General features: G+C 41.6%; 7 protein-coding genes across 15 annotated transcripts in view; 3 read left to right on the top strand and 4 right to left on the bottom strand.

Moving 5' to 3' along the window:
- Nucleotides 1-7198, top strand: part of SLC22A23 (solute carrier family 22 member 23) — a 135540-nt gene extending 128342 nt beyond the window's left edge. For both annotated transcript variants that reach the window (XM_042461551.1, XM_042461550.1), the window contains one exon: nucleotides 879-7198. In XM_042461551.1, coding sequence (XP_042317485.1) covers nucleotides 879-1239 — 361 coding nt within the window. In that variant the 3' untranslated portion in view covers nucleotides 1240-7198. The remainder of the gene's footprint in view (nucleotides 1-878) is intronic.
- A 1775-nt stretch (nucleotides 7199-8973) lies between these two features.
- PSMG4 (proteasome assembly chaperone 4) lies at nucleotides 8974-16456 on the bottom strand. The gene is made up of 3 exons (XM_042461552.1): nucleotides 16084-16456; nucleotides 10019-10094; nucleotides 8974-9181 (listed from the first exon to the last, which is right to left on the bottom strand). Exons 1-3 carry the CDS (start codon nucleotides 16237-16239, stop codon nucleotides 9060-9062), a joined length of 354 nt encoding a protein of 117 aa, XP_042317486.1. The 5' UTR covers nucleotides 16240-16456; the 3' UTR covers nucleotides 8974-9059.
- Nucleotides 16457-28558: 12102 nt separating this feature from the next.
- LOC121927896 (tubulin beta-2 chain) lies at nucleotides 28559-36232 on the top strand. Its single transcript, XM_042461913.1, has 4 exons — nucleotides 28559-28722; nucleotides 31162-31270; nucleotides 31691-31801; nucleotides 34954-36232. Exons 1-4 carry the CDS (start codon nucleotides 28666-28668, stop codon nucleotides 36012-36014), a joined length of 1338 nt encoding a protein of 445 aa, XP_042317847.1. The 5' UTR covers nucleotides 28559-28665; the 3' UTR covers nucleotides 36015-36232.
- A 7273-nt stretch (nucleotides 36233-43505) lies between these two features.
- LOC121927821 (tubulin beta-1 chain) lies at nucleotides 43506-51750 on the top strand. The gene is made up of 4 exons (XM_042461745.1): nucleotides 43506-43644; nucleotides 44924-45032; nucleotides 48372-48482; nucleotides 49189-51750. The coding sequence occupies exons 1-4, from the start codon at nucleotides 43588-43590 to the stop codon at nucleotides 50247-50249; spliced, it is 1338 nt and encodes a 445-aa protein (XP_042317679.1). The 5' UTR covers nucleotides 43506-43587; the 3' UTR covers nucleotides 50250-51750.
- Nucleotides 51751-52282: 532 nt separating this feature from the next.
- On the bottom strand, nucleotides 52283-74067 carry BPHL (biphenyl hydrolase like). The gene is made up of 7 exons (XM_042461747.1): nucleotides 73896-74067; nucleotides 66104-66207; nucleotides 62485-62651; nucleotides 60331-60484; nucleotides 59528-59659; nucleotides 53739-53862; nucleotides 52283-52646 (listed from the first exon to the last, which is right to left on the bottom strand). The coding sequence occupies exons 1-7, from the start codon at nucleotides 73994-73996 to the stop codon at nucleotides 52559-52561; spliced, it is 870 nt and encodes a 289-aa protein (XP_042317681.1). The 5' UTR covers nucleotides 73997-74067; the 3' UTR covers nucleotides 52283-52558.
- Nucleotides 74068-77216: 3149 nt separating this feature from the next.
- RIPK1 (receptor interacting serine/threonine kinase 1) lies at nucleotides 77217-104989 on the bottom strand. 3 transcript variants are annotated; one of them, XM_042465746.1, is made up of 12 exons: nucleotides 104859-104989; nucleotides 95695-95886; nucleotides 94376-94529; nucleotides 91785-91922; nucleotides 88551-88785; nucleotides 88279-88428; nucleotides 86926-87002; nucleotides 86650-86743; nucleotides 84708-85325; nucleotides 82872-82940; nucleotides 80704-80850; nucleotides 77217-77820 (listed from the first exon to the last, which is right to left on the bottom strand). In XM_042465746.1, exons 2-12 carry the CDS (start codon nucleotides 95844-95846, stop codon nucleotides 77516-77518), a joined length of 2139 nt encoding a protein of 712 aa, XP_042321680.1. In that variant the 5' UTR covers nucleotides 95847-95886; nucleotides 104859-104989; the 3' UTR covers nucleotides 77217-77515. The 3 variants fall into 3 exon arrangements, with proteins under 3 accessions (XP_042321680.1, XP_042321681.1, XP_042321682.1); XM_042465747.1 differs by lacking the exon at nucleotides 82872-82940; XM_042465748.1 differs by lacking the exon at nucleotides 104859-104989 and having other exon boundaries at nucleotides 94376-94509; nucleotides 95695-95827.
- A 7965-nt stretch (nucleotides 104990-112954) lies between these two features.
- Nucleotides 112955-129427, bottom strand: NQO2 (N-ribosyldihydronicotinamide:quinone reductase 2). 6 transcript variants are annotated; one of them, XM_042464854.1, is made up of 8 exons: nucleotides 126572-126623; nucleotides 125219-125449; nucleotides 122999-123026; nucleotides 122499-122663; nucleotides 119722-119852; nucleotides 118416-118532; nucleotides 117441-117542; nucleotides 112955-113262 (listed from the first exon to the last, which is right to left on the bottom strand). In XM_042464854.1, exons 3-8 carry the CDS (start codon nucleotides 123003-123005, stop codon nucleotides 113086-113088), a joined length of 699 nt encoding a protein of 232 aa, XP_042320788.1. In that variant the 5' UTR covers nucleotides 123006-123026; nucleotides 125219-125449; nucleotides 126572-126623; the 3' UTR covers nucleotides 112955-113085. The 6 variants fall into 6 exon arrangements, with proteins under 6 accessions (XP_042320788.1, XP_042320783.1, XP_042320785.1 ...); XM_042464849.1 differs by having other exon boundaries at nucleotides 118420-118532; XM_042464851.1 differs by lacking the exons at nucleotides 125219-125449; nucleotides 126572-126623 and adding an exon at nucleotides 129321-129427 and having other exon boundaries at nucleotides 118420-118532.
- Between the last annotated feature and the right edge of the window lie 13959 nt (nucleotides 129428-143386).

The raw sequence follows: 143386 nt of genomic DNA, 5'->3' as shown, positions 1-143386 counted from the left end.
AGGCACTGGTTTAGAAGGTTTCCTGACTAGAGTCTCATTTCCAGTCACTTCTGAGCATGAGCATTCTCTGGGCCAGTTCAAATGGGCTTTTGGCAATTTGGCAGCATAGCAGGGTGTAGAATGGTCTGCCTCCAAGAGCAGGTATTCTCCTTTGTTTTATCCCCCAAAAGCATTCTAGAAAAACCAGAAGTGGATTTATATCCACCTCCAGTTTCGGTTTGGGGAGGAGCTGTTGTGGCCTACAGTAGATCATGGGGGATGAAAATTAACCTTTGGGGTTCATCCACCTTTGCCATTTGGTGGGTAACGTTGCTATAGCTAGCCTGAGGCTGCAACTGCACTCCAGAAATAATGCAGTTTGCCACCACTTTAACTATCATGGCTCCATGTTATGGAATCTGGAGATTTGTTGTTTGTTGTGGTGTACCAGAGCTTTTGACAGAGAAGGCTAAATAGTTCACAAAACTAAAAATCCCAGAATTCCATACCGTTGAGTCATAGCAGTTAAAGTTGTATCAAATTGCATTATTTCTGCAGTGCAGATGCAGCCTCAGTTTGAACAATTCTGCTTTTTAAAGATACTTTTCCATACCATATTCTCTGGAATATGGTTTTGGTTTTTTTTGTTTTTTTGTTTCATATGGGTTGCTGTTACTTTTAAAAAAAATTGTACGGGTCTTACACTTCTTTGGGTTTTCTTCATACTGAAGGAAGGCAAGGTATAAGTAACCCATATCAGAGGTGATTAAGTTTTGTGGGACTATATCATTAGTAATCCTGTCCATTTGGAGCTGCTGTATATATTATACCAGAGTCTTACTGAATATAAACTGAAGATATCCATTTGGTAGTTACGAAGGATATGCTTGTTTCTTCAGGGGCGGCGGGCTTGGCCTTGTCCAGGCCAGTGCAGGCTTTGGTATGTTGACTGCGCCCATCATGGAGCTCCACAACCAGAAAGGCTACTTCCTCCACCATGTGATCTTTGCCTGTTGCACCCTCATTTGCATCATCTGCATCCTCCTCTTGCCGGAGAGCAAAAACCAGAACCTGCCAGAGAACATTCCAGATGGTGAACATTACACCCGGCAGCCCCTCCTGCCACACAAGAAGGGGGAGCAGCCCCTGCTGCTGACAAACTCCGAACTCAAGGATTACTCCGGCCTCCATGATTCAGCAGCTGCTGTGAATGACAGTGTGGCCGAGAGTGTCACCGCCAATGGGATGAAGGCGATGTAGTTGGTTGGAGGAGGAGCACTTTGCCGTGGGCGGGCTTTCCGCAGAACGTTTACAAACCAGTGAAAGAAGGGATGGATACACAGGGGAATCAGACTCTGCTGCTAAATCCACTTCTTGTAGGAATCTTTGGTTGGAGTACAAAATGCTTTGGAAACAGGTGTTTGGAGGGCATGGGGAAGGCATCCTCAAAGCAAGCAGACTGGAGAGAAAGGCCCATCAGAACATTTCTTTCCTCCTTCCATTCAATATTTCTATTTATTTTTATGATTTTGTTTTTGTTTCCATGAAGCACTTTACTGCCTTTTTTCCTCTTGTTGACCATAAACATGAAGCCATGTTGTTCTCCAGAAGAGTAGCCATTCCAAGAAACAAGTTGTGGGGTTCGTTCTGTTTGTTTTTCTGTTTTGCTTGGGTTTTTTTTTAATCATCTCTTGTGTTTTTTGTTGGCAGAATGAGGTATCTCTTGCTGCGACAATGTATTCATTGACTACTGGTGTTTTCAGTTCAACAGATTTTCTCAGTCTCTCCAGAATTACCCAGTTCTCCATCTCTCCCATGCTCATCCTAACCTGGTTTACCTAGTGTGCATACAAAAATCTCAACTTAAAATTTCAAAATTAAAATTCTAGAATGCAGAAGTAGAGTTTAGCTAGCGAGCCCTGGTATATTTTTTAAAAGCCGTTTTCCAAATTTTAGAGGTAGCGGAGTCCACTTGCAAGTCAAAGCTGAAAACAAACTTTTGCACAAGCAAAGCCTTCCCCGTCCACCCCAAAGCAAATCAGGCATATGGACTGAAATGGGAAATGTGTCTCTCCATAGAGAAGTCTTGCACGTGTTCATCCACAATGATAAGCAATGTCTGGGAGGAAAAGTGCATTGCTAAGTGGTAAACTCAGTGCTTTACTAAGAGTGGTTTTTAACCTAACAAGAAGTGTTAGAATGATTAGGTATTTTAGAAGAGTATCTCCAAGTTGGGAGGAAAAAATGATAGCCAGAAGGGTCAAGGACTCTACAATGCTTGTTTCAGAAGCATCAAGGCTGGATTTCTGGCTATCCCAACATGGGTTCAGTTATGTGACCCTTACAGTCCCTAAGACTGTTCAGTTTTTAATGGATGAATAGAAGTGATAACACTGTAAATGAACTGACACAATAAATTAAAATTTCAGATTGGGGGAATAGAAGTGGAGGGGAATAAACCATTGGAAGGGATCTTTGGATGGCCAGAGTAGTCTTTGTATGGAAACTAGTAATTTCTCCCGTTTTTCAAGGATAGCATTGCCGTATTGTCAGCTGGCTGCCATCTTCAATATGAAAACCTATAGGAAATTGCCATTAAGTGCACCAAAATAAAATCCTAAGTGCTCTTGCAGGATTTCTCACCCCACTCACCCACCAGTAGATTGAATCAGCTGGTCCCATGGGATCACTTGACTGAAAATAGACACTTGATATCCTGACTCCTAAAGGAGGTAGCATGTGCTGAAATTCAGCAGGGCTTGCCTCTGCATAAAATTGGGTTAGGAACAGTGGGTTGGGGAAGCAAAATAACTCCTCTTCCCTCAAGAGCTGGCAATAGGTTTTGCCAGCCATTTGCCCTTCTGCAAAGGCTGGTTCTTTAAATGTTGGCTCTGGGAGGACAGCCATTTAGTGCCAGGTTCATGCGAGCAGGTTCTGCATTACTTGTGACAACTTGGAGTCAATTGTTCTCCCTCCCTCCCCTTCTACTCAGACCATCCATTTGTGATTGACTGCCCAGTAGTACAGCCATTTTAAAAGTGTGCACCAGCCCTTTGTGCAGTGATGTCTTGAACCATTCATTTGACAGTCACTTTGTTTGAGATGCATCCTGCATTTGCGGGCAAAGGGCAGGGCTCACTGTTAAGTCACCCTCCCTGCCATGTCCCTTCTTTGCTCTAAATATTGTCTGTTAACTTGACTTTATCTGTGTTTCTCTTCCCGTCTTCTGTCAGACTGCTCTTTGCATTCCCATGACCTGCACCGAGCTCAATACCCCACTGCTTGTCACTCAGCAAAGTAGCCCAGTAGCCTCTGGCGCTGGCTGGCTAAATCTGCTAGAGGGGCAACATGGGCCTGGGGAAGAGGCACAAATTTATGTATGTGAGAAGCAAAATAATGTTGTCTTAAAGCTGCTAATTTTCATACTGAGGAAGAAACACTCTGGGAAATCTTTCTCAAGCCCAGTGAAGAAAAGAACAAAATGAAACACTGGATTTGTTCAATGGTGAATTCTTGTGTTTTTTCTCTCCTCAAAGTGCCACTGCTGTGAGGCTTGTGGGGAAAAAAGTGTGAGCCTAATCCTTTTTATGCTCTCTAGTAAACTGTCTGGCTCTGCCCACCAAATGGCCATGTTTCTCCTGTTCTTTTTAATGTCTAGACAATTACAACCTTACGTTTTAATGGGGGGTGGGGGAGAGACAAAACAAGGCCTTTTGAATTGTGCAATATTCATGTGCCAAATTTGTGTGATGCCTTTTGCCTTTTATATAATGCTTTTATTACAAGCTATGTATCAGGAACAGTGGATTTGTTGTAAGATCTCTGAAGGACAAATTGGATGTGTTTTTCAGCGGAGCAGGGCCTGGAGAAGCATTAGAGAGAAGAGAGAATTGATTGTCAACTTGCAGAGCTGACACACAGCACTTTTGCAATCCATGTGGTACAGAACAGCTTTTTAATTCCCACCTCTGTGCATATATCTGTAGACTAGAATACTAGTCATGCTAACCACTCACCAGCCTATGGAGTTTTTTTCATTTTAGCAATTTTGAATTCCCTGTTGTGCTCATTTATGTCACCTGCTGTGCTTTCTACTTTCCTGTTCCAATGTGAAGCTCCTTTAACTTTACAAACCAGCAGAGTAAGAGAGAAAGGTGTCAGCATGTGTAAAGAAAAATGTGAGGTGACAGGAGCTCTTGGTAATTCTCATATGTACTTAACCTTTTGATTTTATTTTGGTCTTAAAACTGACATTTGGAGTTAGTACTTTACAATTCATCCCAAACTTTAATGGTCTGCTGGGTTTCAGGTAACTTGAGTTAATTTTCCATAGTGCTTCAACTCAGAGGGTTTTTTGGTGTGTTTCTTTTTAAGTACTGGCCTAGTAATTTGTATTAAATAACTGATTCAGGACACCCTTGGTGAAGAGATGAGACAAAAATTTAAATGCTCAGCTTGGGAAAAGAACACACCACAGTATGCTTGAGTGCTGCCCTAGATAACTTGAACATCATCCTTGGGTGCCTCCAGACAGACAACTCCTAGAAGAACTGGTCAAATGGCACTGTGCAACTGTTCGGTCTTTCCTTCCTTAGTAGGTCTTTTTTTTTTTAACTCTGGCTGCTGTGTTGCAAATTGTTGCAGGCCTGCTGAAGTGTCTCAGTGATTACTTCTCTACTTGAACAGATATTGGCTAAAATCCTCTTATCACAGTGTACATTACATAACTTTACATATACAAGTGGGGATCGGGTTCCAGCACTTCTTGTGGATACCAAAATCCATGGATGAGTCCCAATCCTATATATACAATGGCATAGTAAAATGGTATCCCTTATATAAAATAGGAAAATCAAGGTTTGCTATTTGGAACTTCTTTATTTTCAATATTTTCAATATTTTCAAGCCATGGATGGTTGATTCCATGGATGCAGAATCCATGGATATGGAGGGCCTACTCTACTTAGCTAAATAACAGAGGTACTAAAAAAAAAACACATATTAGTGAATTGCAAAGCTGTGTAATGGGAAAGTGGCAAGTGTCCCAATGTGCACAGGCATTCTCAAGTCATTGTCCCTATGAGCAATTGGATCAATGCATATCAGTCCTGTTGTGCATCAATGACTTTGTGGGCTCCCCTGTGTAGTAACGTAATAGCAGCCATTTATTGGAAACGGGCATTATGAGACTGCCTAATTGCAATTCCACATTCAAAGACAAAAGTCCCCAGCAGGAGTCAGGCCATAATTTTTAAATAGGTCTGTGAAATAACTGAGCTCTTCATTTAGGTATTTTTGATGTTAACTCAGATCGGTCACTCCAGCATTTAGTTTCTGGGCCTTTCATGGTTCAGCCATTGTAAATTGCAGTCTGGTAGCCCTTAATTAGACCATGGGTGAGCTAATGTGGCCAAATGGCTTTGGGCGGCAACCCTCATAAGCCCTGGACAGAACAGTCAATTATAAAGAATGGAGGATTTACAGTACAACTACAACTGGAGGGCCACAAGCTGGCCACCCTGGGTTTAGACCTTTCGCCTTTTCCATAGGTGTAAGGGGTAGTGGGCTCTGTACATCACAGGACTACACACATGTCCAGTAGGCTGCAAATTCTATTAGCCCTTTGTCAGGAGGACAAGTGGACTTTTTTACATTCCACTCTGTAGAATGTAAATGAGACTCTGCAACAGCATAAAAGCAAAAGTGAAAAGTGTGATTCACTTTTCCCAGTGAATGGAAATCTGCAGCTATGATAAAGTGATGGTGTTCATCCAGCTGCTATCTTGGATGAACAAGTTTTGCAGTGATTTCATTGCACTTCAAAGGTCCTGAAAAATTCTGTTTGAGCAGAAGCCCAAAAGAAATGAGCATCTACTATCATGACACTTTTGGCACTACTGTTTTTTCAACAGCAGCAGCACTTTGGCTGGCTTCAGCCTAGATTCCCTAAACTAGGAATAGGGTACCTTTGGCATTCAGCATGTTTTGACTACACCGCCCAGAATTCCTTACATTGACCATGCTGTGACCAGGACATCTAGGAGTGAATGTCCCAAGGCTCCCTAAGCCTGCTCGAACCTCAATTCTCACTTTTGTTGAGGAACTACACATACTGTACATGCTATGGCACATAGCACTTGGTAGAGATTGTTAAATAAAAAGCCCAGGGTGTTTGTTCAAGACGCAAGGCAGCCTGTCATTCCAAGAGTGGGAAATACATACCCCCTCAAGAGGAACATGCCCTTAACTGCATCCCAAGATGGAAAACACTGGTCAAGGTACTATCAATTCAGGTCAAGGGTTTGGGAACATGTGGCCCTCCCAGTGTGGACAGCAACTCTCAATGGGTTTTAGCAGTACTGATAATGATGAAAGATAATGGGTGCTGAAATACAACAACAGCTGGAGCACTGAAATGCTCCACACCCCTGACTTAGCTCTTGTTTCCTCTTCCTGAGCCAAGCTCAGCAAGTCCATATGGCTTTTTAACTACTACTGTTATTAATAAGCACTGAAATGATTTGCTCAGAACCTTTTAACACAGTGAAAATTAATATCTGGAATAAACTCTGAAAGAAATTACATTTTTGTATAAATTATGTTACATGGAATAGATAACTACTTTAGATAACTACTATGTGGGAATGCATTTATAGTTGGGTGTGTTGAATTGTTGGTTCCATTTGTTTTGTTATTTAATTGGAAATATTTCCTTTTTGTTGCCAGTTTCTAAAAGCCAAACAAGGGGAGAAAAAATAATAATTCATCAAATGCAGAAGTGCCATTAAAACAAAAGAACTTTGAATGTCATATGAAATTACATCTGTAGCTGGGACAGAAAGACAACAGTAAAGTGTGGCAGATCTTTCACACTTGATTTTTTTAAAAGAAAAATTAACAGAACCTCATTTTTCAATGTGTTGTGTGCAAATGTTTTGGGAACAGAGTAGCGTGCAATGTCTGTAGTGGGTGAGATTCCCCCCTTCCCTCCCCCTCCCCCAGTTTCTGATGAAGTTTTATTGACTAATTGTTGTTACTGTATGGGTTTTTTGATCATGAGTAGTTTGGTGCTTCTTCATAGCACAAGCTTAAAAAAAATCAACTACTGAAGAACAGTCTTAAAAGCTAAGTGTCTGCATGATGTTACACCCGGTGTACCTACTGAAACAACTTTGTATGTAAATGTACAGGAATAAAAACAGACATTGCCCGGTTAGCATCCCATGCCTTGTCTGTGTTTCTTACCCATGGCACATTTGTTCTCAAGGCTCCAAAAACTCCTTGGAGAATTAAACCAAAGCACAGTCACCACGAGAGGTTGTTAGATTCCCATCAGCCTCTGGCACTGATCCATTGGGAAGACATTGTGCATCCTGGAGATTGTAGTGGGGAAATGACCGAATTGCCTCTGTTACTCAGAATAAAAAGGGTCAGGTTTAACCATGCTCTTTAAAAAAAAGGCAAAAAACCCTCAGCCAAGATCCTGCACTTTCAGACGTAGCCAAGATGGTGAAAGGCCACTACTCCAGCTACTCCTGCCAATGCCACCCCTAAAACCCTCCCTCTTAAGCCAGACAATGGACCAAGCAAGGGGGTTATGAGCCACAGTGGCAGCACTTTCCTGGTGACAGTGCTTTGAGACAAACAGCTGAAGAGAATCTCGGGGTCCTGCTTGCAACTACTTCTCATCATAAATGTGTGTCCCAAAAGTTCCACAATCATAAATAATGAAAAAGCTTGTGATTTTGTAAATATTGAAAAGGATGACAACCATAGTTTGGCTGCAGAGTAAAAAGGCCAAATCAGACTTCCTTACCCCAGAATTGAAGGGAATTTAACATCTCCTGCAGAAAGAAATGCAAAATGAGCAAGTCCTGCCTTGGAGAATTAATCTGCAGTTCTGAGAAAATCTGGTCCAAATTCATCCACAACATCACTAAAAGGTAAGCAAATGGGAGCAGGGAATACGTCACCCATGCTATAGTTTTGATTATTCTATTTCTTTGTTAGGTGTCTGTTTAATTTAATTAGACTAACAGGACAGAACTCCCTAGTGGACTGGGCTCAGCCCAAAATATAACAAACATTTATCTAAAGAAGGGCTGGCTGTTGTGGGACTGCAAGTCCCAGCAGATCTATCCAGTACAGTCAAGAATGAGGGAAGTTCCCATCATTTGGTGGGCCACCTAATTTAAACTATCCTTTCCCAAATTGTACTACTCCAGAGATTTTGGATTAAAATTCCAACATACCCAGTCAGCAGGGTTTATGGCCAGAGTGATGGGAGTTGCAGCCTCAAACATCCCACTTAGAACTAAACCAGAAAAGATGGAAATTGAGTAATCATGTCTGCAATACCCACCATATCCAGTAGATGGCAATCTTATCCAAACACTTGTGTGCCTTCAAGTACTTTCTGACTTGTGACCCCTAAAGTGAACTTATCATTTTGGGGGGGTTTGGTTGTTGTTGTTTTTTTTTGGGGGGGGAGCAAGATTTGTTCAGAGGGGGGTTTGCCTTTGTCTCCTGATGCTGAGAGAGTGTGACTTGCCCAGGGTCACCCAGTGGGTTTCCATGGCCAACTGGGGAGTTGAACCCTGGTTTCCCAGGATCCTAATCCAAACCTTCACACTACACTGGTTCTCACACCCAAACCCTACTGCTTCCATTGTTCTGAGCCCCAAATTTCAGACCCCTAAACTTTTTGACCTTACACTGGGTGTTCCCAGGGAAGTGCACTCCTCCATTTATATAATTTCACAGGGGTCCAGAAGTCATCACCTTCCACACATACCCTTATCCTTTTTTACTGTTTCTTCTGTCTCTTCTTACCACTGAAAATCCATTACAGGGGAACAGATAAATGCACAAATGCCTAAGATCCCCTTGTATCCATTTCCACAGGTATGCCCCCTCCCTTTTTACATTCCTTCAAAGCAGCTAAACTAAGCCAAAGGCACTTTGCTGTCCAAATATGTCATTCCACCACATAAAGAACATAAAAACGGGTAATTTATGTAAAAATAAATTGGGAAACAAAAGACATACAAACAAAACACATATACTACAATGACACCATGCTAAAACTTGTCTGGAAAAGCTGCCATTTCTTCCTTGATTCGGTTTTCTACAAGTAGAATAAAGCTGCTGTCCGTGTTCTGAATGTTATAGCTGACAAAAATCTGTTTTTTAGTCTTGCTGGCTAAAACAAACAAAAGAGACAGTCATGAGCCTTGCAGGAAAGACAATGAATAGATAATCCAGAAGATAATAGTGGGCCCTTAGTTTTTGCTGAGCCTTGGGCCCAGGTACCCTCTTGGATATCAAAATCTGTGGATGCTCAAATCTTAGCGTATGCAATGGTACTGTTAAATGGTGTTCCTTATATAAAATGGCAAAATAAAGGTTTGCTTTTTGGAATTATTCTTCAAAAAAATATTTTCAAGCTGTGGATCGTTGAATCCACAGATGCCAATCTGTAGATATGCAGGGCTTACTGTATTTAGCAGTAACAAGAAACAAACATCTAATTCAAAGTTCTCAGTAGTTGGCATAAATTGTCCAAAGGTCTGGCATGGGGCCAGAACCTGGTTTCATTTGGGATAAACTATCAGAATAATGATCTATGATGGAATAGGCACTGTTTTTGTGGCCCCCTCAGAGGCTCCTGGGTCAAAGACCTTTTAAATAAAACTGCTTGCCTCAAAATCCCCACAAATGTTCTCTAGGGGCAATGATGGGATTTTTGCCACACTTTTGCCCCCCTGGGCCATTTAAGGCCCAGGAGAGGCCTTTTTGCAAAACAGAAAGGAAACAAGAAATGACTTCTCTTTCCTTCCTGCTGCTAAAAAGGCCTCTCCTGGGAATTTGTCTACATTTGGGGACTTTTTATTTATTTATTGAGGAGCTGTGGTGGGAGGTGCAGCCCTCCAAAGTGGCTGATCCAACCTCTTAGCTTCCTACAGTTGCTCAACCTTGATTTAGCATTCCTTGAGGATGAAAAACATACTTTTAAAGTGATCTTAACACACACCCATACCTAATCTTTGAGCTAAAGAACTGGAGGTACTGTCAGATGCATCGCCAAAGAGTAAGGTAGATGCTGGAATGGAGTCCTGGAGGAAAAAGAAGAGGGTTAGTTAGTGGTTTTGCACTCTTGTCTGCTATGATAACAGCATATGAGTCCCTCTACCAGGAGGAAGGTGGGATATAAATAAACTTTTGTTTTTCATATGCATGGGGAGGGGGACATATGGGTTAGAAGAAAAACACCACAGCAGTAAAGGAGAAATCAAAATGATTTTATCTCCTGTTGACTCAGCTTCTTGAGCAATCCAGACATTGCTTTCAACCTCTGGATATTATAGGCATGCCAAAATCAAACTTCTGAATCCTGTTTGCAAAACCACCATTATTAAGACTACAATGCTATACATACTTACCTAGGCATAAGTCCCATTAAGCTCAGTAGTACTTACTTCTAGGCAAACCTGCACAGGTGAGTCCTGTCACTGACCTTAGACCAGTGGGACTAGGGTCCAAAATACACTGCAGAAATCATGCAGTTTGAGACCGCTTTAACTGCCCTGACTCAGTACTAGAGAATCTGACAGAGGCGGCTAATGTCTCACAAAACTACAGTTACCAGAGTTTCCTAGCTTTGAACCAGGGCAGTTAAAGCAGTCTCAAACTGAATTATTTCTGCAGTGTGTTTTGGGCCCAGGAGCAACAGGGCTTTCTTGGTGGTGGGCCCACTTTTGTGGCCTTCACCCCCACTTTACTTTGTTTCATTTTGGATTGTCTCATAGGTTTTTGTAGTAAAGGACATTCAAAGGGGGTTTACTGTGCCTCCTTCTGCCCAGTACTAACACTGCCACCATCTTTCAGGGCTCCTCTGCCAGTGTCAGACAAACACTGCTGTTACTGCTTGGCACATTTAGTCTGGCTCCTCAGCAAAAGCCTGTCTGAAATTGAAGATCCTACCAACAGCACTGTTGCCATCAGTATAGTCTCTTGCCTCACTGAAACATGCAATCCCACCGAGAAAAGTTATTGCCCTTGGTCAGGAAAAATGTCCAATTTTTCCCCAAAGTCATTTATTTCTGGATTACATTTGGATTATGGGATATTTTCTTTTAGAATTATGAATAACATGTATAAGTCACAACATCCATATGTTTACTTCCCCCACATTTTTTGTAAAAACTATATAGCGGTCAGACGGTTATGTAAGACTATGGATAGCATCATACATCATTGCAACTTTATCGCCTTGGCTCAGGCCTTTTTATAGAAACAAGTGTTTTTTGTCCGCTTTAGCACTATTGAGGACTACAGGAGATTTTTTTTAACTTATGTTAAAAAATAGTGGCTTTTCCCCATCTTGGGATGCATCTGATTAAGGCACATCTACAGAAGAGAAGCAGAGTGCAGCTTTTTGATACGAAGGTCCAGGATGTGAGTCCTATCACCTCCAGTTAAAAGGATCAGAGTCTGGAAAATAAGTGCCTTATGAGCTGTTGCTAGACAGAGCCAGATTGAATTTACTTGAATGAGGCAACATCACCACTTCCATATTCAGGTGTTCATATACAAAGGAGATATGTTCCTCAGCACTTCTTCTTTAACAGAAAATTTCTGTCAGAGGCAAAAGTTGCATGAAAAGAATAGGGATGAGTTCTTGCGCCCCCAAAGAGAGATGTCTAAGCAAACATTTAATTGAAAACTAACAATAAGCCCTACAATAGGGTCACCATAAGTCAGAGTTGACAGCACAAGTAACAGTCAACAGTTCTGTTTTATAGGTCTACATAGAAGCAAGTCCTACGGCTTAATAAATCTTGTTTCTAGGTAGCTAAGAAAACCCAATGAAATCCATAGGATACATGCACACACATGCATGTATAGGACTGCAAGCCTAAAAAAATGGGCCTAAAAAGACAGGTAGGGTACCATGGGCCAAACCTGTGGTATTCTGCCCATGATTCTGCCCATGGCAGTGCAGCAACAGGTGGGTGTTCACATGCCCACCCACACACTCCACCATGGATCTGCTGCCACCATTATGTCTCCTCCAATTGTCCCTGCCATGACCTGCAGAAATGGGGTGCCTGGCCAGGTGAACTGTGGCAAGGGCCTTTGGAGCAGACACAAAGGCAACAGGTAAGGGGCACATGGGGTCGTCCTGTCTGCCAGCAGTGGCATCACTAGAGTTGGTGTCACCCAGTGCATAATTCATGTGATGTCCTTACTGTGGAGTTTCCAGAAAATCAATGGCAAACAGCCAGTCTTTTCATACCACATTAAGGCCAGGATTGGTCTGGGTCCACCAGATCAGTGTCTGGACTGGCTGATCCTGGCCCAGGGATAATGGCCTGCATCTTCCAGACAAGATGATGACAGGCCGGGAGAAACACAGGCCTTTTGGTTTAATTGCACAGTCCCTCAGACATATTTTTTTAGAGAAAGAAAGAAAGAGATAGCTTCCATGGCATGTGCTGAATATACCTTGAAATGTAGGTTAGAACCAGACCAACCACACCCAGTTTAAAAGCAAGCACATATCCAAATGTATCATTTTATGTATAAATTTTACATGGCATACATTAGCCACCCAGGATGAGAAAAAAACACGCGGGCGTATTTTATGCGGATTCCAGCATACGCTGGAAGCCGCAACGGAAGTGAGGGAGGCACGCACCGGAAGGAAACAATGGTGCATGCTCCCGCAACATGCACCCTGCACGCCGCTGCCACACCTCTGTGGGCACGAGCCCTGTTCATTTGAAAGGGGCTTGAGCATCCCCATTTTTTCCTTTATGCGGGGGATCCAGAACGGATCCCCCGTGTAAGGGAAGGGCAGACTGTATTATCCTGAGGTTTATGTTTTACACTACAAATATCTTAGCAGTTAGCATAAGGGCTTAGGGTGTGCAAACATGTATCCAAACACATCACTTTACACATACACTATATAGATTTCATATGGCATACAGTAGCCACCCAGGGGTAAAGAAACTTGTGGCCTGTGGTTCTTTTTTTGTTTACAGCTAACCATATAAACAAAGTAACTGACACGAGAGCTTTGTATATGCAAAACAACAACAACAACAACAGTTGTTCTTGAAGTGAATCCTTTGGGACATAGTGTTGTAAATAGATAGGGCTTCTGCACCTTTAATGACAGTGTAGAAGAGGGAATTTCAACAGGTACTGTCACACAACCAGGCAACAAACTACACCTGCTGGGAAGTCGGAGGCCTTCAAGGCTGGCATCCATAGTTTTTAGTGGGTTTTGGGGGCTATGTGGCTGTGTTCTAGAAGAAATTATTCCTGATTTTTCATCTTTAGAGATGCAAGTCACAGATGCAAGAGAAACATCAGGAATAATTTCTTCCAGAACACAGCCACATAGCCCCCAAAACCCACTAAAAACTACATAATACCTGATGGAATTCCCTCTTGTTCACAACCACATAAAATTCTAGTGTCTTCTCCAGTTTTCACTCTGTGCAACCCCAGGAGCTACTGCTGCTCTCCTAGCCCTATTAGAGGAAGAGTCCCAAATCAGAGCCAGCAATTGTACATGAGAAGCAGAACACATTAGGCGAAGTACACATTGCTGCAACCATGCCAGCCAGAGGGAAAGGGGGAAAATGTCTTTTCTGTTTACACCAAAGCATCATTCCTTCCTTGCCAGGAATCCAAAAAGCAACCTCACCCATACAAAATGACCAGCACCATCTATAGTTAAAGGCAGAGAGGTGAGGTGCTGTTTTAAAAGGCTCAAACGAGGGAAGAAAGGAATTCTGAGGATTTCTTAAAACTTAGAAGCTCCTATAAAGCCCTTCCTTTAAAAAAAAAAAAGGGACAGGGAATGCATGGTTCTCTCAATGCTGTTGGGTTCCCAATTCCCAAGACCACTGGCCAAGTTGGCTAGGGCTAATGGGAACTTCAGTCCAACATCACCACTATGGTCCAAAACACACTGTAGAAACAACCCAGTTTGAGACCATTGTAACTGCCCTGCCTCAGTGCTAGAAAATCATGGGAATTGTAGTTTTGTGTGGCACTGGAACTCTCTGACAGAGAAGGCTAAATGTCTCACAAAACTACAATTCCCAGAATTCCCTAACATTGAGCTAGGGCAGTTAAAGCGGTCTCAAACTGGATCATTTCAGCAGTGTGTTTTGGACCTAAGTTCCTCACTGCTAAAATACTAATATGGGCCCTTTCACACTGCACAATGATGATTCCACATTAATTGCCATGGTTCCATCCTAAGGAATGCTGGGATCTGCAGTTTAGGGAACAGCATTTAACATTCTCAGCCAGGAAATTCTAGTGCCTTGCCACCACACAAAACCCAGGATTCCATAGGATGCAGCCCATGGCCGAAAATGGTGCAGCATCAAAGGACCCTAACATGCCTACTACTTTCTTCAACCTCTGAATTTACTTCAGCAGCATCTGCACTGCAGAAACAATTCAGTCTGACACAGCCTTTAGCTTCCATGGCTCCATCCTATTGTGTGTGTGTGGGGGGGGGGGGGTTGAGAGCACAAGCACTGTATTCTTGATGCTTCTTCAATCTGTTTGCAACCAGACTTTGATCTAACCTGCACTGCAGAAACAATGAAGCTTGACTTCATCCTATAGAATCCTGGGATTTGTGGTGGCAGCAAAGCTTTCTGAGAGAGAAAGCTAAATAGTTCACAAAACTACAAATCCCAAAATTCCATACCCTTGAGCTACAACAGTTAAATCAGTGTCAAACTGCATTCTTTCTGCATTGCAGATGCAACCTTCAGCTTCAATATGCATGAGATTGGGCTGCACACCAACCTCTCCTAAAAGGCCATTGCTTCAAACCAAGAAGGGTTAAACCTGCTGCTGTGGCTGCCCTTACCTTCTTCCCATAGCATTGAGCCATGGTAGGTAAAGTGATGTCAAACTGGGTTAGTTCTGTAGTGCAGACACAGCCTAATTAAGGCTGCTTCCGCACTGCAGAAATAATCCCTTTTGACACCACTTTAACTGCCATGGCTCGAATGCTATTGAATTTTGGGAATTATAGTTTGTTGTGGCACCAGAGCAGATAACCATATTTGGGCTGACTCTGCTTTAACTGCCAGGATTCAAGGCTGTGGAATGCTGGGATTTGTAGTCTTGTGAGATAGTTAGCCATCTCTGTCTGCCACATTCTTTCTGCATAAAGAATGAATTGCTAACCTTTATTTCTGACATTAAGTACCTGGATCTACAGTGCAGAAATAATGCAGTCTGACCCTGCTCTAACTGCCATGACTCAAATGAATGGGATTTCTGGGGTTTGTAGTTTTGTGAGACACTTAGCCTTCTCTCTCAGAGAAGGCCAAATGTCTCACAAATGTCATAGCATCACAGAGTTGGAAGAGACCACAAGGGCCATCCAGCAGTCCAACCCCATTCTGCCATGCAGGAACTCTCCATCAATCCAGGACACATCCTCCACTTCAGCCTTCTGTCCAGGAGGGATCCCAAGACGTCCATTTTGAGCATGACTAAGAAGCATGAATTTACATTTCTGCATAATAGAACATTACCTCATTATACTTTTTATAGCTCTATTAGGCCACTTTTACTACTCTGGCTGCCTCCTGTTGCATTCTGGGGCTTGTAGTTCAACGAGGCCTAAGAACTCTCTGGATGAGGATTCTGACATGACTTTATTTAAACTCCAAATCCCAGAATGCAAAAGGAGGAAGCACTGTGAATGTGTAGAGCAGTAGAATTCAAAGATATAGCCATGTTAGTCTGTAGAAACAGTATGTAGAGGGACCTTTGAGACTAACTGAAAGAAAGAGGCAGCATGAGCTTTCCTAGACCTCAGCCTTCCTCCTCAGATGCTTTTTACTGAAGAGGAAGGAGGCAGAAGCCTAGGGAAGCTCATGCTGCAAACTCCTTTCTTTCAATCAGTCTCAAACTGTGCTCTTAGAAAGGGCTTTTGGACTTCATCTCCCAGAATCCCCGGCTATTGTCCAACATGGCTGAGGGCTTCTGGGAGTTGAAGTCCAAAAGAAATAATAATGTCTTGGTGGCGGTGGTTGTTGGGGGGGGACTCACGCGCGGGGTGCACATGGCCACGGCGAGGTTGCCGAGGTGGGCCCGGTCCCCGACCCAGAGGAAGAGCGAGTCCCGGAGGCGCATGGCGTGGAAGTGGACCAGCTGCTCCGCCAGGCGCCCGCTGAAGCCGTGCAGGGAGAGGCCGCCCTCCTCCATGGCCTCCTCCTCCTCGACTACTAGGCCCCCGAGCCGCTCAGTCAGCGCCTCCCTCTTCCCTGATCCCTCCCTCTCCGCCAGGCCTTCTTCCGTCGCCTCCTTCTTCTCCCCGCCTTTACTGGGGGGCTTTTTGGGGGGCCTCCTCCTCACCGCCAAATGGAGGGCCTTCAAGGAAAAATATATGAAAGGGAAAACACAGGCCTAGAAATGTTGACTCATGCTCCTCCTCAAAATGGCGGACGTTTTGGGAACTTCCCCCTCCTGACAGAAGATTGAAATTTGTGGGAAAGGATGAGGGTGGCCCAGGTGTCATGAAAGATAAAATACACTCATAAAATAAAAGATAAAACACACTCAGAAATTCATGCTTCTTGGTCATGCTCAAAATGGAGGACGGTTTGGAATTCCTCCTTGACAGAAGGTGGAAATGGAGGACATGTCCTGGGAAAGGAGAGGGTGACCCAAGTATCATAACAGATAAAACACAAGGGAATAAAATAAAAGATAAGATGCACTCAGGAATGTTGATTCATGCCCCTTGGTCATGCTCAAAATGGAGGACGTTTTGGAATCCCCTCCTGACAGAAGACTGAAACTGAGGACATGTCCTGGGAACTCCTGGGATGTGGAGCTCCATGTCTTTATAATTCACAGGGTGACCAGATATGTTTTAACCACAAAGGAGGACAAGGCACCACAAAATGTAGGGCATTCAAGAAAAAATGGGGGGTGTAACCAAAGAAAATCTAAAACACTCGTATAAATATAGATTTTGCTGCACTGCATGCTTCTTGGTCATGTTCAAAATGGAGGACATTTTGAAATTTTTATGCTTGTTAAATTTTCTTTTAAAAACATCATGTCTTACCAAATTTTCACTTTAACCGCATGAAACTATGTACATGTAAATACATTTATGCTGTGCATATGATATTGTAATTCAAAGGCATAATTTTAATGCTGCTAGTTGTTTATAGCACAACTGTAAGCATTACATTCAGTGTTATACAGTACAGGAATTACAATTTATGAGCAACATTACATTACTACAATTTTTTTTTTTTACTATGGATTCTGTATGGTATGACATGGGAGGAAGTCAATGGAGGGGACACCATGTGTTATCGCACCAGGTGACACCCTTGGAAAGGGTGATACCCTGGACCCAAGCTTTTTTTAAGGCTTTCTATATATGGCAACATTTCATATGCCAGCGAAAAATTTCTATAAGGCTTGGATCAAGACTCTCTGAAAGACCACATCTAATAGTAGCCTGCCTGAATTGTAAGATACTCAAGGGAGGGCTTTCTCTCAGTCCCACTGGCATGTCTGATGAGAAGAGAAAGCCTTCTCTGTGACTTCTCCCAAGCTCCAATGTGATGCTAGCTTGGCCCCTGCTCTGCTCTCTTCTCACCAGCAAGCAAACATCTTCCTGTCTACCCCTTAGCTGTTAACTGTCCATTTCAGAAGGGATTTTCATTGGGGTGTTCTGTATTTTTATCATTATTATGATGTTTTAAATTATGTTTTTAAGAGTATTTAACTTTTGTATTATCATTTGTTTTAACTGCATACTGTTCTAACTTATATTGCAAGCTGTCCTGGGTCTAAGGCGCCCAGTGTGCATTATTATAAGGGTTGTCCCTTATTTGGGAAATTGGAAATCTATAGACTGAACGAGTTTCTAGAAAATCTTGTATTTTTCCATGAGTGCCCTTCATAAAGACAGAAATGTTTGCATCATCTAATTTACAAATGTGGGCAACATGTTCATTTTGCAGAGAAATGCATGGGTCAGTTAAATGGCACCAATACTTTCATTTGGCATTTAAGTAGAATACAAGCTTGTGAATAGTTTCTCCCTGATTGCCAAGCCTGCATGTCATGAATTTTGCCTGTTTCTTATATATAACCTGGGGCCCGTATTGGAAGTAAGGTGGGATACGTAGCGAGAGAGAAAGATGCCAACATTTTTTGGTGCCTTGTTAAATATTGAACCTACTAGTAGCTACAACCAAACTGACCTTAGATCTCTAAATTTTACTTTGTTCCCAGAATCCTCCCACCAGCGTGGGCAATGAACTGTGGAACTTGTAATCCAAAAAGGATTCCCACCCATCCCTCCCCCCACATTCTGAATTAGTTTTATATTGGCAGAGATAGCAGTGAGACTTATCAGGACTTTATCTTGACTTTTAGAGTCATGGAGTCATAAAATCATAGATTTGGAAGGGGCCTCGTGGGCCATGGAGTCCAACCCCCTGCTCGGTGCAGAATCTCCAGATGAAGCATCTCCAACACATTTCTAGTTGTTAACTGCCCCCCAATCAACCTCAGCTCATGGTGACTCTATGAATGAGATACCTCCAAGATATCCTATTCCCAACAGCTCTGCTCAGGTCCTACAGATTCAGGGCTGTGGCCTTCTTGAATGAATCTATCCATCTGCTATGCTATCCTCTCTTCTGAATGCCTTCCATCTTTCCTAGCATTATTGTCTCATTCACACTATGATTTAACCCAATGTGGAGAAAACCGGGTTAAAGGGGTGGGGGTCATTCAGACTCACACAGATTACACCTGGGGCTCGTTCTCACTATAATTTAAAGTGAATTGCTGATCGGTTTATATGACCGTTGTTCTCATTTGAAACCGGTTCTGATTGTACTTTGATCAATTTCTGTCATGATAAAGCGAGGCAAATGCAAAAACACTAGTTTTTCTCGCAGTTCTTTTGAAAAGAATCAATTCTGGAGCGTGTTCAACAAGTGGGAATGACAGATCTGAATCACATCATTCTGGAGGGGAGGGACTAATGGCAGAGAGGTGTTTACCATTCTTCCTCAGTTTTTGGTAGATCCATCATCCCCAGTGAGGCAAGTAATTGCAAAACCAATGAACCGAATCTTCTATTAATTTATTATATACACACACACACACACAGAGTTCCCAAGCCAGGCTGTCCAGGCTGCCACTTACATCATTGATGACGCACAGATGATTGACATCCTTTTTGAAGCAGCACAAACTAGTGGGGACAACAATTGTGCTAAAAAAGATGTGATTACAAGGGGATAATGAAAAGATCCACTTTCACAGTAGGAATGGCAGACCTCTTGGAATCAATTTACCAACATGGAGCAAAGGCAAATCCCAAACTGGTTTAAATGTAAGTGGGAATGAGCCCCAGGGTGTGGCGGTGCAAAGCCCACTCAAACTGGTTCTTTTGAATGCGGGAGTTCCAGTGCGTCTTTTTAAAAGAACTGAGTTTTTTTGAAGGAGCGGCAAATGGGAATGCAATGCCAATTCCATTTGGAGCACTGAGGAGGGAGGACTTATGTTCTATGGGGCAGGACATATCCATCCCATAGGTCTTGGCTCCCCTGCAAAGTATCATTGTGGGGTGAAGAAGGTGGCTCTGTAAATGCGGTTGGTATGTCCTCCGCTGCCTTCCATTTCTTCAGGTTAGCATTGGAAGGTGTTCGGATTCAAATTTGCCAAGCTTGGAGCGCAGTCTCTTTAAAGCGCTGCCTTGGTTTTTTTCTCTTCTGCCGGTGAATTTATCCCCTTAACTTCATCTGCACCACTGATAGCTGATTTCCAGAGAACTTGAAAATCGAGGGAGGAGGTGTCTCTTGGGAACATGATGAGATTTTTAAAAATATATATATATTTTTGCTTTTGCATGGTTGCCACTGGGGGGTTGTGGGTTTTGCCACTACTTTGTGTGTTGTTTCCACGGAGAGATTCGATCAGGGTAAACATAGTGGGAACTTTGATTCAGCATTGCAACATCAAATCTCCGCCAGATCTACTCAGCACAAAAACACGAGTGTGAATGAGGCCCTAGTAATTTGTGGTTTCTCATGATATGGCCAAAGTACAGCATTCTCAGTTTATTCATCTTGGCTTCTAGGGAGAATTCAGGCTTGATTTGTTCTAGCACCCATTTATTTGTCAGTACCAGGCATTTGCTTTCCTTTGGAGGCTTAAAGGAACTTTATTGACATTTTATAATATTTACATCCATTTACATGTACAGTACACAGATTGAATGTATTGTGGCACTTCACATCTTAGTACTTGAAAGCTTACTGCTCTCTCATCAGATTTCTTGTGGGTAGGAAGTGGCAGCCAGCACCTTTCTCTTTCTGTTTTTCCAGTCTACAGCAATATTCAAAACACATTATGGGCAGGGGAGATGCCTCCCATTGAGATCTTTTCTGGCTCTCAGGCTATTAATGAGTTCCCATGACATTCTGTCACCTCTGATGAACTTAATGGAATGTGGCCTACAAAACAAATGGTGAAGAACAATAGGAATTGCAGTCCGAGAAGGCCTACATTTGTCCACTCTGGTGTACACTATTCCTTTTCCAAGGAAAAGGAACTCTTTAAATACACACATTTCCTCATTATACAGTATTCAGTATGCCTTGTCCATAGTACTAGAGAAATAACTGCATCAGCAGTACTCGGGTGTCTCATAAATATTTATAACAGGGTCTCAGGACAGGAATAGTAATTTTTCCTCCATCTAGTAGACAGATAAGCCCTCACTCCTTTCAGTCCTTAGTGGATGTCTGACATTAAAACTCTGAGATGCTTCAGAGCACCAGAACACATTATGATTTGTTATAGTTTTTTTTTAAATCAGAGCTCAAAAATAATGTAATATTTTTAGGTGGGGACTTGATGCATATGTCTGCACAGTTTCTCCGTGTGACTTCCTTGCCTTTCAGTTAAGATAACAAGCCTTCATAACAGCAGTGTTCATGGCATATTGGTCAACCCAGTCAGACAGACAGGCAAATCAAACCCAGACATATGTACACACAGACAAATTCAGGCTGCATCCGCATTACAGAAATAATCTAGTTTGGCACCACTTTAACTACCATTGCTTGATGCTATGGAATTCTGGGAATTGTGGTTTGTTTTGGTACCAAAGTCCTCTCACAGAAGAGGCTGAATGTCTCACAAAAGTGCCATTCCCAGAATTTCATAGCACTGAGCCATGGCGGATAAAATGGTGTCACACTGGATTATTTCTGCAGTGCAGCTGCAGCCCAAGTTAATCTTTTTCTTACTTTACCCAGAGTCTGGAAAAAGCATCTTATTCTTTTCTTACTACAGTAGTTTAACGTTGAACCAGACCAGTAAAACGGCCTCAGCTATGTGGCCCTCAGATTTCCTGAAACTACCCCATCCAAGTACTAACCAGGGCTATCCCTGATTAGCTTCCAAGCTCACATGAGATCTGGTGCATTTAGAGTATTTATATATTCAAATTAAATGCAATTGAGGTTAGTACTAAGTGGATGTAGAAGTGGAGCTTGTATCTTACTTTTGAGTAGAGGTACACAAGATGCTACTGTGTGCCACTTTGTGTATGTCTACTCACAAGTAAATTTCAGTGAATTGAATAGTCATCGTACATAATATTCAATGTAATCTTGACTATAGAATATAGCTACTCAAAAGTAAAGTCCACTGTGTTCAGTCTAGCTGGTGCTGTTATTACTCCAGTCAGAAACAATTTTTTGTAACAACTTGGAGGGAAACTTGGGAGTTCAGCCAATCTGCCATTTTTGGCAGGTCAGGAAACTGATGAAACAAGAGTTCACTCAGGTCTAATCTGCATTGCAGAAACAGAATCATAGAATCATAGAATCGTAGAGTTGGAAGAGACCACAAGGGCCATCCAGTCCAACCCCCTGCCATGTAGGAACTCTCAATCAAAGCATCCCTGACAGATGGCCATCCAGCCTCTGTTTAAAGACTTCTAAGGAAGGAGACTCCACTACACTCCAAGGGAGTTTGTTCCACTGTCGAACAGCCCTTACTGTCAGGAAGTTCCTCCTAATGTTGAGGTGGAATCTCTTTTCTGCAGCTTGCATCCATTGTTCTGGGTCCTGTTCTCTGGAGCCGCAGAAAACAAGCTTGCTCCCTCCTCAATATGACATCCATTCAAATATTTAAATAGGGCTATCATATTAACCTTAACCTTCTCTTCCCCAGGCTAAACATCCCCAGGTCCCTAAGTCGTTCTTCACAGGGCATGGTTCCCAGACCCTTCACCATTTTAGACGCCCTCCCTTGGACAAGCTCCAGTTTCTCAATGTCCTTTTTGAAACAATGCATTTTGATGCCACTTTAACTGGCATGGCTCAATGCTATGAAATTCTGAGATTTGTAGTATGTTCTGGCACCAGAACTCTGACAGAAAAGGCTAAATAGCCCACAAACTACAAATTGCAGAATTCCATAGCATTGAACCATGGCAGTTGAAGGAGGTGTCAGGCTGCATTATTTCTGCAGTGCAGATTAGACCTCACTCCATTTGGTTCTCTGCATCTGAAGATGTTAACCTTGCATTCGAATAGCAAACAGACAAACAAACAAACAAAAACAGAATAAAATTAATTTAGTCTGTCCGTTGTCTTCCAAAAAAAAAAAACAACTCTTAAGACATCTCCCCCCCTAGGTAGGAAATACCAAAGAGAAAGGATGGTTTCATCATTTTAGTGTAGTAGCTATTTTTCATCCTTTCGGCTTTTAGGCAGTGGGGTGTTTATTCTCAAAAAATGAAAATATTACACGGTGTGCAGGGGGATGGGGTGATCCTTTTTAAAATGCAGCTTGTTTCCAAGGCTAGGTCGGGTTGCCTGGGAAACTGCAGAAGGTGGGATTTGATTGAATGTGTATCCAGGCTGAGGCAAAGTTTCAATGGGAGGAGGAAGGGTGTCTCTGAGGAAGGAAAAAGACCTAGAAAAAGAAAGCCTGCAAGAAAATTAAGAAATATTCCACAACCACCATCCCAAAGAGAATGTGAAATGGTGCATCAGAGAAGTCACAGCTGTTTGAATCATATAAGCAGGACAAACCTAGACAAAGTCATGTGCCGCACTGAGAACAATAGAGAACCTGCTAATGAACATGATGAGCTCTCTTTACAATATGCATGGAAGATGCCTTTCTCTGTTTAATTTGTTCCCTCTAAAAATGTATTCAGCTGTGATCCAAACTTCAGAATTATTTGTGTGCAGTTTTAAGCAACACATTCAGTAGTTACTCATGGGACTAGTCATCTTTTTTGCCTCCACAGAGAGAAATTCTAGCAAATGAGCATTATGTATCCAGAACCAGCTTCAAGGACACAGAAGGCAAAACACAGATCCGTATTCTGGGGATGAACACACTCTCCAAAGCATAAATCACACAGAAGAATGAGGGAGGCACAGAAAATATGCACATACAGCACCTCCCATTTCGATCTTTCATATTTTCTAAAGCCCAAGCCTCTGCGCTGTTCTTCATAAGGAGGGGTGACCTAAATGATTTTGCTGCCCGAGGTCAAGGACAGATGGACTCCTCTCGTATTTCTTGTACTAGAGCCAAATAGAGTAGCACGTTTCTTTCACTGCTGGAGACGGGACAGAATCTTCCACTGTATTGGAGGGCCATGGGCTCATTTAGCAGGCGTAGCTTAGATCAGACAGCACACACACCTCGGCCTTCAAACACTTACTTGCTGCCACCCTCTTAACATCTGCTGCTTGAGGCAGCCACCTCACTGTGGCTCATAGTGGCTCATGTTTATTAGCCCTAAGTTATTAGTATTCTGCTCTTTCATAGACCTGGAAACATGGCTACTGATCCTTTGTCTTGTGAAACAAGAGCAGGAATACATCTTTTAATAGAAGGCCAGCTGTGCTGTGATAGTCAAATACGATGCATCACTGCAGGGCCCTCAGTATAGATGGGTCCCTTCTTTAGGTCCTCATAGTTAAGCAAGTCTTGGAGTGGTGTTCCGCAGCAGACAGTACACTCTGGTAAGTGGCAGCTTCCGTCTCATTTTATTATGGACTTTTAAGGAACTATCCAAGGTGCTGAACTCAGCACAACGGCTAGCACCTTTAAATTTTGAACTGAAACCTGGTGTGAATTCACTGCACCATTGACATGGGCGTCACTAGTTCCCACTGGATTTAATCAGAACTTTAAAAGAGTTCTCTTAGATGTTGAATCAGTTGGGGAAGGATAGCACCTTGGACAGCACCTTTAAAGTTCCTATGGAAAATGTCAGTGCAGGCTTCACAGCTGCACTGGCCTGAAAGCCACCAGTCATCAGGTCTTCAGTGTAATGGTGTTACACTGCCCTAAACAGGTCCAGCTGTCATCGGAGTCATATGGGATTGTCCTCTTGTGACTAGGCATCACTTTGGGTTGTAGTTATCCTTCACCATCACGAAGATGATGAGCTTTGCAAGTCCAGTTTCTGACATCCGTGCAATACGACCAGGGGAATGTGATATAATGCTGCTTGAAAGTTGCTTTTTGGACTATAACACTTAAAATTTCCCCAGCAGAGGCCATGCACAGTAAGTTTCTTGGAATTACACTTCAAAATGTAATTCCCCAAACTCTGCTCTTAGTAGACTGTACCTCTTTCAGATTGTAGACAGTGACTGTTCTTGCATGGTTATCTTCCCTCCATTTTTAAAAAAGAGTAAGTGTAAATTTCTCTGAATATCCTCCACTACTATCTCTTTCTCTATTTAACATGGTGTAAAATATGTTGAGAAGCTTGTCAGTCCAGTATCCCAGCTTATTTATTTAGACACAGCAAAATATAATAAACATGTGGGATGATCATACCTGATAGCATAGGCATATTATTTCTCCTACAGGAATAACTGCTGTGTAGAGACATTTTATTTCAATGAAGTGCAGTGTGCCAAATTATGTTGTGTTATTTATTGCAACCAATGCATGAAGTTAACCAGTTAATGGAACTGATCTCTCAGGTATGTAGAAGAAAGGTGCTAAAAAAGGAGCGAATACTACAACAAAGGGGTAAAATTGATTCATGCGAACATCCCCCGAGATCTGAATAATCAATATTGGTCAATATTTAGCTGAATAATGACTGAGTGATGGGGGTCAGGATTACTTGGTGACTATGGAAGGAATGAAGAAAATTCCTGGGAGAAAAAATAGTTGGCACTAGAAATTTGCTATCTCTAAAAATCAAGGATTTATCAAGTATCTGGCAATCATTAAGACCTGAAGACATTCAGTATTCAAGGTACTGTACAAGTGTCCATGCTGTGCAGAGAACCAGGTTCAAATTCCCACTCACTGGATAACTTGGGGGCAGTCACCAACTCTCACTCTAACCTATCTCACAGAGTTAAATAATCGAGGAAGGGATATAAGGTGAAATAAATGGGGATCCAATGTTAAAGGGGATCCAGGACTAGTGGAAGGTGACCTATTTCATGATCTAGTACAGACCAATTTCATTTGTAAGCCAGTCCCATTGGGTTCAATGTGTGTGTAGGTGCCTTCAATGGCCCCATGAATTTCATAGTGTTTTCTTTGTCAAAGAATACACAAGAGGTGGCTTTGACCATTCCTTCCTCTGAAATATAGCCTACAGCACCTGGTATCCTTTATGATCGCCCATCCAAGTACTAATCAGGGATGACCCTGCTTAGCTTCCAAGATCAGGCAGGATCTGGCACCTTTAGGGTTTTTAAGCCCACTTCAACAGGTCTCCCAAGTAAATGAACCAAGGTCTACAATTTTGCTGCCCTGGCCACAGTCACCCCAAAACAACATTTGCTTGTTCAGTGGAATTTAGAGTCAATGGTTTGCATTTTACCCCTCACACCGACCCCTTCCTTCTTCTCCTTTCAGGTGAACAGATGGTTCTTGCAAGTATACCTAGGATGGACAGAGAAGATACAGAGTAAGTATGTTTTTTTTTTGGGGGGGGGGGGGAGGTTTAGCAGTCTAATCCATGAGGCGTGGCAGAATCAAGGGATTTCTTTTCAACCTCTGAATTTGCTGAGCACAACAGAAACAACAGATCTGGAGCAGGGCAGCCTTTGCTGCTCCCATCAGCAATTTCAGGGATGATTCCTTTGGCTCTTTTCTCTACCTTGGAGATGTATAGAGTTATCACACACACAGAGAGAGAGAGATTGTGTTAAGGAAACATGGGGACATTCCATGCCATCCTATATGCCACCCATCTTTTCCTCTACAGAACCCTCTAGATCCCATTGTTATCTCCACAAAATGAACCTGATCTGGCTGGCTGCAATTTTTGGTGGGGAAGGAGGAGGAATTCCCTTCCAAATGGCCCCACCCTCCCCACCCAGACCAGGATTTGGGAGAAGAAACCAAGCCATAGTCCCCCCACCCATGTTGCTATTCTGTTTCTCAAAGGCATCTCTTGGCTTCCTCCCTTGAAATGCCACTTCTTTTCCCCTAAAATCTGGGTTGACCTCCTGGGGATCCAGAAGAACTCAGTCCACTTAAACAATAAATAAATAATGAGGAGGGAGAACAAAGCTAAAGGCAAGGCGTGGCTGGGGGAAGAAAGTCATTCCTCCTTGGGTTAAGAGTGCCAAAGGCAAAAGGCTGATCCTTTTGAAAACTCCCCTGCAGCACCTTGCTATTTAAACGCTCCCCTGCCAATCAAACATCTTCTGGATGTCCAGAGCAGGGGTGCCCAGAGGTCCTCCTTTCCCAGGACATGTCCTACATTCCCACCTCCTGTTCAGGAGGAATTCCCAAAGGACACCCCCCCCCCCGTTTGTAGGAGGACTAAGAGACATGGATTTATCTCTTGAGTGTGTTGAACTTTTCTCTGAGCATCTCCTCCCTTTTGCCTCCCATGTCCTCCATTCTGGGTGCCTTGTCCTCCTTGGAAGTGAGGATTTCTGGTCCCCCTTTAACCCAGTGAAGGAATCAAGGAAGAGAATCCATAATCGCCCTTGGAGTTAGGCCTTGCAGTTCACCAGCTTCATCTTTTCCTTGCCCCTCTGGCATTCCTATCATTTTATTGTTTCCCCTCAAGGAGATGGTTGCTCTCTTTCTTTTTTTCTGTTCATTCATTCCCTGCCTTGGGAAACACGAAGGCCTAAGAAAGCGGTCTCCTAGTAGCGCTTTCCCGGGTACCTGTTCCTCAAAGGATGGCACAGGCTGTCAGCCCCTCAAAGGATGGCAAGGGCAACCCTCCTCGGAAGAAAGCTTGCCAAGATAAACCTTAGGAAAGAAAGGGTCTCCATCCGTCGGAAAGGAAGGCACACCCATCACCCAACACTCCTATTGTTCTGAGAAGGCAAAATCGTTCTCAGATAAACAGAGTTAAACACACACTTACTACTCCAGGGCTGGAGAAGAAGGTGCCCAAAGGCGCATTTGGCCACCATCATCATCACCATCACCACCATCATCATCCTCAACATCCTCATCTTGAGCAGATGAAAGGGAAGGGAGGCTGACCTAAAGCCTCTTTGTTGGCTGCCCTCCTTCTACCGAGCAGCCCTTCTCCCGCCGCCCTACTCAGCAGGGCCAGGTGTCCTCCTTTCCCAGGACCTGTCCTCGTTATCCACCTTCTGCCCAAGAGCAATCCCCACCAAAAGTCCTCCCTTTGGAGCAGGACCAAGAAGCATGCATTTGTGTGTGTGTGTATTATATTAAGCTTTTGTCTGGCAACGTCCTCCCTTATTTACTGGGCTCCATTTTCGGTGCCTCGTCCTCCTGGGCGGTGGGAGCATCCCTGGTCCCCTGGGCAGCGAGGAAGAAGGGAAGGGAAGGAGAGAGAAGACAGAGACTCAAGGGGGCGGAGGAGCTTTCGAGGAAACAAAAGGTTTGGGGGGGGGTGAGGAGGAGGAGGAGGAGGAGGAAGGCGCAGCTGGATGCGGAGGAAGCTCTCTTGTGACCATGATGATGATAGGGATAGGGCTGGGGATGATGATGATGATGATAGTGGTGGTGATGGCTTTGGGCCCCACAACAAACTCCAGCTCCCAGAATTCCATAGCCTTGAGCCAGAAAAAAGTTAAAGTGATGCCAAACCGGGTTATTTCTCCAGTGTGGATCCAGCCTCACACTCAGACCACTAAGTTCTTCTATTGTTCCCGCTTCATTCTAGTCCTCCTGGCTTTGTTCTTGCCTAAAGTGGTTTTCCCTGCAGTGGAGGTGGGCTCAGACAAAGGCAGCCGGTTGGACTTCTGCCTGTGGGGCTGCTTCTCCAGGCACAGGGGCCTGGGCCAGTGGGAAAGAAGGCAACCCAACCCACTGGGGGCAAACAGCTGGCAAAGGGAGCAGAGGAAGCTAGCCAGCTTGCATCCCCTGCTGCCCCTCTGTTGCAGGGTGGGTCTGGGGGCGGGGCCTCGGCCCCTGTGCCTGCATTACATCACTCAGGGATCCGAAGGCGAGGGGAGGGGCCTCGGTGGGGAAGGGGCGGGGCGCCACACCCCCGCCCCTATAAAAGGCAGAGTCAGCCGAAGGGAGCGTTCTCTGCTGCCGGTGGCCGGGGCTAAGAGCAGCAGCCCGAGGCAGACGCGGCTAGAGAGTGGGTGGCAGCCCCGAGGAGGAGGAGGAGGAGGAGGAGAAGCCGGCGCCATGCGTGAGATTGTGCATATCCAGGCCGGGCAGTGTGGGAACCAGATCGGGGCCAAGGTACACCGAGGGAGGGGCCTCTATTGTTGCAAGCCTTGGGCGGAGGGGGTCTTGCGCATCTCTGCAATGGAGGAGGGGCCCTCTCCAGGCAGGAGCCCCAGCTGTAAAGAAGGAGCCCAGGGTTGCCCCGATGTCTTTTTCTTTTTTCCCTAATAGAAGCAGAAATGTGTGGATTTGTGTACTATATATATATATATATATATATATCGTCTTCCTTGGAAAGCAAACCATAACTGTGTTGTGCCTCCCACCCCCACTGGGTCTTTGTCACCTCTGGAACCTGTTCTTTTGTTACTCGTTCTTTTGTGGAAAGAGGGGGGGAGAGGAGAGGGGAGGGCCCTTCAGACAACCCTTTATTGCCCCATTGACACCTCCTTTATTGCCCCATTCAAACCCCATTATTGCCCATTGAGCCTCCCATTATTGCTCCATCCACACCCCATTACTGCCTCCTTCACATCCCCTTAGTTTCCCCATTCACACCCCATCATTGCCCCTTCACAGGACCCCCTTTCCCACCCCTATAGTCCCGTTCATATTGCCCTATTTACACGACCACCTCTCACCCTCCCCCCCCACGATTCCCCCTTCACACGACCCCGGCAAAGCTGAGCAGAACCCAGAGGGGCTCTCTAAAACAGGGGTCCCCACCCCAGGAGAGTTGGGGGGCGTTTCCTTTCGCATTGCAGATCGGAGGGGATTGTGAGCCGGTGCCCTTCGCTGTCTGAACCACCAGACTCAGAATCTGGGGTATGATTTGGGCAAATGCAAGAGGAGTGGACCACGCCCTTCCTCTTTCACACAGACACAAGAATGGGAAGAGAAGGAGTTCTCCATTGGGTCCGATTCTCCTTCCATCCCTGGGGTGGGGTGGACTGGGCTGGTGGATCTGCCTATTTGTCCTTTACAGCTGCTTATGTTTTCCAGCGGGACGATCCAGGCAATCACTGCCCTTGCAAAGAACCATTTCTCAAAAGCTAGTTGGCAATCGTAGTATTTTAAGCTGGATCAGGTGGGTTGGGGGCAGATCTAGGCTTTGCCTCTTTCGCAGCTGTGGCTAGTGGCAGGGGAGGCAGAACAATTCCCCTTGCTTTGGAAGGATGTGGGGCAAGCTTGCATATAGGAGGTAATCTGGGTGCCTGGGCTTTAATTCTTTAAACATCTGCAACGTTATTCAAAAGAGGGGAATTGACCCTCTCCAGCTGCCCCCACCCAGAAGAGTCACAAACTGGGTGTTTTTCCAAACAATTCCACTGAAATGGGAGCTTTCCTGGCACTGGAACATTCTGTTCTCAAGCAGATAAGGACAAAGGCAAGACTCCTTCCACATCTAAGCTTTGCCATGGGCACTTTTGGTCCAAGGGTGCGTCTGTGCTGTGGAATGAATGCAGTTTGACGCCATTTTAACTGCCATGGCTCCATCCTACAGAGTGCTGGTGTGTTTTTTGCTTTGTGAGGCTTTGGCAGAGAACGCTAAAGACCTTGTAAAACTACAGATCCCAGGATCCCATAGGAGGGAGCCACAGCATTTAAAGGGGTATAAAGCTGCATTATTTCTACAGTGTAAATGCATCCTGGAAGCATGGAACCAAGAATTGGTAGCTTCTTCAGCATCACCTTATGCAGAGCAACTGCACAGGGGCGAGGCCATGAATGATGGAGGAAACAACTGTAGCTGCCTTTTTCTTCTCCATCCATGGGTCTGTACTGAGGTCTGTTCTTTAGTAAGCTCCATCTTCATCATTAAAATGGAGCAAAAAATAAAAATAAATGTATGAGACTGACATTTGAAGCATGGGTGTGTGTGAAATGGCCTCAAAAGCACAAAGGATCTTCTGATACCTTTAAGATGAGTAAGTTATATTTGGCATTTGTTCTGTTGACTGCAGCCCACTTCATCCGATGTCATGAGTCTGAATGGAAGGCATGCGTTGGAGTGGGCTGGACTCCACAAAGGCGTTTGCCGAATGAGATGGCTTTGTCTTGAAGGTGCCACAAGTCTCTTTGTTGCCTCTGCGCCGACAGATTTAACACAGCTGCTCCCTGGAAATCATTGCAAAAGGGGAAGACATTGCTGAGAACTCTTGTAGCTTCTCTCATTTTCTTCCCTGTGCTAATAAACAAGTGTTAATTTTGAACATTATAAATGGAGATTTTAGAATAAAGCCTGTTGTGTGCTTCTATATTTAAATGGGTCATTTTGTAACTTGTCAGGTGAACCCTGCAGTTCGGTGCAGCTGTTTGCTGCAGAGGGAGGGCAGGGTGGGTCTGTGTTGTTTTGCCTGTTTCGTTCAGGCACTTTTTAAAAGCTGGGACGCCAGTGGCCCTGACCAGAGAATTTTAGACAAGGCGTGTCTGCAGTGGCATGTGTTGGATTGGCCTTCTTGGCATTTCAAGGACAGTTGGCTAATAGCTCTGCATAAAAAAATCCCATTCCAGTTCTGGGAAGTCATCAGCGATGAGCACGGCATTGACCCCACCGGCAGCTACCATGGAGACAGTGACCTGCAGTTGGAGAGAATCAACGTCTACTACAATGAAGCAACCGGTAACCTACCACCACACACACATAACACACACAAGCCCCTGTGATAATAGACTGCAAAACATCTTCTGCTGGAAAGATATTTACAGGCACCCTATTGTGGGCATAGGGTAATGCTGTGCTTGAAGGATATTTGCAGGCACCCTATTGTGGGCACAGTGGAACAAAAGCTCTGACAAGGCTGCCCCTTTAAAGGCTGGCTTGAAATCCTTGGCCAAGACGTAATGCCTTCTTAAAATTCAAGCCCTTGTTTCATCAGCCTGTCCCTTTTAAATCAGCACCTCCCCCTTATATCTGTCTGGAGAGTTGCTGTGTCTCTCCAGTGAATAGTAATGAGGTTGCCAAGTGTGCGGGAGCTGCCTTGGGCTGAACAAAATCTGCTGACGGCAGGTCTGTGATGCTGGTTTTGTGTCTCTTTTGCAGGTAACAAGTATGTTCCCCGCGCTATCCTTGTTGACTTGGAGCCCGGAACAATGGACTCAGTCAGGTCTGGACCATTCGGCCAGATCTTTAGGCCTGACAACTTTGTCTTTGGTATGTGTTTCAGTGTGGCAACGTTGGCTGTTCTGAAAAACAGCCTGTCTAAGCAAGGCTGAAATGCTTAGTGAACTGATCAGTCGTATCTTGGCAACAGAAGAGACCTTCACAAAGAAAATACCCACTGTACTATCATTGGTGAAACATTCTTGCTGAAAGCTAGAGATGTGTGAGGTCAAATTTCCATTTGGCCTTGTAGCACTGAACAAATTATTTCTGGTACATACACAGGTTTGTGGGCTGTAAAGGAAATTAGTACACTGTTGCACAAAAACACAAATGGTTTACTGTAACCAGAGTGTTATCAAGTTACTTTCTACAATACCATACCCCAGCTCAGTGATTTTCCCAGCTCAGTGCAGCATGGTTCTCATTAGAGTTACAAAAGTCTCTTTATCTAAGGATGCTTGGTTAATTCAGCTGACTGATTCAACTGATTCAGTTTTGTTTCACCTAGCAACAAACATCACACCAAAAAGAGGAAAGCATACAATTAGTGGACCCACTGATGTTAAAAAACAACAAAAACTCACAACTTCTATTTTAACACAATTTACCTAAGGCCCAGCAATAACATAATGTAATATATTTAGAGGTAGGCATGTTGGTGGCACAGCAAAGTATAGTAAAATAAAGTTATCACTGTTTTGTGGATTTGGTTATGTTACTATAACTTAATATAGTTTGCATGTTTATCCTGCTGATAACCTGGTTAAACCAAGTGGCAGACATGGGTCCTGCAACAAAATGTTGCAGCCTGGAGTGCTCTTGTCCAGGATCTTTTTTCAGCCTATCAGACAATTATTCCTTTTCCATCCTTCCCAAACAGGTGACCAGCATTCCATGGCCATTGAACATGCTCAGACTCCATTGGGCTACTTTGAAAGCTCCCCATTTTGAGTTATTTTGGTACTGCTGAAAACTCTGGGGCTAGCCCAGGACTGCTGACATCTTCTCATATGCATAGAATGCATATGTAAGCATAAGCTGATTCTGCTTAGGACTGATATTGGTATATACAAAGAAATGAGAAGATTGCCTCTTGAATATGTTGCCAGCACTGGGAAACTTCTGCCAACAGAACTGAGATGTCTTGTTGAACAGAGCTCAAATTTTTAAAAATTTGATCTCCTTGGTGAGGCTAATGCCCATCACATTTCTTCCCTAATGATCTAGTTGGAGTTAATGGACATGATTCTTGCTCACTATATGTCAGGGTTGACAACTTTGCTTGAATTTTTTGCTGCTCAGAATATTTAGCCTCTTCAGAACGGAACACAGCTGTCTAGCCCTTACCATCTGCTCCAGTTCCACTTCTGTAGTTCCCCTGCTTGCTTCTTCTCAGTGAGAAACATTGTTCAGGCATTAAGCTTAAACAGTGTTGATAAGCACACAAGTAGGGGCAGGGGGCTATGTGAACTGACCATGCCACATCCTCTTCCCATACCACCAGCATTCCATGTACTAAGTAGCAAGGTTTAAAAAGGAATGTTGCTTTAACACACTATGCAGTCTGAGTCTCCTAGTCATGTTCTAGCAGATGCAAGGAGGACTTCTGTTGAATACTTGCTCTGATTGCTTCTCAGCCTTTTGGCTAAGATCAAGTGTGAAAACTTGCCCTCAAAGCATGGTTAAACATCAGCCTTTTGCATCCCAGTGTCCCCCCCTCTACATAGGTTTGACTTCAAATCCCATCACCCACTGTCAAAGTGGTGGCTGTACCGGCTATAGGTGTTGGTTTTTGTAGTCTCACACTTCTGGAGGGCACCAAATTGGGAAATTTTGCCCTATATTGTGAGTGTCTTTATTAGATACAATTACCAGGCATTGATCCCTATGTACATTTTTTTTTGCATTATATAAGCATAAGATGGGCAGATGTTGCTTTTCTGCTTTACATCAGACTTGGTAAATTGCTTCTTAAATTGAATTCATTTCTGTTAGTCATTGTAATGGTTAAAAAGTAATCCATTGTTACTTTTTAAAGCATCATGGTGAGTAACTCAAAGTTGTTCTTTATTTTTCTGTTGCTGTTCATTATTAGCTTTTAATATCAAAGTGCCTATGAAATTCCTGAAAAGGTAGCTTCTAAAAAATAACTATGAACTGAACTCATTATACCTAAAGGTAACTTTGTTCCTACATGATATATCACTTCTGATTTTCCCCCCTTATATTTTGTTATCTCTCCCTGCAATTTGTTAGAAGTACATATCATAGTTATTTGCAACACACTACCTTCAAAGGTCTGCTTTGCTTATTATGATGAAATGAGAGTTGCAATCTAGAATAATGAGTAAAGGAATTCTTATGCCTCTCCAACAGTGAGGTATATAAGCTATGCCAACACCATTAATGGGCGTTATGACAGGGGAGGTGCCAGCCTTCCCTCTTTTTGATGTTTTATTGTGGAAGTAAAATGCGGAACCACAACTTACTTACTTTGGCTCTTTCTGTCCTTTTGTAACATGCAAAGACATTCAGAGAACAAGTTTAGATGTGGAGGTTAAAGGACATGAAGAACAGGGGGTGCATACATCTGGTTTCAATACTAGATTTTTCCCTGATACCAACACCTTTGTGTAACCCCTTTATTAAAGGACATCTTTAATAATGGCATACACTGGACCATTTGCTGGGATTTGATTCCAGGAACTCCCATGAATACCAAAATCCATGGATGCTTAAGTCCCATTACATACAGTGGCGTAGTACTGTAAAATGGTGTCCCTTATATAAGATGGCAAAATCAAAGTTTGCTTTTTGGAATTTATATTTTAAAAATACTTTCAAGCTGTGGATGGTTGAATCTGTGGATATGGAATCTGTGGATACAGAGGGAAATATTCCTTAGCATTCAATAATAATTTTTGAAATGTATATAAAAGTAGTAAAGACATTACAGTTCTTGCTGAATATCCTTGTCTGGGTGGCAGATGACCATAACTGAAGATCTGTCTATGCTTGTAGACAGTGTCCCATCCAAACTGCCCTCAGGCCAAACCCACAAAACCACTTGAATTCCCATCAAGATTAACTCTTAGGACATGTCGCTTGTCTGAGGTGGCTTCATAAGTTGAGGTGGTTTAATTAAATTGACTGCTAAAATGACATACTATTATTCATCAACCTTTTGCCTTTTCCTCTAGGCCAAAGTGGTGCTGGGAACAACTGGGCCAAGGGCCACTACACAGAGGGGGCTGAGTTAGTGGACTCTGTGCTGGATGTGGTTAGGAAAGAGTCTGAGAGCTGTGACTGCCTGCAGGGCTTCCAGCTCACCCATTCGCTTGGTGGCGGCACAGGATCTGGGATGGGCACCCTTCTCATCAGCAAGATCAGGGAAGAATATCCCGACAGGATCATGAACACCTTCAGTGTAATGCCGTCGCCCAAGGTGTCGGACACAGTGGTTGAGCCATACAATGCCACCCTTTCCGTCCACCAGCTGGTGGAGAACACAGATGAAACCTACTGTATTGACAATGAGGCGCTGTATGACATCTGTTTCCGCACACTGAAACTCACCACACCGACCTATGGGGACCTGAACCACTTGGTCTCAGCCACCATGAGCGGAGTCACCACTTGCCTCCGGTTCCCCGGCCAACTCAATGCAGATCTTCGCAAGCTGGCGGTCAATATGGTTCCTTTCCCCCGCTTGCATTTCTTCATGCCAGGCTTTGCTCCCCTGACCAGCCGTGGCAGCCAGCAGTACCGGGCCCTGACAGTGCCAGAGCTCACCCAGCAGATGTTTGATTCTAAAAACATGATGGCGGCCTGTGACCCACGCCATGGGCGCTATCTGACGGTGGCGGCCATTTTCCGTGGAAGGATGTCCATGAAAGAAGTAGATGAGCAGATGCTCAACGTCCAGAACAAGAACAGCAGCTACTTTGTGGAATGGATCCCCAACAACGTGAAGACAGCAGTGTGTGACATTCCACCACGAGGCCTCAAAATGTCTGCCACATTCATTGGCAACAGCACTGCCATCCAGGAGCTATTCAAGAGGATCTCCGAGCAGTTCACAGCCATGTTCAGGCGCAAAGCCTTCTTGCACTGGTATACCGGTGAGGGCATGGATGAAATGGAGTTCACAGAAGCTGAGAGCAATATGAATGACCTGGTCTCCGAATACCAGCAATATCAAGATGCTACTGCTGATGAGCAAGGCGAATTTGAAGAGGAAGGCGAGGAGGATGAGGCTTAGGTTTGAAGATGATTTATTTCAATTAGACAAGTGTCTGGGGTGAGGCCTGTTAAGCTGTGCTGGTGCATGCTTTTTCAGTTATATTTGGTGCTTTTTACTGTTGCCTCTGTCAGCAGTTTTGTAACTTCACCCTTTATGTAACAGTAGTTTCAAAATACTTCTGAAAAAGTCTTCTGTCTAAAAATCTTATCTCAAACATAAAAGGCATTTGTGTTTCACCTTGGTGTCTGGACTCTTCTTTTCCCAGAAAGTGACATAGAAGGTGTTGAGTGGTTTATTGGTTGAGTTGTGTGTTTGAAATCCAGTTGGTGACATGCTATTAAATAGCTGTCCCCTTGCAATCTTTTGAGTACTACATACCTCACCCATTTAAATAATAGTATCAAATGAAAGGGAAGTTAACAGGCTTTCACCTCTATATTTTCTTGGATTAATTTTTAACTCCCCTTTTGTTGTAGTACCTAACCATATGTTGGTAATAAATGTGGATTATGGTCCTATTGTTAATCCACCTAGGAAGTGTTTAAAAAACATGCTCTTATGAGATTTACAGTGATCTGGCTGAAAATGTGTTGCATCTAAAGGCTGATTCCGTTGACATTTTGTCTAAGGAAAATATGTGGTTACTCGGCCTAGCTATAGCTACACCAAAAGATAGCCTTCAAAATAGGCCAAGTATCTGGAACCTAAATAGCTAATCTACAGAGCTACTGTTCTCATGTTCACTGCCATGAAGAACAGTTTGTTCAGTACAAACCCCTCCATATCCTAATGTATACTGCATGATATTAAGTAATAATCATCCTTGTCTTCAAAGTGAGAATGAAGTCCTCAGTTTTAACCTGATGGTTAAGGGAGAGGGAGATGATCAGCACAATCATATGAAAAACAAGAATGGGCCTGTTCTATGCGAACCTTGCCACGAGAAATCAAAAGGTTGCTCTCCACAGTGGTAAGGCAGAAGTGCTCCATCAAATTGTTATGTGTATTTTGAAATCCTGGTGCTGCCTGGGGGTGTGTTTTGCTAGGGTGATACACATAACCTGTCTATTTAATTAAGGAAAAGTCAAGTTTGACTACTTCCTCATCATAAAAAGCACCTTTAAATCATGCAGCATTACTGTTACAGATCTGACTAGCAACAAGAAAACTGGGTTACCTTATTTCTGTGCTGTAGAAGAGGAAAGGCTTGGGTTTTTTCCACGTTCATCCAGCCAAATATTCAGTTTTACAACATGCTCCAATCCTAGTGTTGGAGGGTTTTTTGGTGGAGAAAAAGAAAAGAACTCATTCTTCAGAGAACAAATGAACATTCAGTGTTAATCATATAAAGAAAGGTGTGGGTGGGGTGGCATGATGTATATAGGATGTTTACTGAAGCTGCTGAACATGTAGGTTGGTCTTACAAGATACAAGGTGTTAATAACTAGGTATTCTTCTTCCTTTGGCACTATGTGATTACACCTGCCACTGCTTGTTTGGGCGTGGATAGAAAATATGTCCATTCTGCAAATCATAAAAGTAAGTACAGAAATATCTTAGTGTGGAGTAACATCTCAGAGAAGGTATAAGGAAATCTCTTAAAATCAGAGTCAATAAACTTGCCACTTGTGTGTCTACTTGTTTCTGTCAGTATACTGGGGAAGGCTCGAATCTAAAAGTGCATTTTTTGCAAATTTCTCTGTCCATAATGAAAATTCATCTTGTGCATACTTTGAAGTGGTGGGAAAGAATCATCTTCATTGCCAGAATTCTCCAGGTTGTTCCTGAACTTGAACTATCCTCACAACCAGCTCTCCCATGATGAAAATGACATGTCACATTTGGGCCATAAAATGCTTTGTGTGGTATGCCTGCAAATAGCTGGATCTAAGGGATTATGAATGTCCAATGTAAATCAAAGAATGCAGATAGACTAATATAGAAAAAGAGTAGGGAGGCTTTCACGCTTCAGATGTGTTTGCCTGTAACTCATACAATCCCATACCATTGGCCATAGTGGGTGGGGCTGGTAGGAAGGACCCAAATACCTTACCCAGGATATAGGAAGAGGCCATCTGTGAGGGTATGCAGCTCCCCACTGGGCCTGTGAAGCAAACTGGAAGGAAGAGAAAGAGGATGAGAAATACCAGAAGCAATGGGGGGAGATTTTTTCTTAAAGGAGAAAGGTGAAACAGGAAGAGAGAACAGAAGCAAGAAGCAAGAGGAAGTTCAAGAGGTGTAAAGCAAGTCCCATATGGATAAGGTGGACAGAACAAAAACTGGCAAGGGCAATGCATGTCAGGGATGATGGGAGTTGTAGCTCTTCACCTCTGGCTTGAACTCACCACCTGGTTGTGCACCGCGCTGACCAGTTTTGGCCAGTGGTTATAGCTTAGCAAGAGTTACAGAGAACAGGCTGAAGACCCTGACAAACTCTCCAAGCCTTCTCACTCTTGCTTCCACAGAAGTCTTCACCCTTCTTCAGGATCCAGCTGGTTCTTGTAGCTTCACCCAAGACACCAGACAACTCAGTACAGTAGTCTTAAATAAAAGATCTACTTTATTCTACTATATACAGCTCCAAAACTATCCAACACAATACTCAACTCCTCACTATCCACTACTACTACCCACTCTACTACCCACAAAATACATTGGGATGCATAGTCATTATTATAGTCAATGCATGGTACCACCCACTGTTGTCTGTTTCCACCCAGTAGGTGTGTACACCATTCCCATTGGTTCTCTTGGTTCATCCTACAATTAATGATTTCATCATCTCAGCCTTGACCACTTAACAATTGTCAGGTGTGTCCAATTATCCACTTTACATTTCTTGTCCTTGGCATTCAGGACTTGTTAATTGTATTACCATTTACACCTGTGTGGTTCTCTATTGGCTTCTGCTGAGTCACCCTGACTCTCACATACATGTTTTATTTCATTTACTGTATATCCCATGTTGCTTTTTCCTTAACAATGCATACAAGGCAAAAGCTTTCTACAACATCAATAGGCAGGATGTATACCCACCAGTATGTTAATAACCTGCCACTGCTTTAGCGGACCTCTTCCTGGTTGCTGTATCATTTCACACAGTAGGGCCTACTGGATATGTGGTGCACCATAGGGGGAGGTGGGAATAAGGTAGCATAGGGGCAAAAGCATGGGCACTGTTACTTCTTCCACAGTGCCCAAGTAAATAATTCTACCAGCCTATGCTGAGGCTTCATCTCTTGCTTATACAAGAGCAAATCTACATAATATCACAGAACAATGGTGATTGTAATGTATATGGGCCTTCAAGTTGCCTGCCAATATATGGCAACCCCATGGATTTCACTGGGTTTTCTTAGGCAAGGGATATGCAAAAGAGTTTTGGCAGTTCCTCCTTCTGAACTATAACTGACAGCATCTAGTATTCATTGTCAGTCTCCCATTCAAGTACTAACCAGGTCTGAGCCTGCTTAGCTTGCAAGATCAGAGGAATATGGTACCTTTGGGGTATTTAGGCTGCAGATATTTAATACAAATCTCTAAAGATCTGAAAAGTGCTATGTGTAGTGGCTTTGTTCAATTCCCACTCAGCCATGGAAACCAACTGGCTGGTTTTCCTCAAGTCATACTCTCTCAGCCTCAGAGGAAGACAAAAGCAAACCCCTTCTTAACAAATCTTGCCAAGAAAACCCTGTGATAGGGTCACCTTGGGATCACCATAAGTTAGAAATGACTTGTAGGCCCACAACAGCAAACAACATCATTTTGCAAAGCAACACCGCATAACATGTTTCAGTCTTGTTCTTTAAAATTATTTTTTAGGTCTATTGAGTTCTAAACCAACTTTAGTGCTTGTTTAGTGCTCCTTTTAATGAGCTCTTAGACTTTAATGATTTGTTAGCCGTTTTAAATTGCCTGGAGATGAAATGCTCCTGGGAGGGATCACCCAAAGTCCCTTCTGCCCAAGGGAGTCCACTCTGAAGGTCTGCTTGTACTTCTGTGTCATTCTGTAGTGTTATGTAGGGTTGTACTTTCCCTTGTGTGCTGAAACATCAACAACTAGTAAGTTATGCATGCCTCATTTTACATTGCAGTCATTTTTTAAAAATGGAGAAACTTTATTTTTCTGAAACAAAAGTTTGTTTGGTTTTCTCAAGTTGATCTCTCAACAACAGCCATGTAGTCCCCCAAAATAACTTTTCCATGCTGAGTTGTGTTTAAGTCTCTCTTGTTCAAGAAGAAAGAAACCAGTCACAGCATTATGTTCATCCAGCTACCTGGAAGCTGCACATGGCTAATGAGAGAGAATTCATATTTCTCAGCTATACCGCAAGGGCAAAAGAATAAGCATGATGTATTTACATGAATACCACAGATCTCAAGATTAAATCTCCACTCAGACACTGAGCTCCCTGTGTGACCTTGGGCCAGCTACCTCTTTCAGCCTACCAAAACGGACTATTGTGAAAATAGAAGTGCAAGGGCATGGGAGGATGTAAAGTTGTTGGAGAAAAAGGACATCCATGTAATAAATGTGGACAGAGAAGGTGATGTGATGATAGAAGGAGGGACAGTTGGCTAACATCCTATCCATCAGTCCAGGAAAAGGGATGGGAAAATCTTCCATTTTTGTTTCTTTCCATATTTGGACTTTTTAAATCATAAGTTTATGCTTAAAAATATGAAGAAATCTGCACATTTAGGTAATTTTTTTTAAAAAATGGACTGAAATGACTTTATTTCCACTGGCCAAATCCAAAGGTACAGCTTCTCTTTGTATCTGCCTGCCATCTAGGTATTAAAGATGAGGATTCTCCAAGAAAAAAAAATCCTGCTGATTCATTACCATCGTTTTCTTTCTTTCCATTTCTGTTTCTTCTTCTGCAACTTTATTTCCTTCTTCTCTTTTGTATTAGGATTCTGAGGAAGAAGGTGGGTGACTTGCTCGTGTGTGTGTGTATATATATATATAATCATAGAATTGTAGAGTTGGAAGAGACCACAAGGGCCATCCAGTCCAACCCCCTGTCATGCAGGAACTCTGAGAAAGAGGGATGAAGGAGAGAAAGGGGTGTGTGTGAGAGAGACAGACACCTCACAAGGATGGGAAATGAATTTTGGGCTTTTGAGTTAGCCCAAAAAGCATATTGTTGTTTTGTGGATTTGGAATGTTGTTCTGTTTTGCTCTATGGTCAACACTGCTTCTCCTGAACGTGTTGAATCTAGTTTTGTCCTTGTATTCTTAAACTGCTTTTAGCTATGAGCTTTAGAAGTGATACTGAATTGTCTTTACCTTTGCATTGTACAGTTGTAATACCAAATTGCTATTTTGAATTTTGTATGCCACCTTGGGTCCCCTGGAGGAGAAAGGCAGGACATACATTGAAGGGATGGATGGATGGATGCCATCTGGCACTCTCCATCTTATGTAACTTTGGGGTTCATTGGAATCCTAGAGTTGGAAGAGACCCCAAAGGGCTATCAATTCCAAGCTACTTCTGCTATGCAGGAAGACAGAATCAAAGCCCTCCTTGGGAGAGATGGCTGTCCAGCCTCTGCTTAAGGACAGCCTCCAAAGAAGAAGACTCCATTGCGCTCCATGGAGGCAGCAGCATCTTCAGGGAACCATAGAATCCTAGAGTTGCAAGGGCTCCCCAATGGCCATACAGTCTCATCTGCTTCTTCTGCCATAAAGGAAGTCACCATGTAAACCCTCGCCAAAGTTGGCCCTCCAACCTATCACCCAACAAAGGAGACCCCAGCGCCCTCCGTGTGTGTGTGTGTGTATGTAAACCCATAGAATATATATATGTATACACAATACACACACACACATATATATTCAAAATATTAAAAAGTAGTATAAATTCCAGCTGGGAACCCTTGGCTTTGCCCTTTTGTATAATAAGGGTTGCCACCCGAGACACACACATGTTTGAAATATTGAAAAGTAGTATAAATTCCAGCTGGGAACCCTTGAGGGCTTTGCACTTTTGTGTACTAAGGGATGCCATCTGACTCTGGCAATGTTTAACCGAGACACACACATACACAGATATATTCGAAATATTCCAAAGTGGCATAAATCCTATTGTTTTAAAGGAGAGGCACCCCCTTGCCCTTCCCTCTTTTCCTTCCCTCCTGAGTCCTCCATTCCAGACACACCACTCTATTGACAGGAGAGCAAAGGACACAGAGGCAAACACACACACAGGTCATAGATATACAGCCCTCCCTTGGAATTCGTGGGGGATCTGTTCCGGGACCCCCACGAATTCAAAATTTCGGGTATATTCAAGTTTCCTCCCCCACCCCCATCCTCTCAGCCTCAGGGGAAGGCAAGGGCAAAGTCCTTCTGAAGAAATTTGCCAAGAAACCCCCATGACAGGGTCACCATAAGTCAGTAGTGACTTGAAGGCCCACAACAACAAGAAAGGTACAGTATCTATTTCTGTGGATTTGAGATGTTACTGTACTTCTTGGAGTCTAGTACAAAATGGAGAGGAGTGTGGCCTAGCGTTTGAGTGCTGGACTACCACTCTGGAGACTCAATGCCCAGCTGAGCCATGAGACCCACTGGGTGACCTTGGGCAAGTCACACCCTCTCAGCCTCAGAGGAAGGCAATGGGAAAAGTCCTCCACAGAAACTTGCTAAGAAACCTTCATGATATGTTCACCTTAGGATTGCCATACATCAGTAGTGCCTTAAAGGCTCAACACAAGAAAGGTGTGGCTGTTCTGTGGATTTGGGGTGTTATTGTACTTCTCCTGGCCTAATGTCAAATGAAGAGGAGTGCGGCACAGTGGCTTGAGCACTGGACTATGACTCTGGAGACTAGGGTTCGATTCCCAGCTCAGCCATGAGATCCACTGGGTGACCTTGGGCCAGTCACACTCTCTCAGCCTCACAGGAAAGCAATGGCAACCCCCTTCTGGAGACACTCCCTTGGCCATGCCCGGGTCAGTCCACACATCTCAGCCTCTGAGTAAGCAATGGCAACCCCTTCTGGAGACACTCCCTTGGCCATGCCCTTGGGCCAGTCACACTCTCTCAGCCTCCGAGGAAAGCAATGGCAACCTCCCTCTGGAGACACTCCCTTGGCCATGCCCTTGGGCCAGTCACACTCCTCAGCCTCTGAGTAAAGCCATGGCAACCGCTTCTGGAGACACTCCCTTGGCCATGCCCTTGGGCCAGTCACACTCTCTCAGCCTCAGGGGAAGGCAACTGGAAAGCTCCTCTGAAGAAACATGCTCAGAAACCTCTACAAGAGGTTCACCTCAGGGTTGCCATACATCAGTAGGGCCTTGAAGGCCCACCACAGGAAAGGTGGGTGTCCTTGAGAAAGTCACACTCTCTCAGCCTCAGGGGAAGGCAAAGTTCAAACCCTTTCTCCACAAACCTTGCCAAGAAAAACCCCAGGATAGGGTCTCCATAATGAGCCAGAGGCTGCAATTATACCAAAAGGCTCCGCCTGGTCCTGCTGACACGTGTGCATGTGGACGAGGCCAGGAGGCGGAGCTGGGCATCTCCCTCCCCTTAGAAAAAGGCGAGAGGAGGAGGAGGCGGCAGTGACTCGGGGAAAGCGGAGCCATGCGGGAGATCGTCCACCTCCAAGCCGGCCAGTGCGGGAACCAGATCGGAGCCAAGGTACCAGGAGAGGGGAACATATTAATAATATAGAAATAAAATAGATATAGAAATAAAAATGCTGACTTTCTCAAGGACACCCACCTTTCCTGTGGTGGGCCTTCAAGGCCTGGGGATGCAAAGCAGGCCAAGGAAGCGTGGGAAGGCGAGGTCAGATATCATATCATGTAAGATCTAATATCAGGTGGCCATTTCTTGGGAAACAAAGCTTTTGTGCCAACCTCGCCCTGCTTTTGGGAGGAGGAGTGGATCTGCTCCTGCAGTTGCCTTTCTTCCTTAGAGAACAATAGGGAACCTCCTTCCCTTCCCTTATTGAGGATCATCGCCCTGACCCACGCCCCTCCCTCCCACCAGCCTCCATTCTCTAGAGAGCTCCATATCCCCCTTTCCCTGGCACTCCCACCGTTTTTTTAGTCCCTGAAAACAATTCGGTTCTCAAGGGAGAGGAGCCTTGCCTCGCCCTTTTGCAGAGGATGGATGCGGGTGGAATACCAGAAGATCCAGAGGGACCAGGCGTCCTTCTTGTCCAGGGACCTACTAAAAGAAATGACAGCACTTGCCCATAGGGAATCATTAGAAAATACTTGCCCTTAGCCAGTGGTCCCCAATGATTCCCTATGGGCAGATATTCCCCAATGATTCCCATGGAGCCCACCCTGGATGACCTTGTGCAAGTCACCCTCTCTCAGCCTCAGAGGAAGGCAAAGGGAAACTTCTTCTGAATGAATCTTGCCAAGAAAACCCAGTCATAGGTTGTTGCAGTGCACCTTCAAGTCATTTCTGATTTATGGCGACCATAAAGAGAACCTATCATGGGGTTTTCTTGGCAAGATTTCTTCAGATGTGGTTTGCCAGGGCTTTCCCCTGAGGCTGAGAGAGTGTGGTCACCCAGTGGGTTTCAAACCCTGCTCTCCAGAGTCATAATCCAACACACAAACCACTACTGCACCCTGGCTCACTGGTTGCCATTAAGTCAGAAATGACTTGAAAGCGCACAATAACAAATAGCATAAGATGAGCTTGCCTCCTGCTGGCTTCTCCAACTTTCAGATCAATTATAGTTCCCATGATCCTTAGTAGTAGTAGTAGTAGTAGTAGTTTGACACATCTGGAGGACACTGGATTAGGCAGGTTTGCACCATGGAATCTTCAGCAAGGAGGTGGGCATGGCTGTTGGATGCGGATAGGTGTGGCAGCGGCATTTATTGGGTCAGCCTTCTTGGCATTGTTGAAGGCAGATGGCTAATAGCTCTCCAAATGCCTACAAATCTTGTTGCAGTTCTGGGAAGTCATCAGCGATGAGCATGGCATCGATCCAACTGGTAGCTACCATGGAGACAGTGACCTGCAGCTGGAGAGAATCAACGTCTACTACAATGAAGCAGCTGGTAATAAAGGCAACACTTAACTTTTAGAAATGTTTCTCCCTTTTGGGGTTTTATTACATTTAATCCTATTCCTGTGATGCAGGAATTAGGCAGAGCCATTCTGCTACAGGGAGGGGTGAGTCAGGGAAGATTGAAAGGCATTTATATGTATATATGTACACACATAAATGACCCAGGCACCATGTGTATGTATACATATACATATTATATAAGACCACACACAATCAAGGGAAATAATTTAGAGTGTTAATATATCAACTCACTTAATAAAAGAAAATGATGTAGTGAGGCCAACTTAAGTTATATCATGATGGCAAAATGTAACAAATGGATTTTATTAATAGGTAATAAAAAATAAATTGAATTAAAAAAAAGAAAGAAAGATGGAAAGACAGGGGAACTGTCCTGTACAAAGCCTTGCAGGGGTCATTTCAGTCAGGCGGAAGGGAAGAGGGAGCAGCACCCCTTCTCCTGAAGGGTACACCCCTTCTATACCAATCTGCCATTGCATCCCATGAGAGGAAATTATGTACACCAGCTTCATGACTGGCATGCATCCCCTCTTTCTGGGCTGATATCTGCAGAGGCTATGGATTTTGCTCCAGAGGTAGGAAGGGAAGAATGGCGAAAGCACAGGATCTGGCAGGAGGGTTTGTGAGGTCAGATCTACCCTGCTCCATCTTTGGAGGGAAAGACCTAAAACAGTGGTGGGTAGGTTGTGACCTGTGGGTTGCATGTGGCTCTTAAACCCAAGTGGTCCTTGAAGCCTCCCTGCCAGTCCCCAAAGTTCTCAGTTTGAAACAAATGATTTTTGGACAATTGGAAATCTTCTCCAATGCCTGAAAACACACCAAAGTACTCCCGATCAATTTCATGTTGCCATTTTGAGAAGAACTGTGGAGGAAAACCCAAGTCTCTGAAGTGTCTGCATCTTCTTCACAGTCCTTGCTGTTTCTTCATCATTTTGGATGTTGCCAGCATTCTCCTCCAGGGTGACCTCCTGATCTTCAACAGCCCTTCAATCCAATCACAAACCTCTGTCTGATTTAATTTTCACATTCCAAGCTGACTCCTTGTTGCTCTTCCATTCCAGGGCTCTTTGCTTCCTTCATTTCCTCCTCTAAGAATTCAATTTTCCCTCCTTGATCCTCTTCCAATCCAAATTTCAGCCTAAATCTCATTCTATAGTTTTAAAGGGTCATTAAGCATCTGTTTACGCTCCTGTCACATCTCTTGCCATGTTACTGAAACAAAATCCTCTTCCTGGGGTTGTATCTTTGCCTTCTTCTTTTAAATGGGAACTTGGCTTGCAAAGAGTTAATCTTTCTCCCTTCACAGTGCCTCCTCCTACACAGAGTAGCAAAGACACAGCTTGGTAATTCAACTCTATTGTTACTATCAGCTTGTTCTCAATGAGAAACCACTTCCAGCCAAACCAAACCAGACTCATTCTTTTAATCCATTTTTACTTACAATGTATTTACAAAAACCATCAATATTCTAGCTTTAGGAGTTTACTTCATAATTCCATGTTGAAATGTCCTTTTTTATATACAGGATTTTATTTTTATTGTTACTCACAAAATTATTACACTTTCTGACTTCAATCCTAAAGCTTCTGTGGTGTCCCCCCCACATTTTGGTTGCCATCGACTGCCATAGTTGGCAAGAAAGAGATGTCCGTCAGCCATTCCTGTACCCAAAAGTCTAAGTTTTGAACAGATTTTTCAATGAAATAACTATGTACAATCAGAGTGAATGAGGTAACAGCAAGCTGCTTTAATGGAGTAATAATACTCAAAGTTCAGTTTGAGATTTAGGAGAAATCCCTATTGTGAGTATTAAAATTATTAATTTGTTTTTTTAACTAATTTTTTTAATTGGGACCACCCTTGTAGGCTTAAAATCTTAATCTACCTACAAAAAACAAAATGAGGTATCATATTGCTCATTAAATCATTTAAGCCCTGCTTTTCTTTCAGAGAAATATAAACATGGTTGCTTCTATATGTTGAAGACTACTTAAGATATATGTAACAGAAAGCAAATGTGTTGAGTGAGCCACCAGTGATGAAATTCAATATGATAAAGTCAACTTTCCTCAACCTAGTGGCTAGATGTGTTCTGGATTATAGCTCCCACCATCCCAGGCTATTGGCTACTAGTAGGAGTTGTAGTCCAAAATATCTGAGTGATACCAGGTTGGAAGAAAGCTGCAATAAACTATATTGCATCAGATGGAGACCTTGTAGATAGCTCTAGTTTACCTATTTCAACAATGAATTACCCAATCAAGGTTTGTATGTGGCTGTGTGAAAGTAGATGTATCCTAAAATAAGGTCTAGCTATCTCAAGAAGCAGGTAGAAGTAAATCTCTATGTGGAATGTACCATTTCAGATTGGAGGAAGCTGATTAGTCCACCATACAAAAATGTTCTGCACACATAAGAAAGCCAGGGGCACTTTCACGCTACACAGTTACAGCACTATGATTCCATTTTAAATGCTATGCAAAAGCCATAGGATTTGACCATACAACATCCATAGGATTCCTGGGATCTGCAGTTTAGGAAGGGGCATTTAGAATTGTCAGGCAGAAAGCTCCAGTACATCACCAAACTATAGAACCCATGATTTCATAGGATGCAGGCAGTTAAAGTGGGATCATAACACTATAAATGTGTGGTGTGAAAGAGCCCTGAATTACACGGTTCTCCTTTAACTTCCTTACACACCCACCTTCTACCTAGACCCCGTTTTCACCAAGGATGAATTTCATCTGTAACTCACTGTAACCCTTGTGAGTCATCTTTGATCCTGTCAAGTCACATGTGCTTCCATGTTGTCCCATCCCAACTGGTGCTTCAGGTCCTGTATTGAAATAGGATAAATGGATAGAAGAAATATGGGTCCATTTGCCTTCATTTCTAATGGCTGTTTTGGAAGTTTTTTTAAAAAATTGCTAAGAGGCCACATCCTTGCCACCAAAGAAGATTGAAAGGAGAAAACCTCTTCACTAGGGATCCAGGAAAATGGCTTTGCTTTTGTGAATATACCTCCATATAAATGCATAGCAGGAGACTATACTACAACTAGGTTGTGGATTGAAGTGCTAGTGTTCTAGGGTATGATTTTAACCTGTTGACTCATTGCTTGGAGAACATAAAGCAGTTTCTGATTAGGATCTGTTTACATAAAATTTAACGTTATTCTCTGTTCCACTAAGTGTTGTGTAATGTTTCCTTTTTGGGTTAATGGTGAAATTGGCATGAACACTATATTTGGCAGGAACTAAATAAGGCTGATGTGTCTGTAAGTTGGCTTCTGTTCTCCCTACAGGAAACAAGTATGTTCCCCGTGCAATCCTTGTTGACTTGGAACCTGGGACAATGGACTCAGTCAGGTCTGGACCTTTTGGGCAGATCTTTAGACCTGACAACTTTGTCTTCGGTATGTAATTTTGCTTCTGTGATTGCAATAATAGATATTGCCTTAAGTGGAATTGTATCTTAAATAGCTCTGGCAGAACAACTGATGCTTACTTGTTCCAAATGTTTTATTTGCCTGTTTTGTACATCTGGTTATGTAGTAGACACTTAAATTCAACTAACATATGCAGCATTTGACCAATCATAGCGATTCAGCTTTCCTTTCCTGTGACCATAACTTTTAATTGTCACTGGAAATGCAAGAAGGAATAGCTGAGTACTGCTGAGCCAACTAGCAGACATGCAGTGCAGCTATAGGCTGACTAACCATAGGTTATATTATGGGCAGCATTGTTGTTGGACTGTGCTTTTTATCATCCATTACCAAGCTGGCCAGATCTGATGGAAATTGCAGTCCAACAACAGCTTGTGCCATTGTTTTCGCCTGTTACTTGTTATACGGCTGTCTATAAACCCACTCTGTAATTCCACCCTCTGATTTTCAAAAGGATGAAGGGAAACATCTTTCTAATTACAGTTATCAAGACATACAGGTGGAATCAACATAACCTGATTGCTGTCAGGTTGGATTTTTTTTTAAAAAAAAAACATCAACAACACCAACAACCAAACCTTTAATTAGACCTACATACTTTATTATGTCAGCAATGGAAAATTATTTTAGATAAAGGAGCTTCCCCTTCATCACTTTTGTGTTTTTCCTCTAGGCCAAAGTGGTGCTGGGAACAACTGGGCCAAGGGCCACTACACAGAGGGGGCTGAGTTAGTGGACTCTGTGCTGGATGTGGTCAGGAAAGAGTCTGAGAGCTGTGACTGCCTGCAGGGCTTCCAGCTCACCCATTCGCTTGGTGGCGGCACAGGATCTGGGATGGGCACCCTTCTCATCAGCAAGATCAGGGAAGAGTATCCCGACAGGATCATGAACACCTTCAGTGTAATGCCGTCGCCCAAGGTGTCGGACACAGTGGTTGAGCCATACAATGCCACCCTTTCTGTCCACCAGCTGGTGGAGAACACAGATGAAACCTACTGTATTGACAATGAGGCGCTGTATGACATCTGTTTCCGCACACTGAAACTCACCACACCGACCTATGGGGACCTGAACCACTTGGTCTCAGCCACCATGAGCGGAGTCACCACTTGCCTCCGGTTCCCCGGCCAACTCAATGCAGATCTTCGCAAGCTGGCGGTCAATATGGTTCCTTTCCCCCGCTTGCATTTCTTCATGCCAGGCTTTGCTCCCCTGACCAGCCGTGGCAGCCAGCAGTACCGGGCCCTGACAGTGCCAGAGCTCACCCAGCAGATGTTTGATTCTAAAAACATGATGGCGGCCTGTGACCCACGCCATGGGCGCTATCTGACGGTGGCGGCCATTTTCCGCGGAAGGATGTCCATGAAGGAAGTAGATGAGCAGATGCTCAACGTCCAGAACAAGAACAGCAGCTACTTTGTGGAATGGATCCCCAACAACGTGAAGACAGCAGTGTGTGACATTCCACCACGAGGCCTCAAAATGTCTGCCACATTCATTGGCAACAGCACTGCCATCCAGGAGCTATTCAAGAGGATCTCCGAGCAGTTCACAGCCATGTTCAGGCGCAAAGCCTTCTTGCACTGGTATACCGGTGAGGGCATGGATGAAATGGAGTTCACAGAAGCTGAGAGCAATATGAATGACCTGGTCTCCGAATACCAGCAATATCAAGATGCTACTGCTGATGAGCAAGGCGAATTTGAAGAGGAAGGCGAGGAGGATGAGGCTTAGGTTTGAAGATGATTTATTTCAATTAGACAAGTGTCTGGGGTGAGGCCTGTTCAGCTGTACTTGTGCATGCTTTTTCAGTTATGCTTGATTTTTACTCTTGCCTCTGTCAGCTGTGTATGTTATACGTTGTGTATGTTCATACATTAATTTGGAAGATCATCTGATCTAGAACAGTCATTCTCCAACCTCATCTTCTAGAAGCCCTATATATCTATATTAATTGGGATTCTTTCAAGTTGGAGAATCAAAGTGACAACTACTGCTCTAGAAAGAGTTATAACAAATGCATAGGACATATCATTAAAAGTATAAGAAAAGATGAGTGATATGAATTTTCCCCACATTTTAGTCTGTGGATAGCCTAAATAAATAAATAAATAAATAAATCTTAAAATTTAAAAATAAAATTTTGGGGTTAAGCAATTCTTAGTTCCTACAGTTTAGGTAATAGTGAAGTTAACACTCAAGCAATGTTATTGCTGGCATTAAAATTTCTATTGCAAAGAGATTTTAATAGTTTATCTAAAATAAGGAGACTTTATAAATTGTTTTACATGGGAAAAATGTAGTGGCTGAACTATCTTTTCCCTACTGAAAGGTAAGAACTTAAGATATGTTAGTTTGAAAAGCTCATTAAGGACCAAGCAGTGGATTCTCCCCACAACAATGAAATGGATACTGTAAGGAACAATAACCTACAGCAAGGACAGGGGCGTTGTGTGGCTTTAGATGTTGGACTGCAACGCCTACCATCAGCCTTCTGTGTTGGCTAGGGCTAATTAAAATGGCAGTGCAACACCTGGATGGCTCATCCCTGCACAACAGAATTGCAGATATGTTACAGATCTTTTGACTCCTTTCCCCTTGTCTTCCTTGTGTTCTCACAATGCACAGAGTAAAAGTGTTTGTATGTGCAATGTTGAATTGTGTGCTAAGTGTACAGCATTTTAACTGCATCTTGAATTCATTGTTTCCCATTGCTGAATTGGGCTCTTCAAAGGATGCAGATATGCACTGTGGAAAAATATGTCTTATAGGGCAGGACCCTTGCCACTGGATTGTACAGTTATGGGCTTTCTATCGTTCAGTCCAATAGTTAGGATATATTTCTGAAAAGTCTTTAGATCTCATGTGTGCCTGTTTTCTTCAAAGTAAAGCTGGATCTAAGTTAGATCTTACCACTTTTAGAGGTTGGGGGTGGGGAAGTAAGGGTGAGTGGTGGGGTGGGAGTGGGCACAACCGCAAGTAGAATGCTAATAGGGTAGGCATGGATTCTGATAGCAATGATGAAAGCATGCTTTCTGTGGCAGTGTGTTATGCTGCCATTCCTTTGTGCATTGTGTAAACTCATCAAGGATGTCTGTCATGAAATCAAATTATACAATGGCTTTTGTGTGGTGTTCGTGTTAAGGACTCTGTATAAAGGCATGCGTTCTGAACAATGACTTCTGTTTTTCTTCAAGATGGACTTTGGCAATAAAGTATTTATTCAAACTGGCAACTGGTATCTTGACAATTCTTTTTGAGCTGCTTATTAACACAGCAGTCATCATTAAGCAATGGTAGACTTTAATCCTCATTTAATATACCATATATACTCGACTACAAATTGACCTCTTGTATAAGTCAAGGGCAGGTTTTGGGGCCAAAATTATGGATTTTGATATGACCCATGGAGAAGTTGAAGGTAAAACTTAGAGGCATGCAACAATGGATCTAAAAAAATGAAGCAAAGGGAAACAATGCCAAAAAAATGTACAAAATCCCAGCAGGCATCACTTTTTGTACTTGCGCTAAAGGCTGGATGGATGAGAGAGTAGAGGAAAGTTGGTGCTTCAAGGACAGATTACACTCTTGCCTTTCACCAGGCAACTCTTATATGTGTGTATGTGTGTGTGTATAAAACTCTTTCATATATATAAGAATTAAAATACAGTACTTACATTGACCTGTAGATAAGTCAACTCAAGTTTTTAGGGTCAATTTTTAAACTAAAATTTCTAGACAGTAAGTATAGAAAAAAAAACCCAGTATTTCTTCACATAGAAAAACTATTGGAATATGGTTATATTATAATTTGGGGACAATAAGTAAAGAACAAAAAGAAATTTCATTCCCTTTTTCTCCCACTCATTGCTACTAGTTAAGTGATATCAGTCCAGTGATTAACAGTGAAGAAACAAATGCTTGTCTGGTATGTATTAAGTAGCAACACTTGTAGAAAGAAAACTTGGGGTGTAGGTTGCACTCCCGGCCAGGCAGTGTTGTCATGAGATCTAGCCTCTTAACCCCAGGCCAACTTGGCAATTTTATAGAAGAAACTTTTCCACCACTCTGTTAAATTCTTCTGCAAAGCGTAGATGCAAATTATGTTTTCCTTCAGGCACAAAATATAACCTGCAAAGGCAAGTGAAGTGCTGAGTAAGTTTCAGAGTGCAGAGAACCTATGGACATTTCTGGCATACATACTCATTATACTACTGCATTACAATTCAGAAACCAATCTGATGATGAAACCAGGTTACCATAATAGAAATGAAATCAGTATACATTATTTTAATGTGGAAATCAGACCTAAATTCAGTGGCTAGTCCCAACTGAAACAGTTGTATTGGATTGGCTAGGCTTTCAGTGGGTCTACTTGACTGTAAGTTAACAAGACTGGCTCAAGACATTTTCCTGCTCATCACCAAAGTCAAGATGTACAATGCCTAAGTCTTCTACTTACTAGTTGTATTGTCCAGGTCAGCTAGAGACAAATAAGCCCCCCTTCATTTCTCTTTTTAAAAATGACATGGAAATTGTTTATATCAACTGGCCTTGGAATTCCAGCTTTGGTTTTATTAGGGGGCAGGAGCAGCTTATTTGAACAATGACAACACTGTTGTGCTAATTACTGCTGGAACACCAAAATGTTAATTGAGAGCAATGTTTTGTAGTAGGCACTCCAGACTTTCACATAAGATTTAGAGATTGAGAAATAATTCTTCACTGACAATACTACGTTCCTGATGGCATGGGAATAAAGGTAGTTGGAGTTTCATAGCATGCTGTTGACTAACTCCAGGTGCATCAGCAAAGACAGCAGAACCAAATGGAACTTCTGCTGTTTTGGGAAAGGTACAGTTTGAGATTATGTGCAGAAATAGATCCTGATTAATATCAGTCCTTCCCACACTACATTAAGGACCTGCTTCCTTTTGAGCATTTAGGTACTGGTGGTATGAACAACATGTGGCCCTAAAGCTATTGTTTGGACTGTAACTCCAATCGCCACTGAATGCTGGCTAGGGTTGATGGAAGCTGCAGTCTAACATAACTGAAAGAGCTATAAGGTGCCCACCCTACCACTACCCCATGTAGCTGTACTAAATGTTGAAACATTCCAGTGGTTACGTCATCTGAAGTAGCCAACAAAACTGCTTCATCCAAAAAATGTCAGTTTAATTAAATATTTAGTTCATTCCAGATTTTTTTAAAGTGACTTACTGTGAATCTGTGATATGCTTGTGAAGATACTCTGGGTGAGCACGTGGTACCAACGGATCTTTCTCACCATGTATTATTAAGGTTGGGCACTTAATATGAGGCAGTAAAGACTGACAGATGCTACCTGGGAGTGTGAGAAAAAGAGAGAAATATGTACAGGTATACCAGTTAACAAAGCAGATGGGGTCTTGGGTATTACATCTTTAACAGAAACTGGTACCAAAGGCGGAAATAACATGGGAAAGGCAGGGATAGGATCCAACACCACAAAAAAGAAGAGCTGTTAATATGTTTCAGCAAATGTTTCATTCAAACTAACAATATGCATATGCAAAAAGAAACAATCAGGTCAGATAAGCCTTGCATATAAGTAAAAACACTAGGGAGCACATGAAGTCTTTTTCCAAAGTGAATTCAGGGCTGACTATTTCTTTCAGCAACTTCCACTTTTCTTTTAATTTCCATTTTTGATGGCCAAGTGTATAGATCTCTTTTTAACAAGCTAGGTGAAGATTGTGAAGCAGGCTTGTGTGCGTGTGTGTAGTGGGCTCTTCTTATCCATGGGCTTGCCTCCGCAGATTTGAGTTTCTGCAGATGACAAACCCTGTTGTTTTTAATGGATATGTGTGCACATGGCACATAAAACCCACATGCACATTGTGCCATCATAGGAAACAATGGGACATTTTGATATTCGCAGATCCCCACAGATATGAAGGGACGACTATATATATGTATGAGTCTTTAAGTAGGCTGTTGACATATGGTGACCCCATGAATTTTCTAGGGTTTTCTTAGGCAAGGAATAGTCAGAGATGGTTTTGCCAGTTCCTCTGAAATATAGCCCACAGCACCTGGTATTCATTGGCAATCTCCCATCCAAGTACTAACCAGGGCTGACCCTGCTTAACTTCCAAAATCAGACAAGATCTGGTACTTTTAGGGCTTATCTACTTTCCCTTTCTCTCTTTTTGCTGTTCATGCATGCTCAGTAAGGGGTTCTGGAGTCAGCTGCTGTTCACCTTGCTGGTAGGGAGGCACACATAGCTACAACAGAATTGGTTAGAGTAGAAACCTGCTCTTTTCCAGCTCAATATATTTTTATTGCATTGCTTACCACATACAAGCTGCAACAACACACCACTAAAGTCTGTGTTTTTCCAGCCCTCTTTCACTATTCGCTTAGTATCAATGCTGCCAAAAAAAACTTGCAGATAGACAGAGTATAAGGAAGAAAGGGGGTTGGGTGGATACAGTGGTACCTCGGGATACGAATTACCCAGCTTACGAATTTTTCGGGATACGAAAAAATCCCATAGGGATTTATTGTTTCGGGTTACGAACGTTTTTTCGGGTTACGAAAAAACGCCGGCGCTGTTTAAATGGAGCCGCGGCAGAGCCGCGGCTTTTTTCTCCATTAGCGCCTATGGCAATTCGGGTTACGAAGGTTTTTCGGGTTACGAAATTAGCCGCGGAACGAATTAATTTCGTAACCCGAGGCACCACTGTATTTCTTTGTCAAGAGACATTGTTAACAGAATTATGCCTGTACTCGTTTTTAAAAAAACAACCACAAAACTATATAGTAGTACTGAACTGCAAGGGAAGTGAAACAGTTATGTTTTCTGGCTTTAAAAATTGTTGTTTGATAGAATCTGAGAGTATTTCCAGACTAGTCTGCAGAAGCTTGAGTCCTCATGATAAGGGTTCCTTGAGTTTTGCTGATTGTTATCACCTCTACATTCATGTGTTCCATTCTCCTGTGGAGGTGTTTGTAATAATTTATTAGATCTGCACTATGACTCCAGAAAACAGGACCCGGAACAATGGATGCAAGTTACAGGAAAAGAGATTCCACCTCAACATGAGGAACTTCCTGACAGTAAGGACTGTTCGACAGTGGAACACATTCCCTTGGAGTGTGGTGCAGTCTCCTTCTTTGAAGGTCTTTAAACAGAGGCTGGAGGGCCATCTGTCGGGTATGCTTTGATTGAGAGTTCCTGCATGGCAGGTGGTTGGACTGGATGGCCCTTGTGGTCTCTTCCAACTCTATGATTCTATGATTCTAATTTTCTGACCAAACTATGCAAATTTGTTTAACATAGGGCCTGAACAGATTGGCGGGTAAAGCTGGCTTCTGGGCAGCTTGAGGGCATGGCGTTTTGATGATGCATGCTCCCAAGATGCCTGGAAGCCACCCTGGGGCAAAACAGCCGATCACATGGGGGCGGCTTCAAGCTGCTCCGGGGGCATGCCGTTTTGACACACCCCCAGAAGACTCAGAAGCTACCTGGGGGTTGTGCTAGGACTGCCTAAGGCAGCCCAAAAGCAGCCCCAAAAGGAGCAGGTCTTTTACGCTCCTAGTTGGGGCCAGTAGCGGAGGGCACCTTCAGGACCACAGCATGTGTTTGCCATGGTCCCGAGGCATCTTCAGCAGGGACAACTTCAGGCCACCCCTTTGTGACCATTTGTTTCGGTCCACAGCATACCTAATTTATTCTGAATGTTCTCCTGTTTCATAACTTATTATGTTCCTTCTAATTATGGGTAGCAGCCACAAGCAAAACCCTGGAATGTTTTTCAGTGGCTGTTCTAGTCTGACATTTTATCATACGTTTTTGTTGTTGATGATGATGATAATGATTACCTCACCTTTTTCCCAATATAGGGACTTAAGTTGGCTTACAACAAATTAAAAACAATACAAAAGTATTAAAAAGTATAAATAAAAAGTTTAAAAACAGTTTATAAAAATAAAAATATTAAACATTTGAAATATTAAAATGTATTAAAACTATAACTATACACAAGCCTTAAAATCTGAATTGCACAGCATTTAAAAGGCCAACTCTAAGTTTGAAAAAGCCTGACAGCACACAAATGTTTTACCTGCTCCTGAAAGCATACAATTATAAGCATACATTCACAATGTGATGACTAGAAACTTATTTTTTAATAAAAAAAGTTGAATACTGTATACAGTACAGTACTTTTTATTCTCTTGTGTGGAATAGCAGTATGTGTGTACACACATATCTAGATATAGACATACACACAATAAAAAATAATAACACGAGTTTGAAATGCACTTTTTGTTTTTAACTTTTTGTGCCATGAGTACAATGTTTTATTTTCATGTTCAAAATCACTGCAGATCAGGATTAGTCATCTTATCCAAAGGAACTAACATGCAAAGTTATTTCTGCAAGGTTTATCTGGTCATAATGAGAATTGTCAAGACATCAAAGCAGTGGCTAGCATTTAAGATTGCTGAACTCACTTCCTATTGTTGATGTCAATGTTGTGCCCTAACTAATTTAACCTTTCTGTCCTTGATAAGGTGAAAAGCATTTACCATTCAGAAGGCACCTTTGAGGTCCTTGGTGGAAAATGCAGGAATTAGTCTTGGACAGTTATTGCTTTTTAACTAGAACAGGTAATGATTGACTTGGCCTGTAAAGTATAAGCAGGGAAAATTAATTTGTGTTTAAATTGGAACAAGGAGAAAACACAGGACATAAGCAATTCGTGTGTGTCCTTTCCCTCCCAGACTTTTAAACAAGCTTGCTTACTTAAAAACTACAGGAATGTATTAATTTTAGCAGCTCAAAGGTTATGGGTTATGTTTCAGAAGTGTTGAAACTCCTGTTTATTTGCATATGAATTGCCAGTGCAATTCTGAAGGCAGCTTTGGCTAAAATTTTACCTGGTTTTTACCTAACAAAAATCTACAACAGGATCAGCCAGCATTTTGATGAATCAAAAAAATTCCAAGAACAAAGATACATCTGAAGAAGAAACTGAAGTCTACAAAGGCTCACGCTTCTTTCAGTTGGTTTCAAAGGTGATACAAGACCCCTTTGCACTCTGATTCCACAGACTAACATGTCTATGTCTTTGAATCCTATGCACTGATGCTAACCGTGATATTTGTATTTGTGTATGTTTATGCACTTTCAAGTTGCCTGTTGACTTCTGGTGATCCTATGAATTTCACAGGGTTTTCTTAGACAAGGAGGTTTTGCCAGTACCTTCCTCTGAAATACAGCTTGCAGCAACTGGTATTCATTGGTGATCTTCCATCCAAGTATTAACCAGGGCCAGCCCTGCTTAGTTTCCAAGACCTCTCAGCTCAGGAGTGCTGGGAGATGCAGTTCAAAATATTTGGAGGGTACCAAATTGGTGGAGGCTGTCTTGTAGGTAGGACAAATGTTTGAACAAAACAGGACACAATTCAGGGAAATGTTTCTGCACTTAGTCTCACTTCGCTAAGCAAAGAACTATTAGTGAATCCTTGAATATATTATTTATATTAGTTTAACCACGGCCAATATAAAGGGAAAGCTTCACCTATGTTCTACCATAAATTAAATTACTTGCTGCCACAGGTTGTCATTATCGAACTTTATTTAAGATATCTGCATCCCATTTCTTCAGCCCTTTGGGCTCCCAAGTACATTTTTTAAAAGAACTGTATTATAACTTCAACTTCACCTGAAAGGAGACTATGCTGTGAGCCTGGACAAGTTACTGTTTTGGAAAACTCCCACTGGCCATTCTGGCTGGGAGATACTGAGTGTTGTAGTCAAAAAGAAAAAGGAAAGGAAAAGAAAAGAAAAGAAAGAGCAACATTTCCCAAGTTCTGGTTTAACTTTTATAAATCTGTGGCTTGAGACCATTTAGTAAGCTTCTGACAAAAATGGAAATCTGAACCTGTGTTTCCTCAGTTCAAGTCTAACAGTATCTCCTGTGCTTCTGTGGTTTTTGGCTCCCAGCAAATGAATGCTACAGGCCCTTTGCAGTCTGAGGGCTTTAGTGTCTTTAAGGATTGTGTAGAAGAGGGAATGTCGGCAGGTGCGGATTATTGTCAGAGTGGGAAAAAGCTCCACCTGCCACCATTCTTTCAACAGCACAACTGTCACAGCACAAGGGCCTTAACTCTGGAAGACTGTATTTTTAAACATTGAAGCATTCAACAAAGATAGTGATGACTCAGTAGGGAGGGAGAGAAGGAAGGAAGGCAGGAAGGAAGGCAGGCAGGAAGGCAGGCAGGCAGGCTATTCCTTTCTTCCAGGGTACATATACTCCAAGAAGTACCTTTAACTGCCATGGCTCCTGGGATTTGTAGTTTTTTTAGCCACCAGCATTCCTTGGCAGGAAAGGCTAAAGACTTGATAAAACTACAAATCTCAGGATTTCATAAGCTGGAGCTACAGCACTTAACGTGATGTCAAACTGCATTATTTCTACACTGTAGATGTACTCCCTTTCTTTCCTCCACTTGACTTTTTCAGACCTTTCACAATGCAAAACCTCTTTTGAAAAAATCTTGTCAAGAAAATTTATTTATTTCAAGTATTTCTGTATCACCTCCAAGCGCACAAGATAGTTGAGAAGTTGCCACTGGCACCTCCTAATATCACCTGTCTGAGGCAGTTGGCTCATTCTGCCAAACGGTAGGGCCAAACCTCTTGACTACATTTGGTCTGACTTCAATGTTCACTTCATATTCCTATTAAGGCAGCTACAATACAGCCTGGACTCCAAGCCCATCTCCCTTGCCTTCTACCAACTGCATATCTTTTCCTGAACATTTCACACCCATTTTTATCAGGGTGGGGGAGGATACAGATATGCATATTCAGCATTAATTAAGATGAATTACTTTGGGAAGAAAGTATATGCATATATGAAGCATATCAATATTATTTAGAGGGCAACAGTGGAATTAACAATAACAAAAATTTGGAGTGAACTTACACCTTATCCCTCCTGGTTTCTTTTCTTACCATTTGGCTGGTGTATGAACTGGGAAATCCCATCCACCCAGGCTGCACAGGTTTTGCTCAGGTATTCATGTCCATACATTTCTTCCATTGGCTTTCTAACTCTTTCACTCCATTTTGAAATATCTCGGATACCTAGATAATGAAGTTAAACATACATATTAAAAGCTTTTTCAACACTGTCAAAGATACAGTATAGTATCTATGACATGGTATTTGGGTGTAAAATGGCCATTTTGAAACCACATTTTACATCTTAAGCTAAACTAACTGAAGCAAATAGTATAATAATATTATTATTCAAAAATTCAATTCATCAAATATATTAATGATTTACAATAATAATAATAATAATAATAATACATTTATGTATGTAATATTCTAATATAATATGATTATCATTTATATAAAGCCAACATGTAGTCATTTGAGTGTTGGACTAGGACTTTGACAGACCAGGATTCGATTTCCTCCTTGGCCATGGAAATCGACTGGGTGACCTTAGGCAAGTCACTCTCAGCCTCAGAGGAAGGCAATGACAAACCCCCTCTAAACACATCTCGCCAAGAAGACCCCATGAAAAACCTTAGGGATGCCATAAGTCAGAAACAATTTAAAGGCACAAAACAGGCAATCGCTTATATAATTATTACAATGTTATTTGGAAGCATTAAGATGAATGCATCATTTTCCATAATGTATTCTAATGAACACGATGAAAAGGTGAATTCTTTTGTCAATGTTACTTCATTTTTTGAAATCTTTACAGAAGAAAACTAGGGACATTGCTTTCATCTGATACTTACCATTGTAAAGTTTCACATCCTCCTCTGTAACACTGGAATTGGCTCCCCAAACCACCATTTTGTGGATAAGATCTGGATATTTTGCAGCAGCAATGAGTGCAGTTATCCCACCATCACTCCACCCCAGCAAAGAGAACTTCTTGAACTTCAGTGCCTTATTTAAAACACAGAAACAGAACAAAAATAACCGAGTTTCACTGCTGAATGGTTTTACCTGAAGAGAGATGTCTGTTCAGAAAGAATGCTTCCATTTTGAAAGATCAAGGAGATTTAATGGTTATCAAAGCGTAGTGTCCATTGAAATTTGCCTTACATGTATGGCCCTGGCTGAAACTAGCAATTTACCAAAAGAGAATACAATTTCTGACTGTTAGCCTTCCCATTAGTATGTTCTCTTGTTCCTCTGTGCTCTGAAGGAAAACAGCCTACATATTCTACCTTTGTTTTTCAATTTTCCCCCCAATTTGATTCTGGGGCCATAAAAATGACTCTGGATGCTGCATGCTCATCACAGGATACATTTTACCTATTCCTGTTCTGTGTGAAGCACAGAAAAGCATCTCATTTCCAGCAACAGCCAAACATGGTGGTAAGTACCAGGCTGAGTCTAGCAGAAAATTAGTGGAGTTGGTGATGGAAAAGGTTTGCTAGCATGTTTTCATTTCCCATATGCATATCTGTGCCCATTGTGGAAGGCAGAAATTATTTTGTGTTCTTTTCTTTTCTTTATATCCCTCCTTTATTCTAGAATGAGACTCAAGGTGGTTTACAAAAGTACTAAAAAATTTTAAAGAGCTAAAAACCTCACAAGAATTAAGTTAAAACACAATTAAACACGTAATCATTTTAAAAAGGCATTATATTTTACAAAGTGTAAAAGCATTTATAAACAGAACAAAGCTAAAAGTTAAACATACAACAGTCATACCTCATAAAAATGATTCCTCACAACCAGTTAAATTATTAACAGACTGCTTGAATAGGAAGGTCTTTGCCTTCCAGAGCCTGGGAGCAACCACCAAGAAAGCTCTTTTCCATGTCCTCACCAGGCAGGCTTGTGATGGTAATGGGACTGAGAGATAGCCCTCTCCTGATGATCTTATGACTCTGGAAAGTTCATATAAGGAGATATGATCTTTCGGATAGTCTGGACCTAAACCATATAAGGCTTTATTGGTCATAATCAACAGTTTTAATTGTGCCTGGAAATGAGCCAGTAATCAGTAAAGCTGTTTCAACAGGGGAATTATATGTTCTTTGTAACTGGCCCCAGTCAGTATTTTCAATGTGTTCAAATTTCTGAACAGTTTCCAAAAGTGGCCCCATATAGAATATGTTTCAGTAGTCCAAACAGGATGTAATCTGACTTCTCTAGGAATGAGTGCAGCTACTACTGACTGTGCAAATGCTTCCTTGGCTCTCTGAGTTGTTCTTTCATCCTACCAAAAGTTAATAAACTTTAGACCTGCTAGTAAAGTTATTTATTTGAATGGCCACTGACTTCTTCATCAGGTAAAAGATGTTTAAAAATCAGAGAGGAGAAGAAAAGTGACGATGTTATTGTCACATGCTTACATTTTGTCTCAAGCTGCATCCGCACTGCAGAAATAATGCAGGTTGACACCACTTTAACTGCCATGGCTGAATACTATGCAATTCTGGGAATTGTAGTTTTGTGAGACATTTAACTTTGTCTCTCAGAGGGCTCTGGTGCCACAACAAACAACAAGTCCCAGAATTCCATACCATGTTCCAGATACCCCTAACTGCTAGATGTATTGCATATTGTTGTGTTTGTTATGTGCCTGCAAGTCATTTCTGACTTATGACAACCCTATGGCTGGGGTTTTAAAATAGGGTTTTCTAGGGCTGAGAGTGTGTGACTTGCCCAAAGTAACCCAGTAGATTTCCTTGGCCAAGCATGATTGAAACTCTGGTCTCTCAGAGTCCTAGCCCAATGCTCAAACCACTATACCATGCTGGCTCTCAGTGTATAGTTCCTAATTCTTACAAAATTTCCAAGCCATGCTCTGTGGTTAAACGTGTTGTTTATTTATTCCCATGGATAATGCTGAGTAAAAACCCTGACAAAATAAAATGTAACAGTTTATCAGTATTTCACATCAACGGTCTCTTAGCATAGAAAAGATTTACCTGCATCAGGTCAACAGCATCTTTGGCATCTCTTTCAAAAAAATCTAGAGGAAAGTCTCGAACTGGGGGGATAGACTTTCCATATCCCCTTGGATCCCAAGCTACTAGTGTGAAGAGCTGTTTGTTCATAGTCTTCAGCTGTGGTCCAAAATCAGTCTGGCCACTTCCTAAAAAAAACAAGAAAGTCATCAGGAGAGGGCTATCTCTCAGTCCCATTACCATCACAGGCGAGATAAAACATTTATGCATGCAATATATCTAAAAGGAAAACTCAGGCCTATAGTTACTATCAATCCTCTTGTGACTTTCTATCTTTTCTGAAGGAGTTATTAGCTGGACACAATGGTATGTATCCCTGTCAAGGGTTAACATTATTCTATCACCTCTATTCAGTTTAACAATATGTTACAAAGCAAAATGCAAGCTTCTGAGTTGTGGCACAAACTAATGGGGAAGGGATTTTTTAAAAAAAGCACACACAAAACCACCACCTGGCTGATGTTAAAGCAATGAAATCTGCCTTTAGTCACATACTTCAGAAAGAATGTGGAAAGAGAATGCAGAAATTTTAGTTGCACCCTGCTAAGTGCTGGGATAGTTTCAGGGTGCACCTAAAATTGTCCCCACAACAGCTGGGTTAGAAAAACAAACTATGGTTGAGCCCTCCATTTTTAAAAATATATAAAAAAACAGATGTTACCGGGCTCTGTCTATATCCTTGGTGTGAATCCTATAGATTCCTTGGTAAATGACAAATTGGAGAGGGAGTTAATGATGAGTCACTGACAATTATCACAAGTTCTAATGCATTTTTATATATGGGGCGAATTCTTTAGGATACATACTGTATGAATATCTTCAATCAGACAGGTGGTCTCTAAATGGATCATGGCCACATGCACACACTCCTTTAAATATCATTTATATAAGGTAAACACTTAAAAGTATTTTTACCATTATTATACTACTTTAACAGAGAACAAACATTAGCATCACTGAACATAAACAAGACCTTTCATAGCTTGCTATTTGGATGTGCTAGTATGAATAAGTTGAAACAACATTTTAGATTTTTAATATGTAAAGAGTTTGGCCTGAATTTGGTTCCTTCTCTACCTCCTCCCCCAATTTGTTTTGAAATATGCGAAGGTATATTATGATCAAAGGATATAGCACCATAAAATGGGTCATGTTTGAATGTTCTGTTGATACACTATTCAGCTAGAGTTAAAGATACTTTAACAAATAGTTGGAAAAGCTTACTCGAATGAACAGTTAACTGTCTGAGGACAGTTTATTACTCTGATCTTTCCCACCTAAAGCATGCATATTGAAATGAAGCAAACCTGGGCGGAAAACTGCAAGTGGATTTTTTTGTAAAAGGACCATAAAATGAAAATAGATTTTGATATCAGCCATCTGCTCAGAGATATTCTGTTATTTACTTATTCTGTTTTGAACCACTATTTTAACTAAAATCCAACTGATAAATATCAAGGTTCTAGTGAAAGTGGGGGGACAGGAGGGGGCCTTAGTTGTACACTTTGAGCACATTTTAAAAAGGTTAGAGGAAAGACTGCAGAAATTGGACATGTTCAGCTTGGTGAGAAGACTGAGGGGTGACATGATTGCATGGCAGATGGTTGCATCGGTCAGATGGCCCTTGTGATTTCTTCCAACTCTTCAGAATCAAAGAATCACAGAGCTGGAAGAGGCCACAAGGCCATTAATTCCATTGCCCTGTTCATATGAATACACAACCAAAGCACTCCTGACAGATGGTCATCCAGCCTCTGTTTAAAACTTCCAAAGGAGGAGGCTTTACCACTCTCTAAGCCAGCATGTTCCACTACTGAACAGCTCTTACAGTCAGGAAGTTCCTCCTAATTTTGAGGTGACATATCTTTTTGTGTAGCTTGAATCCATTGCTATGTATCCTAGTTTCTGAAGCAGCAGGAAAGAAGCTTGCTCCATCCTCAATATGACATTCTTTCAAATATTTAAACATAGCTAGCATGTCATCTCTTAACATTCTCTTCTCCAGGCTCCCTAAGCCACTCCTCATAGGGCATGGTTTCCAGACCCTTCGCCATTTTGATTGCCCTATGATTCTATTAAATACCTCAAGGGCTGCCACAGGGAAGACGGAGCAGGTCTGTTCTCGGCTGTCCTAGAGGGTAAAACCAGGTCTAATGGTTTTAAGTTACAAAAGGGTAGTTTTCAACTGAACATTAGACAGTACTTCTTAACAGTAAGAGCGGCTCAGCAATGGAATCAACTGTCTAGAGCAGTGGCTCTCAACCTTCTTAATGTCACATGTGATGACTCCCACCCATAAAATTATTTTTGTTTCTACTTCATAACTGTAATTAAAAATGTGTGAAAGGGTCGTTCAACTCCAAAAGGGGTCGTGACCCACAGGTTAAAAACCGCTGGTCTAGAGAATTGGTGGAGTCTCCTTCTTTGGACGTCTTCAAGAAGAGGCTGGAGAGCTATCTGCTAGGGATGCTTTAACTGGAAATCCTGCACTAAACAGGGGGCTGGATTCAATAGCCCATGAGACCCCTTCCTACTCTATGGTCCCTAAAGTGTAGTATCATGGTCAGATCTAGGCCAAGGGGACCTGGGACAAAACCTCTAATCAGCCATAAAGCGCAAGGCCTTGAACCATGCTTCAGTTCATCCAATTTGGGATGGTTTTTAAAGGAGGGAAATGGAATAAAAAACAGGTTGCCATTTTGCTCTTCTAGAAGAATCAGCTACATTTAATGTAACACCATCTAGGCTAATCCTGTATATTCATTTCTCCTGTGGCAGTGCAAGATGGAAATGTAACCTTGGGCAAGGCAAATTCTCTCAGCCTCTGAGAATAACAATGGCAAACCCCCTCTGGAGAAACCTGCCAAGAAAAACTCATTATAGGGTCACATTCGTGTCACCATAAGTCGGAAGTGACTTGGAGACACACAGTATAGCATACAAGTGTGTTGCCTGCTGTCCTAAAATGTTGCTCCGAGCAAGTTAAAATGAAGCACCTATCATGTCCGCATCCATTTCTTTATCCATTACCATCTTTGTGCCACTACCAATAAATAAATAAGTAAAATTGGTAAAGTGGGCCAAACATACATTCCTGTTTGAATCTCATCACTGGGAATGCCAAACAGGAGGCTATGTAAAATAAGGCAAGAGGCAGATAATGTTTCTGAGAGGTGCTTTGGCATTAAGTGCTGCTGGTTTTTCTGCATGCATTCACCACCATCCCCTTTCACTTCTGGTAAACAGGTCTGTCAGGATTTTGGATCACCTCAAAAATCTGTTTTACTAGTAGATACAGAAGAAAAAAGTATCTCCACAATGGAAAGCAATGCTTCTATCAAATTCCTTTCTGCTTTCATAAAAACAATTAATTTTCAGTCTCAATTCTCATTTTTTTTTTAAAAAAAGTCTACTAATGCTTTTGAAACATATGTAATACAGAATTTGTTCCCTACACTGTTACTCTAAAATGTTGCCAAACTGTGATATACTAGGAACTATGAGATTTTCGAGTGCATCCTACGGTAGTTCAAGAAAAGAAAGCCACTGATAAACCGTACATAAAACAAAAGGTACAAACCTAACATGCCAGGGAGTAGCAGGACAACATGGTTTCCATCTCCTGTCTGCTGATAGTGCAAATGATTGCCATTCACTTCAACTTTTGCTGCGGCTACTGCTGTGCTAGAAAAAAAAATCCCCCCAAAGAAAAATTCACAATTTTAGCTTTACTGCACTGAAGTGATTTAACAAAATGGGTAGTTATTGGCTGTATAGATGTTGACTGCAACTGATATAAGAAACACATGAGTGTATGAGGGGAGTGCACAAATGCTCAGAGCCCAAGATGATCTGTTTGCTAAAAAGAGCCTCAGTTTAAACAAGAGCAATGGGGAGCAGTTAGCAAGAGAGTCTAAATGAACATGGGAGACTTAGGAGTAATGGTAACATGTTAATGCTGATATGCACATTAATCAATGACATTAATCACTGCAGTGAATTTTATAGAATTTGTTATACTAACTGTTAGTATGTATTCACAACAAGTTACCTTCAATTTTTTTAAAAATTACAATTATTTTTTAAAATCCCAGAATCAGCTCTCCATCCGCAAAATGAATAAACCAAAGTAACAGCTAACCAACTCATTCCAAGCTTAAGGGCTATGTGGATTTTCTCCATGGTGTGTGCATTTTTGTGATTTGAGATTGTGATTCATTGACAATGTATCCACACTGCAGACTATTTTAGAGAATCCTAGGATTTATAATTTGGTGAGATATTCAGCCTGGCCTGTCAAGAGAGCTCTGGTGCCTCAGCAAACTACAAATCTCAGGCTTCTATAGGCTAGAGCTGTGGCAGTTAAAGTGGGGTCAAACTGCTTAAATTCTGCAGTATGGATACACCCTATGTTTGGCACCATAGCTCAAAAGAGCTAAGAAGCTACAAGAGCCCTTTTGATTAATCATTAAGGGCTAACTCAGGGCCCAAACATACAAACCAAAATAAAGCTGCTTTAGACCACTTTGAATGTGTGCTGTTTAAATTATGCATGCATCCTAAGAGGCCGGAAGCCATGCCAAAGGACTGAAATGCAGCTTTGGTGCAGCTTCTGGCCTCTTAAGATGCGAGTGTCATTTAAACTGCATACCTCCAAAGTGACCCAAAGCTGCTTTATTTTGACCTGTCTGTTCGGGCCCTCAGTCTTCATTCTGAAGATCTATATGTGTGCTGGGATGTGGCTACCTCTCAGTTCAGTGATCAAGTCACAAATTCTGAGGCTGTGAGAGTGTGGCTTGCCCAAGGTCACTCAGTTGGTTTACATGACTGAACTGGTAATTGAACCCTGGTCTCCCAGTGCCCTAGTCCAATGCCCAAACCACTACACCATACTGGCCCTAAATAGGTAGCATTTAATGTTAAATTTTAAGATCAAAAATTTCAAAATTGTAAGTGGACTTCTACTTCTTGGTTTTTTTTAGGGGAGGAGGGGGAATAGTCTAAGCAGACTGTGGAGGTGTCCAAGCAGTATGTAATTGGTTCCCAGACCTGGCAAAGTTGCCCAGGCCTACTGTTGGGTAATTATAATAAAGTATTAAAGGGTTTTGTTGCTGCTGTTGTGTGCCTAAGTTGTTTCCAACTTACAGCGACCCTAAAGTGATCTTATCCTGGGGTTTTCTGGGGTTGAGAGTGTGTGACCCAGGTTCATCCACAGAAGGATGGCTGAGCGGGGAATCAAACCCTGATCTCCTGAGTCATAGTCCAACATTTAACAATATTTAACAACATAGACCAACCCTGATCTCCTGAGTCTTAGTCCAACACAATTCCATGGCTGAGCAGGGAATCAAACCCTGATCTCCTGAGTCATAGTCCAACATTTAAACCATGACTATATACCATGCATTACTTTGATGAAGAGTGCCATCACTGAAGTGGATTTTGACTGTTCTGGAATTTCCTGCATCTTACAAAGTTCATAACATACATAGTGGATGAATCCTTTTGTAGCATTAATTATATTTTAAGGTTGTTGCTTTAACAAATTGAAAGAAAGGTTTATGACTTGATGGTTTACCACTATTTTGGGATGGGAGAGCTTCTGTGCTTTCTGGACAATAAAGACAAGCAAATAAGGCTATCTCAACATTTGCCATAGGTCTCACAGCACAAGTCTGTTGTTTTAAGGTTCAGCAAATTCCCTACTCTTATTCAGAATAAACAAGAGAGAAAAATATCCCTTCATACTTAATCTGCAAGGAGAACTGGAATAACCACAATTCAATCCTTCTCAGTCTCTCTTAAATAGCCAGACTCCAATGATATGACTGAGTAGGCAGGATGAGTTTCAGTTTACATTACGTGAACATTAAATTGTAGTTCTTTTCATACAACCAGTTGTGCAGACCTTAACAACACAAAAGATCCTAGGAAACAGTAATGTGCTATTGTGGGACTATTGAGCACAATCCTTCCTCTCTGTTTTATCTGTATCCTTCTCCCACACAAATGGCTCATGTTCAGCACTATCAATTACAGTGAAATCTTTAGCAAGTCATGTTACTATTATTAAAAAGTTTTATACTTAACAAGAAAGTAAATAATCTACTGAGACTGGATGCTCCTCTGTAAGATCTGAACAAAATAACATGAAGCACTTTTCAATCACGGTAGCCTTTTATTTTGCTGCTTATTTTATATGTGGCAGTGTTTTCATACTTTGCTGGTTTTATCATGGTTAACTGAATGTGATCCTACATCAGGCTGGTGGAATACAATACTTGATACCATAGTTCCCCATAGCTATCTCTTCCACACCTCATGGAAGGCATTTTCTAAGCACCAGAGTATGTCCTCATGGTCATTTAATGACTTGGAAGGGAGGGCTGAATTTTAGTCTAAGCAGCAGCTGGCTGCAGTTCTGCAGCTGGGAGAGGAGAGCTAACACCCTTCTCCTAGATCCCTAATCATTATGCTACATCCAAGAGGGTGACAGCTGCTCTTTTCTCCTGGCTACAAAACTGCAGCTTGATGATGCCTGGGCAAGCCTTGGCCACTAAATAGAAATGGGAGTGTCCTCTGGTACTTGGAAATTACGCAAGGAGGTGCACTATATCTCCTTCTGCAACATCCCTAACTTGCACTACTACTTGTTAACAGAATATAAATTATTAGGTGCTATATAAACTACTGATTTCATTGTTTGTATGTATTTTATATTTTAACATGCTGTACACTTTACAAAGAACTTTGGATATTGTACAGTTGAAAACCACCACATATACACCTAAATGTTATTTCCATCTCAAATTATAAGATCAGTCATCTGACAGGCACAGAAGCTTGGCAGAGACGCAAGGTTCTTCCTCATTAGCATTGGCTGTGGAGAAGGTAAGAAACACTGGGAACTCCTGCATCTATAAGAGAAGGACTCCTGCTGTTTATCAGCTTGAAAACTGCAACTGAAATGAGATATTAAGGGCTGGGATTTATGGCACATCTGGTGTCCAGCTCACCAGATGCACTTGCCCCTGGTGAGCTAGCAAGTGATGCCTGTTTATATATCAGAAATCTTTCACTACATTTTCTGCTAATGTTCCTGTTGGCTTTTTAGGAGATTGGTTAATAATCTGAAGAGATGAGAGGCCTCCATACACACTAATCCAGGACTTAGATTTGGGAGAGGAGTGAGAGAGACCCATTTATCAGTCACTCTTCCTTTAGAGTTTTTGATAGGTACTGTACTTTAATTGTTGTGGTTATTTTCAGGCTGACATGAGTGCCAATTAGCAGAAAGACAAGATATAAACAGAAATAATGAAGAATAAATGGCATCCTGTTTTTATTTTGCTAAATGACCTGACTCAAAAAAACCCATACATGTCCTGAGTGATGAAAAGATTATCAACAGGAAAATCCAGATCCAGAAAAGTACTTAGTGGAACTCATTTTGGAGCAAAGGGATCCTCACAATTCTTCCTGTTCCTTTCCCCTGTAGCCTGTGCCTCCTCAAAAATTGATGTGGTATGTGGGGAAAGCCTGCCCCCCCCCCCCCCCCCAGGGTAAGAGGGAAAGACATGAGGAAGTGGGACTGTGATGATAGCCTTCCCCAGTTTTTGTGAGATACAGTATTTCAAATACTCAGCTGGGGAATTCTTTGCTGGAGAGCTCATATGCTGCAATTCCAAGGAATGCACTAGAGCAGCAGTTCCCAACCTTTGGTCCAACAGATGCTTTTGACTTCAGCTCCCATAATTCCTGACTGTTGGCCAAATTGGCTGATGTTTCTGGGAGCTGAAGTCCAAAACAAATGGTTGGGAACCACTGCACTAGAGAATTATAAGTAACTCATAAAACTAAGAATACCAGGATTCCACAGGAGGCCGCCTTGGCAGTTAAAGAGATATCAAAGTGCTGTAATGATGTAGTGTGCATGGAACCAGAGTTGTGATTGTCCCTTCCCAAAAATATGGTCTGCTCTCTATTTTCCTTTGTTCTAGTTATCTGTCTTGTTCATACTAGAGTTTGAAAATTTTGCTTTTTGCTGGTTGAGGGTTTCTGTGAATTTTATTCCAGAAAGTACATTTCCTGGAAATAATAGCCCCAAAACGTAACTTTCCAAAGGTCTGGTCCCTATCTAAATAATATTTTATTATTAGTAATGGCAATAGTGGTGAGAGCAATTATACAGTGGACTCTTGTTATACGCTGGGATTTGGTTCCAAGATCCCCCATGTATAACAAAATCCATGGATGCTCAAGTCGCATTAAATATAATGACATAGCAAAATGGTGTCCCTTATAAAAAAAATGGAAAATCAAGGTTTGATATTTGAAATTTATACTTTTTTGGAACATTTTTAAACATGGATGCTTGAAACTGTGTATAAAAATCCGTATACAGTGCTCCCTCGGGTTACGAAATTAATTCGTTCCGCGGCTAATTTCGTAACCCGAAAAACCTTCGTAAGCCGAATTGCCATAGGCGCTAATGGGAAAAAAAGCCGCGGCTCTGCCGCGGCTCCATTTAAAACAGCGCCGGCGTTTTTTCGTAACCCGAAAAAACGTTCGTAACCTGAAACAATAAATCCCTATGGGATTTATTCGTATCCCGAAAAATTCGTAAGCTGGGTAATTCGTATCCCGAGGTACCACTGTATAAGAAGGGCCAACTGTACAATGTTATCCATATACAGTATAAAGGTAAAGGTAGTCCCTTGACATGAATGTCTAGTCGTAACCGACTGTAGGGGGCAGTGTCTGTACATGACTCTGGTGGTCATGTGGCCAGCATGACTGCACCCAATTCTGTTACTTTCCCACTAAGAAATGGTACCTAGTTATCTACTTGCATTTGCATGCTTTTGAACTGCTAGGTTGGCAGAAACTGGGACTAGTGACAGAAGCTCATCCCATCATGCTGCACCTGGACCTTGAACTGCCAGCCTTCTGATCTTCTGATCATCAGAACTGGCGTCTTAACCACTAAACTACTGCATCCCACATGTTATCCATCAGTCCTTTTCTTTTTATGGCAAATTGCAATGGCTAGTTATTAGGGCTGCAGCCTAGTCAAAAAAATTCCCTGATTGGCCCAGATCTACATTTTCTTAAACAGTTTTCAGAAAAAGTGGTGCTGGTTGTGGGAAGGATGTTGAGTGTTCAGGAGCTTTGTGGCTCCTATTATCTATCTCATGGGAGCAGTGCGGCATAATGTGGGGGACTACATCAATCCGAGTCCAGCCATTATGACTGGAAATAACAGGAATTGTTGTTTAAAACATCTGGAGGTCACTAGGCCTTAAATGATAAACCTCCCACCAGTATTACGACAGCTTTTATTCAAAGCCTGTATTCTGACAACTGTGCACTGTGCAGTAATTGGTCCAAGGCGCCATATTTAAAAAAGCAAAAATGAAGCCGTGCCTTTGCAATCAACCCCACTGTGGACTTTGCACCTTTTGTGATAAAAAGATTAAGCTCTGCAGTCACTTTGGACTCCGGACAGCCACATTATGCTATTATAGTGCTATTATTCCACTTTTACTGCTACGGCTGCCTCATGTGTAATCCTGGGATTTGTGGTTTAAGAAGGGGCATTTAGAATACTCAGAAAGAGAGCCCTTAGGTTTCACTAAACTACAAATCCCAGGATTCCACAGAATGTTGTTCTGGAAATTAAAGTGGAATGCAATGTAGTATGATACTGTCCACAACAGTTCCCCTGATCCTCCAAAGTACTAGTGCTTGCAGACCCCCTACCATCACATGCACAGCCTGGCTCCCTGAACCCTGCTCCATTTCAGCAACTGGTGGCTTACTGGTTACAGTGCTGGATTAAAGTTCAAGCTGGAGGAAAAGAGATTCCACTTCAACATTAGGAAGAATGTCCTGATAGTCAGAGCTGTTAAGACAGTGGAACACACTCTTGGAGAAAGATGGAGTCTGCTAGAGGCTGAATGGCCATCTGTCGGTGATGCTTTGACTGTGTTATTGCACAGCAAAATGGGGTTGGACTGGATGACCTTTGGAAGTATCTTCCAGCTCTATCATTCTATGACTTTAGAGACCAGGTTTCAAATCCCTGCCCAGCCATGGGACCCCAAGGGTGAGTCACACTCTCTCAGCCTCAAAGGAAAACATGGCCAAACCCCCTCTGAACAAACCTTGCCAAGAAACCCCCGTGATAGGCTTGCCTTGTTGCTGTGTGCCTTCAAGTTGTTTCCAGTTTGGGGCAATCCTAAAGTGACCCTATCATGGGGTTTTCTTGGCAAGATTTCTTCAGAAGAAGCACTTTAACTGCTCTGGCTGTGGAATCCTGGGATTTGCAGTTTAGAGAGGGGCACTGAGAATCCTCCTCCAGAGACCTCTTAGTCCTCACTGAACTACAAACCTCAGAATGCAACCAGAGCAGTAAAAGTGGAACAGCAGCACTATAAGAGGGTAGTGTGGTAATCTATGCTGTATTTGGGGGAAGCACTCTTAGGCTTCACTAAACTACAAAAACCACAATTCCATAGGGGCAGCCACACCTGTTAAAAAGTGGAATAATAGCACTATAACAATGTACCCCATTGCCACACTACTACACTCTTATACTGCTGCTACTGTATTCCACTTTTCCTGCTCTGCCTGCCTCTTGTTGCATTTTGGGGCTTGTAGTTCAGTGAGGCCTAAGAGCTCTCTCTGGATGAGGATTCTAAATGCCTTCTTGAAACTCCAAATCCCAGAATGCAATGGGAGGCAGCCAGAGCAGTTAAAAGTGGAAATAGCAGCGCTATAAGAGTGCAATGTGGTAATCTAATAATGTCCAAACAATGATACCTTTATTGGACCAAACAAAATGCACAAGTACATGTTGCAAGCTTTCAAAGTCACACCGGCTTCTTCATCAGGCAAACAGGAGAAAGAAATTGAAGATGTTAGTCACAGTCCCAAAACACACTGCAGAAATAATCCAGTTTGAGGTTGGCCCAATAAAGGTGTCACTGTTTGGATATTACTGTATTGGATTTGCTATATGGCCAACACGGTTTATGTGGCAATCTACTTAGAGTGCTGCTAGTCTTCTTTAACTGCTCTAGCTGCCTCCCGTTGCATGCTGGGATTTGCAGTTGAGGGAAAGGCGCTTAGAATCCTCAGCCAGAGAGCTCTTAGGCCTCGCTGGACTACAAACTCCAGAATGCAACAGGAGGCAGCTAGAGCAATAGAAGTGGAATAGCTTAGAGGCAGTTAGTGCGGCAATCTAGGCAGCTGAAAGAACCAGCCATTTCCCCTACTCCCCCCTTATGGTTAATAAAGCATTTGTTGCTGCTGCAGTGTCTTTCTTGCTTCCCTTCCTTCCTCCTTTACCGGCCTGAGGAGGCTTTTACCTGTAGTAGGCCCCTGGGGTCCGCAGTGCTTCAGCCCTCAGTGAGGAGGAGCGGGAGAGGTGCGAGAGGAGCCTCCCTAATCGCCCTCCGGCTCCCGCCATTTTGTTTCCCTTCTGCTTCTGCTTGGCCTGGCCCTGGCCCTGGCCTAGGCCCGCCTTCCTCCTCCGCCTCTCCTGCTGCCTTGCGGGAGGGAATAGGCCACCAGACCAAAGGGCACGGCTGCAGGAGGAGGAGGAGGAGGAGGAGGCGGCACTAGGGCTAATGCCAGACATATTGCTCTATAAACAAAGCTTGAACATGATGATGATGATGATGATGATGATGGGCATGTCCTGGAAAGGAGGATGTGTCTGTTCAACCTGAACTCCTGGGATTTGCAGTTTCCTGTATTAATAACTCTCAGCTGTAGTGCCTCCCTCCCTCCCCCCAAACTCCTGGGATTTGCAGTGTCATGATGTCTTTGTAATTCTCAGCTCCAGCGACTCCCCCAAACGCCTAGGATTTGCAGAAGCTAATTGGCAGCCAGTGCAGAGAGTTTAAAACAGGTGTTATATATGGTTGAACCTAGATTTCCCAGTGACCAGTCTGGCTGCTATATTTTGAACTAATTGAAGCTTCTGAACTTGGCCCAAGGGTAGCCCCATGTAGGGCGCATTGCAGAAATCAAGAGGTTACCAGTGCGTGTACCACTGCTTCTAGGTCCCCTTGGTCTAGGTAGGCTCACAACTGGCATATCAACTGATAGCAAGTGCTCCTGGCTGTGGTATCATCTATTGGAGATGATTTGGGGGTTCCTATATAGAGAGTACTTCTTTTTTCCCAGGACTGTTTGAGTCTGTTTTTCCTCATCCTGTCTATTACCGACCTAAGACAGTCATTCAGAGGAGAAATGCCTTCCTTAGTCACTGCAGCGGTCCGAGACATGGAGATACATGTTTGGGTGTCATCAGCATACTATTAATAATAGTATTATCCATGTCTCCAGATAATCTTGCCCAGTGGCTTCATGTAAATGTTAAATAGCATGAGAGACAGGATTAGCGCCCTGGCGAATGCCAGATTTTAGCTCTTTCCTAGAAGAGCAACTGTCTCCCAGTATCACCATCTGGAATTTGCCTGAGAGATAGGAACGGAACCACTGGAGGACAGTGCCCCCGATTCCTAATTCAGGCGTTCCAGGATACCATGGTCAATGGTACTGAAGGCTCCTGAGAAGTCCAAAAGCACCAACAGGGTCACACTTCCCCTGTCAATTCCCAGATGGAGATCATTGACAAAGGCGACCTTGGCAGTCTCAACTCCGTATCCTGCCCTAAAGCCAGTTTGAAATGGATCTAGATAATAGATTTCCTCCAAGACTGCTTGGAGTTGAACGGCAATCATGATAGACCCCATAGCCAGGTCTCAAAAGAATCTAAAAATGGAGGCAGCTGTGTTGGTGCATTTTAACAAACCAGTTCTTGCAGTGGTTTTCTTCTCTTTTGGGAGCAAATTTTAAAGCTAATGGGCCTAACCTGCTCATTCAAAACCAAGCCATCCCAAAGTACAGTATTTTGCATTGCAGCTTGTGTACCTCACACCATAATATATGGTTGCCGGGATGACTCAGCTCTCTCCCTACCCTTAGATGCTATGTGGCTTGAAGCTAAGCTCAAATGGACCAATGAAACATGAAGCTGGGTGATAGGTGTCCTCATTTTTCCTTCTAATTGAAAAGTTCTCACACACCACTGGTGACAGACAACAGAAAGCCCTTCATGCAGCTCATGGTGGGTTTAAGAAAGTCTTGGCCACATTCAGTACAGGTTGAGTATCTCTTATCCAGAATTCTGAAATACTCCAAAAATGTCCACATGAGATAGTGACACCTTTCCTTTCTGATGGTTCAGTGAGCAATATATATATTGATATATATATTGATATATATATATATCAATATATCAATATATCAATATATATATATATATATATATATATATATATATATCTCAGATAACCTACAGGCTGTGTGTATAAAGTACACTTGTCTCTCCTCATTTGCGGCTTTGATTTTTGTGGATTTGATTATTCACAGATTTTATTAATATGTTTTCTCTAGGTATATCTAGGTCCTCCAGAGCAACTCTATGGTCAACTTTAACCAACTTTACTCTTGGGTAAAAGCATAGTGTTTTTGTTATTTGTGGTTGTTCCACATTCTCAGAGGTCTTGTGCCCCTAACCCCAGTGAATATGGAGGGACGAGTGTATATATGAAACATAAATGACTATTTTGTTTCAATTTAGACTCGGGCTTCATCTCCAAGATATCTCATTATGTCTATTCAAATTCACAGATTTTAAAACAGACAATGAAGAGATTGAAATAGTTCAAGATTTTCCACACTTGGGTTCAATCATCAATCAGAGTGATTACAGTCAAGAATCAGAAGACTAGGACTTAGAAGGGCAGCTATGAAGGAACTAGACAAGATCCTGAACTGTAAAGATATATTGTTAAGTACTAAAGTAAAGATTGTCCATACTATCATATTTCCCATTTCCATGTATGGTTGTGAGAGCTGGACTGTGAAGAAAGTGGTTAGGAAGAAAATCAACTCATTTGAGAAGAGTCCTGAGAATATTGTGGACTGCTAAAAAACAAACGGATGGGTCCTAGAGCAGATCAGGCCCAAACTCTCATTGGAAGCAAAAATGACTAAACAGGTTGTCATATTTGGGCCATATCGTGAGAAGAAAGGAGTCACTAGAAACAACTGCTGTATAATGTTAGTAAAGTGGAGGGCAATAAGAAAAGAGGAAGACTTCATTCCAGATGGGTAGACTCAATCTGACTAGTGTCCCTCAGAGTTAGAGTTAAAGGTTATAATCACTGTTGCCATTTTGTTTACATTCATTTTGACATATGCACATTTTTAGCCTCACCTGCATCTGGTTACCTCACCCCGCCGCCCCCCACACCACATAGCCACCATTTACCATAGTTCCCTCCTCATCCATCCAGCCTTTAGGGTGAGCACAAACAGTTATGCCTGCTGGAATTTTGTAAGTTCTTTGGCATCATTTTCCTTTGCTTTATCCTTTATATCCTTTGTCATATGCCCCTAAATCTTACCCTCGACTTATCCACATGTCATATCAAAATCCATAATTTTGGCCCCAAAACCGTCCTCGACTTATACATGAGGTTGACTGACAGTTGAGTATATATGGTATCTGAAAAAAAAATTATTCTATAAAAATCAATATGCATGTATACAGTATATTTCAGACATTGTTACCTATAATATACCTATAATAAACTCAGGAGGGAATAGCCCTGTTTCCTTTTATATTGTTTTTTATTAAAAATGTACAAACTCATTAACAATTTGAGAACATGTTCCAAAGTACATATATTTTTAAAAATTTATTGGAATTGTTCTAGAGAACGTGTGGTGTTAAAAACCTCACATAAGCCTAGCTGGAACAATAATAACTTTTTAATCATTATTTTGGCAACATCAAGGTGACGACCTGGCAGCTTCCAGAGCATTTCTTAATGGCAATGAAAAGCAAAAGTGTCCACATATTAGTTACAGAAATATTAACTTCCAAATAGCAGAATTCACATGCTGTTTCTCATTTCTTATTCGCTTCAGATTCCTGGTTTATTTTTACAAGACTGTTAAGGAGGTCTATCCTCTGGCATGCATGGAGAGCTATGGCCAGCTTCCCCACAGTAGCTCCTTTGCTGCCTTGTCTCATTATCCACCTCTGGAACATCTGGTAAACTTTTTCTTTGAGTCCATCTCGTTCGTAGTCGTGGTCGATTTCATCCAACTCGGGATCACTGAAACCCAGTTTACGGGCACAGTGTTTCCAATGCTTTGCCAAGTTGTCCCTTACAATGTTGAGATGTGTATCAGAAACAAGAACAGTGCTCTCTGGTGGCAGAGAAAGGGCAGGGAGAACATTCAGTGACAATAAATTTTCCTCTTTTCAGAGACAAGAATTGAGACAACCCTCACAATGTCTTATATATATGAGCAAGTTGTGAAAACTGGCTCCATCACGGCATGGAAAAGTTACTTTTTGAACCACAATTCCCAGAAAGGAAAAGCTAATTTTCGGACCACAACTACCAGAAACCAACAGCATTCCTGGCTGGGAGATTTAGGGAGCTGAGGTAAAAAAATAATCATTTTTCCAAAGTCTGGGCTCCATCTTGCTGCCAACATTCAGCCATCATGTGAAGCAGCTTTTTACACTGAACTGCATGTCTGCCTACTTGCCTATATTGTGCAGTTGCTTGTAAGAGAAAGTTTTGAGCCATTCAAGATTCCTTCTCCTGTACAGGTGTTCTACACAAGCAAACATGGCTAAAAGTATATATCACATGCTTTTAAGAAATGAATTTTGCCCAAACCCCTCTAGTGTTAAAACCGCTGATTAACATGTTTCAATCTTGCCCTACTTCCAAGAAGCACAGAATGGCACACATGGAATCAGCCTATTATCCTCATGATCCCCTTGTGAGGAGCACTAGTCTAGTGAAGCTCCCTTTGTCCTTGGATTACTTTAGTTGTTTCAAGCTGAGTTCAAAGTGCAAAAGTAGACTGTATTCAGTTAACTGAGGAAAGGGGAGAAAAGAGCAGTGGGTAGAATCTTGCCCTTCCCAGTAGACTCATATTCTTCATTAATATCTTCTGCCATCTTGACCATACCCTGATATTATTTGGACACATGTCTCTCAGTTTACATCTGTGAAAATTTACAGGATATGTCCTAGGCTTCCTCAATAAGTCTCCCAAACATCGGTCCAAAACACACTGCAAAAATAATCCAGTTTGAGACCACTTTAACTGCCCTGCCTCAGTGCTAGGAAATCCTGGGAATTGTAGTTTATTGTAGCGTCAGAGCTCTCTGACAGAGAAGACTAAATGTCTCACAAACACTACAGTTCCCAGACTTCTCTAGCATTGAGCCAGGGCAGTTAAAGTGGTCTCAAACTGATTTATTTCTGCTGTGTGTTTTGGACCATCATTAACTGTACAGCACTATAATGTACTGTACACTGTATTAATTATACTGTACACTATATTAACATTAACTGCACTACACTATGGAGTTTATCACATGGCAGGCTAAGTGCCCAAATCCCGTGCAGAAACAGGATTTAAATGCAGGAAAATCCCGCAAAAGTGGGAACGTTTTCAGACACATCAGGGGCATTGAGCATTAATGTGACATTAACTCACACAGAAAGTGAGCAAAATTATGTTGCTTTATACTTTCGGGATTTTGGTGCGATCTTGTGACTTTCTGTGTGGGTTAATGTCACATTAATGCTCAATGCCTCTGACATCGTCTAAAAGCAATCCCGCTTTTGCGAGATTTCCCTGGATTTAAATCTCATTTCTACACAGGATTTATAATAATAATAATAATAATAATAATAATAATAATAATAATAATAAATATTTATTTATATTCCACCTCTTCCGATTAAGGATCAAGGTGGGTAACAACAAAGTAAATACAATATACAACAATAAAAACAACAAGCCCCTCCCTCCCAACTATAAAATTAAACAGTAAAAAAATGTTTAAAAAGTACATAACAATACATCAAAGTTAAAAACAAATCACAAATAATAAAAATAATAAAAGAGGGATTCAATTGGTTCCGGACCTTATCAATTGGGGAAGGCCTGCCGGAAGAGAAAGGTTTTTGCCGCCTTTTTAAAAGCCTCGAGTGAGGATAATTGGCGAATCTCTTCCGGCAGGTCATTCCAAGTTTTTGGAGCGGTGGCAGAGAAGGACCTCCAGGAGGTCACTGCCAGTCTGGTCTTTCTAGATTGTAAGAGGTTTTTCCTGGAGGATCAGAGTGAACGGGAAGGATTGTATGGGAGGAGGCGTTCCTTCAAGTAGACTGCACCCAGGCCATGTAGGGCTTTATAAGTGATAACCAACACCTTGTACTGTGCCCGGAAGCTAATAGGCAGCCAATGTAGTGATTTTAAAATAGGTGTAATATGGTCGAACTTGGATTTTCCAGCAACCAGTCTGGCTGTCATGTTTTGTATCAATCAGAGCTTCCGGACATGGCACAAAGGTTGCCCCATGTAGAGCTCATTACAGAAATCAAGGCGAGAGGTTACTAGAGCATGTACGACCGTTTCTAGGTCCCGCTGCTCCAGGTAGGGGCACAACTGGCGTATCAGCCAAAGCTGACAACAGGCACTCCTGGCTGTCGCATCAATCTGAGAAGACAGTTGAAGTGACGAATCCAGGAGCACTTCCAAGCTGCGGACGCAGTCTTTCAGGGGAAGTGTAAACCCATCTAGAACTGGTGAACTTATCTCCATACCTGGATTGGGGTTACCTATCACGAGTACCTCCATTTTATTTGGATTCAGCTTAAGTCTATTTCCCCTCATTTGGCTGATTCACTCCCGTGTGATAAAGTCCTAAGTTCTAATTGAAGGGCAGGAAACCATATTTGTCCTGGGAGTTACATCTCCCCTGCAGTTGTCCTGAAGCTAGATGACATCACACACCCTTTACACGAAAAATACCCCAAATAAAGAACCAGTGGGAGTTTTTCCAGCCCGTGTTTTACCTTGATACCCAGAGATACTCCTTCCCCATATGAGGAACAGGGCAGAGGAATAAAGCCTACTTAGTCCTCCTGCTTTAATTTATCAAATAGAAATGTTTGAGCATAATATATCTTGACTGAATAGTTGATCTATTTAAAATTCTTTGAGGAGTACAAGCAAAAAGTACACACTAAAGGAAGAAGAATGATATGCTTTTCAACTTACCATACAGCTTCATGTAGTCTGCATCATTATATTGAGGATATGCTGGAGGACTAGGTACCTGGAGTTTCTGATCTTTAATTTCCAAGTAATTGTAAGAGCCTATTTGAATCCCACTGCTGTTATATATATTGTAATGTTGAGGTTCTCCTGTATATAAGATATTTAAAATAACAACAACCACACTTAATTTTTTTTAAAACAAAGCATAATTTTCACATAGGAAAAAACATTAGAATGGGGACAGTATGACTAAAGAATAATGACCATTTAATGTGCTTACAGATAATTTGCATTTAAAATAGAATTATTAATAGCATGACAAATGTATTCTTTATGTACCACATTTCTGTAGTCCATAATTTCACATAAACTATGGAAGGAACAATATCGGTACCTAGAATTTCCATTCCAAGGATGGATTCACACAACCATACTTGCATCTCTGGTAGATTAAGAGCAATCCTTTGACTTGTGTTAGTTACATCTGCAAGGCCAATGAACATGCTCCCTGAAGAGAACTACTGTACTTCATTGTTCACGTCCTTAGGGACCGGGCCTCAAATGAGCATTCTGCCTCCAGGTCTCTCTGTCTTAAAAAGCATTACAGAAAGGGACCTCAAACTTCCTCCTTATGGAGTACTCACATGGAAGGAGTGGCTTGAAGGGATGAATTATATTATTTAACATTGTCAGTGCTATTTGTTTTTTGGGCCCCTTCAGGCATTCAACTTTTCCACCACAGAAAGCACTGCTCTCTGATCAAACCAAGAGGTGGGACTTATAGTACTCAAGTGGGGAAAGCTTTTGGTTCAGATTTACAGCCAGTCATGTCCTTTCCCAAGATTCTTCATTACATCCCCCCTTCCTGATAGTCCACTCTCCCTCCAGTCAGCATTCCATGCTCAATGAACATGTTCGGTCCTCAGTGAGCAATTTTCAACATAGGATCCATTATGATGATGCAGACTTTTGTAGAAAAAGTTGCTGTGTTTATTAGAGAAATGAAGGTAATATATATGATTATGCATGTGAAGTATAGTACAGGGAATAAGGTAAAGATCTTTTTGAGGAAGGAGTGGAAGTATGGATTGTTGGGAACGTCTGCTGCTTGGCTAAATATTTGAAGGGATATTTAAAAAGTCTGACCTGTATGACAGTGAGAGAGTGAGACAGGAATCTGTCCAAGTTAGGAATATGAATTAGAGATGTTAGGATAGCCAGGGTCAGAGATAGAGATGAGTTACTCAGGTCAGTTAGAACTAGGAATGAGAGATGGGAGTTAGGAATATGACTGGAAGATGTGAGTTAGTTTGTTAGGGTCAATCAGAATTTAGAAGTGTTAAATAAATAATATTTAACTTTATCATAGAATCATAGAGTTGGAAGAGACCACAAGGGCCATCCAGTCCAACCCTTTGCCATGCAGGAAATCCAAATCAAAGCATCCCTGACAGATGGCCTCCCAGCTTCCGTTTGAAGACCTCCAAGGAGGGAGACTCCACTACACTCCAAGGGAGTGTGTTGCACCGTCGAACAGCCCTTACTGTCAGGAAGTTCCTCCTAATGTTGAGGTGGAATCTCTTTTCCTGGAGCTTGCATCCATTGTTCCGGGTCCTAGTCTCTGGAGCAGCAGAAAACAAGCTTGTTCCCTCCTCAGTATGACATCCCTTCAAATATTTAAATAGGGCTATCATATCACCTCCTAACCTTCTTTTCTCCAGGCTAAACATCCCCAGCTTGCTAAGTCATTCCTCATAGGACATGGTTTCCATCCCCGTCACCATTTTAGTTGCCCTCCTTTGGACACGCTCCAGTTTCCCAATGTCCTTTTTGAATTGTGGTTTATGTTGAACTTCTGTTTAATAAACTATTTTTTATTATACGCATGTGTGTCTGAGAATCATGCATAAGGGTTATTGGAATGCTTGAGTTCAGACACATGATATCTGGTGTCAGCAGTTATTCAAAGTTGGTGATGGCCAGTGGTGGGATTAGATGAATAAAATCTTGCATCTAGAAGTCACCCAATTTGATGCCATAGTGGTGAAATAGCTGGACAACCCTCACCCTTTACAGTGATCAAAGTGTTAATTTTACTGATCATACTGGTCATAGAAAGAAAGTTCAACTTGCTCATCTTAGTGTTGTTTTTCAAAATGTTATTTTACCTGTACTATGCTTGTATGTAGGAGTATGTGCAAAATTCCTCTTCATAAATGGATTTGATTCCACAGGACCTTAACAGTTATGCAAAATGTATCAGAATTAAAAAATGGATAGTTCTTCAAAAGAGTACAAATAATTAATTCTGTTCACCAATTAACAAGGTATATAACTTGATGTGGACTCCTGGGATTCATCTCTCCAGTAGGCTAAGGATAAACAATGCTCCCAGACAGACCATATAGGCTTCTAGTCCTCCAACTTCTGATTGCCACATAACTTTGTTTCCCAGCCCATAGTCTTTAAAGCAGGGATAGAGATAATGTATTCCTCCAGAGTGTGATGGACTGCAACTTTCATAACTCTTCACCAGTCACTATACTGTCCAGTCCAAAAACATCTGGATGGTCACATGTCCTCTAGCCCTGATTTAAAAACCATGATAGCAGCCAGAGAGATCCTCACAGTGGTCTTCTCAACAAACAAGTTTGATAAAGCACTTCACATTGTACCAGGCACCAACGAGTGTAAATCACTATCCACTTGGACACTCAAGGAAGCAGCAATTAATTAATTATATGTGCATAAACGCTTTAAAAATAGTTCATGTTTTGTTAGTAATTTTTAAAAATTACTAACAAATGTGTGTGGAAAGGGGAACCAGACAACTCAGAAACGTGATTCTCCATTATCATTCCCATTTATATAAGATTAGGTGTGTACTTTCTATTCAGCACACATTTACTGTAGTATAGTACAACTGTTAGAAAAGCCTTCCCCAGGCTGGCACTCTTTAGGTATGTACTATATGGCCTATCAATCCAAGCCAATGACTACATTAGTCTAACCTATCTCATGGGAAGGGAAAGCCAAAAATGCTACCGTAAAGTTTCTTGAAGAGTGACAATAAAATGTCATAAAACAGTGAACAGTAGTAATCACAAAGTTCACTTACTGAATCATGAAAGGATATTATGTTTTAGCTGCCTGGGATTAGTAGGAAGTGGGGAAGGACTAATGTATTCACAAGACATAGTTAATTTTCTTCAGGAAAGAGCAACTATAATTACAAAACAGCTAACAACCAATTTCCATCTGTCATGTAACAGATGCCAGCCTGCTATGTATTGCTAAAGGGTCCCAGCCTGCTATGTATTGCTATGTTACATTTGTTTATTGTTATTGTTTATTGCTATTGCCTTGTATTATCCCTACTGTTGTAAGCCGCCTGGATTCCCAGTGATTGGGGGTGATATAAATAAATCCTATTATTATTATTATCTTGGGAATTAGGATCTTTTATATCTGGTATGGGCAATAATGACATCCCAGATGTTTTTGGACAGTAACTTCCATAATCTCTCAGTACTGACTACATTGGTGAGCTCTAGTCTAGTTGCCTTGAGTTCCTATACTAGGAGGAAGGCTACACACACACACACACACTGGAGGATGATCTCTGTTCTAGAAGATTTCTGGGTGACAGGTTGCTGCTGATTGGCATGGATTTCTGACACTCATGGGCTTAATAACACAACAAAACGATCCCCTTTCCCCTATCCTGCCCTAAATTATACTGCTATTTGGGGTAACTAAGAATGGATTTTTTTGTGTAAAAAGACTGTAAGATCCCTCCATGCGGGTATTCGACACACATTCTTGTGCTTAGAATTCTTTAATTCTCTGTTTTTCCACCTGGCTTTGGTTAGTGGCTCTCAAAGTTCTAACAAAAAAAGTGGATCCCTCAAATCTGAAGCTTGCCCACTCCTGATGTACTTAAAGATAACTGTGTACATTTCCCCCTCAGGTTGAGAACAGAGATCCCAACCCACTTTACTCACTGGTTCCACCAGTTAGACTTCTGAGAACACTATGGTAAGAGTCAAGGGCCTTAGGAGGACGATCTATTCCAGATTCTGGTACAGGCGGTTTACTGAAATTGAAGGAACTGGTTGGCTGCATTCTGTATTGATCTTCAGCACTGTGTGATGGTCTGAGATTTGCAGGCCTTGCCTCATAAAGATTCATTGTACCCAATAATGTATTTCCATTTTCTGGAGTTGTTCCAGTCAGTGTTGACTGTGGAGGAGCGTGGTAAAGGGGTGCAAAGGCATTAGTACGACTGGTGCTGGAGCCAGCATTTCCTGCTTTTACATATGACTCTTGTGCCCGGGGGGCAGTGGGCACTTTTGCAAATGGATCATAAGACACCTTCTTCCTCCTCTCTTCATCCCACGAAGTGGCACTGTATGTTGCAGGACGGCTCTCCGGTTTGTCCATCCGGCTGCCATATACGTGGTAATTCAGCTCATCTTGCAGTTTTCTTTCTAATGTCACAGGAGGATCAAAGGCATTTTCACAACTCTCCACAGGTTCATTCTCTGGACAAGCAGCGAACAAGGCTTCATCCATAATGTTGGCTTCAAGATGCTGAGAGCTATGTAGTGAACCAGGGAGATCTGCAAGACAGTTTGCAGCAAATGAGAAAAGTGCTTTTTTATATGATAACTTCCACAACCCCCCAGCCAGCTCCCACAATCCCCAGCCACTGTGGATTCTGGGAGCTGTAGTCCAGAATTGTAATTTTCCCAAACTCTGATGGAAACATTTTATTTATTTTGACCCTGACTAACTGTCTGTACAAAGTTAAAGGATGCAATACTGTATCTGTTTATCTGGGAATAAATCCAATTGAATTTTGCTTCTGAATAGGCATGCTCAGGATTGCATGAAAGTGTGAGAAACTTATTCAATTGCCTTTACTTTTCAATGGCAACTGGGAGCTCCAGTCTCAGTGGGGTAGTGAATCCATGTTGGGTTTCAATCCAAGGTGTAAAAGGAACCATCCAAGGTGCTAAAGCCTACTCCCAGAATAGATCTAGCAGCTTGGATAGTTCCTTTTATCCTGACAAAACCAGCTGCTGCTGCCTTAAAAAAAAATACTAGCCTTGATTCATAGAACGTAGGAAGCGGTCTTCCACCAAATTATCAGCCTTTCTAGCCTGATGGCCTCAAGGAATTTTGAGGGCAAAATACCTCAAGGTATTTTGGTTTCAGCTGCCATTTTTCCTGGACTATGGATTATGCTGGCCAAGTCAATGAGTTGTTGGTCCAAAACATCTGATGGGGCACCCCTGTTGGGCTGATTTAAGAAGCAGCAGCTCTTTAGAATCCCAGGCTGAAGGTTTCCTCATAATCTGCTACCTGATCATTTGAACTGGAGCTATTAGGGCTGAGCCCTGGGACCTGTTGGATGCAAATACAGTGGGCTCTTTACATTAGCTGCGGTTAGGGGCACAAAACACCCATTAAAGTGGAAAAACTGCCTATAGAAAACCACTATTTTTTATGTGAGGGAACACCCCTCCAGGATTTTCTAGGTCCTAGCATAACTCTACGGTCAAAAGGTGTAAGTTGACCATAGAACTGCAGTAGAAGACCTATGATTGCCTAAAGAAGTGTTTTCTCTAGAAATCTATAGGTCCTTCAGCATGACTCTATGGTCAACGTCTGGCAGAGTAACGCTGGAGGACCTAGAGATTCCCAAAGAGAATTTATTAATCAAATCCGTGAATAATCAAATCCACAAAAGTTAAAGCCACAAGCCAACTTTATGTATTTTACCACTATGCCCTGATTTTCCATAATATTGTGTGTGTGTGTGTGTGTGTGTGTGTGTGTGTGTGTGTAATGATTCAGCTCAAAGGTAGTGGTGACTGGTAATCTACCAGATGAATCTACCAGATGAAGGACATTATAAAAATGTTTAAAATAAATAAATACCAGTTTGGGCACTATTGCTTGGTGATTCTGCTACAGCATCTATTTGGAGAGACTCCATTCTTTTTACAAGTTCAATTGGCTCAGGGTACACTTCCTATGCACAAAACAGAACAACAAACAAACAAAGAAGTGGTCATTTCAAAGAAACAACTTTTATGGTGATATATCTTGGGACACCACTGGTCAAGGAAAAATCCCGATGGACTATATGATTACCACTTTGTATAACTTCAGGAATATTTTCTTTTTCTGAATCCTAGGTGTTTGAAAACTTACTTTTATCTTTTTCACATCATCTTCAACATACTTTTCATACTTTTCCTGGTAAAATGGCTTATATGTTGCATTGATTTCTGTAGGAAAAAATGAGTAAACTAATTAAAAAAAGATAAGAAATGTAGAATAAAAACTGAATGTCACTGTTCTTCTCATGTGTTTATCCTAACCTGAAATGATAAAGTGACACAAACTTAAAAGCAGGAATGGGAAGCTTTAATTACTTTTGTTTTCAAAGATATAGCCATCTTAGTCTTTAGAATCAGTATGTAGAAAGATCTTGTAGCACCTTTGAAACTAGCTGAACAAAAGAAATTGGCAATGTGAGCTTTCGTAGACTTCCGTCTACTTCCTCAGATGCATTAGTTTTGTTTGCAACACATTTACTATTGGAACTAACTTATGTTACACCAATATTGTGTAGGCCAGGGATAGGCAACTGTGGTGGAGGCCACACATATGACCCTGGGAGGGCTGAAATTTGGACAAGAATATGAACCAAAAGTGATGGGAAGCTATTTAAAGGTTTTTGTTTCCTGTAGTTTCACCCTTTTGAAAAGGGAAGATCTTTTGAGAGTGTTTTGAAACAATTTGGATTATTTTGCGGTGATCTTTCATCTGGATTTTATTTTCTTTAAATGGGGACTCCAGGGCTTTGCAAGAGATTCCTGTGGGACTTGAGCTGCAAAAAGGGTTTGGGGGGGGTTCCTATGTAGACCCTGGACCATACTTTCCAATAGACCATGTGTTTTAATATGTTTGTTGTCTTTTTAAAATAGAACTGACAACATGTTAATCACCAGTTGCTATGCTGATATGTGTACTCTTAAAAGGAGTTTTTATGAGTACAGATTTTTTTGAAAAAGAAATTAACCTCTCAACAGGGATAGGGAGGATTTTGTTTCACTCATTTTTTTACAGAAATTATCCAAAATTACCAATTTTTCCATACCTTCATCAGAAAGAGCTTCCGATTTTAAAAATGTGAATGTAGGTGAAAATGAAACAGACACATTTATCCATTTAGCTAGAATGCTTAACTCTTAAAAGTCGGGCTTTGAATCACTGCACATTCCATCATGCTAGTAGGTCTGAAACACAATGGCCACTTCTTCTTTTTTTCTGACAGCCTCCTAATCTTTAGCGGTTCCTTTTTAACAGAGGTATAAGACTTCTCCAGACTGAGAATTGTTGTACCTATTGAATTTAGCCAGTTCAGGTGGCTAAGAATTTTGTTTGGGTTTTGATAAGAACATATGAAAATTCACAAAATGACAGAATACATCTCATGGAAAGAGTATGCATTGAAAACAGCTCCAAAAGGAAAACTGACAGATCCATTCACCCCAGTACCTGCAAAAGTTGGGCGTTTCTCTGGTTCTTGTTTCCAGGATTGTTCCATTAAAGTAATTATTTCATTTGGACAATCTTCCTCTACCTCTTTTTTAAGTGGCCTGGCCCCATTCATGATACAGAAGCAGACGTGCATGTCATTTACAGCATCTGTAAATAGTAGAAGTGATAGTGATGAACATGAAGGTAGACTTGAAGGTGATGAATATGAAGTTGACTATAGGCAGCAGGAAGCATAAGAAAAGAAGAGATTCTTGCTTGGAAACACTTACTTTCATAAGGCTCTTTGCAGGCAAAAATGGCCCATAATACAATGCCAAAACTGTAGACATCTGATTTTTCCACAGGTGTAGTGTTGATGTCTCGCAAGTGCTCTGGTGCCATGTAGAAAAGGGTTCCAGCATTACTTTTGGAGCCAGCATTGCTCTTGATCTTTCTCTGTCGGCTGGTCTCTTCTTTAGTCAGCTTTCTCCAGTTTTTGAAACAGGCCACACCAAGGTCTGCTATCTGCAAGAGAGGTTGGAGAATAGTTGGGATGGGAAGAGAACCAAGCAGGTGGATCCCAATGATACAGGATACTCATGCAAGGAGGTGGGGAGAAGTTTTTCCTAACTGCTAACACAGTACTTCTTGTCTTTTTTGGACTACAACTCTCAGAATTCTTTAGCTAGCTTGGCGATTAATCATAATAATAATTTTTATTTTTTATTTAATAATAATATTTGTATACCGCCCTCTGGCAAACCAATCCGGGCGGTTAACAACAGTAAAATATAAAATATGACAATTAAAAATACTTTATCCCTCCCCCCTTAAGACAGTATTAAATAGTATAACATATTAAAAATACAATATCAAGGATAAAAACAGCAATTAAAACTAAAAACCCTGATATCCCTCTGTTGATCCTCAACCATCTCTAAGATGGGGCCACGGGAGGAATGAGGGAATCAGGGAACCTGGGAAGGGATGGTTAATCTGGAAAGGCCTGCCGGAAGAGATCCGTCTTGACCGCTTTTTTAAAGCTGTCTAATGATGTTATCTGACGGATCTCATCCGGCAGGTCGTTCCAGAGTTTGGGGGCGACAGCAGAGAATGCCCTCTGGGAGGTTGCCGCAAGCCTAGATTTTAGAGGCTGCAGTAAGTTCCTCCCAGAGGACCGGAGAGCGCGGGGAGGATTGTACGGGAGGAGGCGGTCTCTAAGATAGTTTGGACCCAAGCCATTTAGGGCTTTAAAGGTGATAACCAACACCTTGTACTGGGCCCGGAAGCTGATAGGCAGCCAGTGGAGGGACCTCAAAACCGGAGTAATGTGGTCCCTCCTAGATGTACCTGACACAAGCCTGGCTGCCATGTTTTGAACCAGCTGTAATTTCCGAGTCAAGCACAGGGGTAGCCCCATGTAGAGTGCATTACAGAAATCAAGGCGTGAGGTTACCAGTGCGTGCACAACCGTCTCGAGATCCCTTACTTCAAGAAAAGGGCGCAGCTGGCGTATCAGCCGAAGCTGATAACAGGCACTCCTGACCGTTGCATTTACCTGATTTGTCATCAGGAGCGACGAGTCAAGGAGCACCCCCAGACTGCGAACACAGTCGCTGGAGGAGAGTGTGACCCCATCCAGGACTGGAGGTTGCAACCCAATTCTTGGTTTCGGGGCCGCTACCATGAGCACCTCCGTCTTGTCTGGATTCAGTTTCAATCTGTTTTTCCTCATCCAGCCCATTACCGCCTGAAGACATTCATTGAGAGAAGAGATGCCATCGGAATTCGAGGCCGACGAACGAGATACGGAGAAATAGATTTGGGTGTCATCAGCGTACTGATAACACCCAGCACCATAACTCCGTATTATCTCACCCAGCGGCTTCATATTAGCTGCAGGATTCTTGGGACCCAAATACATGGTCCTCCTAACCTACATCACAACAATCCTATAATTAGCTTAGATTATGAGATAAGACAGTGGCCCAAAGTTACCCAAAGTGAGCTTAATGACTATGTGTGAATGTGACCACATCTTACTCCAGCAGTCTCCTGCATCTTACTCCAGCAGTAAGACTGTTGGGCGAAACAGACTGCCCCTTTGCACCACCTTCTGGGTGGCTTGGGAGCACAGCATTTACACGCCTCATGCTCTGAAACTCCCCAGAAGCTGCCTGGCCATTTACATGAGCCGCTTCATGATGCTCCAGTGGAGTGGTGTTTATATGTCGCACACCACCAGAACGTCATGAAGCTGGCTTCCAGCCGTGGTGAAAAAGCCAGCTTTTTGCAGCTTGAAAAATGAGCAGCTATTTGCCACTCCTTTTTTGGGCAGCTTCAAGGTAGATTGGGGCCACAGCATGTGGTTGCCGCAGCCTCAATCTGCCTTTGGAAGGGGCAGCTTCAAGCTGGCCCTTCTGCCGGTCTATTTTGCCCCTTAGTCTGTGTGTTTAAGTTAGGACATGTTTAGGTGGGAGAGCCAACAATCAGACATAAAGAAAAGGCACATGGTACACTCCATCCTGGCATATTAGATCAGAAAGAAAATTTAAAAAAATATTCAGAGCTGGGAATCCAAGTTTATTTACAACTGAATGTTTAATTTTTATCCCCCCCCCCCCATACACATATGCAAAACTGGCATCGGTATTGACTTGCCAACCTCCCACAATGGCATCCAGCCCTGGAATGTTCAGTCATTGCTGCTAGAAGAAGCTAGTCTGTCAGAATCCAGAACACTTTTCCCACAACATAATTATAGTATTATACTGTACTCCACTTTAGAGGTGCCAGCGTGGTGTAATGGTTTGATTATTGGACTATGACTCTGGAGATCCGGGTTCAATTTCCCGTTTGAACATAAAAGCCCTTTTATGTTTGGGCAAGTCACGCACTCTCAGCCTCAGAAGATAGCAATGGCAAACCCCCTCTGAAGAAACTTGCCAAAAAAACAACAAAAAAACCACCCTATGATACATTCGCCTTAAGGTCATCATAATTTTAAAAATGACTTGGAGACACACAACAACAACAACAACAACAACAACATTTTGCTTTAATTGCAATGGCAATGTCCTGTGGAATCCAGGGATCTGCTAGGATATTGAGAATTCCCAGCCAGGCAGATCTAGTTCCTCACCAAATTTCAAAGCCCCAGATTCCATAGGATGCAGTAATGGCAGCAAAAATGAATATTCAGCCAGTCAGAATCCTCAGGTACCTCATTCTGTGAGAACAGTTCTCAACTAATATTACCAGATAAGGGCCAAACAACGGCACTGATTTGCTTACTGAATTATTGCTTACTCACCAAACTATAAAGCAGGTTGAATGATGGTTATTTTTTCATAATAAATGCAGCACATGGGAGAAGGGAAGAAAACCGACCTACCTGTCCTGCTTCATCTCATCCTTCAGTGGGCAAGAATGTGTTTAATAAACACAGACATGTTTTCAGTTTAGCAGTAAAAGTCATATACCACCTTTGACAGGCCAAGCCAGAAGTATTGTGCTAACGATACCTTGATATGAAAGTCTTCATCTACAAGGATGTTCTCTGGTTTGAGGTCTTTGTGTACTAAACCCTGCCCAGTTAAATAAAGCATCCCTTCAATTATCTCCAAGATGAAGCGTCCTTTCAACGGCAAAGGAATAGGAGTCTGCAATACAGCAAAAATTAATATGTTTCAAAATATTTTCCCCCCATGTGGCTAATGTACAATCAGGTGGGAAGTCAGTGAAAACAATCTGCTGTTTTTAATAATAAAAAGAGTTTGACTTACTGGTGTATCAGGGACAGAATACGAGGAAAGCAGATTTCGGACTTAGAGGGGCTACTCTGTCTTTTAATGGCACTTCAAGCCACTGGCATATCAAGGGGGCAGTGTGATTGGCCCAATCTTGGTGCAGGTAAAAAGGAGGTGCATTGTCTGTCAAATATACTAGGTACACCACTGGGTGGTAAAATGGATCTATGATAGGAGGACTGATATAGGCAGATTTGGAGCCCTAGTCTTGTAAAAGGAAAGCTCGCTGAGAATCCTTAGGTACAGATATTGCAGCCCCACCGTTACTGTTTCACCATGCCCTCTCCCTCACTCCAATGAGAAGAAGGAAATAATTCTTCATCTGGGACTGGGTGACATTTAAGGCACTTGAAACCTATACATTTGTCCTGGTGGAAGGGGGAAGTGAAGAGAAGAAACCGATACACCCCAAGAGCTCCTCCTGTCTCTTTTCCTCTGGGCCATAAACTTGGCACTCCTATCTTCCCTCTACTTAGAGCTGTTGAATCTCTTCTTCCACTTTTTTTCTTCCTTTTTTCTTTCTTTCTTGACTATGAGGGGGGGAAAAACTCTGTTCCCCATGTAAAATATTCTAGGTATGCCACAGGTGAACATGAATCAAAGAATTTTGAGCCCATGAGTTTGCTTTGCATACCAGAAATAAACAGAGTTCACAATCTCTCCAAATATTGAAATCCACTTTGGGTCACACCATGTGTTCTTCATTTTAATACAGTTGACCCTCCACTTTTGCAGATTTGACTTTTGCAGATTTGATTATTTGTAGTTTGAATTAATATGTTCTGTCTAGGAATCTCTAGGTCCTTAATCATATATCTGCCAGAAGTTGATCATAGAATTGTGCTGGAGAACCTAGACGTTCCTAGAGAAAACACTTCTCTAGGCATTTGTAAGTCCTCCAGCATGATTCTATGATCAACTTCCAGCAGATGTTGACCACAGAGTTGCAATAGAGGACTTGGACATTCCTAGAGAGGTGTTCTCTGAAATAAAAATAATAGTGTTTTTTTTAATTGTGGTTTTTCCAGATTCATGGATGTCCTTCACCTCTAACCCCAGCAAATATGGAGGGATTACTGTATAATTTAGTTGTTATGGGGAGATAATAATGTTGTACATGCTATTGGGGAGTCAGAAATCCTTGCTGATCTATGACAAGCCACCAAGCAATCTACTTAATCTATCTTCTGCCATCTACTGTATTAAGCCTTTGGAATCAAGTGCATTTAAAGGAATCTGATCATCTGCAGTGGATTTTGCCTTTCTAGGATAAAATAATAATAATCAAGGAAACTAATGCAGCTGGTTGCATTCCAGGAATCTTATAAACAGATATTTGTGAAAACTGGATTTGAACCCATTTGTTTATGAGAAGTATTAATGGAAAGCAAAACTGCTGGGAAGAATTATTTTCCTTCACTACTTTTCCCACAATGCCCTATCCAGCATAGTCACTAGCCATGTGACAGCTAAGAAATTTTGGGAATTCTTGTTGGGATGGACAGAGTCTGGATAACAATGGGGACTAATATCCATAGGCAGTTGCTAAGAGGCTTTGGCAGCATGTAATGGCCCATTAGTGATCCCTAATTCCTTGTCTAGAGCCTCAGCTTCTCCCAGTATTTTGGGCTTCAGATACCAGAAGCCTGAGGCAGCATGGCCAAGAACAATTACAGCAGTTATGCACAAAATATCTGAAGGACCTAGAAGACAAGCTCAAATAACTTTACCAAGTTTAGTTTTCACATACTTCTCCTAGTTTCAGTGGGTATTTTAACCTTCCACATTATTTGAAACTCTGGAACTTGCAAGTACAATAAATAAGTCAACACACGTGTATGATCTAGTTTTCAGGGTTTTTTTTTTTAATGACTGTAACTGAGATTATTTTTCCTCACATGGAAAAAGCCTATAGTATTTAGGAATATTAGGGCCCTTAGTTCCTTATTCTATGTACAGTTAGTTGTGAGGAATCTTTGTTCCTGCAGATATTTTGGACTTTGATGCCTAGAAGCCCTAGCTATGTAAAGCACTGTAGTATTTGCCATCAAAAACATTTGGACAAATATTCCCAACCCAAAGAGTCCCTAACTTTTGTTATTATCTTGTCTTTGTATACTAAATGCATCCTGTTTCATCATTTGGGAATTACAAATCCAAACCATTTTCACCATGCTGCAAATATCAATGAATGCAACTGTCAGACAGCCACCAATATTTTCAATATCATTTTCTAATTTTCTACATGCTGTTTCCAAATAACTGGTCACCTTCTCTGCAAGTTATCAATCATGCTCCCTACTCACCGCCTTTAGTACTGACATCAGGTTTCCTTTGCGTACGTATTCCATCACAAGGGAGTAGTTCCCATCTTCCAGAACGACACCCAGTAGTTTGACCACACGGTCATGATTTAATTTCTGCATAATCCTGCCCTCTTCTAGAAGAGAAGTGTTACAGCTGAAAAAGAGATGCTGCAGGATTACTATGGTGCATGACTGCCAAGGACAGATAAGGACCAAAGACATTGGATTCAGTTCAAAAGTTGACTTAGCCATTTGAACAGGAGGGATAGTTCAAACCAATTATTTGATGGCAGCCTTAAAGATGGCAGCCTTAAGGATTGGGGGCTTGCGATTATTGTCCCCGTATACAAAAGTGGGGAAAGGACAATCCTGCTAATTATAGACCAATTCATCATCTTAATACAATGAATAAACTTTATGCAAGATAATTACAATGGAAATTGCAGGCCTAGTTGGAACAGGAAAATATACTTTCAGAGGAGCAAGTTGACTTTAGATAAGGCCAGACCAGCAGAGATCAATGTCTAGTATTTTAGCATCTTATTGAAAAATATTTCACCTACTTATGCTGCTTTTATAGATTTTAAAGCAGTATTTGATTCTATACGTGAAGCCAAATTGTGGGGAAAATTGGGGGCATCCTCAGCTGAATAATGTCTACTCCATTTAATACACATATCGTATGAAGGGACTTCACTTAAAGTAAGGGTCACCTCACCAATGCCATTGAGACTGAGAAGTGCGTTAAGCAAGGCTGCATATTATCTCTACTCTTATTCCATTTTTATATCAATTCCATGGTGGGCCACTTTTACAATACAAACTTTTACTTTTGTTTAATTAATGCAGTAAATTAAACTCATTCAATGTTCATTAACATAATATTAATTAAAATGAATTATTTCATTGAATAAATGTAAATTGTTTCTTTTCACTACCTGGAGAAAAACCACAGGAGAGGGATATTGTCTTATTTGGGGGCTTCTCAAAATACACACTGAGTTAGCCACTGTGGTAAGGCTAAACCCTGGAAAAATCAGCAGTGATGGCCATGTTGGTCCAAACCTTGAAGGAGTTGTCCAAGGTGCTGGGGATATGATTCAACACCTGTTTTGAGTACAGGATTCAACATCTTGGACAGATATTCTTTAAAGATCAAACCCTGGAGTGGGTTACTGACATGGAAACCATCAGCCATCGGTGAAACTTAGAGGAGAAGCCAATTATCCAAAGAAAGACCCAATTCAGCAATCGCCAGAAGCTTGACGGTGAGCACCTCTAGCCTGTCCTCTCCTGTTTACATCCTTTCTGCAACTTACTCAGTGCGTTGAGGTCCTGTGTACACTGTTTTTAAGATCACAAGTCCATGACTCTTGTGGTAACACAATGAAACCATTCCAAAACCACCAGCGTCCAGCTGCTCTTTTTGCAAAAGGTCTGCTGAACTCATCTGGATGTCAACCAAGGACATGATTGCAATTCACAAGGCAGTTCACCAGTTCATCCAGGGCCTGCAATATGAATACAGAACAGAAGGTGTGTTACAGGCTCCCTTTCCACTGCCATGGCCAAAGCACTGCATATGGTATGGAGCATTTTGAATGTTTTGAGGATAGTTTCAGAACTTAGCAAAATTTCATTTTGGGCTATACTGCTAGAATCCCCTAATAACCATGGCCAGACATGGATTTTATTATTTATTTATTTATTTATTTATTTAATGCTGGAAGTTGTATCCCAAACAGAAACTCTCCCAAGAGCTAGAGAGTTCACAGGTGACACAAAGAGTGCAATCCTAGGCATACTGATTTAGAAGTAAATCCCAGTGTGTTCAATGGAGCACTCGCAGTCAAAAAAAGGCATTTAACTGGTTGCAAGGGCTTTTTTGTTGGTAGGTTGTGTGCTGTATTTTTAACTCTGTTGTTGTGTTTTTAAATGATTTTACACTTCTCAAAAATTTAATAGTGTTTCAATATGACAGCTTATTTGTGTTTTAACTTATTTACTATCATGTTTTTACTCTTATCTTGGTTTTAATTTTTCATAAGTTGCTTTGGGCCATAGGCTGGGAGAAAGGCAGCATATAAATAAAAGCCAAGATGCCACATCAGAAGATGTAGTTACGATAGCTATGTCTTTGTAACAACATCACCCAATGCTATCCCTCAACCTATCTTTTCTGCAGTGCATCCCCCCCTCCCACAACAACACTGCAGTTTCCATACTACTGGAAACAAGGAGATGAATGGAGCTGTGTCCACCTGCTGATCTGCACTACAGAAATAAGACAGTTTGCCACGACTCAATATTTGGAATCGTAGGATTTGTAGTATTGTGAGATATTTAGCCTTCTCTGTCAGAGAGCTCTGAGGCCACAGTAAACTACAAAACCCAGAATTCCATGGCATTGAGCCATGGCAGTTAAAGCAGTGTCAAATTGCATTATTTCTGCTGTGCTCTTCTACATCACTATGTCCTGACATGACACTTGCCCAGGGTTGTCCAGGAGCTTCCACTACAGTAACCCCCTTGCATTTTGATTTGCCTTTCTTCCGAGTTGTTCATGGCAACATGTAGTTTTGTTACAGTCCTTTATTTTATTTTACAGTCCTCTCCTTGCAAATGGACTGTTCTCTTTGTTTGATGGTTCGGCTCATTACCAGCCTTTTGAGACCATAATAGAGGGCAGGACGATGTCCCTCACATATGTCAATGCAGTTTATGTGTTCCTTTGGAATATGGGTACCTGACTGATTATATATATGAGCATTCTCAAGCCATAATTGCTTGTACTGTACTGTTTTCATTTTAACTTGTACACCACTTTGATTGTCCAGACAAAAAGTGGGCTATAAATAAAAAGTTTATTATTATTATTATTATTATTATTATTATTATTAATGGATAATTAATCCATGGATAACAACAACAACAATAATAAAATTTATTTGTATCCCGCCCCTCTGAGAACAATCGGGGTGGCTTGTTCTGGATACTGGGGTTTGTGGCACTGGTTGTATATTTCTAAAGCCTTCTCAATGGATATTATCTCTTGTGAGCAACCATGTCATTTCACAGCCAGCTGCTCTACAGATATCAGGATTTCACTGTGCATGGCCAGGAATTCATCTTCTGCTGGTCTCAGTCAAAGGGTGTTGTACTGAGGATGTAGCATTCCTTTTTCTGCTGCTTTTGTTGCATTCTTTTTTCTGCTGAGGATAATACACAGTGCAATGGATTCATGTTACACCAAAAGATATTCCACCTAAACATTAGGAAGAACTTCCTGACAGCAAGAGCTGTTTGACAGTGCAACACACTCCCTCACAGTGTGGTGAACTCTCTTTATTTAGAGGTCTTTAAGCTGAGGGTGTACAGCCTTCTGTCAGGATTGTTTTGATGTTGTAGTTTCACATGGCACCAAGTTAGATTTGGTAACCCTTGAGGTCTCTTCCAACTCTGATTCTATAATTCATTTCTGTGATTCATGAATGATTTAGTTGGCACTATACCAATCTTGGTTTACTGTTTGCTAACCCTATTGGATCATACAGCTTTCTTTGGAGAATACTCTTCATTGTGCATTCCTCTATATCATGCTTTGATCCTCTAGTTAGCTCTCGTCATGGAGGAGTCCGAATGCCTCGTTTTGGGGTGTCACAGATGCCATCTTCATTTTCCCTGCCTGCTGTACCAGTCATTACTGGCATGGCATTGTGTGCTAGATGTGAATTCTTCTTGTAACTAGAGGTGCTGCAGCAGGCATATGGGAGAACTGTGTTGCAGTGTGACAGGAAGAGATCTGGATGCATCTCTGTTCATCCCCTCATCCTCTGGCAACATGGAGATGGACATATTGGGGAGGGCTGAACTGAAGAAAAGATAGGTTGTGCTGGGGGGGGTCTCCTACAATCCCTTATGATGGATGGGGATTACAGGAGTTTTTTTGCAAAAACATCAGGAGGACCAAAGGTTCACTCCTTCATCTTTGATTCTCTTCTGTAGCATTGTTGCAAACTACATTCACAATCACTTTTAACACCTGGCAGAATACCTATGAATGGGCATTGTCCTGAGAAAGACATGTTGGCTCTATTTCTGAAAACCAAGAATTAGAATCTCCAGGGATTGCTATAATCTTTTTCATAAACTGGGTGATAGTCCAAAAACTTTTATTTCTTACTACCAATGCAGTCTGCATTTTCTAAGTGGACCTTCTGAGTATTAGAAGGACGGAAGGAAGGTCCACTTTCGTTGAGAGTGCAATCTACAACTCCAGAAATATCTGAGAATTGCACCTGAAGAAAACTAATTGGTGACTGGCTGAAATGTGTTGGGCATTTTAAGAAATAAAAGTTTTTGAACCATCATACAGGACATGAGACTTTGTTTCCTTTCATTCTTCCACTGTGAATACATTCTTTCACGTTTTTTGTCCTGTAATCTTTTCCAATAAAAAACAGAGGTGGGGCTTCAATCCCCTATCCCAATATATATTTTATTATAATGAGTTAACATAGCACCCTTAAATAAATATTTCCAGGGTTGCTCACATAAATGTACAATCAGACCACAATCAAGAAAAGACCTTAATGAAAACAAACACGACAAAATAGTACCTGAAGCATAAAATGTCTCATTTGGTTAGAAGGGCAAGGGAAAAAAATGGTCCTGACATGATGCTCTTTGGGGAGTGAAGTGTCACAACAGAAAATATCCTCTCCACACTGACCATATATTTCTGATTACATGGCCTAGGTACACCCCTCTAGTGTGAAAAATCTGGCAGCTGCCCACCCAGTTAGAATAAGGCATTGCTCTCGGAGCACAGGGAGCTATTTGTTCATTCGTTCGTTCATTCATTCATTCATTCATTCCTTTCCTTTCTCTCAACAAGGGACCCAAGGTGGCTTACAAAATTTAAAACAAAAGTTGGCAAAAATGTACAGTGCAAAAGTTAAGAAACAATTAAACTATACTATTTTAAAAGATAGTTAAAATATTTAATACATTTAAAGCATGATTTTAAAAACATACAGGATAAAAACACCATACCACTATCAACACCATTCCACCATTCCATTGATTAAAAAAAATCAATCAATGGCTTGCCTAAATAAGATCTTAACTTACTGCCAGAAAAACAGCAGGGAGAGGGCTAACCAGATCTCCCATGGAAGGGAGTCCTGCAGCTTGGGAGCAGCCACTGAGAACGCTTTCTCTCCTGTCCTCCCCAAACATGCCTGTGATGCTCGTGAGATCAAGGAGCTTATTGCATGTCTTAATAATCAATTTTACCTCTGTCCAGCTTCAGTCTTTATTCAGGCTGCATCCTGATCTTATCAGAAGGTTTTTGCCACTGAATCTGCTACCCGAATACATCCCCACTTCCAGGAGTGCTCCAGTGGCCATTTTCTTAAGCTGGAAAACTCCTGGATCTAAAAAGAGCTGCAAGGAAGCAGGGATGCACCTGGGATGTATTCAGGCAGCAGATTCGACAGCAAAAAACCTTCTGATAAAATGGAGCCTGAATTAAGACTTAAGCCAGATAGAGGTAAAACAGATTATTAAGACATGTGATAAGCTCACAAGAGAAAGCCCTCCCCCACAGATTTTGAAACTCCAGCTGGCTCATATGGGGAGATACAGTCTTTGAGATAGTCTGGATCCAAGCCATGCAGGGCTTTAAAGGTCATACCCATTACTTTGAATTCTGCTAAGAAATGGACTGGTTGCCAGTGAAGCTGTTTCAACAGGGGAGTTTCACAGTCTATGTAACCAGCCTGTCAGCAACCTAGTTGCAGCATTTTGGATCTGCTGAAGTTTCTGAACAGTTTCCAAAAGCAGACACACAGAGTGTGTTAGCAATCCAAACTGGATGTAATTAAGGCGTGTGCCACTAAATGATAAATTACCTCTAAATTATATTGAGCCAGACCATTCGTCTTCTTAAAATGACCAACAGGTGTTCACCAGAGTTTCAAGCAGGGGTTTTAACTACCCCTACCTGAAGATGACAGGGAGTGAGTCTAAGACCTTCGGTATGCTAGGCCAGATCTCTGTCCCTGAACTATCCTTCTTCCCTTACAGGTTTCCCATTCATTTTAGATGAGAGTAGGCTACATTGGACCAGAAATTGGTGGACTTCAACTCCAATGACCATTTATCATTGGTGACTAAGGCTGATGATAGTCCAGTAGCAGCAGGACTGCCATAAGTTGCCCACTGCTGCTCAGTGGGAATACATAGGCAATATGTATTCTGGTCAGTTTTAACTTGTATGTTTGTTTGTTTGTTGTTGTTTTTTGTTCTGTTTTTTAAATATTGCATTGGATTTAATACCTTTTTAAGGAGGGGAGGGTACCAGGGATTTTATATGTTTTGTATTTTTAACTTTGTTAGCCGCCCCAATTGTTCTCAGAGGGGCGGGATACAAATAAATTATTATTATTATTATTATTATTATTATTCAATGGCTGACAAGGCATTAATGTGGCAAATGCAACACAAACTCTATGTTTTAACCATAGGGTTTTCCTGTCAAGATTTATTCAGAGGAAGTATGCCACTGCCTTCCTCTAAGGCTGAGAGAGTGGGACTTGTCCAATGTCACCCAGTGTGTATCCACAGCTGAGTAGGGACTTGAACTCTGATCTTCTGGACTCCTAATCAGCACTCAATTCAATACATCACATTGGCTCAGAGTGACATATACTGTATCAGCAAGAAAGGTTTAGTTTTCTAACAGTTAAATTATGACTCTTAACAAAGCAAGTTATACCTGAAAGAACTTCCAACTGGGTTGCTGTACCAGGCCCACTACATACACCAAGGAATTTGCTTAACTTGACATGCACAGCATGCAGAATTTCATGCCTAATTTCATCTGATAATTAAAAGTAGGGAATCCAAAAGCATAGCCAGTTTCTTTCTTTCTCTCAATTAGTCTCAAAGTTACTACAAAATCCTCCTGCCTAAAAGTAGGGAAGTAAGAGCTTTTCTGGTTTCATGAGCTTGATTTCAATTCCCATTTCTCTTTGCTATTTAGCTATTTTATTGTACTGTGATTCTTTGTTGTATTTCTGCAGTATTTTTTAATTTTTGTAACTGTGGGAGAGGAAGAGCTAAGAGGAAAAGGACACACACAGAGACACACACACACACATTTTTAATTGACAGTTCAGTGAACAAACTTAGAATAGCTGGGTGACAAGAAACACTTGCTTATACTACCCTATATGCCCTATTGAATTTCACTGGATTTATTCTCAAGCCAGTATGTACACTACAGCTGCCTTCCCAAACCTGGTGCCCCCCAATTGTGTAGCACCACAATTCCCAACACCACCTAGTTATCAGAGCCATCAGCTGGCGTACAGAGTATCACCTCTTGAGTCATAATGATGGCTACAGAAATGCATAGTTTGTAGTCACATTACTATTATCAGTGAGGACCTAGAATGTGGCCATACAACATCTTTATTCTAAGGGGGCATTCACACTTCCATCAAAGCAAAACCTTGTTGTCTTATGTCTACTAGGTTGTGAACCTAAGTGTTGTGTTCCTCCAGTCTGTTGCTGTTGTGTGCCCTTTAAGTCATTTCCAACTTATGGCAACCCTAAGGCCAGGGGCGTCATTAGGGGTATGTGGGGAATACAAAGTGTACCAGGTGACACCCTGAGTGGGGATGCCACCACTGCTTCCCACACATCTGCTTTTGGGCAGAAATGGGGGTGGCATTCGCCTGCGTCCCTTTAAAATGCTGAAGAGATGGGTTGAATGAGCCAAGGCTCAGTGGGAGGAGAAAGGAGAGGCCCTAGGTCAGGATTTTGTTTTTAAATAAATTATAAATTTTGATTTTTTTAAAAATTAATTTTTTCAAAAAAGTACTTTAAAAACATCACATGTTCCCAAGTTTTCACTTTAACTACATATAACTATGTGCATGTGAATATATTTAAGTATGTTATTGTGTGGATGATATTGTCATTTAAAGGTATAATTTTCATTTTGCTAGTTGTTTATGTCACAACGATTGCCATTACGTTCAGTGATATATGGGAATTACAATTCATGAGTAACATTACTACAAAAAACATGACTAAGGATTCTGTCTAGTGTGGGATGGGAGGAGGTCAATGGTGTGTGTGTGACACTATTAGTTATCGCACTGGGTGACACCAACCCTAGTGCCACTACTGACTAAGGCGAACCTACCAATAAGGTTTTCTTGGGAAGATTTGTTCACAGAAAGCAAAACGATCCAAGTGGAGCAGAAAATTAATTAACAGGAGGTTGTCAGGCTGTTGAAATGAAGATCCGGGGGAAAATAATCTTGGAATTCAAGTCATAGCATTCCCACTATCCTAACCTCTTGGGCAAAAAAGAGAGGGTTAGCCAGCCAAGAAGATTACCTCCCTGACCCATGCCCTCCTCTTTCTTCTCCACCTTTCCCAGATGGCAAGACTGATTCAGAGCAAATTCGCCATTGCCTTCCACTGAGGCTGAGAGTGTGTGACTTCTCTTTTCTTCTATGATTTAAAAACAAACAAACATCTTTTGCCTGATGAAGGTACTCGTCGAGCTTTGAAAGCATGCCTGGTGTATTTTGCACCTTTTGGTTGGCCAACCACAGGGTGACCAGAGGCCCTCCTTTTCCAGGACACATTCTACATGTCAACCTTCTATCCAGGAGGAAATCCTAAACGTCTGCCATTTGGAGCATGGCTACGAAGCATGGATTCAATATTTCTATGAATCTTTGTAGCTTTTTTGGCCACTTCCTCCACTTTTTCCTTGGACGCCCCACCATTTTGTGTTGCCTTGCAGTGGTGTCACTAGGGAAGTGCAAACCACCAGGTGACATCCTAAGAGGGGTGTCACCATTGCTCCTCAAACACCTCTCTTTTGGCAGAAATAGACAATGGAATTCACCTGCTTCCCTTTAAAATGCTTTAAGGGATGGTGAGAGTCGGGAAAGCTCTGTGGGAGGAGAAAGGTGAGGCTCCAGATTTTTAAAAAATTAAATATTAAAATTTCAAATTTTTAATTTAACATAGAAACATCACATTTTAACCAAATCTTCACTATGTATATGTAAATATGTTTAGATGGTGGATAGCATATTGTAATTTGAAGGTATAATTTTAATTTTTGCTAGTTGTTTAGGTCACAACTATTAATTTAATATTCAAAGTGGTATATGAGAAGGAGGATTTATAAGGAACATGAGTGGAAAAAACATTCCTAAGGATTCTGTCTGGTGTGAAATGGGAGGATGAGGTCAATGAGGGGGTGACACCATGAGTTACCCCACTAGGGGAAACCAACCCTATGGATACCACTGGTGCCTTATCCTTTTCAGCGGTAAGGAGGAGAACACATCGGGTCACCCTGGTCAACTCAGATGTTGCTTTTATGGGTGTGAATGCTGGATCTGGTCACCTATGGCAGTGGCATCCCTAGGGTTGGTGTCACCTGGTGCAGTAACTCATGGTGTCACCCCCCCATTGACCTCCTCCCATTTCCCACCATACAGAATCCTTAGTCATGCTTTTTTGCACTCATGTTACTCGTAAATTGTAATTCCTATATACCACTGAATTGACATGCTAACAGCTGTGACATAAACAACTAGCAAAATTAAAATTATGCCTTCAAATTACAATATCATACGTGCAACCTAAATGTGGTAGAATTCAAAGCTACAGCCATATTAGTCTGTAGAATCAGTATGCAGAGAGATCTTGTTGCACCTTTGAGACTCACTGAAAGAAAGAAATTGGCAGCGTGAGCTTTCCTAGACTTCAGTCTACTTCAAATGCCTCTGAGGAAGTAATAGACCAAAGTGTAGGAAAGCTCATGCTGCCAATTTCTTTCAGTGAGTCTCACAGGTGCGACAAGATCCCTCTACTTACAACCTAAATGTATTTACATATGCATAGTGAAGATTGGGTTAAGATGTCATGTTTTTAAAGAAAATGTAAAAAGAGTAATTTTTAAAAAATCAAAATTTTAATTTAAACAAAAATATTCGGGCACCTTTCCTTCCTTCTCCAACTGAGCTTCCCAATATCTCTTAAAGCATTTCAAAGAGAGACAGGCCAATGCCATAGTGTTTTTGCCCAGAGGATACAGGGATTTGTACAGGAGCAGAGAGGTCCTCCTCCCATCCCCTTTCTGACGTCACTGGTGTCTGGCAGGGCTTCCCCCTTCTTGGGAAGAGGTTTCCTGGATTCCTTGGTTTCATTTTCGCCTCTTCCTCCTCCCTTCCCCTTCAGCCTCCAGATCATCACTCAGGAAGGCAAGTGCCCCAACTCCCCTCCACATCTCCAGAACTGGGACCCCAGGGATGGCCATGGGGGGTCCCCATCTGGGGACAAAGGGACCCTGCCCCTGATGGAGAGTCCTGGGTTAGGCTTCACTCTGACCCTAAGGAAAGGCGGAGGACAAAAACCCCCCCCCCCCCAGTGTCCCCCTTACCTTCTGCTCCCTCTACCAGGGAAGCCCCTTTTGGGGTCCTTGGATCCTTCCTCCCTCCTCCTCCTCCTCCTCCTCCAGAAACAGAGATCGCCCTGTTCCTGACTTTCTTCCTCTTTCGCGGAAGTTTTGCTGGGGCGGAGTTTAAGGCAAAAAAGGAGGTCCAGCCTCTAACCCCCGCCTTCATCCTTCCCCCAAGAAACAACAGCATCTCAGGTTGTCCTTTGGAGCCAGTCCTGCTCAAAGGTCGGAGGGGCTGTGTGTGTTGTGTGCCTTCAAGTCCTTTCCTGTGGCCACCCAAAGACCATCCTGTCCTGGGCTTTCCCTGGCCAGATTTCTTCAGAGTGGGTTTATTTTATTGTATTTCCTTTGCCGCCTTTCTCCCATAAAGGGACCCAAGGTGGCTCACAATATAGAAACACATCTGAAACAGAGATCTTGTAGCCTCTTTGAGACTTTGATTGAAAGAAAGACATTGACTTCAGTCTACTTCCTCAGATGCCTTTGGTGGCATGGAAGCCATGCACAAAGAAGACCAGTCTCTTATGTCTTTGTGCACTAATGACCATTGTTAAAATTGGACCTGCGTCTTCATTTCCATGCACAACGGATTTGTAATTTGAATTAACATCCTCACATACCAATGGCATATATATGTCTGTGCCTCCCTTCCACTCCACCAAATGCATCTGAGGAAGTAGACTGAAGTATATAAAACCTCCTGCTGCCCACTTTTCTTTCAGTGAGTCTCATTTTTTTTTTAAAAAAAATTAAAATTTGGAATTAAAAAAAAACACTAAATGACCTATTTAAAGCACTACAAGGTTAAAGTTTAAAACATTATGGAGTTTATCAGACAAAGCAGATCAGGAGTTTATCCTGTGAATATCCCGGAAAAATCGCATAGTTACGTGGAACGATTTCACATGACATCGCACATAACCCGCCATTAAAGTGGTCACAAAGAAGCATTAACATGCATCTTTTTACTTTCAGATTTTCAGAGACTATGCATTTGTGATATCACTTTCTTTGCGCAATTGCATGTGATAACTATTCATACAATTACTCGCCATTTCCGCCTCATTTGTGGGATGCTTTAAATGCACTTTAATCTCTCTTTAATGCCGAAATCAGCCCCAGTGTGATAAACTCCATACAAAAGTTAAAAACATAATCTGTGAGGCTGAGAAGGTGTGACTTTGTCAAGAGATTCCCACTGACCAGTACACTATCTGAATTTAAAAGAATTTAGGGCAGTTGGTTTAATCCTGGGGGCCTCTGATAAATGAATTTTCTTTTTCAGTCCCTACTGAACTTCCACTCCTCTCACATATACTCTGTGAGCATTTGAGCTGATAGCTTCTATGACCGTGCAGCTATGAATCTGCTCTGGGTTTTAGTCCAAACTTTAAAGACACCACTCAAGATGCTGAACCTATACTGAGGCAGGATTTTGCCTCCTGAATGGGCTCATTGCCATGGAAGTCACCAACCTGCTGGTCTCTGCTGCCTCCACTTTTGCCAAATTGAATTGCGTGATCTGGCTTCAAAACAAGATGTGTCTTTCCCATTTGAATTGCTGTTAATTGCTGCCAAGTCAGCATTGACTCTGGGAATGCATCTACATTGTCAAAATAATGCAGTTTGACACCACTTTAACTGCCATGGCTCCATCCTACAGAATCCTGGGATTTGCAGTTTTGTGAGGCACCAGCACTCTTTGGTAAGGAAGTCTAAAGACTTTGTGAAACTACAAATCCCAGGATTCCATTAAAAGATTTAAAGTGATGCCAAACTAAATTATTTGTACAGTGTAAATGCACCCATGTTGACCCTGTGGATGAGAGACCTTCAAGAGTCCTTGTTATCAGCTGCTCTCCTCAAGTCTTGCAAAATCAGAGTTATTTCCTTGATGAGTCTATCCACCTGCAGCCTTCCTCTTTTCCTACTGCTTCTAACTTCCCATGCATGTGTTTAATGTTAAAAAATTTATCTGTACTATCAGAAATTTGGGGTTGTTGAGCAAGAGTGCAAGGGTCAAGAAAAGGAACAATGTACTCCATTCTTATCCCCAGAAATTGCCCACCCTGAGGAGTTATTCAGACTTTTTTTTAGCACAATTAAGGGCAGAAACAAATGGCTACAAGGGGGCAGCTTGCCCCTGCCCAACAGGACTGCAGCAAACACAAGCTGCGGTCCTGAAGGTGCCCTCCACCTCTGGCCCAAATTGGAGCAGATTCCTTTTTGGGCCAGGTTTGGGCGGCCCAGAAGCAACTTCAGTGCATCTTTCACACGACTTGGGGCTGTGTGTTGTCTAACGGCTACACTCCCCCAAACTGTGCAGAAGCCAGCTTTTTCTGCCCATCTGTTCAGGCCTTGTGTGAATATGTCACTCATCCATTCTGGTTTTGTTGTTCACACTATTTTTTTAATTGGAACTCCATCTCTCCGCATCTCTGCAAATTTTGTTGCTCAGCACTGAGAATAAAGATGAAGTCGATGATGGGTATATACTGTATTTGAAACACATTCAAGGCATGCAGAGCCCAGGTCTATTCAAACTGGTTATTCACACAGCCAACAATTCATTTTTTTTAAGGAAAACTCAGGAAAAAACCCCAAGATTGAGTATCCTGGTTAAGTGTGGTTTTTGGCAAACTCTCTCAACTTACTTGGGTGCATTTGAAATGCATATGAACAACAAAGATTCAACACACATTCTACCAGGATTATTTATTTTCACCGTATGAATAACCTCTGAATTTCAGTTTGAGTTCTTTAGCCAGAGAGATCTGGACACAGGAAAGAAATGAACTTGTGTACACAAATGTGGCCTGCTACATTGTTTTCTGCATGATCTCAGATCAAATCTTAGCTGTGTATACTCTATGAACCTGGACCTCATCTTCTATGACTTGCAAGAACCCCTGTGGCTAAAAGTGCAAACGAAAAAGGGGACAAGGGAAGAAACTTTGAGAATAGACATAAATAATAGAGAAATAAGAAACTATTGAAACCCAGTCATGCTCTCTCAGCCTGAGAAGGAGGAAAAGGCAAACCAACTCTGAAATCTTGCCAAGAAACCCCCATGATCTCACCATGATTCACCCTTGATAGGGTCTCCATAAGTCAGAAATGACTTGAAGGCACACAACAACAAAAATATCTTAGGACTGATAAGAGGAAGGCATAAAACTTAAGAAATTCCATTCTGAAAACAAATCTAAAAAATATTCAGGAAAGTAACCAGGACAAATAACGAGATCATATTTCTTGTTATAGCCACAAAATGTATTTTCTTTCATATTATATTTGAACTGTAACCTCATTATGTCCCTCTTATGAAGAACTCTAAATTAGTTATAGGCAACTATGTGGCTTGCGACTTGTTCCAACCTCTGGAGCTGGTGGAATTCCCCTCGGGGGCTCTCAACAGCAGAGCAGATAGCCCTTTGATTTGGTAGACTGTAAATTTGTAGTAAAGTCAGCATGGTGTAGTGGTATGATACTATGACTCTGGACACCAGGGTTCAAATGATCTGTTCAACTATGGAAGCCCACTGGGTGACACCGGGCAAATCACACACTCTCAGCCTCAGGAAGACAAAGGCAAACCTTTTCTGAACAAATCTTGCCAGGAAAACACTATGATCCCTATGTTAAGTTCAACATAAGTTCAAAATGATTTGAAGGCACACAACAACAACAACAAATCTGATAGCTGGCAGAAAACAAGGCAGAGAGACTCCTAAATGGTAAGGAGAATATGGATCTTAGAGGAATTCATGGCAATTACTGATGGCTTGTATGGTGTAGAGATCTTGTAGCACCTTTGCACTAACAGCTTTATCACACTAGTGGGCAAACAGGATTTAAATGAGAGTTAAACTAGAGAAAACCAGGAATGCCTGAAGTTTATCACACAATGTTTCCTGGTTTTCTGTAGTTTAACTCTTGTTTAAATCCCATTTGCCTGCTAACTCTGCAAAAGAAGTTGTAGCATAAGCTTTTGTAAATTTGGTATACTGATATTCCAGCTTAACATGGCTATGTCTCTGAACCCTGGTATTCCTCCGTTTTGTTTTGGCTTCTGGAGGAAAAGCAGCTGTTTTTGACAGGAAAGAGAGGGGGGAGGAAGGCTCTCCATTAGGTGCCCTGCAACTCTTTCTGCCCAAAATGGTGGGCTTGGGTCTTGCCCTACTCCTGGCCCCTTGTGCCCCTCAGGGACCTTTCCCCCCTCCCTCCCTCCCTCCTTCCTTCCTCCCACCCTCCAGGGCCAGGAGGCTTCAAAAAGAGAGAAAAATCCCCCCATTTTTATTAGCCCCAAAGAGTTGTTCTCCTTCCTTCATTCCTCCTCCTTTGGGAAAGGATGGAGTGGGACAGCCTGGAAAATGGGGCTCGGTTTTCCTCCCCTCAGGGGCATCGCTCTGGGCTCACAACAAACTCCAACTCCCAGAATTCCATAGCCTTGAGCCACAAAGAGTTAAAGTGGTGCCACACTGGGTTATTTCTCCAGTGTGGATATAGCCTTCATAGCCAGTTCTGGTTCCTACCCAGCTTCCCACATATACATAACCATCTGGAGACCCCCAGCCTGCTTTTTGGGTTTTCTTGGCAGGAGGCTGAGAGAGTGTGCCTTGCACCAGGTCACCCAGTGGGATTCCATCCCTGCCTTCTTGAGCCATAGTCTAATGCTCAAACCAAGTACAAGGTTGCTTTCGACTGGTTTTGAATTGGTGAATTGCCTAAATAACGTGAAATGAGGGGGTAATGAATGAGCAAATAACGTGAATTTCCTAAATAACATGAAATAAGGGGTAATGAATGGACAAATAACATGAAACAAGGCAAAACCACAGGAACCGGAGGCAAGCCCCACAAAAAGTGTAAAAAAGTCATGATCCGATTCTGCCCTCACTGCGCATGTGCAGGGATGCTAATTTGAATTCTAGACTATGAAGGGTACGTACTCATATAACTTCTTTTGCATTCGCACTACTTTTGCTTTGGGATGGGCGCTGTGTTCTTCTGTGGTGTGATAGCCACCCACATACTTGTGTCCATTTCCGAATTGGCCCTATTTTCTTTTCTTTCGAAATTGGGAGACCTTCCTCCCATGTGATATTGTCCCATGACGTGCTTAAAGTTATATGGTAGGTCCCTGGATGAAATACTACTTGAAGCCATTTTTCTTCAGACCTATTTGACCATACCACCAATCTTTTCTTCATGTTTCACACCACAAACTGTTTTCCACAATAGAAATATACAAATTAAACCCACATATCCATTGAAAGTTATCTTGTTTTATTTCTTATTATTATTCTTGATTTTAAAGAATTGCTGGTTTTAACTTGTCTTGTTACGTCTTTTTCCCCACTATGTACCTTCATATGTTTTCTTTTTCTTGTTCTTTTCAGTTGTCTTTTGGGACAAACAAGCAAGCTTTGCTTGATAACAGTAGTTCTTAACATTTGGTCCTCTTAAACTTCAGTTCCCACAGTCCCTGACCAACGGCCATGTTGGCTGTGACTTCTGAGAGATGAAGTCCAAAACATCTGGGTAAACAAGGGTTGAACCACTAGATAATCTTTGGAAATAAATCACAAGGTTCTTGGTTTAGATTTTTCAACTCCACTGTGAGATGCTACTCAGGTCTCATGTTGGAGCCCAGAAGTACAGGAGACAAGGCCCACAGAACTATGGGGTGGGGGACATTGGCTGGTTCATAAATAGTATTTCCAGTATCCCATTGGAAGAGAAAAGGCAATGATTTTTCATAGCCTGGACCTTTAATTTTGGGATAAGGAAAGACAGATAAATAATTGCAGTGGTGACCAGAACAGGCACAAAGTCACAGAGCAGGGAAATGTTACTTTTTAGACTACAGCTCCCAGAGCCTGTAACCAGCATGTCCAATTCTAGAAAGTGCAGTAATAATAAATAATAGCTTTCCCAACCCAAACTCTTTAAAGTTGGATACAGCTCAGTGTTCCCCTGAAAATCACTCTAGATTTAATGTCTTCTCAGCCTAGCAAATATCTTTCATGCATACAATACATCAAAAATCCTCCGAGGAGCAGACCAAGGCTTTCACGGAGATGGACATCTGCTTTTACAATAAGCTATGTGGGTCTGCTTCATGGCAGAGTGGGGATTTGAACTTGGGGCTCTCCAACTGTGAGCAAGCATTATTTGACTAAGCTTAGGTTTCTATTACTTATATGATTTATTTTCATTTTTTCTTCACTGAGATTCAGGCTGCTGAGTCCCCATGTAAATACTGACCTTACCCTGACCTGCTTAGCTTTAGCCAATTTTGCTGTATCATGTGCCTTCATACCATATCCTGGCACCAATAATGCAATGGGCAGCTATATAGAATGCTCATGAAGGTATAGAAATTGCTAATAAGCAAGGCAGGATGCTAATGCTGTCACAGTACTTAGAAGTACAATAAATGAGAATGTACCAAGAAGAAAAAAAGTGGCTGAGCTCTGTGGCCAATCCCCCCTCCCCCAGCCAAGATTATAAAATAATTACAACTGCTTCCTATTGACCAGAGCTTGGAAAAGTTGCCCTTCTTGACAACACCCAGACCCCACACATCCCCAAGGCCATACTGAAAGTTATGGTCCAAAAAGTAATGTTTCCAAATTAAGGAGTTAATTGATTACAACTGAAGCATATACTGCAAAATTGAGTAAGTTCGCTTATATCCTTTCGTGTGCTCTGATCATTCTATAGCATGTGACAAAAGTACATTGGCTATACCAAGAGTGGATAACTTTGGAGAGTTTAGAGTCATTTTTACCCTCTCTCTGGATATTGTTGGGCCATACACAAGGGTTTTTTTAAAACTTCCCAGGTTTCCTAAAAAAGATAAAACTAGAAAATCTGGATATGTATTATCCTACTAGAGAGGCCCCCTCCCCACCATCTTTCCCTTCTCCTTTTGTGTCATGTCTTTTTAGATTGTAAGCCCGAGGGCAGGGAACCGTCCAATTAAAAAGATTGTATGTACAGCGCTGTGTGAATTTACAGCGCTTTATAAATAAAGCTTAATAATAATAATAATAATAATAATAATCCCATTCTGTAAGAATAAGCAGGAGAGGAGAACCACTGTGAAATTTGGAAAGCAGGGCACAGTATGAAGCTTCCTAAGTAATAATGTCAGACTCACATATCTCATTGCAGTGTTGCTAGGCAAATGCCTCCTTATGATATGACAAAGGCCTGTTACAGACTGCCAAAATAAAGCTGCTTTGAGTCTCTTTGGAGGTATGCTATTTAAATGATGCATGGGTCCACGCCAAAGCCACACTCCATTCCTAAGCACCGGAGTGCAGCTTTGGTGCAGCTTCCGGATTCTTAGGATGCATGCATCATTTAAACAGCATACCCCCAAAGAGACCCGAAGCAGCTTTATTTTGGCAGTCTGTAACAGGCCATAGTTTGGTGCCAGAAATTGTTGATACTTTAACAGACTTCTTGTCTCTGGAGAAGGAACTGAACAAAATGTTTGCTGCCAATAACTTCTAAGAAACTGCATTTATATGATATGTTTTAATATAATGTTTGTATGATATGCTGGAATATAAATGTTTCTAACTGGATGTAAGGTAATTTTTCTAAACATTTTATTACTTTATGCTGGCTGTATGCTGTAATAAATTCATTCATTCATTCATTCATTCATTCATTCATTCAAAGAAACCATGAAATCAAGAGTCAACAAAAGGACAGTACTTTGACCACAGAATTTACTGGTGTGTGTGTGTGTAATATATATATATATATATATATGAGAGAATCTATTGGAATCTTGTGTGTGAGTGATATATATATATATATATATATATATATATATATATGAGAGATAAGCCATCTGATCTTTATTGTTTATTGCTGTGTGCCTTCAAGTCATTTCTGACCTATGGTGTTCATGGGGTTTTCTTGGCAAGTTTCTAAGGATAAAAGAGTGTGACTTGCCCAAGGCCACTCAGTGGATTTACATGGCTGAACTAGGATTCAAACCCTGGCCTGCAGAATCATAGTTTAATGCTCAAGCCATTATACCACACTGGCTCTTTTTAAAATTTATTCATTCCATACAGAAAAACAGCTGAGGATGTGGGGTAGGGGAATAATAATGAAGTCAGTGCCCCCTACCCCCACCTAAAGTAACTAGGTGGGAAGAAGAACATATATTTGATCTTTCTTCTCAGATGTTGTAATACCACTCTGGAATGCAGTTTATAGGCTTCTCCTCCCAGATGGTCTTCAGCCGCTTTGCCCAAGATGACAGCATTTGCTTTCTCTCCTCCAAGGCCACATATTCTGGTGCAAAGCATATCTGAGGAGCCAGGACACTGAGGCCACAGAAATGCAATATCCCATGCTGGACTCACAAGAAAAAGGGAGAGGAAGAGGGACAGAAAGGCATAACAAATGACTTTAGTGCTTAAGTCACTAACAAGCATTAAAAAATAGTGAGCTGAAGGGAGTAGCAGCTTTTTATAGGAGCCAGAAAGAATGGTTAGTTTGAAGAAATACATACAAAGGATTCAACCTGGACTATCAAGTGCAAAAAAGCAGGAATTACAACTGTGCTCCCAATAGCTGTGAAATAGCGTCAGGTATAGCTTCTGCATGAAGGACAGACTATATGAGTTCTTAGGCTTTGTTGCTGTTGTTAAATATCATCAAGTTAATTTTGACTTATAGCAATCTTCGGAATAAGAAACCTTTTGAATATTTATTCATCAGTATTTGTTCCCCAGTTTTTAGTGAGATCCCCTTTAGTAGCATTGTTGTTATTATTGTTGTTCTGTACCTTCAAGTCATTTCTGACTTAAGGCAACCTGAAGGTATACCTATCACAGGGGTTTTTTTTTGGGGGGGGGGAATTCAGAGTGGGCTTGCTATGGCCTCTGAGGTTGAGAGTGTCTGACTTGCCCAAGGTCACCCAGAGGGTTTTCATGGTGGAATGGGGATTTGAACCCTGGTCTTGATAGTCTTTTCACAGTCAAACACTCAAACCATTACACTATGCTGGCTCTTTTTTAGAAGCTTACCTAAAGCCAAACATCCAGTGAAAACAAAACAACACAATGAAGACAGCAAGACAGAAGTGCTAAGACCAAGACATTAAGGACTTTATCACATGAGGAAAATTGGGGGGAAATTGAGGATTTAAACACTGATTATCCCGTGAAAATTGCACGGTCGCGATTAAGGTTTTTACACACATCGCAATTAAAGAGTCATTATCAAAGGAATAACCAGAAAATAAATAGGCAATAAACAGTAACAAATCATTCATGGGATTTCCCCATGATTGATTTGTTGCTGTTTACTGCCTGGTTATTCCCAGGATAATGGCTCTTTAATTGCAATGTCGTGTGAAAATCTTAATTGCAATTGCGGGATTTTCATGGGATAATCACTTTTTAAACCTCCAATTTTCCCTGTGCGATAAAGTCCTATGACTGCTCCTTTCCTCCCAAATGTGTAAGTATAGGTGTATGATGTCCTGCTATACCACTGTGGCCAGGAAAGCCAGGGAACCATTCAACTGTCTTTGCACACCCACTGCAAAGGTATCATGCAAAGAGGCACTTGCTAGCTCCTTGCATAAACATGACTCTAGAACAGTGATTCCCAAATTGGATGGTATACCCCTCCTGGGGGCAGTGGAAGGATCCAGGGGGGCAGCAAACAAGGAGCCTCTTGTCCACACTGGTGTTTGTCAGTGGGGTGCGGACCACATCAGGTGACACCATAAAGGGTGGTGGTGGTGACAGCACTGCTCCTCAAACAACTGCATTTTGACAGACATTTCTTTAAAATGCTGAAGAGATGGTATGAGTTAGATGAGGCTCAGTGGAAGGAGGAAGGAGAGGTCTGTTTTTAAAAAAAATATTCAAATTTCAAATGTCAAAATTTTAATTTAAAAAAATTAAAAAATTAATCTTTTAAATTTTTATTTAAAAACATCACATTTAACCAATTTTTAACTTTAACCATGTGAAACTTTGTATGTGTAAATACATATGCATATGATATTGTAATTTAAAGGTATATAGTCAGCCCTCCATGCTATCCATGGTTTTTTTTATCAACTGATTCAACAATCCATGGATTGAAAATATTCCCAAAATATGTAACTTGCCATTTTATTTAAGGGACACCATTTTACTATGCCACTGTATGTAATGAGATTTGAGCAGCTATGGATTTTGGTGTTCATGGGGGTCCTGGAACCCAAAGGGCCCACTGTAATTTTAACTGTGCTAGTTGTTTATGTCATAACTATTACTATTATAGCCAGTGATATATAGGAATTACAATTGATGAGTAATGTTATTACAAGAAACATTACTTAGGATTCTGTATGGGGTGGGATGGGGGGAGGTTAATGTGTGTGTGTATGTGTGACACCATGAGTTACAGCACCAGGTGATGCCAAACCTAGAGACTGCACTGGCCTTTGCTGCAAGGCTGGCACAGGTGAGAAGCTTCCTGGTCACTGCTCAGCCAGCTGCTTGGTTGCTGCTACCAAGGTGACTGAGTGCAAAGGGAGCAGCAACCAAGATGGTTGCTTTGAATTTGCAGTAGAAAAAGTGAAGGTCTGAGTGTAGGGGGCAGTGTTCATCTCTATTACTCTATTACTAAGCTGAGCCAGTATTGTCAGAGATGTTTCCATGGTCATGTGGACAGAAATATACATGGGAGGGAGACACTAGGATTGCCACCTGAAAAGAAAGGGGGCAGTAGACTGAAAAAGTTTGGGGACCACTGCTCTAGAAGATCTGTCTATACAGGATGATGAAAAGTACCTCTTCATCAATGGAGAAGGAAGCTTGCTGTCAAACTTCTGGGGGTCCCTCAGGGCCACAAAACTGGCCCTGTGGAGTCATGCACAACTCACAAGCTGCACTTTGTCCACCCATTATCTAGATGTTTGGGGTGTTGGATACTTACCTTTGACCGTACTATCAAAGAGATACAGTCTAAAGAACTGGAGGACCAAAGGTTGAGAACCTCTGGACTACCCTCCGAGTGAACAGGCACGATGGTCCTTGACATAGTGGCTGGTCCACTCTAACTAGGATTGCTTTGCAACAATGCAAACCTACACATGCCCTTTCAGGAACAAGCCCTACTGGAGCTTGCTCATGTAAAAGTGTGTAGGATGAAAGCTATTCAGTCAAACGTAGCTCATCCCAAAAGCCAGACAATGCAAAAGTCTTCACAGCCTGCCTGAAGCTCAGAAAAGAAAGAGAGTGCCAGTTGAACCCATCTAGGAGGGGAGTCCTACAGTCTAGGTGCTACAGATGAGATTATTGTGCTGAGGTTCTTCATCCCAGTTTTAGCCCCTTGCTGATTGCTAAAACAATGGTTTTAGAGCAGGCATTCTTCAAGTAAGGACCAGGCAGGCATGTTGAAAAATCCCAATACACTCTGAAGGGTTTTGTTTCTCCCTTCCAAATATCAATATGCAGAACAGGGCATTTAGTATTGTTGGATACCATCTAACTGTACAATTCTTGGTGACAAGATGGAAAATCATTTTCCCCCTCTGTCTTCTTTGGAAAGTCCATCTGCCATGCGCTGGTAAATGGTGACATACCCAACACAAAGGGATGCTGACCTTTGGTATGTTAAACTAACCTTTGAAATGTTGGCTGAACAATGACTGCTAAATAATAGTTTTCAGACACTGAGTAAATGTTTGTTACACATTTGTTACAATCAGACTTGGCTTCACACAACAGCCTTGTAATACAGGACAGTATTGCTACTGGGTAGCTCAATCTCTGCTAAGACAATCTACATCTATGACAAGATAATTCTTTTTTTTCCTTTTTTTTTTGGAAAGAGAGAGGTCACCATCTCAGATGGTAGAAGCATCGGTGGAAAACCCCAGCAGGTCCTCTTGAACAGCATGGCTGTTCTCCAATGTTGGAGGATAAAGTTATATGTTCCACACAGGTCCAAAACACACTACAAAAATAATCCAGTTTGAGACCGCTTTAACTGCCCTGGCCCAGTGCTAGGGAATTCTGGGAATTGTAGTTTACTGTGGAATCAGAGCTCTCTGACAAAGCTAAATGTTTCACAAAACTACAGTTCCTAGGATTCTCTAGCATTGCACCAGGGCAGTTTAAGCAGTCTCAACTTGGATTACTTCTGCAATGTTTTGGACCACAGCCTACTTTGCTGTACCACAGCAAACCAGCTCTCAGACTTTGATCCTTCCTTTCCTGGAGTTCAGCTCTTAGAATTCATTACCACTGAGCATTCTGGATGGTGCTTCTGGGTGCTGAAGTCCAAAATATCTAGAGAACCAAATGTTGAGAACCACTCACTGCTCTGAACAGCTTCAACTCAGGCATTAAGGACCTTCTCCCTTTGTCAGTGTTAAAAGAAGGGGCAATTCCCATGCTGGCTAGCACTGGGGCCCATGCAAAGGGGTATTTTCCCTTGAGACAGCAAAATATCTTGGGCAGCTCTGATCTATGCATAGCAGTCAAAGTCAGCCAAGAGCCACGACAGAGGAGGTAGACTTATTACCTGCATGGGCCACAGAACCCAACGAATATCACCACTGAGTCCTTCTTTTGAATACATTCCTTGATCTCCTCCAGTGGTAAATGAAAGCAAGGCTTTTTTATTCTGGAATGGAAAGGGGGGGAATGCTTCTGTAATTCTATTTAAATTTAAAAAATCATCACTTAAAAACAATCTAAAATCAGAATGCTCTTGGTGCTTTATGCTGGCAGAGACCACAAAAAGCCCAGCCATGGGGTATACATTGTCCAAAAAAGTTTCTGAGCTCCATGCTGTATGCAAATCACTTAAGATAGACTTCCCCAGAAGTGGAATGATCCCCTAGGAGGCCTTGTCTCTTGTGTTTAACAATTTGATTTTACAGGCATGCTTAAATGCAGATTTTGTAGCTGATCTCTGTGCCAGGGCACATATATAAACCCAATCTTTAAAAATGATCTTGCATTAAGATGGTGCATTAAGAAAGCGCTTTGGATCCACTAACACTTGCGCCGACCTGGCCACATACTAGGGTTGCGCGGGGGTGGAGCAACTGCATGCCCCACAACCCTAATATGTGGTGGCGGCGGCATAATAATGGTGGTGCCCTGTATACATGGATGCCACCATTGTTACGCAAGTGCCGCATGGCGCTTACATTACACCAACCCTGCAGCTTTCAAAGAATCTGGATTGGCAGCTGCAGCTTCCCTCCAGAGGAAAAGCAGGCGCTGGCAGGTCACCATTTTTCAGCAGTCTGTACTGCACCCTTGTTCCAGTAGGGCTTACCTGGAGCTTGGGGAGAAATAATTTGGACTTAGCAGTCAGAATCCCTCCCTTAGAACAGTTACTTGCTGGATTCTGGCAGTCATTCTCTAAAAAATGCCTTTTTCACTCTTGGGTGAGAGTGCAGGAATGACAACCTCTATGTGGAATATTAGAGGACAGAGCCAGGCAAAATTATCCACATGTATAACTGATCTTGTAGACCAGGTAAACATACCTTAGTAAACCAGAATCAAAACACTTTGGGAAATCGTGAGCAAATCCTTGGATGAAAACTCTGTCCATCCAACCTTTCATGATTGCTGGCATGCTGAACCAATATAAAGGAAACTAGATAAAAAAAAGAAAGGAAGAATATTGTTGGCTTTAAGGAAGCACCAGCTTCCTTCTCAGAAATAGCAACAGAGAATTTCACAAATCAAAAGTACATTTTGTCAGCCAAGTACCATGTCTCCTGGACTCCTTTGACACACAGCACAGTGGATGGCAAAGCCTCTTGTTGATTTCAGATGGCAGAGACTAATTTCTGCACAACCACAAGCTTCTTCATCTGAGAGCAGCCAACTGTAAATTTATGTATGAAATTGGATGCATTGTAAGAACCCTTCTGAGTCAGACCAAAGGCCCATACAGTATAGCAATGACTTCTCACAGTGGCCAATAAGCAAGATACCCTTCTACTCATGTTCTCAAGCAACTGATATACAGAAGCATACTTTCTCCAATAATAGTTATAATAACAGCCATCATGACAACAATGACTACAGAATTTGGAAATAATAAATTACTAGTTAGTCACAACTCATTCTTTTTCCCCAGTGGTGGCGGTATCTCTTGAACACTAAAAAAGGTCACTTTTTGCACCTATATACCTAAGTGAAAGTGGAGAATGTCACTCATTCTCTCAGTATTTCTGCAACTGCTCCCAATTTATGCAATGGCTTGCTGGACGAGATCTGTCACATTAACAATGTAGAGAGCTTTAAAAAGCCATTAAGATGGATCTCTTCCGGAAGGCCTTCCTGGAATAAAATACTCGGCCACGGACAAGACTTCCCATCTAGTGACTTTGCCCATAATGATTTTTTTTTTGAATTAGTTGATTTTTAATCTTATACTGTTTAATCTTGTTTTAAGGGGGGTACTGTGTATATATGGTTGTATTTTAACTTGCTGTATGCCACTTTGATTGCTTGGCAAAAAGCGGGATAGAAATTTAAAAATTGTTATTATTTATTATTATTATTTGTGGACAATGGAAAGTTCCTTGATAAGACTGCCTAATGAAGTGATTGTGATTGTGTAGTCTACAACCCACTGAGTGTTTACTGCTGAACTACCAGGTATGTATCTGAACTGACATGGTGTAGGGCATGTGTGGCCCATCAGATGTTGTTGTTTAGCCAATGGTGAGGGATCAAGAAAATTGCAGTCCAGCATTTGGGAAGGTGCATGCTCCCCATCCCTGATCTAGGCTGAAAACAGAATTTCTCCCACGGGTTGTTTTAAAAATAATGACCTGAAAAATCAACAAGTCAGCTTCTTTCACTTTCCTCTGCTCTTCAATCAGATCTTCAGACAGGCACCCATTTTTGCAAGCCTCCCATGCCTCAACTCCATAATTAAACTGTTCTGGGTTGTAGAGATCGCCTGTGAAGAAAAGTAACTGACAGTCTTCAAGCAAGAAGCACTACATGCATAACAATTAGCAAGTTCCAGTCTACCAACAGAGCCTTGAATCAGGATGATGGCCTCTTATCCCATTGCATGCATTAATTTATTTGTTTGGTTCTCAACAATAGTCTGGTGAACGGCTAATGTTCATAGAATCATAAAGTTGGAAGAGATCACATAATGTAATAGTGGATCCTTGTTATACGCTGGGGTTTGGTTCCAAGATCCCCCGTGTATAACAAAATCCGTGTATGCTCAAGTCCCATTAAGTATAATGACATAGCAAAATGGTGTCCCTAATAAAAAATGGAACATCAAGGTAAATTTATACTTTTTTGGAACATTTTCAAACCGTGTATGCTTAAATCTGTGTATAAAAAATCAGTGTATAAGAAGGGCCGACTGTAATGTATTTGTCAGTCTGCCTTTTTCCTGCATTTGATTTTCCTCTGACCTCTACAATCTCACTTTAAATAATGTGTACTATATGTAGACCTGAAATCTGGAACATCTTGTGTATGACAAAGGAGGTTACAGTCTGTAAATGTATGACAAATTTGTCAGTCATTAAGATGTCACAGCATTCCTTCCTTTAGCATCCATGGTGATTATCTAGTTGTTTTTTTTAAATTGGACAGTTGTGTGTCAGTTTTGAGGTGAAGGAAATTAAGACTATTTCCCAGAGGGGAAAAGGATACCAAATATATTAGACCATGGGCTGTTTGAGGTCACAATTCAAATGAAATGGACACAATTCAAATGAAATGTTTCCCCCCCTTAATGTCAGCCCAATGGACAAATGAAGGGGATAGTTTAAATGTAAATTAAATGTAAAAGCCCCGGATTCATAAGTATCGAGTTAAGTGGGTTTTTTGTGAGCCCCACAGAAAACTGCACCAAGTGCACTTGGTGCAAATATGAATGACCTGGAAATAACCCAGTTTCCACATCAGGTTATGGCAAATATGTGCCACCATAAAATTACTAGCCTTTTAAATGTCTGAGAATTCTTTGAGTTACTACTTTTTAAATGGTGAGTTTAAATAAAAAGGCTTTAAGAACCATACATCAAAAGTAATTTAAGAAGTACAGAATAAAGGTGAATAAGTTTCTGAGGTTCTGTAACAAGTTATCTTTTCTAGTAACTCTTATAGGACTTTTTAAAGAATTATTTGAAGATGAATTTTTCAAATTTTATGCTGTTCTTTTGTTAATCCTAAGCATTTTTTCCCAATAAGAAGAGCAATAAAAAGATGTGGAAAAGGTATGATTAAAAACAGCAACAACCTATTTTCCTTTAACACTGTCTTGTCGGGAAACCCTTTCCGTTTTCTACTTGCCCAGCCAAGCCAAAAAGCAAGACAAGTCAGGTATCTGCAGTAAAAAATAGCGTTATTCTATTGCACAGGGAATAGGCTGCCAGGCATCTTAGGATGCAAAAGCAAGCAGCACCTAATTCAGAGTGTGGTTACATTTGATACCTTTACTGATAACACATTCATTAGTCATTCCCATATGTGGTAGCACTGTATTATTCTACAGGTCACTATGGCCAATACACATTCCAAGCAAACTTTAGCCAAAGGTTAAATCAACAATGTATATGTGACTGAAGACACAACAGTCATTCACACTTACGTTTACGTACCGAGATTTGGGAAGATTCAATGATGGAATACTGAATCAAAGTTCCCACTATGTTTACAACGATTGAATCTCTCATTGGCAATTCAATCCTTTTGACATTCACATCACGTATTGATTTAAAATGGAGCCTCCATTTTGAATGAGTTTGATCATTCTCAGATTTTTAAAAATGTCAATCAAATGATGTGCATTTTTGCTATACTACTTACGTCAGTATTTAAAGGTACTTTCATACTGATAGAGAATAGCAGCAATGCAAATACAATGGTGCGCATAAGCCTTCAAATTTCATTTAAAAAACAAGTCCACCATCTCATCATGTTCTGAAGAGAACTCCCTCCCTAGCGTTTGTGAGCTCTGAGAATCAGCCATCAGTACAGATAAAGGGAGTAATTCACCTGCAGAAGCAAGACGGCGCTTTAAAGGGACCATTTTCCGAAGCATGGGAAATTTGAATCTACTGCATTTATGGAGCCAGTTTCTCCACCCCCACAACCAAATACTGAGAGGAAAAAACAATGACATTTTGCCAGCAGGGCAAGACCAGTGGGATACGTATGTTCTGCCTCTCTGCACATAACACCTTCCTTCCTGAGTGCTCTGAGTGGAACTGAGAGTGCGTTCTCATTTGTGGTTCTTTTTAAAAGACACAATAAAAGTGCTGGATTCAAAACTACCATGCTAAGTGGGGGTTTTGCCAGCCTCCCAGAAAACTGCACTGAGTGCACTTGGTGCAAATATAAATTACCTGGAAATAACCCGGTTTCCACACAGGGTTAGTTCGTTGTGTGAATGAGCCCACAGTGTGAAGCAGTGTGTGCGAGCTATCTTTTTAGAGCTGAATTTCTACTCATCAGTTGTGATGAGTAACAGCAACAAATTATCCTATAAAGATTGAAATAAAGTAAGAGGCACAAACTAATTTTAAGAACTAGCTTTTGATGGTCTGATCTCCAAAGCATAGTCTTTACTCACCTACTATGTCCGTTCTTGTTGTTCTCGGCTCAAACTGCATATCATACAGATCAGAAACAGTGACATCGGAACCCTGCTTGCTCAGTTCCTCCACTGCAATGGCTTTTAAGGACCCATTCAGAGATTTGGGCTCTTGGTGTGCATAGACAATTAATACTTTTTTCCCTGAAAAAAAAAAATTGATGGGGAACAAAAGTGGTTGCTAGCAGTGGCAAAAGGAGAGGGTGTGTGTAATTTTCTGTAGGAAACTGTTACCAATCTGGAGAAACAACCTATTCTGGATTGCAGGATGATGTGTAGTTTTTTCTTGAAAAGTTTTACTCATAGATCACCTTTCAGTCAGTGGGTACAAGACAGTATTCACAGTTGTCCTCTCACCCATTTTATCCTCATAAGCACCTTGTGGGCTAGGCAACCCTCAGTGAGTCAGGGTGGATATTTGAGAATCTGCTAGACTTTGATCTCTGCCTTGACAACCTTAAAAAGAAAAGGCAACTTACCTGCCATTTATCCTTGAACTCTTTGTCTCTGCAAAAACAAAACAGCAGGTTAATCTCCGCTTCAAAAGAACTCGGCAAGAGTATTGGGGAAAAACAATAACACACCCCTGCACAATGAATACTTTTCTTCTTCAGCTTAAGAATAAAAACATATTTTTAAAAATCTGAAACACATAAGCCCCCAAGTAATAAGAACTGATTGCACATTATGGGACAGGATTTTGTGCAGCCGTATAGGCAGTTTTATATCCACCTAGCCTCTGACAGCTTAGCTAATAGTGAGGCATTTTGGGGCCCAAAAATTCCAGAGGGTAAAGGTTTCCCAGGCTGTTTTCTCTGGCTCCATGTTATCCACATCTCCAAATAAAAGAGCAACAAAGTAAATTAAGAGGCCGAACAGACAGGCCAAAATAAAGCTGCTTTACGTCAATTTGGAGGTATGCTGTTTAAATGACACATGCATCTTAAGAGGCCAGAAGCTGCACTAAAGCTGCACTCCAGTTCGTAGGACTGGAGCATGGCTTTGGCGTGACTTCCAGCCTCTTAGGACACATGCATCATTTAAACAGCGTACCTCCAAAGTGACCCGAAGCAGCTTTATTTTGGCCTGTCTGTTTGGGCCCAAAGTAACAATACGCTGCCCTTTCATGAAACCTCAAGCTGTGAATCTGTGCAGCCCTCTCACTCTTTTCAGTGGGCTTATGATGCTTAGCCGACTATCACTACCTATAAGGCTAGCATACTAACAATATAATCCAATACTGGTTCCCTAGTCAGTCCCAGGGATTTACTCTCAGGGAAGTGTGCACAGGATCACAGCCACAAAGCATTCCTCTACAAGCCTACTCAGATATAAGCCTTGTGGTTCCACCCCTGTTCCACCCTTGATCCATGAATCTCTGCATCACATGCTGAGTAAACCCCACCAAATATCAGGTTTTCATATCTGCACACACACACAAACTTCCACACACATACATTCACACAAATACACAGACATACTGAAGCAATTAACAAATGGGATTGAAAAATATAACATAAGTAAAATGTTTTGGCTTCTGCCTTCTTTGGTTGCTAAAGATGAAACTGGGGGCATACAAAATGGGATCCAGGACAAACTTGGAAGAAGTGCTGATATATACACATGTACACACACGTATGTATATATATATATGATCATGATTCAATTCCCTGCTTGAGCATGAAAACCCATGGGGTGACCTTGAGCAAGCCACACTCAAGATGACAATGGCAAATCCCCTCTGAAGAAACTTGCCAAGAAAATCCTATGATAGGGTCACCATAAGTCAAAAATGACTTGGAGGCACACAAAAACAAATGCATACATACATGCTTGTATTGTGTGTGCGCGAGAGAACCTTTAGAGCAATTAGAGCAATAAGCCCTAGTAGGATTTCTAAGCATTTGCACAATACACTGGTGCCTCGGGTTACAAAATTAATTCGTTCCGCCATTCCTTTCGTAACCCGAAAATTTCGTAACCCGAAAAGGCTTTCCGTTAGCACTGGAAAGCCTATAGCTGCACTTTGCAGCATTTGAATTTCGCGCCGAAATGAATTTCGTAACCCGAAAAATATTTCGTAACCCGAAACAGTTTTTGCCAATCCAACTTTTTCGTATCCCGGAAATTTCGTAACCCGATCATTTCGTATCCCGAGGCACCAGTGTATAAGCCATATCCCAAAAATAAGGCATAGTGATAGGCCCAGCGTGGAATGAAAGGGGGCAAGAAGGGAGCTGAAAGATTGGGGCCAAAGGAAACAGAGTCGCAAGAAATTCAGGATGGATTTCTGGGTTTGGAGAGTTATGACGATGTTCCAGAAGAAGACGACTTACGGTAACTATTTTTGAATAAATGTAGATTGTACAGAGTCTGCCTTAGTTTGTATTTGGGTGGGAACTGCCAACAAATACCAGGTGCTGAAGGAACTGGCAAAACCACCTCTGAGTATTTCTTGAAATTAATGGGGTTCCCATAAATTGACAGGCAGCTTGAAGGAAGACACACACATAGAGGCACAATATATACATACATACATCACATGCACATAGTTCAGCCTTGGCCTATTACATGTCTTCATAAAAATCCAATGAAATTTCCCAATAGTAAACCTGCATATAGGATCCGGCTAGTTATAGGACATTTTTTGTTGTTGTGTCCCTTCAAGTCATTCTAGGCGATATTATGCCATCACATACTCAGGTTGCCCAGAGGTCCTCCTTTTGCAGGACATGCTCTCCATTTCATCCTCATCTTTCTGTTCAGGAGGTATTCTCAAATGTCCTCCATTTGGAGCATGACTATGAAGCATGAATTTATAGTAAGTATCTTTAAGTTTTCTTTCGGTCATGCCCTCCTTTTTTCTAGAACATCCTACGTTTTGCGATTCCTTGTCCTCCTGTTAAGGTTATGACATCTGGTCACCCTGCCTTGAAAATAAAAGTTTAAAATATAATAATAATAATGATGATGATGATGATGATGATGATGATACAAAAATAGAATAATATAATATTTATAAGTGTGTGTGTGTGTGTGTGTAGAAAAAAAGAAAGACAAAGAGAGAGAAATATATATACAGTCACCCTTCCTAACTCACAGATCTGAGATCTGTGACCTCAGTTATGCATGGGGGGGTGACCTCCGTTGTTTCTAATGACGCACGCGCCCAAGCCATGTACACGGGGAGTGCCCTATTCAAGCCTAAGAGGCCTCTCTCTACACCCACCCACCCATTTTATTATATGTTGTAGAATATATTATATATTTTAACATATATAATATGCCTATGAGGCTTGAATATGCGCTAGCTTCTATTTTTGCGGGGGTCTGGAACAGATCCCCCATGGAAATGGAGGGCCAACTGTATATAGAAAGAAAACCGTGTGTGTGTGTGTGTGTACACATACACAGTTTTCTTTCTTTCTCTCTCTATATATTTCTCTGTTTGCTTTTTCTATAAACGTATATAGTTTTCTTTCTTTAGTTTTGTATATATATATATATATATATATGTATGTATGTATCTTTTTTCATAGTTAGCTTTTTCTTTCTATCTCTCTCTCTCTCCACCTATCCACCCACTTTATTATATATTGTAGTATATATTATATATTTTAACATATATATGTGTGTGTATATAGGTGTGTTTATATATATATATATATATATATACACACACACAGAGAGAGAGAGAAAACTATGTAAAGAAAGCCATATATAAAGAAAACTAAAGAAAAAAACTATATATATATAGACAATTATGTGTAGATATATATATATATAGTGTATATATATATACACACACAGTTTTATATATATATATTTTTTTTTTCTTTAGTTTTCTTTCTATATTAGAAACTTTCTATATTAGAAAGAAAATTGTGTTTTCTATGTGTGTGTGTATATATATATACATATACACACACATTGTATATGTGTGTGTATATATATATACAGTATATATACTCTTTCTCTCTCGCTCTCTCCACACACACCCCGGATCCCTTTTCCTAAGCCTTTTCCACCCTTTTTCCAAAGCTTGGTGATACCTTCAGGCTTTCCCGCTCTTTCTCTGCCTTTTTGCAAGTCAGCCCCAGTAGATAGTTACCTGAAGCGATGATGATGCTGGCGAAGGAGGGAGGCAGCATCAGGGAGTCCTCTCAACAAGGCAAGAGCACCCCCTGCGGCTCCAGTCCTAACGCCTGGCCAGCAGGGAAAGGCTGCTCCTGACAACTCCTCCTCCTCGGGTGTTCCATGATCCATTGTGGACCAATGGGGGCCTGATGCCATTTAATGCCAATGATCCTCCCCCAAAGTCCATCCCTGGCACAGTACCAGCTGGTGCTGCTTCTTGGCCCCCCTCCAGCTCTCTTGCACTGAGCTCAACGTAACCCCTTAGAAGGGGGCAGATTTGGGTCAGAAAGAGGAGGAAAGCCTCTCTCTTCTTTTCTTCTCTCTTCCAGGAGTTTATCATCTTAAGTGACAGTGGGGCCAGATGTCCTAACCACTAAGGAGGACATAGGCCCTGCAAAATGTAGGTCATCCCGGAAAATGGGAGGACATGACCCAAGGGGGAAACTCAGCACACCCCTAAAAATATAAAATCCATCCTCCCCAGTCCTGCTCCTTCCAGGAGGAATTTCAAAATGTCCTCCTTGTGGAGCAAGGAGGACTGAGGAGCATGGGTTTTATATATCCAGGAGTGTGCTGAGTTTTTCTCTTGGGTCATGTCCTCCCATTTTGGGGGACATTCCTCCTGGAATTTCAAGTTTGAAATGTAGGACATGCCCTAGAAAAGGAGGTCACCCTGATCCATAGCGTGGTCCCCAAGCTGAGGCTTCTGGGAGCTGAAGTCCAAAATCTCTTAAAGGGCACAGTTTGGGGACCACTGCATTAGGCTCACCAATGACCATCATACAAAGCAGTAGGCACATTTTTAGGTTTCACAGGACTGTCTCCCCAGCTCCTTTTGGGGTTCAGTCTAGTGCAGGAGGAGAAAGAAATGTAAGTTGCACCAGGGGTGTAGTTATGGAGAATGGGAATGAAGGTAGTGCCTCCCCCCCACCCCCCCATGACATTTTCCTTCAGGACCCAAGCTTCTAGGATTGCAGTAAATTAGAATATATCAGTGGAGCATTTAGAAATCAGGTTTAAGCATCAAAAGAAATTGGAGCAGGGAAACTTTCCTAGGCTTGGGCAACTTTTAGTGGCCAGTTCTGCAGTGTTAGAAACTTGGGGACTGAAGGAAAGCATCATTTGTGGAGACACAATTCTTATTTTGGAGGGCAGTGGTCTCATTTGACACCCCTCCCCACACACAGCCACACTCCTCTGGGTTGCTTGTTGAAAAGGTCAGGGTAATGTGTGTGTGTGTGCAGTGCAGTTGCACATATTGAATGTGTTACAGCCTTAGGAAGGTGACACTGGAGAGTTAGGCTCTGAGCCTTCACACATGTTGTTGTTGGCCTTCAAGTTGAGTCTGACTTATGGTGACCCTAACCCCACCCTACCACAGGGTTTTCTTAGCAAGTTTCTTCAGAGGGGGTTTGCCATTACTGTCCTCTGAGCCTGAGAGAATGTAACTTGCCCAGGTCACCCAGTGGGTTTTCATGGCTGAGCCAGGCAGGATTCAAACCCTGATCTCCATAGTCCAACATTTACTGGAGAGTAAAGGCACCAGATCTCATTTGATTTGGGAAGTTAAGGAGGGTCATCCCTGGTTGGACCACTAACTGATACCATGAAGCAGATTCAAGTCTCTTCCTCTATCCCAGTGGTCTCCACACTGTGCCCTTTAAGAGATTTTGGACTTCAGCTCCTAGAAGCCTCAGCCATTTTGGCCAATAGTTTGGGATTCTGGGAGCTGAAGTCCAAAATCCCTTAAAGAGCACAGTTTGGGGACCATTGTTCTATCCCAACTGCCACTGCCCTGGCCTCAGATGCAGAGAAAAAGTTGAAAGGCATGAGTCCATCATGACTAGGCCCAGAAACAGATGAAAGGCCCTCCTTCCATCCTAACTGCCACTGCCCTGGCCTCAAATAGACAGAGGTAGAGGCAGGCACAGCTCCATCATGCCTCTCCCCAGAAGCAGATGGAAGGCTCTTCCTCCATCCCAACTGCCACTGCCCTGGACTTGGAGAGAGAGAAGAAGAGCCAGCCCCAGAAGCAGATGGAAGGCCCTTCCTCCATACCAAGGCCTTGGAAGGAAAGAAGAAGATAAATCTGCTGGACATAGTCTCCTCCCTGGATACCACCCCTTTTTCCTTTCATATCATTTTTAAATTTGATTTTAACCCTGAGGCCAGGGTTTTTTGTTCTTTTATTTGTAAAGCAGCATGTACAGTGACTGCTCTATATAAATAAATGATGATGATGATGATGATGATGATGATGATGATGATGATGATGAATAAAATATAACAGGTGTCATAAGCCATATTTCAGATGAAGGGACTGGCAAAACCACCTCTGGCTATTCCTTGCCTAAGAAAATCCCATGAAAATTACTGAGTCATTGTAGAATGACAGGAGATTTGAAACCATATACACTCAAGCTCTGAAAGCAAAATGAGCCATTCTTCTGACTAAAGCATGCATAGGTGCAGGTTAATAGGTTTGCTGTTCTCCTAAGCAGGGCTCATTCCACCAGAGTCCCCACAGCAAATAGTCTTGTATCTGAGAAGCAAGGGTAGCCTAAGGTATTTTGCTATCTGAGGCAACAGGGCAGATAGCACTCCTCTTTGTTGGATGTTCAGAAGCTAATTGAACCTGGAGTTAACACCTGCTTGAGCACTGACCATGGGTTATTTATTACTAATGAGGCAGAGGACTAGTTAAGGGGCTGAAGGCAGGTTGTGTGGCTAGTGTGGGGCATGTGCATTTCCCAGAGCTGGGTAGTTGCCTATCCATTCTTCACCATATCATTGTCATCGTTCGGCCTCTGAGGGAGAGAGTAGGCTGGCCCAGTTCCATCAGGGGCTAGCCTGAAGAAGAAGAGCCCTCCCTCCGGTCCATCTGCCTTGGTCCAGGCCTCAGAGGGAGAGAAGAATGCTGGACCTGATTCCCTCCCCCCATCTCCATTCCCTTCTCCTTTTGTGTCGTGTCTTTTAGATTGTAAGCCTGTGGGCAGGGAACTGTCTGTTATCCCCTCTATTGTAAACCGCTCGGATTCCCAGTGATTGGGCGGTATATAAATAAAACCTATTATTATTATTATTATTATTATTATTATTATTATTATTATTATTATTATTGTGGCAAAACTGAAATGAGATGTTTGCCAGTGTACATTCTTCTTTGATTCTGACACTTGTTTCTATTTTTGAAGGTAGAATTAAAGTCAGATCCACTTTAACCTGCACTGCTGTATTAATAATAAATAACAAATTTACCCCCCCCCCCCCCTCTTTCCCATTAAACATTTAAAGATTGTATCAAGTGCTGCCATCAGATCAATAAAGACAACAGTGTTTGCTTCATATTGTGAACATATTTTGGTCATGATGTACTGTGCTTTCAGATGGTTGCTGACATACGACAACCTTAACATGACTCTATCATGGGGTTTTCTTGGCTTGATTTGTTCAGAGGGGGTTTGCCATTGCTTTCCTGTAAAATCATTTCTGAGTTACAGCGACCCTATCATGGAGTGTTGTTGGCACAATTTGTTCAGAGGAGATTTGCCATTGCTTTCTCCTGAGACTGAGAGCATGTGATGTACCCAAGATCACTCGGTGGGTTTTATGGCTGAATGGGGAATCCAGAGTTGTAGCCCAATGCTCAAACCACACTGGCCCTCACTACGAACATTTCAAACATTACTTTTGGAAGGTACTTTGTGATGCTACTCAGTGCTGCACAAAAGGGACTTATGGTTAGCGTTGTGGCATCTTCAAAGTAGCATTATTTTCTCTAAAATCATTGTGTTAAAATGTTAGCACTGCCAGACTGAAAACTAGAATTGGCTCTTGTACTGCAATAGTAGAAGTGGAAATTTCACCAGGTGTTGCTTATCCCATAACAAGGTAGCAAGCAACACTTGCTGAAATTCCTTCTTTTACACAATCATTAAGGCACAAGAGCACTCCCCAATTTTAATTCTGTCAGATACATAATATATAAAATGGCCAGAATAGATGGGGTTTTTGTGTTCTCTATTTAACATTTAAACACACTGCTCAGACCAATGTGGAACTCTATCTGAGGCTTCCAATGCTGAAATTTCTGTTATTTTTACTAAGTGATGCAAGGCTGTAACCTCAATAAACCCTGCAGGACATATGAGCCCTCCTAACTACACTTCCCATAGTTGCAAGAACATCATTCCCTGAGTTTGTATGACATGCAAGCAAAGCAAGAATAAGGCTGTGTTTTCAAGGCTACCCCTTCCTCTCATTGCTAGGTTCATTTTCAGAGTAGAATTCTGTCTTATTTTGAGGTATAGGGCACTGTTTTATTTGAACAGGATACTGCTAAATATAGAATTTTTATTGTGTTCTGTTTGGGACCAAACCATATTTTTCAGATATGCACAGTAGCCTGATAATGACGCATGCACAAAACATCCAATGATGATATACTAATGATACAGCAATGCGATTGGCTTTTGTATGCAGAATGTGGCTGCATTTTTGTTTTATTTTTATTTCATGGTTATAGCATAATTGTGTGACTGTGTGGAACTATAGCTTGCTATAGCGCTATGTTTCTGCTGTCTTCTAATAGTGTGATTGTTGTAAAATTGGCCCTAGTGTGATGATCTCCTCAGTCTACTTCTCTTCTGGAATCATCCCTACTGTTGTGTTAGATTTGTGATCTCCTGTGTAAATCATAATTTGTTAAATAGTGTGTGAGAGAGGGATCCAGCTAGGCCTCCAGTTCTTCTGCAACAATTGGTTTTTCACCTGCCACTTAACCAGCCCTAGAAAAAACTGTGTCAGTGCAAACTTACATAGCAACCTGATACTTTGAGGCAGTGGTGGAGAACATAAGGCCCTCCAGATGCTGTTGGAGAGCAGTTCCACAGGTCCTGTCCATCAGAGCAAATGGTGAGAAATTCTGGGAGTTCAGCAACTGTAGGTAGGGGCATATCTTTGCTATCACTTTGCTGTTGTTGTTATGTACTGTTGTCAAAACTCTAATTAGGGGAATTTTTAACTAGCTCAAAATTGAGAGGGGGCAGACTACGAGTGCCCTGTGAAATCGCTTCCCAATTTGTATACCAAGGGACCAAATAATTGTTAAGAAATGAAGCAGAGACAGGCTTCTTCTATGAAAGTCTAATTTTTATTAAAAGGGGAAAAACCACACAGCAACACAAGCACACACACACTCATTCAGGGCTCAGGAAATTAGGGAGGAGGTTTGAATAGATGGAGGCACAAGTAAGGGTGGATACTTACTCTAGAGGAGGCTTGCTTCCAGAGTCCAATTGGTATGTGATGGGGATGAGATACAGAGTTCAGAGGCACAGAATTTCCCCCTGAAATCCAGACTGGCACACTGTGGGGGAAAATCTAGGGGATTTTAAAGGCAGAATCTAGCCCTTGGCAAAAGGTGCATAATTGTTTGGCTGAAGCCTGGACAAAGGTGTTTGATTGCTTGGGTGACGTAAACAAAGGCTTGAGATTGTCTAGATGTGGCAATCTGGTCACAGACTCATCAAGTGAGAGATCTGAGACAAGCATTTGTTTGTTGGAGATGATGATAGTCCCATCAACAACTCTCAAACTACCTGTGGGGAATTTCTCAAGGTGTTGTTTTCCAGGGGTTTTGTGAGGCTGACCTCATCTGAATGCAATGCCTACATGACCCACTGTTTTGGGAATAATGGCAGATTGCAAAGCAGGGTCCATTTGAGGATCTGAGGAATACCATACACCAAAATTTTAGAAAAATGCAAACTTGGTAACAGTACCTTCAAGGTGACTCCAATGTACAGAAACCCTATCCTACAGTATAGTTGGCAAGATTTCAGAGGTTTGCTATTCCTTTCTATAAGGCTGAGAGAATGTGACTTGCCCAAGGTCACCCAGTGGGTTTGCATGCCTTAGTGGTTATTCAAACTCTGGGCTCCTAGAGTCCTAGTGATGGGGTGACACAACCACCCCATCACTTAGTTGCTGTGTGCCTTCAAGTCATTTCTGTCTTATGGTGACCAGAAGGAGACGCTCTGATGGAGTTTTCTGGGACTGAGAGTGTGTGTCACTCAATGGGTTTCAATGGCTGAGAGAGGAATCACATCCTGGTCTCTAGAATTGTAGTCAATTGAAACCATCACACAAAGCTCTCACTACTTTATCACAGACCACAACATATGTAATCAGTAAAATCAGTCATATATATATAAAATGCAGATGAAATCTGCTTGATAAATCTAAAACTGAAACAGTAGCTTTATTAACTAAAAGACAGTAACTTTATTAACTAATGGGGATGCAGTGGCTCAAGTAGTTAAGACGCTGACTGTTGACTGCAAGATCGGCAAGTTGGCAGTTCAAGGCTCGGGTGCTGCATGATGGGGTGAGCTCCTGTCACTAGCCCCAGCTTCTGCCAACCTAGCAGTTTGAAAGCAAGCAAATGCAAGTAGATAATTAGGTACTACTTCTCAGTGGGAAGGTAATAGCATTCGGTGGAGTCATACTAGCCACATGACCACCAAAGCAGTCCTTGGACAATGCTGGCCACAGCTCTGTTTCTTCGGCTTAGAAACAGAGATGAGCACCATCCCCTACAGTTGGTTATGACTAGACATTCATGTCAAGGGACTACCTTTACCTTTTAACTTTATTAACTAGGATCATAAGAACTTGTCAGCTGGGATTGTAAAAAATAGGCAGCCTAGACAGTTAGATCTACTTTAATACCAAAAGCCATCAGCCATCTTTTCAGGATCTAGGTCAAAGGATGGTACATTACTTGTTTGTCTGTCTGTCTGATAGATGATTTGTCTGGAATCTGTGAACTGTGTTACAAATTACAAAAATGATGCAGAAAGGCTCCTCTGATTATCCACGCAAACTTGCACTGGTGATAATTGGTGATGGATTTGTGGCTTCGCTGTTGGATGCAGTTTCAAGGAGGAATGTGGATATTTCCTTCTCATGACTCACATTTCAGGATGTAGTGCTGATTATTTCCCAAATCACTACATTTTTTGGTCACAAACAGCCATCATAGCTGCCATCAGCCTTCCCACTTGATCTCATGAGCATCCGGTGACTTTAAGCCACACAAATTAAATTATCTATGCACTGTACATCGGTGTGTAATTTCTGATGGTTTAAAAAGGTTATGCATTTCAGCTATCTGAAGGGGGGATTTGGGGACAACTAATAGAAGTTAACCTTTTTTTTCAGGGTCTCTGTATTCCTAATTCACAAGTGGATATGCCTGTAAGGTTTGTCCCATTTACTTACTGAACTCAACTGGTAAATGTGTATGTTACCCACAAGCATTTTTGGAATACAATGTTGTTGCCTTCTCTTCCTACATTGGAGACATTTCTGAAGCACTCTGATAACTCTATCTAGGCTTCTTTTTATCCTCTCCTTACATCTGCATCAGCTAACTCATAATCAAGATGTTTACTAGCTCTTATCTAATTAATGTACAGTTAGTGTACATATAATGGTTTATCTACTGTCTGAAATCTACTGATGTCTTTGCTTCTTGAGAACCTGCACTTCCTTAGTACAACTGCGCAGGAGTTTTACTTATCCATTTACATTCTAACGTATCTGGCATTCTTGCCAGATTGTCATGACTGTAGCCAGTTTTTGGCTGACACTCACACACTCACAGTTTTAACTGCCTACATTAGTTTTTATTCTATATTTTACCCTCTATAGGATATATTAAGTTAAATTCTGCTCTTCTGAAGTTATATGAGCAGGGCACAGAGTTTACAACTGAATAATCTGCTCTATAATAAACATGTGCCACAAATTTATGTCCTAATAATAATACAATTTTCTCCCTAACTCTTGCACCAAGAATTGTTATTTATGGCTTTGTTTAAATTAGTTATATCCTGCCCTCACTCTAAAGATCTCAGAGGGGTATACAACAGAAATAACTTGACTAATTTAAAACAGAGTAAACAAACAAAAAAGATTTTAAAAGGCTAAAAACACGCTGCACAATTTAAGGATTCAAAAAGACAGTTTTATGATTGTTAAAATAGTTTAAAACTCTGTACTGGTGATGGTTTGTGTAAAACTAACTAGGGCCCAAAGACTTTAGTCAATCACATTTTCACTTGGTGTCAGAATGAGAGCAACATCAACACCAAAAGAATTAGCTGTTTTTTGGGAAATTTCAAAGCTGTTGCTTTGTGACATTTTGAAGGAAAATACAGCACAGTACTAGAACTGAGTAAGCCATAAAATTTTGCATAGTGCCACCTAGTGGCTACAGAAAAGACATTCTTCTGAAAACACTGAACTTGTAAAATCAATCAATGAATACAACCATGGATTGCCAGTACTGCTGTAATAATACACAGACTCCCAGAAGAACACTCCAACTGTTGATTAGGGTCAGCTAACATTTTGCTCCAAGAAGCCCACAACTGGTACATGATGAGTTGTCCATCCTCTGTTCATCTCAGCATTGTTAAATTTTTTTGACTCATACCATACACAACATGCATACGTATTATTCCAGACAGAAATGCATGGTAAATACACATATAGCTGTCATGCAGAATACATGTGTGTGTGTGTGTGTACGTACATATACATACCTATTAAATTAATACAGCCAGCCTTCCCTAACCACACATACTGCACCCATAGATTCAACCACCCAGAGCTTGAAAATATTTTTTAACATTTCAAAAAACAAACCATGATCTTGCCATTTTATATATGGTAGGCCATTTTATATGTCATTGTATATAATGGGACTTAAGCATCCAAGGATTTTGTTATCCGCAAGGAGTCCTGGAACCAAACCAAATCTGGAACAAGCAAATTAACAATCTGTAAACCACTCTGAGAGCCTTCATGCCTAATGAGTGGGGTATAAAAACTCTAAATAATTAAAGAAAAGAAAAGAAATCCCAGCAGACACTATAGACCCACTGTACTATGCCACTCAAGTCTTGCACATTCAGAGCATGGGATCTTCGATTGACTCATGTCCAAAACACACTGCAGAAATCATCCAGTTTGAGACCTTTTTAACTGCACTGGCCCAGTGCTAGGGAATTCTGGGAGCTGTAGTTTATTGTGGTACCAGAGCTCTCTGACAGAGAAGGCTAAATGATTCACAAAATTACAGTTTCTAGAATGCCCTAGCATTAAGCCATGACAGTTAAAGTGGTCTCATACTGGATTATTTCTGCAGTGAGTTTTGGACCTCAATCCACCAGTAGTATGGCTCTGAGTATGCAAGACTTGAGTAGCACAGTTGATGACTGGAGCTCTTGGAGGTCCCTCATTTAAAGAACCACCATAAGCTGAAGTCAACTTTATGGCAAATAAAAACCACAGTTTTCCCTTCATGAATTGAATGAGGGTGGGCATGTCCTTCTCTGAATGGAAAGTGGTCAGGATAGAGCCCTATAGTGACAGTCAGTGGCTGGGAGCAGCAACAGAAGTGCCACTCTGCTGTTAAAGACACAGCTATGCTGGTGGAATGCCACTGTTATTAACGAAACTGCATTTAATATGCCAGACCCATTTTCTGTTGAGATTGCTGCTATCTGTCTTCAAGTGGACTCTGACTTAGGGCAACCCTATCATAGGTTTTTTTCCCCGTAGTAAAATTTGTTCAGGGGTTCGCCCCCACAGTGATGTAGGGACTGTACACACCAACCTTTCCACGGCGCAGAAAGGAGTTGCTTTTTGCGACTCTTTTTTGCACCATGGAAAGGCAAGATTGGGGCTGCAGCATATGGTTGCCACAGCCCTGATCTGGCACAAAGAGAGGCAGCTGCAGGCCACCCCTTAAAGTCACTTCAGTTACTCAGCTTGGACTTGAATTGGCAAATGACTCGACTTGACTTGCAACTTGTATATTTTTAGTGATGACCTTGCTGAGCTAACTTCATCCAGAAACAACAAGCACATTAGGCAATGGGTTTCAGGTGGGAGTTGGGGTCTGTCTGTTCAGCATCCTTTCCTCAGTGCACATTGGAGAAGTTTCCCTGTGGATTTTCAATACATTTCTCAAGAACTTCTTAGAGCGGAGCAGCACAATATGTTAGGCAATGGACATGAGGTGGAAAGATCCTTCTCAAACCTTTGAGGAGTTTACAAAATTTTAGAAGGCAATTGATTAGCTATATAATCAAAATATAATCAAAGCAAACAGTGGAGCCAGCAAGGCGTAGTGGTTTGAGTGTTGCACAGTTACTCAGGAGACCAGGGTTGTAAATACGGCTCTGCCATGGAAACCCACTACATGACTTAAGGCAAGTCACACTCTCTTAGCCTTAAAGGATGACAATGGCAAACTCTCTCTGAAGCAACATGCCAAACAAATCCCATGATAGGTTCACCTTAGGGTTACCATAAATCAGCAGTGACTTGAAGGCACACAACAACAACAAACAATCAAAAGAGATGCCCATGCATGTGTCATATGTAGCTAAGGAAAATTGGGGGTTTAAACAGTGATTATTCCATGAAAATTGCACAATTAAGAATTTCACACTATGTCACAATTAAAGATCCATTATCCTGGGAATAACCAGGCAATAAACAGCAACAAATCATTCACAGGAAAATCCTGTGAACGATTTGTTGCTGTTTATTGCCTGGTTATTCCCAGGATAATGACTCTTTAATCACAATGTGTGTGAAAATCTTAATTGCGATCACACGATTTTCACAGGATAATCACTGTTGTTGTTGTTAGTGTTAGCTGCCTTTAAGTCAGTTTTGACTCATGGTGACCCTGTGGATGAGGCATCTCCAAGAATACCTATCTTCCACTGCCTTGCCCAGATCCTGTAAGCCCTTGCCCATAACCCCCATGATTGAGTCTATACATCTGGTTTGCGGTCTTCCTCTTTCTTCTACCCTCTACCTTTCCTAGCATTATTGTTTTTTCTATTGATCTGTGCCTTCTCATGATGTGGCCAAAGTACAATAGTCTCAACTTGATCTGTTTAAAACCCTGTTTTTCCACTTGCGATGAAGTCCTTAGTTATGAGCTATTTAGAATGAGATATTGCTGATAGTAGCTCTGTTCACATTCTCTGCTTCATTGAAGCAAGAGTTCCAAAAGATCAGTGCTATCTCTTAATGGAACAACTCTGACTGTTGAGGGGAAAAACTAGTTTCTTTTCTTTTCAAGGACACACAGAGAAACCTACAGTAGTCATAGGTTCTTTCCAAGCAGCATGTCAGCAGTCACAACATTTGTAGGTGTGCACAAGTGATTGTCTAAGCATTTTTATTATTCCCCTCCCCAGCACGTTCTTTTTTAAATTATAATCTTGAAATGCTTAGAACAAAAAAGCAGAAACAAAAACTAAATAGCAACAGAGATAGAAACAGTGGTTAGTAATTGAGGAAAAGGAAGCAAAGAGCCAGTGGTATGTGGGGTTTCTTTTTTGTCTTTGATTTTTCTGAGGTCAATCTTAACAGCAACTCAGCAGCAAGAATCAGGCTGAGAAATCATAGCAACTTGGTAAAAATAAGAGGAAGGCACACAGATACAAATTGTGTAAACATGCCCTTTCACATTTGGGAGTCAGACTTGGGGAAAGGATAACAGTAGACATGGCAAACAGTTACACACTTAGAATAGAATAGAATAAAGGATCAGAGAATTAGAAGAGACCACAAGAACCACCTAGTTCAGCCCCCTGCCATGCAGGACTATACAACTAAAATGTTCCTGAGAAGATGGCCATCCAACCTCTGTTTAACAGCCTCTAAAGAAAGAGAATCCATCACCTACCAAGGTGGTCTATTCCACTGTCAAGAAGTTCTTCCAGTTGTTTAGGTGGAATCTCTCTTCTTGTAATGTGAATCCACTAGTTCATGTTCTAGTCTCTGGAGCAGCAGAAAACAAGCTCATTCCATCTTCTGTGGTCACCCCACTCTACTTAACTGTAGCTCTGGCCCTGTTAGTATTATTGTGTCCACATTGCAGATGTGGGGGGGGGAACTAAAGTAAAGAGTGTTTTGATTAAGGAGACTATTACACCAGGGCCAATTCAGCAATAATTGCACTAGTGAAAAGGAAAAGGAAAAGTTGCATTTTAGTGCTCAATCGTTTTAGACAGACGCACTGTTGCGTGATAACACAACACAAAAGCCATAGAAGTGTGCAATAGATTTCCACACATATCAGGGAATGATTAGTTATTACATTGGAAATTCCAATGTGCACATGTACCATTAACATTTTAAATTTCCTGGGCTGCTTTCTGCAGCCCTTTCAACTTTAAATATCTGTGGCTGCTGCCTGCAACTGCTGTATAAAGTCAGGATGGTTGGTGGTTCCCTTTAAATTTTAAATACTTCAACATTAATAGATGCCCCTTCAAAATGCCCAGACTGCTTCCCCGATACAGCAATGTAAGCACAATTGCCTTTCACACCTTGGCAATCATGCTTCAATCGCAGTATTGAGAAGACCATGGGATGTCCTGTGAATAGTTTGTTCCTTGCTCTTCCCAGGATAATGCCTGATTGAGCACGACGTCATCTGAAAATCTGATGATGGATCATGCAATTATCCCAGGATTTTGCCTTTTTCTCCCCCTCCTTCCCCTGTGTGATAATCTCTACAGTGCTATCTTTTGCATGGTTACACAGAAGCAACCTTGCAATTATGCCTTGTCCCCAAAGCATATGATTGCCTGGTGTGTATGAAAGAGTTTCATTGTAACAACAATAAGAATTAGAGTTCCCATCTTTTTCTATTATCACTGTTCATATGCCTTGGCAGCTGTGCAAAACAGATGCTTTTTCTGGGGAAGAGATATGCAGTGAGACACATTGGGTTACATTTTGGTCTGTTCAGTGGCAGACAATGTTTTTCATGCTGTACCAATAAAGTTCTGGGACCAGATGTGTGTGATTATCAGATTTGTTGTTGTTTTTTTTTAAAAAACCCAAACATTTAATTTTAAAACCTGAGATCTGCATGAAATGTTAAGGGGGCAAATAGAAAGGTCATTGACTGGATTCTCTGGAGGCATAACCTGGGAGTGCTTTGGCACTATATAGTTATAGCACTATGGTTCCCCTTGAACTACCATGACAACATTATATGAAATCCTGAGATTTGCAGTTCAGAGAAGAGTACTTATACTGTAATTTTCAGCCAGATAACTATAGTACAGTACCTCATCTGAAAAACAAACCCCAGAATGCAACAGGATACATCTGTGGCAATTAGTGGAATCGTAGCACTATAACTGCATAATGTGGAAGAGTCCTGCCCCCTAGACTTTTAAAGGGAAGACCTCTCCAACTGTATCAGCACTGGTCTATGGTCCATGATAAAAGATGCCACTTGATCTGAGATCTGTCAGTGCAACACTTTGTTCTTCTTAGTCTCCCAGCCTCCTCCTACTGTGCACTCTACCCCCAAGGTGGCTTTGCAGCTGGCTACAGAGGGAAGAGAAATAGCTTCTGTTGCAAAGAACAACTTGTCCTTTTCTTCTGGACCTTTCAGTACAAAAAGGTCCCTGAAACCATGGGGGGGAAAACCCATTGCTGTCTCACAAATACACTGCACAGAGAAATCTATTTAAAACGTTTTGGGAAGAACAAGGAGTTGCTCTTGAACCTAATTTGATTGTGCAAAATTGTTCCTGGGAGAGTACCATGTTGCACCTGTTGTGATTTATTTATGCATTTAAAGAATGGGGGAATTACCACACAAAACCCCTATTCTCCCCCCCCCCCAACACTTGTGTTCTCCTTCTGGGGTGAAGACCTTGTTCGGGGTTTATATAACTAAAAGCCATCTGGGAGAAAACCTACGCCTAAGGCAGGCCAATGAAGCACAATTGAAATCAAGATTATCAAGATTATTCATAAATATCTGATCTGTCTTTGGAGAAACACTTGAGCACTAGAATGTGTTCAAATATTCCTGTGTAACAATTCAGTAAATGTATACAGTACAGTGGTACCCCGGGATACGAATGTGCCGCCTTACGAAATTTCCGGGTTACGAAAAAAATCAATTGAAAAAAACTGTTCCGGGTTACGAAGGTTATTTCGGGTTACGAAAGAAATTTTGGTGCTTTTCGGCGCTTTTTCGCACCAAATCGCGGCTTTTCCCCATTAGCGCCTATGGGTTTTCGGCTTGCGAAAGCTTTTCGGGTTACGAACGCGGCGGCGGAACGAATTAAATTCGTAACCCGGGGTACCCCTGTATTTTGTATTCCTGGGATCTTTACTCCCTTGAATTACTTGCCTAATCTCTGAAAGTATTGCAACCAAGGTATGTGAAGATAATTTTTATCTGCTAAGTTATCAGTCTCTAAATAAAACTTTGTACTTTATATTCAGAGACATTTCTTTATGTCAGACTCAAGCCAGTAGAGGGAGGTATAAAATCATGGATCTGAACATTTTGACCCTAGTGGAGTGCATAGTCCAAGATTTCTGGCTTCTATTACACATTGAATGAACACATGTACAGGGTTTTATTTTCTTTTAAAGGAAGTCCTCTGCATATTTTGGAGACATTAGGTCTATCTCTTCAATCCCCCAAAAGTAGAAAGGATGAAAATTCTTGCTTGTTTGCATGCTTGGTGAAGCCTTATGAAGTTAAAATAAGAGATTAATTTGCCAATTCAATATCTCTTTACTTTATAGAAACTTATAGAATTTTTTTTCCTGCCCAGACATTCACAAATGTCAGAAATGGCACCATGGAGGAGAACCAGTGCTTCTTTTAGGTATTCACAGAACAGACTAAGGAGATTATCACACCCAGGAATCTCGATAGGAGAGATACAGGATCTAAAAGATTAAATGGATGTTATCACATTTAGGCTGTAGGGCTATATACACTTGGGCAGCCAACCTGCAACCAGGACTTCTCCAGTGGCTTTTTCAAGAATGGAAAAATCTCCCCACCTCATATGCTTACAACCTGAGATAAATGACCATGGACAACCTTAGAGTGTTGTTGGAAGATTTACTGTGAAGATATATTTGAAGGACATGAGTAACTATTTAGGATTCCATATCACTGAATTAAAGTGCAATCTTGTATATATTGTTTGATCTCACAGATTTTAGTTATGGTCCCAATTCTGCCATTCTGATGTCCTTTAACATAATGCACATATTTTCCAGTCTGGGTGTTATCACTGTTGATACAGCACATAATAAACAGCAAGATTTTATCAGAATTGATTTTATTTATTTATCTATTTTTTTTTAAAAAAATAAAAACTGTTCTTCCTTGTTAGAGGTAGGAGAGTGGCATAAAATAAAATATTACGAACAACAATAACAAAAATCAAACAACAACCACTTCAAAATCATGTTATCATAATGAAACACAGCTTTGTCTTACTGAATTCCGGCTTTGAAAAATCAGCCAAGCTCTTAAGCCTATCAGCAGTAAGCAGAAAAGTGTTTGGCCTCTTGTTCTTATCTGGTGCTGATTCTAGATGGTAGTCTATAGAGCTTGAAGAATTAGGTTTAATGATCAATTTGAAGTTCAATGTTAGAAACTGGAAAAATAATTTACTACCATAAACTCTAATTATAGGAATACATTAATGGGTTGTGTCACGGTTCATTAATTTGTCAGTCAAAATGTTAGTGTTGGAGCACATTTTATTATGGGTCTTTCAAAAGATATGTTTTGGTCCTTTTAAATTTGTTTTCCTCAAAACTAGATTTTCCTCCTACATGGAATAGAAATAGGACTGTTGCCTTGGAAGGGTTTGAATGCAACATCTTTGGGAATTGTCCACTTGGGAAAGATTGCCCTACAGTATGGTTCTCCTTCCTGCTTTCATCCTAACAACAATCTATTGAAGTAGGAAAAGCGAAAAAGATTTGTCTTAGGTCACCAACTGAGATTCCTAGTTAAGAGGTATTTGAACTTGTTTTTTCCTCTATACAGTGGGCCCTTGGTATCCACTGGGGTTTGCTTCTTGGACCCCCTGTGGATATAAAAATCTGTGGCTGTTCAAATCTTATTTTGTACAATGGTAAAATGGTGTCTCTTCTATAAAATGTCAAATTTAAAGTTTGCTTTCCAGATTTTTTTTAAAAAAATTATTGAACATTTTAACACATAAAACACTAATCAGATACATACAAATACATACCAGCACATTAAAACAAATATAGATATAAAAGCCATATACATTTATTTCACTCATACCGTAGCAAATTCATGTTACATATCAATACCTGTACTGATGGCCCCCTTAAATTTCAATACTACCAAATTATTAAATATCTGATTCAACTTACATTGCACTTCCAGTCTAAATCTCTCTCTCATATTACCTTACCTTACATTCTCCAAACTCTCTTCCTTATCCTCTGATCTAACTTAGATCTTCCCATCTCTTCTCAAACTCCAATCTTTCTCCTTCTTATCCTCTTCCTTCCCCACTCTATGGCTACTCCTAGCCTTTCTTTCCTCGTTCTCCTTCTCTACTCTACATTCACTTCTCTTTCATCTATCCCTCACTTACTCTCACCTTCTTCTCTACTTACCTCTAATCTTCTTTCAAATTCATACCTAACCTTCTTTCCATCAAATACCAATTTGATTTCAACCAGTTGTTCTTGACTTTCTGTAACACTGCCATTTATTGAACCCAATTTACATTCAATTAATATTTATTCTTTGCCAAAATATCTTACTGAGCTTAAGCTGCTTTCTGGATTTTTTTTTAAATTCAAGCCAT

Source organism: Sceloporus undulatus, chromosome 4 (assembly GCF_019175285.1).
Source record: "Sceloporus undulatus isolate JIND9_A2432 ecotype Alabama chromosome 4, SceUnd_v1.1, whole genome shotgun sequence".
NCBI lineage: Eukaryota > Metazoa > Chordata > Lepidosauria > Squamata > Phrynosomatidae > Sceloporus > Sceloporus undulatus.
The sequence above is the reverse complement of the archived record's forward strand: the minus strand, read 5'-3'. Positions and strand labels throughout refer to the sequence as shown.

What these genes read in the sequence shown, in the direction of transcription:
- PSMG4 (XM_042461552.1), bottom strand. Translation starts at nt 16,239, where the DNA reads ATGGAGGAGGGCGGCCTCTCCCTGCACGGCTTCAGCGGGCGCCTGGCG. An exon ending in TGGCCATGTGCACCCCGCGC is followed by an intron (nt 10,095 to 16,083) that starts GTGAGTCCCCCC and finishes TTTTTCCTCCAG; the next exon opens with GACTCCATTCCAGCATCTAC. An exon ending in TTCTTTAGCTCAAAGATTAG is followed by an intron (nt 9,182 to 10,018) that starts GTATGGGTGTGT and finishes TGTTTGTTTTAG; the next exon opens with CCAGCAAGACTAAAAAACAG.
- LOC121927896 (XM_042461913.1), top strand. Translation starts at nt 28,666, where the DNA reads ATGCGTGAGATTGTGCATATCCAGGCCGGGCAGTGTGGGAACCAGATC. An exon ending in GGAACCAGATCGGGGCCAAG is followed by an intron (nt 28,723 to 31,161) that starts GTACACCGAGGG and finishes ATCCCATTCCAG; the next exon opens with TTCTGGGAAGTCATCAGCGA. An exon ending in GCCTGACAACTTTGTCTTTG is followed by an intron (nt 31,802 to 34,953) that starts GTATGTGTTTCA and finishes CTTTTCCTCTAG; the next exon opens with GCCAAAGTGGTGCTGGGAAC.
- LOC121927821 (XM_042461745.1), top strand. Translation starts at nt 43,588, where the DNA reads ATGCGGGAGATCGTCCACCTCCAAGCCGGCCAGTGCGGGAACCAGATC. An exon ending in GGAACCAGATCGGAGCCAAG is followed by an intron (nt 43,645 to 44,923) that starts GTACCAGGAGAG and finishes ATCTTGTTGCAG; the next exon opens with TTCTGGGAAGTCATCAGCGA. An exon ending in ACCTGACAACTTTGTCTTCG is followed by an intron (nt 48,483 to 49,188) that starts GTATGTAATTTT and finishes TTTTTCCTCTAG; the next exon opens with GCCAAAGTGGTGCTGGGAAC.
- BPHL (XM_042461747.1), bottom strand. Translation starts at nt 73,996, where the DNA reads ATGGCGGGAGCCGGAGGGCGATTAGGGAGGCTCCTCTCGCACCTCTCC. An exon ending in ACCCCAGGGGCCTACTACAG is followed by an intron (nt 66,208 to 73,895) that starts GTAAAAGCCTCC and finishes TTTTTTTTCTAG; the next exon opens with CACAGCAGTAGCCGCAGCAA. An exon ending in GCTACTCCCTGGCATGTTAG is followed by an intron (nt 62,652 to 66,103) that starts GTTTGTACCTTT and finishes TGTTTTTTTTAG; the next exon opens with GAAGTGGCCAGACTGATTTT.
- RIPK1 (XM_042465746.1), bottom strand. Translation starts at nt 95,846, where the DNA reads ATGTCCTTGGTTGACATCCAGATGAGTTCAGCAGACCTTTTGCAAAAA. An exon ending in TGATGTCAGTACTAAAGGCG is followed by an intron (nt 91,923 to 94,375) that starts GTGAGTAGGGAG and finishes GCTGTATTGCAG; the next exon opens with ACTCCTATTCCTTTGCCGTT. An exon ending in ATGATGTGAAAAAGATAAAA is followed by an intron (nt 86,744 to 86,925) that starts GTAAGTTTTCAA and finishes TTTTGTGCATAG; the next exon opens with GAAGTGTACCCTGAGCCAAT.
- NQO2 (XM_042464854.1), bottom strand. An exon ending in CTGACTTGTTGATTTTTCAG is followed by an intron (nt 118,533 to 119,721) that starts GTCATTATTTTT and finishes TTTTTTATCTAG; the next exon opens with TTTCCTTTATATTGGTTCAG. An exon ending in ATTCTGGTTTACTAAGGTAT is followed by an intron (nt 117,543 to 118,415) that starts GTTTACCTGGTC and finishes TTTCCATTCCAG; the next exon opens with AATAAAAAAGCCTTGCTTTC.